Here is a 118898-nt window from a genome sequence, read left to right as displayed (position 1 = left end):
ATGATTATTCAGTGCCTAATTATATTTACAATTGTTTATTTGTTAACTATATCACCTAAGTTTTTATTTACTATCGTTAATAACTTCTTTTATACAATGTAAGAACCAAACCTTACACACTACTGTTGGAGCAAATAAAAAATATCAGCAATTATATTCGTCAAACGCATCTTTTTTACTTTTAACATAGTTAAATATGAAATAATATTATTTCCTTTAAAAGATATTAAAGATACTATTGATATATTACAAGTTTTATGAACGTGTCTCCTAAGCTATTTATTATTTTACTAGAAGAACGAAATAAGACAGCTATAGCACTGTCCAATTTTGCAAACCCTAATCGGAGAAGCCTTCATTATTCGTATTGTCAGAGGTAGGTGAAGTACCAGGAGATGGCACCTGCAGCTGCCTGCCATACATCAGCTCAGAAGGTGGTAGAAACGAAGACATATATTCTGGAGGTGGTCTTATCACCGTAGGTAAATATCCTGTTCCACTGTAGGGAGGAGTAAGGAATCTTCTAGAAGGTGAGAACTTAAAGCTGTGATTTGAGAGCGGAGAAAACGCAGACTTGGACTGGTAGTTCATGTAAGGTGAATCTGGAGTCATGTAGGAAGATTCAGGGCCGTTAACCATGGTTTCCATAGCGGCCACAACGTCCCCTTTACATCTGGCGAGGATGACTTCTATTTCCTGACACATAAAGAGAACACAGAATAAGTTAAGTAGCAACTCAAGTCAAGTCATTGCTAATTGACAAGGTCACACACGAATACATGACATCAAATATCCTTCTAATTTAAAATATTCATAATACTTGTTATTATGATTAGTTATTATTTACACTGCCTTGTGTCCTCACCTGTCTACTCCGCCTCGGAAATACTTTAATGAGGACATCAACGGGTGACTTTTGGAAGGGTGTACTGTCCTCCAGAGACTCTGGCGTGTGACCCTCCTGTTTACCACGTCTGTACTTGAAGTTGTTGTCCCATTTGTCGTCGTCCTCTTTCTTTACCTATGCACATTTAAATCACCAGCTTATTTCTAATTCGATTGAGTATAAATTCGTTGAAAATGCTATACAGATTACATGACAAGTATCTTCAGTTAGTCAAGTAGGTAATCATAATTTTACTTAGTAAAAAAGAAAAATAATAGCTTGAGAATTTATCATACAAATTACATAACTGCACACAATTAATAATAATCGAAAATGTTACTCATTAAAAAGACTAACCTCATCCTGTCTCTCTTTGAGCGACAGATTTTCTGGCGTCAATGAAGGTTCCGAATGCTCCAATTCTTCCTCCACGTTCAATTCATGGTCTGACGGAGATCGTGGAGGGGGTGAGTCTAGAGGAGAAGTCCTTATCGGGGTCTTGGAATCCTGGGTATCGGGTGGTGATGGACTGGAGCATACCTCAGTAATGCGGGCGCGTTTTTGAACTAAGGACAAAGACATAAATTTAGTTTTTTTCATAATGGTTTAATAATGGTTTTTGTTACATTTATATGTTAGGCACTAAAAACAATTTTTGGCAGATTTTCAGAATTAGGTACTTTCATTTCAAATAAAGCATTCATTTATATTTTGACGGAGTCTTATGGATTTGTATGTTGATAGGAGTTAAAAATATATATCACGCTATATCGCTTTAAAAACACAAAGAATATAAAATCAACAGTCGGGTAAACAAACCACTTTGAAACACTTTCCGTGTATCGTTAAAAAGGTACATTGCGTTAAAAATACAGTCGTGGACAAAAGTGCTCAAATCATGTGCCGAGGCACGGAGGTTCAAATATTTGCACTATGAGTTTCTGTTATTTATTTTTAAGTGTTTCTTTTGTATTTCTCTCTTTATACCTAAACGGATATGCAACTATAATAATTTATCATGCTCTAAGCCCAAGTAAAATACATCCAAATGACAATGTCACAAAGAAAAGCGTCGTGAATTTTCAAATACTTGGCTTACATAAAAACAGGACAACAATGCGTGCCCACTTTGAGCTCGTGTGAGTAATGCAGCAATATTAAATTACAATTATCAAAAGCAAAGCGGCTGTTTTTCAGCAGGTATATTTATAATGTCAAGTACAATAGAAACATTTGACGTTGTGCATTGTGTTTCGAGCAATTAGAAGCGGGCTCGTTTTCAGTGACGTGTGCGAATTTAATGGTCGAACTTATTGTTTTTTTGAGACTCAAGTACTGAGGGAACTCGACTCGGGGGAAACACGATTCGATTACATTTATCGTGCGACTAGTTCAATACAATATGTGCGATTCGATATCGAGTGAAAAGCGGATTTTTTGTTTCTTATTTTTAACGAAAATGTTTTCGATACGGCTTTTGGGGTTTTATTTGTTTTGAGTGTTCCGTTCGATTTCGAGTGTTTAACGTTGGGAACAGAAAATGCAGGCGTATATTCGTTTTTTTTTAGTTTGTAGTGGAGTTTTACATACCCGACCTGAACAGCTGATCACATACGACGGATAAGATATTTATTTAACTATGAATTATTGTAACTATTGTAGGTGAGTGTAATTTATTAATAAAAGTCATTAAAAACGGCTAGTACCGTTAATTTTCACCGTTAATTAAAGTCTATAACATACTTACGTAATAATATGTTGTCTGTTTAGAAAATCAGAGACAGAACTCACAAATAAATCAATTATAAACAAAGATTAAATCAAGTTACAAAACCAAACTTTACAAAGTAAAGGACGTATGGACAAAGGAGCGAAACAAAAAATCATAAAACCCTCCCTCGAGCACATACTGAATTTCATTAAAATAATACACTATTATGAATCCAATACAAACACTTATACTCTGGCCTTTTCGGTCCTCATTACACGTGTGAGAGGGATAGAAATAACGCGTCGCATGTGTGTAAGTGAATAGGAACATTTGAATAGATGAATTGTATTTGATAGGACATCTGCTTGTATTATGTATATTTGTTATTCATATAATTGTGTATATTAAATATGTGGGTGTATTTGTTGGAACACAAAGTAAGCCATACTGTTTTTAATGCTTTTTATTCTTTTGAATATTATATATTCAAATAGAATATTTATGCATTTTATTTGCCTCAAAACGATTCGTCAAACATTACACAAACAAGAAAAGCATTAGGTATTTACAACCATATCTACTGCACGTTGACTTGTTCTCTGTCACTAGAGCTATGGGCGTCGTTTAACAATTATCCAATGATATTAATACAGTGTGTGCCAGGTAGACCCTAGATTTGTTCAATACGCTTTCAGCTTTGAGGTGTTACGTGTCCGTGCCATAAAAAGCTACATGCAATAACCATACCTCAGGGCAGAGCGAGCGCCATGGTTGTTTGCATTGCGCGACACAGTAATGCGTCGGCGATAAATCAAGCGCACAATGCTCTGGCGGCCGGCCACGGTACTGTCGCGGTGTATTGTGCTCGGATTTACTGACGTCTGCGAGCGACGGCCGATGTGTCGCTCCAATACAATTGTACAGACGTTTGCGGCCGACTGTACATGCATATTCAATGTTCTAACTTCCCGACAATACTTTACCGAGCTAAAACCACATCGCCAAAGATTGGCTACTATTTTTCATAACACTCTTTGATATCCGAATCAAGAAAAGCCTTACGTTAATAAAGCGTTGAACAAAAATAAAAAAGCTAAGGTAATTAGTCCAATCCACGGAGAAATAATAACGTAATTAACTTTTATTTATTATTGAGGGGAGCGACTCGGCCACCGCTCAAAGCTTTATCTGTTGACGCTAATTGTGGCTGAAGGGATAACTTCGCATTTTACAATGCTTTTATTTGTAATAAAGCGGCATTAACTTAACCGTTGACTATACGTGACATGTTTTTGATGTCACGTTTAGTTTTTACCTACTTGTAAGTGTTAAAACGTAGTGATTAAGTAAGCAACACAGTTGTAGCAATTCGAGCTACGGTACACATCAGCTACGCCGGATGAGCTACGGCTGATACAGGCGTAGCAATAACAATTCTTTTCATACTTTTTTATTTATCTCTTGTGAGAGATTTACTTTTCAATACAATTATAATTCCATTACCAGGCATCAAACCACAAATCCCAAAGATAAATATTTGTATACAAGTCCGAGTGGCACTCATAATCTAATGATTGATACACAGTACACACTCATAAAAACTGAAGTGGAGAAAAACTCTATGGAATTACGAAGGGCAAATTCAACAAGTTATAAAACCTCCATTGTACTGACCGACGATTATTGAAACGTAGGAAATTAAAAATAACCCCGTGTCTTGTTAGAGCGAAATAATCGTTTATCGAAGAAATTTTAACTTTATTACGAGAGTGTTAGAATGGTTAATGTTGTAACTTTCTATATAACTTTATACAAAAACTGTTTTTCGAATTTACGTCGTATCGTATAGAGATAAGTTTGAATTTTTATTGCGCTCAAGTTAAGTGTTCTTCGATATCGGGCTGGAGTGGTGCGTGGGCCATAAATTTCCACTTTTACACTAAACTGTTGTTAGTTATCTCTCCTCAATTATTCTGTATTCACTACCATTAATTTAATATTATGCCCAAAACTAAAAAAAAATGTGTTATTTTGCTCTTAAGTATATTATTATCTCTCTGTTTCTTATTCTTGTGGTTTAGTTAGATTTTACATTACCGAGGTCTATGTCTGCCATTTCTTTTCATTAGCATATTATACGTCCCGGTTAACGCTGTTCGCCCTCAAGGTAATTCGGCGCTCAGTGCGTTTGATGTGTGACGTGTGATGGCCCCTAGACGCGGTACTGAACTATTGTGTCTCTGATCAATTAGACATCTCTCCATGGAGTCGAATAATCACCAGTATTAGTGTATTGTCACTGTTTAATCGAGTCTGATTTCGTCCTCATCTAACAATATCATGTAGAATTATTTATAGTATTACAACTATTTTTATGGTATTTATAGATATAACTTTAGACGTTTGCGTATCGAATAAATAGTACTAAATTGCTGAGATGAGAAAATAACAATTGTTATCGAAGAAAACAAATCATTTAATCAAACCTTGTAAGTGTTCGTACGTTTGTAACATGGCGTCAGGTAACGTTTAATGAAAAAATAAAACGAAGAAAAGCAAATAAAAACAACGGAAGCCGCGAGATCGTGTTACAGCTAAATCAATTTTTCTGCCTGTATCGTTTACACTAAAGGGCGGGGATGTTAGACTAACTTCGACCCCCTGTTGCACACATTTCAAATATAAAATTGCCTCTACATTTTTTAAATTTTAAATGAGTTAAACCGCGGTTTTCCTTCTAAATCCCCTCTCCCGTAAGACAATACCTCCAGTACAATTAAATTACAAAGATAGATGCTGTCATAAATCAAAAGTGGAGAAGGGAGTCGCCAGAAAGTAATAAAATGTTAATAAAGTGTCATTACAAAAGAACTCGACATACGATCGGAATTTACTGTCTCTAATGTTCGGCTCTTAGTGAAAGCCAGTAATCCCATCAGCCTATATTAAATATAGCTCCGTCCCCAGGGTTGGCGCTAACTTTAATTTATATCATTCGTATCGTCACATTAATTTATCAAATTGAATAATCTTAATATCTCTACGACGTGTTTATTCATAATTAAGTATAAACAAAATGAACCAATAATTTAAAATATAAAATTATAAGGAATAGTTAAAATGCTTCCAACATAAATTTACAGCACGCCAACCCTAAACCACTATGATTATAGACTACTAATTCCTCAATCGAATGAATTTTAGCGCACAACGTCCCCACGCGAATTTATACTGTATTACATCTTTCACAAGGTTTAACTTCGTATGACCACGTAAATAATAGACGCACCCAACAATTGGTTTTATTGTTACCACCCGCCGATTTAGAGTTACTCAATCCAATATCAAAGTTTAAATTTTAAACCCAGGCAACTTTCGACCCTAAACTATTTGAATACAGGCGCTTCTGTGATTAAATCGAACCACCAGACTGCGCAATCAAATCGAATCTCTAACAGCCTGTTAATAAAGTTAACTTTCTATTAATAAAGGAAGTCTATCGAACAATTTTAAACTTTAACAGTGATTAAAATTTAAACTTTGAGCCTCGGCGATTAAGATGAGTTTTGAGTAAAAATTGTTCGCTCATAAATAATAGGTGTCGTGAACAAGCCGTGGACGAAGCGGGGTCGCATTGTTAGTATCGCTAATCACTCCACTCAGGGGTCGAGGGTTAAGTTCTGTATTAATAGAGTTTCACAAATACACTGCTATTAATTTCGCTTCTTCACATCACATCTGCTATTTTTTATTAAAATATATTTACGTATGATCCGATCGGGCTCCCGTTGTGTTGTGTAATAATCGTCATATAACTAACAAGTAGGCACTTGTATAATTACCAAAGTTAAACGAATGCTCACAAAATGGAGCAAAATATATTATTCGTTAAGCGAAAGCCCGACATTTAGCCACAAAGAGCATTAATTAAAGAATCCCAAACTCAAACCGGCTCAAACCGGTATTAAATTAAACTTTACTTTTGCAATAAACTGTAAAAATAAAATACTGAGTACCCTTCCCTTTCAAACGGGTTCATTATAAGTTATACAATAAAAACCCAGGTTGCATCCGACTGACCTAAGTGGACGTGCGATAGGGATAGAACATACAAATACTCTCGGGTATGAGTTGGATGGATATACGGCAAGTGCCACTCGAAATATAAATGGTATCGAAATCGTGTGTGCCCGAGAAGGATATATGGGATCTCATAAGTGTGAGGGGGAGGGATAGTTTGATATCTTTGAGGGAAAAGATCAAAATGATAACGAAGCGTTTGAAAAATGATTCGAACGGAAAATTGTTGAAAAGGGTTTTCTTGGAGTGGCGGTTAATGATACAGGTCTAGTTTCAAAACGGTTTCAACTATAACCTATAGGACACAGATAGACAAATTTTTATTAATGATGAATGAATTATGTGAATACACCTTTGTTTCACATAATTAATAATTTAACTCCCGTTAACAGAGTGATTATTTATCGAATATATGAATCCAATAAACAAGCGAAACCGCGAGCCAGCGCTGTATACTTATAACCAATTAAGTCGTAAAGTGCAATTGAACGCAGTGCTATTGATCCTGTTTCAGTGCGCTAATGATTTAATATGCTTTACATATTATAACGAACAACCATATATTTTATCAATTGACACGTACACTTTGCTATTTATTTTCATGGTATAATCCATGCGGAAACTGACCGCGAATGCGTCAACGAATTGATATTATCTTTAGAAAGAGTTCTCCTCCATTTGAAGGTGCTCTTTTTATTTCGTGCTTGGAGTTGGCATTTCGAAATATGTTCAATTCCCAAGTGTTTTGGGTGAAGCTAAGCAGTGTCTCACTGAGGTACAATGTATGCAGCTACAAGGCTCAAGTACGACCTCATATGGAATACTGCTCACATCTCTGGACTGGTAAACTAAACTAAAGTCCCCTCTAGTCGAAATACATATGTAACATTAAATACCTGTGGGCACATATATACGTGGGTAACACTGAAAGTGTTTAGAACTGGCCAGTTAGAAACATTGCTAATTAAACTTTTTTTGAATTTAAATTTTAGAACTCTTTGGTAACCTTATGTAGTATAAGGCATTCATTTGTCATTTGTTTTTTTGAATTGGCGGCAAATCTAAAACTCTTGTTACACGTGAAAATGAACCTAACACGAGAAAATTTTTGCTCAATAATTTATTATGACGTTCGTTGTGGGCTTACTCAACAATAGCTATGACATCTCGTGCCACTATGTACAATTGGTTTAACGAGTTTAAGCGTGGACGTAGCAATCACAATGATGATCCGCGTGACGTCCTTTAACAGTGAATACTGAAGATAACTTAAGTGCTGTACGACGCATGATAGAGGAAGATAAGAGAGTGGACCTATCAGTAAATACGAGCAAGTGTAGGCATTGGTATTAGTCAAGTTCAAAAAATATTACACCAACATTTAGGCATCAGGAAGCTTTGTACCATTACCCATACGTTAACCGTCGAACAGAAAGACCTTCCCATCAACTCGTGAATATTTGACTATGGCAGGTGTCGAGAGAAATAGTCATCCGCCATACAGTCCTGACCTGGCGTCCTGTGACTTTCATTAATACGTACCCAAAAACTAAAGATACAATTCGAGCTATTCGCTTTACGAGCCCTGAAAATGCAATGAAAAACAATAAATGTATTTTCAACTTTCTAAATTAAGCCGTTTTTCATTTTCTAAACATTTTCAGTGTTAACTTGGTATATACATATTTGCTTGGGCTTCCATATAAGATACAGCATTGGAAAACGACAACAGTGATCATCGCCATGGTTACCATTGTTTAACATGGAAAACTCATTTTAACTATGGTAAAGAATTTTTAGGATACAGGTGCATTCTACACCTAACTGTAGGCAAGTTAAAACGTTGTGTTCGTTTCCCTAGGCTTGGGTAAAACCAAATGGCTGGCCCGTCGTGTAACGTTATCACGTTAATTTTAGATTTAACCTTTTAAATATCAAGCTTTAATCGGCATTCATTTCGACACCTTAATAAAATTGTGGAACTACAATCATTGGTTAAACATAGCTTTTTATACTTTGCAAGAATGGATAGTGATGAAATATTACTGATTCAAGCTCCGTTCAAAATCGAAATCTTTAAATCGCCAGAGAAAGTTCATCCACTGAACATAAATCTGGAGGTCGTCAGCGTATAGGTTACAATTAGCCGATAGACGCGCTGTCAGGGAGTTGAAGAAGATAGCAAACAGAAGAGGTGAGAGTACGCCGCAAGCGAGACATCAGAATTTACATTATTCCACTGAGAGTTGGCATCATTTAGAGGAGTATTATATGTATATGTCCTGCACAATGGTATCTGGAAAAGTAGACGAGGCAAATTCTGGATTGGGCGACGACAATTAAAGAGATGGAGAAGGTCAGCTCAATATATGGCATAGAACTAGGGAAGACCTATGTCAAAGGACATTCTGATACAATAGGTAGCTGTTTTAGTTAATAATAAAAATAATGATAAATTATGTTAATTTTAAATTAAGTTAATTTTGTGTTTGTGAGTAAAGTTGTTTTAGAACAGTTATATCGGACGGCTTTACGCTTGGTTATGAACGCTTCATGGAAATTTGTTTTTTGGTTTTTGATAATTCCAAAATAATAAATTGTCAACCAGTCTCACTACACAACACACACAAATAAGACTCGACTTATAACTTGTACCATACGAGTCACGTATTAACAGCTACAGTGTAGGGTACTGAAGGCATTCCACGCCAGAAAGTCTCACTTTATTAAGGCTTTATTGGACTGCCTTATGGCCACCGTGCGTAGTATTCAGATCGACGAAAGACGTTATTTAAGAATTGTTATCATTCCTTGCAACTTATTACTTACAACTTAGTCTAAGAAATTAAAAGGCTTTCATTAGGAAACTGCTATCATTGCCTATCTATATATAGAAGTATCAGTGCGATTATAGCTGTTAATTACCATCGTACAATCTATAAATAATTCGTTATTTGTATCCTAATTATATTTAATTTCATTCCTTGTCGAGGTAAGGGCGAGAAATTCATAAAAAATAGTAAAAGCATTAGGAAGGCGGCCAACCATTGTGTTATACTATTCGCCTTTCATATAAAAACATTAATTAAAAGAAAAGCAGGCACTTAGTATACGGAAAACAGGAAAAGTTATAGTAGCGAGGGTGGGTCATGTAGGGGAATGGGAGCTGTACCGCATTTGTAATTAAAGCTATGTTTCCGTGAAGTGAAAAGAACTCTTTTGATGTTTCAGCAAATTATAAAGATTTGTTAGTAAGGCGCAATTAAATAAATGCTGAAATTCGTTTGAAACTGTTTAAAAAAAACATCACACGTTTCCGTCGCGAGGGAAAGTGCTGTTGGCCTTCGCGAATTTAGATTTTAGCAGAACGTCTAGACTTTTCCTTCTCTGAATCTTGTTTTAAAATAAGATACAGTGCACAAGTTTGTTAAGCTGTTAAGGGACGGTCTGTATTATTTAAATTAACTTTGGCATGGATAAATATAGTTTGATAGTCACTTTAACTGTCTATCACAATTTGGTCTAAAAACCATTTGCAACCAATTTAATAAAGCATTTCGCAAGCAAAATAGAGACCGTTCGAGAAAGGACAAATATATTCAAATGTCACAAGATTTCCTTTTTTAGCGGCAACATAAGTATGTTGTGACGACTAACACATGTGTGTTTGTATTTATATGTCTTAGATCAACACCCACCGAGTGAGCTTTAGAAAATAAAATTGTTTTCATTTCTCGACAGAAACCTGTGTTTAACTCCCGCTATAAAGAGTGTTTTATTTCACTCTATTATAATATACTCTTAATTTAATACATAATAAGAATATTTCGCTATTCAGTAGATTTTACGACATAAAGCTTGCGGAAACATTTACTACTTTGTTTTGAAAAACTCATTTCCGTCGGTAACGACATTAAGATCTTTTAGTGACGCAATTCAAGCATTTATTAACTATAATGTCCGCACTTTTGTTTACGTGTAGTTAGAATAACTAGATAAGATGTCATAGAACCGCCTCACTCGAATTCATGACAGAGTGCTCAACAACTTGACTAGACCTTTTAACACAAAATTTCGGGAAACGAGTTAAAATTACTGCGATCAATCGCACAGATGGACGAAACATTGAAATATTTATTGGATCTGTTATTTTCGTAAAATACTTACAGTCTCTATTAAAATTTCGATTTTAACCATTTAGCAACTCGTATATTCTTTCTAAAATCGATTAAACGAACAACATCGTTTACGTGCGTCTATGTAAAAATGTATAGAAAGGAGTATAGCATCAAGCATTCTCTTGTAAATATATTATAACAAAATTGTTGCAGTTACCGCTATAATTTGAAATTAGAGAAATCTTCATGAAAGACAAGATACGATGAAGTATCTTCTCAGATCTGACGCAGTCTTATAATATGTATCGTTTCCCCTGTTTTTTATATACAAATAAATAAATGTATTACTATTCTACCAGTATATTGTCATTGGGCAATCAATGGTACCTAATTCGTATACATTCCTGAAAGACGTTTGCTTTATGTCTACTACACTGTTTAAATGTTTCTGCCTTCTGCTGTTAAAAAACTTACCTGGTTCGTCGGTTAATTCTGGAAAGTGCGGTCCAGCAGACGGCTGTCCTCCGTACAACAGGTTCAGCTCTCGAGCTTCGTTCTCTTCTTGAGCCTGCTGACGTCTTAACGCCACCTGCACGATATACTGATTATATTACGATTTCTGATTTTGTAACTTTGATAAATCTCGGAGAAACTGAAACTAATAAAACTCATGTATACTGTCTTTGTGAGTCAATAATGAGAGCGAGTCTCACTATTGAATGTCTGCTGAAGTTAAAGTGATAAATAGAAAGATCTCAGGCGTGGGTCACGGAGAGGTGGAGAACACCAGCTTTGAAAACAATGGGTTAATAGCTTTTACTATATTTTTTATTTTTTATTGTAGAAATTATTTATTAAACGAATCTAGGAACGCCAGCCAGCAACAAAGGACGTTCAAAAGATGCGATTTGAGTCAAATCAGTATATAAATAATACCTGTGCAGCCATGACCCGCTGTCGCTCAGCGATGAGTGTGCATTTTGCGCAGACGCAGTCCCGCCAGCGACAATATCGCTTGTGGCCCTTCAACGCAGATACCACGCCGTGGTTGCGGCACCTCGCGCACTTCGGGGTCCGCTAGAATACAAAAGATATCTTTCAGCACCTATTGCTGAACTTGGATGACTTAAGTAACACTTAATAATCTGAATCTGGTTTTTAAATTGTGTTAGCTATTAAGTGCCCACATTAAGTTTACATTGTTCTTTACAACATTTTTATTCTATAAGTTCACACAAATAAATAAATTATTCATGTAACTTATAATATATCTATATAGTATGTAAAGGATCCAATGGCATATCAATCGTCGGGATTATCTATTATATATTGAAAGAATGTAAAGTAATGATAGCCGACATCAGAAGAAAGAAGAACTAGAGATAGTTATTTTGATAAACCACTCCTTATTTTTTAAAATCTCTAATCTCTCTAAAAGAGAGGAATAGCAATTAGTTAGATTAGAACCAAAATAATCAATTTACCAATTTAATACCGTATAAATATAAATTAATTATATTATTTAATTACTTAATTTATATTTACAAAATAATTATTTTTATCTAAAGTAGGTATACTGAAAATATATTTTTTACATTAACAAATCTTAAATGTATATGTTAATTAATTTTTGTTTCGATCTTTACTCCTTTTTTTATTATATTGGCCGATGTAGATGGTATCTGTCACTCGCTCTAACCTGAAATGAATTAAATTAACAAAATGCTTTATCAGAAACATACAAATTGCATTGCTGAAACTAGATTAATGTTCTTGAATAAGATCAGACAATTTAATGAACCTGGTTTAGGATAAATGGTAGAATAATAATTTTATACTTAAGATAAGATAAGTAGGTACCAAACAAATACAAACGAAGTCTCTCTCTGTCAAATTGTATTTACACTGTGACAAAAAGATAAAGAAAAGTAATCATCGTTTCAGTGTAATGGAGTCTAATATATAACATATAATTATTAAAAATATTGTTATATATGTTCCTACCTATGTAGGTACCTACTTATAGTACGTATTTAAGCTACACAAAGTTACTCCCGGCGGAAACTAATAAATGAAAATGTATAATTTTCAAAATGGGCCTTTTTACAATATAACGATTACATCTTTCACGATCTTTAAACTGATGGGCTGGATATATACAATACATCAAACACAAATGTTGTTAAATATTTTATACAATGAGTAAATTACTTTTTTTTAAATAACTATATATTTAATTATCATATACGTAAGTACTTAATTCAAAATGAATGAACTAGAAGTACATTAAGTCAGCTACGAAATGCAAACCAACGTCCTAAGCCAAGGTAACAACTTCTCCAAAATCAAAAGATTATGTATTTTGTTTTAATCCAATAGTCCTGAATAAATGTAAGCAATCTTCTAGTCTCTGTTTCCACGCTTTTTAAATATCTTTTACGCCCTGATCCACAAACCGGAAATTACGAAAATATCAAGTTACAACAACACACGCGAATGAATGTAACGATAATAAAATTAAAGGTCTCACTAACCCTTAATAAAGAGTTCATTTACAATAAAGTTGTAATATTATAATTTAATTATGTTGTAACATTGTTATATCCGCAACGGTGTAGCGGCGGAAGTGTTACGAGAGACCGCTCTATGGTTCATTGTAATTTAATATTAAAATGGTAGGTTATTTTACAAGTTTTTTGATAATAAAATTACATTTACTATGCGGCAATTTTTGTATTACGTTCGGAATGGGTCCTCAATCCAATTACCAATAAAATCTTGGTCTAGATTTCATTAATGTACCTAGTCTTTTTAATAAAACCGAAAAGTATATGTCACACTGTTCACTGACCTGATATCTCTCGGAGGCTCGCAGGAAGAAAGGTGGCAGAGCTGCTAAGACTGGATGCTGCACCAGTTGTGATACATCAACACCGTTCGGTAGAGACATTTTCGCTTTCGAATCCGGTCAAAAGTATAATTAAAGTTATAAACACACGAAACACATCTTCAAACGTCACTGATTAAATATTTATCTTTGGGACTCGCTATTATTTAACAGTATTAGGACGAACACAAGCACGAGCGGAAAACGGAACGAGACACCGTTCCTTGGCAAGTTGTAACGAACACTGTTGCTTCATTTTTGGTGGAACGCCGACAGTTGCGGGGCCGGGCGCGAGCGGGACGAAGCGACACACTGTATACAAACCGCGTAGCTCCATCCCGCTCTCGCTGGAGTGTTAACTGTATATGTTGTATCATCCGGTTATATAAAATGTTATGAGAAGAGTGGATCTGAAGCACCAATGGGGAGGCCGCTAACCCCGCCCTCGGCCCGCGATTGGCTCGCCGACGATGAAACTTAATTTATAAAGGTGACTTTTTTGAGTTCGCGAACAAAGCTCTATTGAATGGAGCACAAAAAAACACAATTATATTTGTTATTCGAGTCGTGGATACGTTTTTTATTAATATATTCTCGGTTTTGTGAGCTGTTTCCAGTGTTAACGCATGTTTTATTCGGATTTAATGAGATTTATATTGATAACATTGCTGAAGTAGCTCTGTCTGAATTATTTAGGTGAAAGCTTTGATGTTGTCAGTGAGATAACATTTTTGTTCAGCGAATGTCTTAAGAATTCCAAATACACACACAGTGATCAACTATTAAAGCTCGCAAAGAACGTTACTTCATAGTTACATGCTTGTTATAAAGCTAAAAATTTATCGAGTCCTTTGCTTAGATCTTTTATTATTATTATTACGTTCTGCGTTGTAATTAAAATTGTAAAATGCAATCCGATGGAAACGGTTATTAAATTGGATATCAATTTTATCTGAGTGAGGAAGGTGAGACCGAATTGAAATATTTCAATTTAGTTGTCGCCTGTGCCACAGACCATTCATTCAGTTGGATATTTTTCGTTTCCCTGAATCGTATTTAAACTTTTTATAAAACTAATCGAGCTACTTTTTCTGGAACCATCTCTATTAATTAGAGTACTGATAAAATTAACTGACGATTTGACTCTTTACTTACAATGAAATTAATAAAAGACATTTTTTAATAGCTAGATACCTACCCCTTTCAACCGAAACCTAAAGAATTACGCTAACATACATTGATAACACTTTTAGTGTCGATGTATGTACCGCGGCGAATACTGTTTAGACATCGACACTTAATCTGTGCCAGAATCCATTTAAATTACAATGAGAGGGGGCGGTGGGGGTGGGGGTGCGACAATTATTAATGTATAACTGAATATCTGCGTAGTGATGACGGAATTTCACTGTTCCAGTCGGAATTTATTAAAAGCCGTTGTTATAATTATAAAGTCTGCTCTCTCGGTAGTTATTGTTTATGGTATTTTCACGTTATTCCGACAATTGTCAAGTCTGTACGTGTAAGCAGGAATTATTGAATTGACACCAACTATGACATTCATTCCAATGGACTTAATTTACGTTTTGTTCGAGTTAATGGTTTACCTAATTACCACATACCATTCTTCATTATCGGCCAACAGTTACGTTGTCGTTGTCCACTTGATTTCAGGTTTTTTTTAATGTAATAGCAGGCAAACGGGCAAGAGGCTCACCTGATGTGAAGCGATACCGCCGCCCATGGACACTCACATTGCCAGAAGGCTCGCAAGTGCGTTGCCGGCCTTTCAAGAATTGGTACGCTCTTTTCTTGAAGGACCCTAAGTCGAATTGGTTCGGAAATATTATAAATGACTGTGGTTGACCAGCCGAATTCTATTTAACGGCGGTGTGATAGAAGTAATTTGATAAACACTAATAGAGTCCGTATCAGAGGCATGCCGTGTGAGCCGAGCGAGGGAGCGGTGGCGCAGAGGGCGAGGGAAGGGATCGACTAAATGAGAATTCCGTAGACGATCAATTCGCGAAATGTTCACATTTCGTAAACGTCTCAACTTCGGATAGTGACGTCGCTTACGTTGGCGATTTAATGTTAATGGAAACCGGATCATATCATTTCACTTCCGCAAGTTAACATCGAAGAATTATTTATTCATTTAGGAAACAAAACAGATACATCTCTAAAAGTATAAAACAAACAAAAAATAACACATTGACACATTGGATATATCCACAAAAGGTTTCACTGATAAATGACTATAACAGAAACAAACCTGTTGGGTTTTACAAATTTATTCATTTGGCTAGTAAATGTCTATAAATCTAAAACTATCTAACCAAAAAAAATTAGTTGATCTAAATATTGGCGTGTCTGTGCGTACGTACCTATGTGTCTATCTACTAAATAATTTACTTTTATGCTTGTATCTACCAATCCAGCTTATGTTTCGACTTTCACAAAATTGTTTTAATAATGAACCTTATTATTTTCCAAATTTGTTTGATAAAGATGATTTTAATGGCTGTAAGATTTTGTATTTTAGTAGCGACTGAAGTTCTAGATACTTCATAATTGTCAAAATAAAACAACAACTGATTATCGTGTTATTTATCGACACAGTGTTAACACTAGGATAGCGTGGGAGCGAGCGAATATCTTCGCAAAGCGTTAAAATGAAATGTTCGCAATTTGAATATCATTCCGTGTGGCTCTCCTCCCCCCCCCCCCCCCCTCCCCCTCACCTCGGCCCCGCACTTTGTTCTACTTTGAAGAGTTTTGTGGCATAAAGAGGTACAGTACATTACGTTAGTAGTAATCAGTACAGGACGAAAGCCATCATCATGATGTATCACAGCTTAGTTACAAATCATCTTAGAATAGCCATATTAAGTAATAGATTCGATCATATAGGGCCCCAATATTAGGTCAGAGTTAGGTAAGATAATGGTTCGACATGCGACTTAACCGGCTGAACAGACGATGAACAAAAATTAATGGATATGGTATGAAAAATCAGAAGAGTCACAGTATAGAGCAGGGATCAGCCCTACTCGCATTTTAAATTATCAGAAAACATGACCGATTGATGCATTATAGAAATACAACATGGATGCAAAAAAAATCCGAATTTTCTCGCACACTACTTGTTCTGTGTCTATACTTACAGACGTATTTCAGAACCTTGCCTGATTCGTATCGGCAGTTAAGTGTAAGCTCAGCTCACAGAGGTCTCACGAGTCGCTAGTAAATATCTGAATACATAAGTCGGTGGATAATGAAGTGCGGGCGTGTCCCCGCTGTTAGCTACAGTTGCGACCAATCGCGGCGCCCGCTACAGTTGCCACTCTTCTCATTGGCTTAGAACAAGTTGCACCTTCAGGAAAACCTCTACAACTGAAAAAGCATACTCTACGAACATCATACAGCGCTTCTCACCACCTATTTAAGTACTAAAATCATTACCCATTCGGAACAACGAGGAATTCTGGAGGCCTGCCTCTGTTAGGTACCTACCTACTTCATGCTTTATTTCCTATTGACATTTATTGTGTTGCGAGATTACAAGCTTCATATAATTCCTAATTGATGACTTTATCTTATCTGCAATATAGGTTATGAGATGCCAGATGGCCTATTATAATATATAAAATTCTCGTGACACAATGTTCGTTTCCATACTGCTCCGAAACGGCTCGACCGATTTCTATTAATTTTTTTATACATATTCAGTAAGTCTAAAAATCGGCTATCTTTTTAATCCCTGAGTCCAAAAAGAAATATTTTTTTGATAAAATGTTTATTGTTTTTAAATACAACATAGAAAAATACATAAAACCCTTATTACATAATTCTCACCCTCTACCATCAACATCCTATATTTTATTTGTTAATTAAAAACTTATGAATTGAACTCTAAGCTTTATACCTACCTATAGAGAAAAAACGCAGATAAACCTAAAAAGTTTTCATTCTGGAAAATCTAACAGTCTCTGGGGTAGCAAAATGCTTCATGTTGGTATGTACTGTAAAGGAAAGCTAAGTAAAATCACATTAAGGAGAAACGAGGTTCGCAGGGGCAGCTTGCTTATATAAAAAATTAATTGCTGTTAGCTAATTTTGATTTTGAAATATTTGTGGAAGTTTTGATTTGAGGGAAGGTTTGATCGGTGACAAACATGTACAATATTTAATAAAAAATAAACATAAGCGTAAATAATGTATTTTCTAATACAATTCGTTTCTGGCTTCAAAACATTTGATGTATTTTGTTATTTCACGTTTAAATAGTTTATGATTATGATGAGATTATTATGACATCAATAAATCAAGTAAGTATTTACAATTTTCTTAACCTAAATAGTAATAATAAAAATAATGATAATTTAATAAAAATAAAATTTAACAATATTAAAGAGCTTGGTCCCGGCAGTGTACCTTTAACGCTGGCAGCATTTCGTTACTTACTTGGTTGTCAAATATTTATGAATTCGTTCAGATTTCAAGATTTACAAATGCTATATAAATTAGTAAAGTAAAGTTAGTATAAATTGTAAGTACCCGACGTGTACTAACAATTATAGCTTATGAAGGACTGGACCGATTTTCATGGTTTTAATTAGTTGTACCTATTTGTTATTGGAATCCAATACAACATATTAAAAGGTTTTATAATCGTCAATCATTAATGTTCAACTCAACGAAACAGTAAACTCTTCCCTTAAGAAATAAATGTTTCGATTCGACAAGATCCACAATATTCGGATAAAGAATTATTTAAATATTAAACAATAGTATAATAATGTCAGGTACGAAAAAATTTACATGTACCTGTAATGGTTGTCATTATTATCTAAATAAAGTAGGGATCTTAATATTTATTTTGTATTCATTTCTGTAGTAAAATCATAAATTAAATTCAGCTTACCTGTAACACGACATTCGGTGATTGCCGGATCAGTAGTTAGTAGTTGTAGCTATACCTACATGAAATAAAGAGATGGATTTTTAAATAACCTACACTAAGTTTGCAGTGAACAATCACAGTATGGAATAAATAGGTTTCAGAAATCCCCACAAAACTTACGATGGCAAGAAAATCAGAAACGTCTGCAAGCAACGATTATGTAAATGGTGGCGCTGACCAACAAAAACAGGAAATATCGCTCAACCCGTCGGCAGCTCGTATTTTTCACTTTTACTGTGACGCCGAGTGCGCTTGATGGGGCAGCTTTCTGCCGGCCGCTCCTAGGGCTGCACCTCGGACCGAACGTTCCCATTTATCAATATTTCATTGTCTTTCAATATTTAAGAACGATAAATAAAATAATTTATTTTTTCGTAGTAACAAAGTGTGATAAACTTTAAAGGAAATTGTTATTTCCGAATACTAATGCTATTTCTATCTGCTTAATTTATTATGCAAATATAATAAAACAAGTAGGTGCCCAGTTAGTTCTACTAAGTTTTTACTACCTTAAGAATGTAAGAAACAGAATATTTTTATCATATTGCATCGATAAATAGAGCGCCTCACTATCCCTAGGGTTTTTTTTTCTTTAACCCGTTTGTTAGGGTTTGAGTAAGTCGTGTGCAGTTTTCGGGGCTCGAATGACCAAGCAATTTGTATGAGCCGATGTTTTTCGAGCCTCGATTGACGGCAAAGGTACCTTATGTTATTTCTTCTTGTTTTTGGAACCAGCGAGCGCTACGCAGAAATCTTAATCAACCAAATTATTATACATCCAAAAATCGTTGGTATTACTGAAACCACTAAACGATAATCGTTTCTGTTTTATAAAGATAGATAGGATATTAAAATTGACATAATCATATAATATATACGAGGGGCGACAAAAAGTTCGCGGAATGTTGGGGTTAGCGGGGGTTAGTTTACTCATCCAAGTGACTAATTGAGTGACTGATTGTTAGAACGTAATATATATAAATTTTCAGCCTTATCGGAACATTGTCTTCTGAGTTATCAATTAGTAAACAAGTAAAAGTAAGTTACCAAATAAGGAAAGACACCTCAAACCGTTTTATAAGAGATTTTGGTTGTTTCTGGGGACTCCGCTACTGGTAAAACCATAATTTATAAATCTCCATCTCCATCAAAGACGACCCTTGACCTGGACCGATTGAGGCTACCACGCCATAAATAGTCGAAAAAGTTGTAATGAAAGATGCATGGCTACGAAACAACGCGAGCGGATATCAATTTGTCGTGAGGTTTTGGACCGCTGTGGAGGAAGTTATGGCCCGAATTATTACTGCTGATGAAACTTGGGTTCACCATTATGAACCTGAGCAAAGCAGTCAAAGCATGAGTCGATGCAGAGGCATAACAAATTCACACCCCCTCCTAAGAAGTGCAAGGTGTCTCAATTGGACAAACAAATACAGAAGGCATCCTTTTATCGATTATTAGGAACGTGGTGTCTCCGTGACGGGAGAATACTAAGCTTAGCTGTTAAAGAGAAAAGGCGAGGAAAGCTTACAAAGGATGTGCTTATAGATATATTGTTTTTTAAATTATTTATAATATATGCCTTAAACTACTAACAAATTTATATTTACTTAAAAAATGACAACATACGTTCATCACTGTCTTCCCAAATCTATAGCAAATATGTCCAGTTCTGGTGTCCCATGCAGATTGTTCTAAGCCTGAAAACATTTAGTTCAGAGTAGATTAGTCTATCGGTACAAAAGATTATCTAGCCCATAAAAGAAGAAAAAATCGAGGAATCATATTGATACATAATCCTGATCCCTTAGAGGTTTAAGCGCCGTTGATAGTCAATTATTTGGCCTGTCTGATTCCTTGATGAACTTTACAAATAAAAAATTTGTTAATTGGATATTCACGCAATCGAAAGTTAGAGTTAGTTAGAAAGCCACAGTTCATAATGTTCACCTCCCATAATGTAACGTATACCATGAAGAGCCATCCTTACATATATGTACAATCAATTAAGTCACTCAATGGGAAATGTAGTCATATGTCTTTTGCATTTGACAACTAGTGTTAAGTAGGTTAATTAATATCCAATGGTAATAATCGATTACTAACGCCATCTATGGTCTAGTAGCTCCATATAAAACAAAGTAATGCTGGACTAAGAATTCATTCGAGTCGATTTTACATAGATCATGGATTATACAATAGATGTCTCTTGAATAAAAATAAGTTGCGGCCACGTTTATATGATCCAAATGTCTAAACATGCCTTACCAAATGCGGATTTTTGGTTAAGCGGACCAAATCCAAATCTAAGTTTTGTACTTATCTTACCCTAAAATATTCGAGTTTCTGAAATGTTATGTTACCTAAAGTCAGTACGTTTCTTACAACTTTTATTTTATTTTATATTTCTTAAGAGTTATAATATGTAGGCTCTTCTAAAAGAAATTAACGCATATTTATCGTTAATGTTTGAAAAGTTTTGATTGATTTCATAAACTCAACGTGATCGATAACCAAACAAACCTGAATGTTTACTAACAGTAACTTTCGTGTAACAAATTCACAACATCCGAATTTCATTCTAGAAACAAACTTCAACGGACTGTGGCTTATGTAGCGCATACTTTTCAAAGTAAAGATTCCTACCACTGCATCACTTTAATTGTGATCACATCACTTTCTGGTGAGTTTATATTATCTAGACAATAAAAAAAACACAAATTCATCACCACCAATGTTGAGATCAAGTTATTTTTCTAGATGATGCAGGCGTGCATTTACATACTGATTTCGACATTAGTGGCAGCCAACGCAAAGATATTAAGAAACAATGCACTCATGACCAAAATGGTCTCCAACTTTCATAAAGACATCGACACATCCGCCACCTATCAGGATAAATCCGAGCCCTTGATGCAAAGAATGCAAAATTTGCTTTGCCACAACTTTCGAACCATACCTTGCGAGATGATAACTCGAGATGAAACACTACGGAAATTGATAGAAAAGTCAATACAACAAATTAACTACAAGAAGCTACGAATGGACAAGACAACTCAATCACCTCGATACTTAACTCTCTTCCCAATGAGCAGCGGCGATATTCACGAACAAAAAATCAAAAAACAAAAAAACAAGCATAGGAATAAAGAACGCCATGTGTTAAACAGAAAAAAGCTGCGTAAATTTTACCCACACAAAGTAAAATATAAAGACAAGAATGTCAACTTCCACGAGTCGGAAGAAAAGCTGTCTATGTCAGTAGAACACATACCGGATGTGGTCCAGGCGAGGAAACGTGACACTTATAAAATGGAACAGGATGAACCCTTTTGGAGAATAGATTACATGAAACACGAGGAACCTAGCGCTCATATGTTTGGATACATAGACCGACTTAAGGATAAGATCATTAAGTCCAGCCAGACTGTCACCGTCGATGAGCAAGAAAAAAAAGACGTTATGCGCCCAGATGTGTATATTAGGAAGAACAAATTCGTTAGAAAGAATATTAATTTAAATGACGATGACATTGAATAATAATAAAAAAATATACCTAATACAAATAGAGTTTTTAATAGACTTGCTACGAAAGAGTGCAAATTATGAAATCTATCCTTCATAATAAAACATTAGTACTTAGTAAAAATAATATTTTGTGCTCGGTGTTAAGCACGAGAAGAACGTATATATGTAGACTGTATATATACATCATAGTGTACATAATTATGATTTAATACATTATGTTTATTCATTTATATTCATGTTAGGTGTCTTGTCGGTAGTAGGCACTAGGTCGTACTGAGATAGTTTGTCGAGATTGTGCGGATTAGACGAATGTGCAGATCCTTTGGGGTTCCTTCAAATCAACGATTTATTTATAAAATATTAAGTATTTTAACTCGCATGTCGCGACCACAAACCACGCTCGGTGAAATCAAAATAATCACGAATATTGTCACTAAGATAACGTTATCAACGCTATAAAGCACGGTCTACATCTATTAATTTTTAACTATTAAACTATATAACATTATGCAATTAGTAATATAATGTACTAATATTAAGAATTATACAATCATTCAATTATGTTTTTTTTATATTTGTTCAGTCCTTACACACGATCCAAATAGGTACAGAAATCTTATAAAATCACAATAAGTCATCAGAGCAAACACGCTCATTATTTAATTAGCAGTGTAACCTCTCCCCCACATTGTTTACGAATGATAAATATTCGAATCAAAGGAATTTTTGCCACAATATTCAGTAGATACTGTAGCCTTTGAACGTACGTTTTAATTTCGATATGTCTCGTGCTGTTTTATCAACCCACGTGCTGGACACGTCAACGGGAAGACCAGCGTTTGGAGTTTTTGTTGAATTGTATAAGAAAAAGGATAATTCGTGGGCATTGTGGCACAATACAGCGACGTCGAGTGATGGAAGAGTACTTTTCCCGTTCACGAAAGAGTCAATGGCAGCAGGAACTTATAAGCTAAAGTTTAATATCGAAGATTATTATAAGCAGCTGGAGAAAGAAACATTATATCCCTATGTGGAGGTAAGAATAGAAAACGTTTCAATCTCAAGAAGTTTTTAACCTAGGGTAAACTATAAAAAAATATTTAAAGAATATATCAACTAAATTTTTATTTAATTGGTGACTTGTCAAAATGCATATTTTAAGTTGTGTAATATTATTTAAGGTAATAAGAATATTGTGGTATCTTCCTTTTGGAACATGGTGCATCGATGTAAATTGGGCAGGTTCTTTTTAAATTTATTATAATATTTACAGATTGTATTCAAAACTGAAGAGGACCAGCACTATCACATTCCGTTACTGTTAAGCCCTTACGGTTATTCCACTTACAGAGGAAGCTAAAATAAATATTATTTAAATACCGTTACATAATATTTTTAAAAAGGTTGATCTGATTTTTAATAAAACTTGTTTATTATCTATTTATCGTTGTACTTTTATTCTGACCGCCAAGGTCAGGCCAAAACCTGCTATTACATGTACTCAATACCTCCGTCCTCCTTCTGACGATTCCTATAGCATTATTCGGTCATATAGAACGAGTTAACTATATTATTTATCTACAAATGAATGAAACAATCATGTACATAAAAATAATTTTATTATTGTTACGACGTACAGAAAATTTAAATTAAATATGTATTATTTAGTATATACACGTTATCCAATTATTTTTTAAATATTTCGTCTAGTATTTTCAAAAAATAACTTAGTTTAGATATATATTAATGGAGAATAAATTGTAAATTATAAGTATTATTACAAGTTTAATTACATTTGGTAATAATACTTTTATACTAGTATTCGATAAATAGAAACTCTATTTTACCGAATCAATAATTTATGTTGTTCAACAGTGTTTGGCGTAGTAAACCGTTTTAAGAATTATCGAAATTACTTTATTTGTCAGGAAATAATAAAAAAATATTAAATGCAAACAGTGCGTAATATCAGTAAATTGAAGATTCTGTAAATATAAAATCTTATCTTTTCAACTACACTTTGTTCGTAGAACAATTAGCGTTCGTGCTAACAATGCATATAAAACTTATATTATATGGACATAACTCATAAGATCTAAAGTATATAAAACAAATAGTATAGCCCATTTTGTTCATAACAATTTTTTGTATTGACATGGTGATGAAAATATACTTTTTAACTTGTACTAAATGGGCTTATCTTATATAATATGTATACAGCCTATATATATATTTATATCCCTATACCAAAATATTGAGTGACCTATTATCTAAAATAAAAAAGAGGTCTCCACTCTCAGAAGCAGATTCTTTTAGTATTAGAATTATTTAAGTTATTGAGGACCACAGAGCTTGGGCACAGTAGTGCTCATGATCAATGTATTTGTATATATTAGAGGTGGTGGCCACTCAAATAACAAGCTTATTGCAAGGCTATGTACATAATGCAATCATTCTGTATTGGCACGGCGCGTAGCTCCGACGGGTTCTGTAATATAAATAGTCACAACCATCAGTTAAACTCAACCAACTCGCACATTCACCATTTCTTCACAAATATCACAGTTCTATCACAGTTGTTTATTATCCAGGTAATGTCCACATTCTTCAGTCAATTTTACCTAAATGGTTGAAACATTGTAGGGAAAATTTAGCTTTTCATCGCTTTGCAATTTTTAACATACCTGCTACACCTGTCAGGAAAAACTGATTAACTGAAGGAAATATAAGCACTTACCAAAGATGTATTGGGCACATCTAGGGCTGCACATCTTGAAGCGCCATATCTATTTTAAGTACAGAATCAAACAATTAGACAAGGATTACAAAACGCGTTTTCGACAGCCCATTATTTTTAGATTCCCTTGGTAAGAATCCACAGCCATTCAAAGTCATTCAATTATAATTATAATAAGTTAACTTGACACTTTTTTAAAGATAATAATTATTTTCATTTAAACACACTCCATTAAAAATATTGTATGTGCATTAAATAGAGCAAAAATGGTTCCTCTGAGCAACATTAATCACTACATGTAACTGCATATAGTTTCTCTATGTTATAAAATGTAAATGACAGACCTGCATTCAACCTGTAACAAACAAAACTGAGCATAAAGTGGTAAAACATCTCTTACCTTCTAGTCTCCTTCTTCCTGAATCACTTCTTTGTATCGAGCAATCATCAGCTTCTTGACAGTGTCTCTATATGTGAGCCCAGGTGTGGGAGTATAGATTCCTCGTTTTTGTCCCAGTCCAGCTAAGCTTGGTCTCTGTTCGGCTTCTATTGGAGCTATGCGACCTTGTTCTTCCTTACCCAAACCTCTGCCTTCTGACCAGCCCATTTTCTGTAACATTTTGCCACCAATGGTGTCTACAACCGGTTGAGGTGTGTGTGCAAATATAGGTGTTTGTATGTCTGATTCATATCTTTTACGAATTGGTGGCTCATCTTCACCAAACTTCATCCTACGCTCAGCTGCCCTATCTCTGTAACCATTTGTTTGAGGTAACGAGCTGTTTTTCTTTTGATGTTCCAGAAAATTCTGTTTATGTAAGTCTGATAGTGTTTTGTGTTTAGTCAATACTTCAGCTGAAGGGAAGCGTCGCTTGCAGAGAAGGCAAGTGAGTTTAACCCAATCTATGATTCCTTCATCTGACTCAAACTGACTACATTCAGTTCTTTTCATTAAAAATTCGTCTTCCACAGGCGGAGGAGAGATTTCTCTCAAGTGGGAATGATGTTGTAAGGATGGACCAGCTCCTAGAACAGAGAAACCAATATCTGCAGAACCCTTGCTGGTTGAATGATCCAGGGGTTGTTCCATAATAATATTACTCCGAGCATTCTCTTTCTTTTGATTTAAGGTACGAGCCCACCTCTCCATATCCTTTGCTATCTTCTTTGCAACCTTAACTTTGTCCTCTTTATCTTTTTTCTTTTTTTCTTCTGGTTCTTTTGGAATTGTATTCTCTGATGTAGCTTGAGGGGGATTTTGCAGCTTGGGTTGGTTTGTATTTTGTTGGCTTTGTGTGGCAGCAATATAGGTGGATCTAGAGGTATCCCAATACATATATTGAGTTGTCTGACTGTTGTAGAAGTACTGTGTGTTACCATCATAGTAAAGACCTGTGGCAGGATCATAATAATAACCAGAGGTTTCATCATAGAGGAATGTTCGTACATCAGGGGCTGTGTATTGTATTTTGCCATCACCAGTAGGAATATTGGTCACTGAGGCAGATTGAGCTGTGGAACTAACAAATGCAGGGACAGAAACCGGAGTCCAAGAGACTTGGCGAGCTTGAGCAGCCGAGATAGCCGACTGAGCAACAGCAGCAGCCGCATTCACCCTATCTGCTTCAGAAAGTGTTTGATTCGAAACAAAGTTTGATCTATTCTGCAAATAATTGTATGAGGAATACTCAGTACTTGAAGTGGTTTTAGGCACTTTCTGAGGCTCATTATAAAATGATACTAATACTTCTCTATTATCAATGTTCAATGAGGGGTTGAGGCTAATTAATTCAGAATGAGCAGCTGTTGAATCAGCAATAGAATTAAAGTTGATATATGCTAAACACTTTGAGGCTCCTGTGAGTGTCTCTCGACCAATAGTGATACCAGCAATAGAATCTAACACAGACTTAGAACATCTTTCCTTTATTGAATCAAGAATTTTTTCCTCTGTGGTTAAAGCATCTAAACGTCTAAATAACAATCTTTTGGTAATACCGGCTGCTGGTTCTGAGCCATTTCTGTCTTCACCACCCACGACATTACCTTCAGAACGTTTGCCTTGACAGTTACGTCTATAACAAACCTGCCTGCGTTTAAAATTATAAGAACCACATTTACATATCCAATCACCAGGTGAAGCCGACTGAGTATCTTGAGTATCATAATCAATATCCTGTCGCTCATAACTACGAGATCGACTTCTGGACTGGGACCTACTTCTATCTCTTTCCCTAGACTTATCGCGACTAATATGCGGGGGAGATGGAGCTGTGGGGATATCCTTATCATCAAAACGTCGCGGAGATCGACGACGATCGCGTTTATCAAAGCGTTCACGATTTTCGCGGCGATAACGGTCACCATCGCGATCCCGGTCTCGTCTTTCACGGTCATATCGGTCGTGACGATCCCTTCGCTCCTTTTGTCGATCACGTGGTGATGCTTGACGACTGCAATCGGGGCTTGCGCTTCTCCGCATCTCCCAAACCGGCGATCGGGGTTTGGCTTCGCCCCAGCGACTGGGGCGCTCATCTCGTCTCCACGACATTGCCTGCGAACATCGACTTTAAATGAACTAAAAATACATAGTTTAAACAGTTTGGTGGCCGTGTCTCTTGGAGATTTTGCCACTCCGATAGAGACATATCTCTCTTCTACCTTTTATATTTTATACTTTTTACCTGCTGACGAATAATCCAGTTAATTATATTTCCTTGGGTATTTTAATACTAGATTACGTTGAATTATAAGTTACAGAAACTTATAAATTACTACCTAACTACTAACTCTAAGGAATCATTTATGATAAAAATTGAATTTTATACAAGTGACAAGTTGAGAACTTTCAAGTTTCAACTTATAATTTCAAGAGGACAATCGCCATTTTGAAATTTCAGATTTGATAGTTTGCCTTTTACCTAGGAATTTAATCTATGGTTTTGCTTTCTTTAACAGACTGGGTTGTCACTATTTAGGAAGAAGAACTGGAGCTGAAAGCATAGATAACACACTAAAATTACAGACAAAGAAATATGTTGTCCTTTTTTTCAACGCCTAACGCGAAAATTTTCGAAAAAATTATATTTGACATATTTTATTCTGTGTAGGTTCAAGGTATTTTAATTTTCTACAAACCTATTATTGACTCATGTAAAAAAGATACGGGGCTGGATTTAGAAATACGTCACCTGAATTTGATGATGCTATCTTTTTTACTACATCTAAACAAAGCTTCTCTTATTCTCGCTCTTCAAATTGTATTATGTTTCTTTAGAGCTGAATGAATTGGAAAGGATTGCCTGTGCGCAGCTGCGATAACGAAAAAAAATCAATTTTATTCAGATGGGACTTAGCTTACAAAACAGAACACAGGAAGGTGCCATAATCAAAATGACTTCGTACAACAGCATTGTACAAAATCTTTTGAGAGGAGGGATCTCACACTACATAATGAACGGAGAACGTTTACCACCCTTCTCACTTTTTTAATCACATGGTTGCAATGAGGAACACCGTTTAATTTTGTCTAAACTATTTTCTTTGTTAAGTTCTTCCAAGGGAAATTGACAATCTAGACGATGATGTAAGAATTATACTTATAAGGTAGACAATCATAAAAAGAGGATGATGGAGGAGCCAATTTATTGCCACAGGAGGTAATCCAGCTAGAGGGATCATTATAAGGGACATCATAAGAATTGAGGGAACACCGGAATCTTCTGATCTGCCTACAAGCCACAGACGAAAGGGTACCAGGGCACATGCTCTAACAAAACTTATGCCAACCAAGATGTTTTTTTTTTATTAAAAAGTCTGTGAGCAGCTGCAGAAGCTTGTTGGTAAACTAAAAAAAATTCCAAGGTCATGCAAATACTGTATGACCTTCTTTTTTTTCTTTCCTTTTGTAAGGAAACATTGACAACATAATTTACTTAGCAGATGATTGTTTTAATAGCACAGATTTGTTATTGTACTATATTTGGATATAGTTTCCTGTATTTTTTTTTTTCAGTTTATTTCTATATTGGTTTTCGGTAAAATTGAGGATAGGTTGGTTAGTTTATGGACTTAGTTTCCACACTTAGACTCTCAATAGATCCGTTTTGCGTAAAGTAAAATGACCTCACTGTTCCGAGGATTTCTGCACGTTGCTTAGCCACAGCCTCCCATTTCAGGACTACTGATTCTTCTGCGCTGAAACAGGCTCTGCACATGATTGATTGCATTGATTGGTTACACAATGGCCCGTAACTGTCCCTATCATTGTTTTGAGATTAGCTCTGTTTAAGTTTAGAGGACGCTTTGTCAATTGTGGGTTAATTGCTGGCAGAGCCATTTTAGTTGAAATTCTGCAGATCTTTGGCAAATCCAGGTTCGCACTTGCAAGGAGGCCAAATGTAAGGAGCGGATACGGGTCAGCAGAAATAATTACGGAGCCTCTCATTTTGGACGATAAACTCGCAATGACATGACCTCTCCATTCCTGCAATAGTTCGCTTAGTGGTTTTAGTTGCATCTATTTCATAAGGTATTAGACCAAAAACAGGGTCGGTAGCCTCGGGAAGATTAGTCCACCAAACTTGCCTTGGGGATATCAGCGACTTGCGCTACACCCAAGACCACGAAGGAGAAGGATGTGGTACGGTAGGCCTGCACCTGCACTATCATGCAATGCAACTATGTCGTGTTGGAAACAGTAAACACACAGGCCCAGACTATTATTTGCCTACAGAAAAATAAAGGGTTATTAAGAGTAGTCGTAAATTATAATTTATTTATTTAAAAACTCATTCGTATTGCATATAGAAACGTTCGTATTGCACGTATAGAAACGTTTTGTTGGGTTCTTAAAATTATTAATGTTTAATTCGTAATTTATTTTAGCCAATCCAGAATTAAAAATAACAATTTGTGTAGTAGTGAGGATTTGGAGGAATCGCGCCATGGCCCATGCCACTATCCGCTTGATGAGGGCATCCTAGGGGATTCCTGGGGGGAAATCAAATTAATCTAGGGGTAAGTCGCCGAGACCATCTGGCAACACTGGTTTGTGGTTCAGTGTTCACACTTCACTATTTGTAAACACATCACACAATACTTTCATTAGTGTTTTGCCCTATAATATATGAATAAATGAATTTTGAATTCATTTAAATCTTGTGTTCAGTATTTGTGTAACTTCCAAATTTAATGTTGTAAGTAATCGTTAGACAAAATATTAGTAGTGTTTATTCATATAACGTCTCTCCATAACAATTTTTTTTATCTAGGGCAGTCTTCTAGTCTAGACTAGTCTTCGATACTTATTACTAATGGCAAACTGGTGGACCCGTGTTGAGTTATTGAAAGGTAATCATGGCATAAAGTTCTAACGCTTAGTACACGATGAGAATATCATAATTTTTAGGAAATAATAGGAAATATTGGCAATAAAAAATGAGTTAGAATGATTAGGCAAAGCTTTGTGGTCATTGCATGCATTTCTTCAATGTTTACAAAACATTTCATAAATATTACTTCCCATAAAACTATATATATATATATATCTCTCTCCTAGGTGTCAGCTTTAGAAGATCTACATGGAAGTGAGGGAATGAAAGAAATGTACAGATTCCCGAAAGAAAATATGTATTTGGTTTTGACTTTGAAGATTAGCTTTGTTTAAGTTTCAATACATATTTTCTCAAAACAAAATACAACTTTGAAAATCCTTTATATTTTAATTGAGCATGTTTTTCTAGGAAAGCATTCATCGTAACATTGTAATAATTATCTTCAGGATATATAAAAAAATGTTATGAATATGAAATAAACACCATGATTTTATCAAAAGCTAAAAAAGATGGTGAAAATTTTATACTCAGCAACATTTTCAAATTAAAAGAATGATTTTCAACTATCACAATAATACTTGATTTAGTTGAAGTTCACTAAGTAGAGCATGGAATTAGCCTTTTTTTCAATATTCATGATTTGACATTCCCATTTCTAATCATAACTGATAGTAAAAATTTTAGTGAACTTTTTGTGATTCAGTTTAATGGTGAATCTGATCAAGCAGAGTTAATTATGAATATGAATATCTAAATTTATGATGATGAGGTATGCACAACTTCTGAATATCTCGAGGTGCTCAGCTATAAAATAAAAATAGATGTTGATTCTAAATTAGAGCTTTACCAATGCAATGAGTCAATAGAAGATTTTGGCTCAATGATATTAATGGTATTCTCCTCCTTCTTCTACCGGCTCAAATGAAAAATTTGCAGAGTTTCACTTATAATATAGCATAAATTATGAATTTTATCATTATTGGCACAACATTTGAATGAGATAAAAGAAAGAACATATGCTAAACAAGTTTCAACAGTGCTACTGTGTTTATTTTAATTTTATGCAATAAAATTGTTTTGTCGGTGCTCTAGAACTAATATGGGCTATAACAGCATCACTTCTAGAGTATGTTGAGGGGGCTGCAGACTACACCGTTAAAGGCCTGTGTGTAGATACCCTGACTGAGTCCGTTATTCCGTCCAATATTCGGCTCTACAGCGATTCGGTCGGTGCCGGGGTCCGCAAAAAGACTTATTGTCTAGATTGATATTCATTTCAATTATACAAAATGTCGTTTATCTGTCAAAAAACAGGTTTCAAAACGGTTCGTTCATTCCACGGTCACCCCTCGAAAAAGAAAAGCCTAGTATGAGGCCCCGACAGGTCTTTACAGATCCGAATGATCCAATTCTGATAGCTGTCAACAACACGATTAAGCCGAGGCAAAGACCTAGTCGCGGGAAAAAGCCCATTCCGACATTCAAACCGCCCGAGCTGAGCTGTTAAGGCCAACAGCGATAATAAAAAAAACAACTATCACAATTCACAACTAGTGTCTGGTGTCATTGCGTAGGTTAGGTTAATTTTCTTACACTACGTTAATGTACACTGTGTTAACCAGTAAGTGCAAACAAGATCAACCCTGTTCACCTTAAATTGCCAAACAAATCTGAATATTTAAACGCGACAGTTGGCAGCATAATGAAAAAAATATCCAAATTTACACACTAAGTTAAGTTTGAAGATTAGCGTTGGTCAATAAAATATCAGGTCGTTTAGGCGAACACGAAGGCTGCGCGGCATCTCGCATGTGGCGCTCGGCGTGCGCGACACTGCGCGCGGCGCACGCCGATCGCGGATGGGCAGAAGTCTCAGCCGCCTCAGCGCCGGATTCCGTGTGGCACTCGCTCACTAACTGCGTTGCCTACCAGGCCGGGGTCTGGCAAGGCCTGGTGCTCAAAGGGATGGAGGATGCCACTCACCCTGCCGCCTTCCGCCTCGCAGTCGTGCTCCGGCACACGCCGCCCGAGCTGGCGGTCAGGCTGGTGGCCGACAAGTTAAGGACGCACCCTCAGGCGGTAAGCCTCGTACTTTAGCCTCTTGTTGCTTTTTGACAAATATTAAGATTATTCACTCCTTTTACTATTACACATTAAATGCTGGATTTAACAATCAAAAATGACGCTTTCCCTAATTCAGCAAGAACTTATGTCGTACATCGTGTCCCTATTGACGGACGACTCCCCTTGGTGCGAGTGCAACGCAGACGACTCCCAGCACACCGCTCCTCTCAGGTATCTATCGCGTCAGACTTGTTCTATTTCGCATGAGGCGGATACTTTAACAGTTGTTGATCCGAAAGAGACCTGCTGCTATTCGGTGACTGCGAGGCCGCAGTGCTGGCCGCGTCCCGAGAGGAGTACGACGCCCACGCCAAGAGGCAGAGGGCCGCCTACAGCGCCATGGCTCCTCGCCACTACGTCGAGCTCAGAATCAAGGTATGGCGTTTGCTTTATTAAGTTTAGTGAACAATGTATGTCTTCAACATCTTTTGAATCTGTTAAAGCATATGGATCTCTCAAGTTGTACTTATTTGAAGCGTTTATAAAATTTCCGAGATTAGTACTCACTTAAAGTCTAATTTTTATTAGTAGATTGTAGCATAAGTTTTGTATGCTCTAATGAAACAATTAAATTATTTGACACGATCCTTGTTAACTTATTGATCATTTCTTAATAATAAAGATGGCCTGCCGACTATAATTGCTCACCGTGATCATTTCAATGTCAGATCCTGAACCAGCTGATCCAAGTGCCGAAGATCTACCAGACCCCGGAGTTCGAATGCTTCGAAAGCGCCGCGAGAGAAAATGTCGACAGAGAGATTTGCACTCTTCGAGAACATCTTCTCACTGGAAGACATGACTAGCATTATTGGACTCCACAAGATTAGGAGCCACTTTCCTAATCTTGGTTTAAAAAGGGCTATTACTCGGAGCTGTTGTTGGTGATGTTCGAAAACAGTGTGACTAATTAAGGCTTAGTAAGTACTAAGTGTATGTGAGTGGACATTGAGAAGGCAAGACAACAGACCGTTATTTATGATAGGGAAAGAGAGGTTTTCTGTTAGTTTAGAAGATTTTGAAGATCCGTGAAAGACGATAAAGCTTAGCTAGAGAAAACTGATCACCTACTTGCCTATAAAGAAATTTCAAAAGAAAACTAAATAGATGTCTGAGGCCGAAACCAAAGTTTTTTTTTTAAATGCTTAAGTAGGCATAGACCGTAGAGGTGTGTAGTATACCTCACATTCATTTTTATACTAATTTAGTCAATTTACCGCAAATGGCTAACTTATTAAGACATAAGTTTTATGTTTAAAAAGAGTATTCTAAAGATAATTATAGATGCTGTATTTCCTTTTAAGTTAAAGGTATAATTTTTGCCCATCTTTGTAGACTAATTGATGTTTTAGAGAGCTATACGAGTCAAAATCGTTAATGTATTGCCCATATCAAAAATTAAAAGTTTAAATATGCGTTTATTGGTTTTAAAAAAGTATATCAAATTGTATTCTTTTCTAATCTTATTAGACCACATTAGAAAAAGTTGTGCTTTACACTTCGTTTAGGCCAGGTTTAGATGGAGAATTGACTGCTTGCGTCATTAATATTTCATAGGATACAATTCATCCCATACTCCGACTTTATCCTTAAACAGGTCCTTCCTCAGGGAGAAGTCGTTATCGATGCGCAGATATGTCATGTCTTGTGACGTCATCTTGGGCCAGACCAATTCACCCAGCTCTGGTGTGTCACCTCGAGGATTCGGGTCTCTGCCATTTGAAAGAATTTTTAACGAAACATTAATATATTTATGTACTTATGGGATCCACAGATCATGTACGTAACTAGGTACAACAAATTAACTAGTTTGTTGCGTTTGACCCGGAGTCCTCGGTTCGATATGTTACTGGTCGGAAAATAGAGGTACAGGTGTCGTAACTTGTACATAATTTGGCAAGGTTTCTATTATAGGTCATAAGATTTATGACATATTATAGGTCATACCCGTATCTGGCAAAGTTGTACCAAAGCGCAGTCATGCGGTCGACCATGACAGCGTCGCGGCCTTCGAGGCCAATGGCAGGGAATCGGTAAGATAAAGTGAACAGGTAGATCAGCTCATCGTGATGTGCTGCCCCTGAAACATGAAAAAACACTCTGTCTCGTATTCGTAATGCATTTGTAGCATTTACATGGACATGTTATTAAACTACAAAAAATTGCATCCGCAGGATTCCACTTTATGTTCTACCTTGGGGTTTCATAGTTTTGGGGTCCTCGTAATGGCTGTGGTTCCCGATGTAGCCCCACTCATACTCGTAAACGGGTCGCGGCGAGTGAAGGGTCATCAGCTTGGCCATTCTGAAATAACGCCATTTGTATTATTTGCCTGCCTTATGATGATTTTAATGCCATGTTATTAAATAAGTCACACTTCATTTAAATCAATGCCAAACGTCGAACCAACAACTAAAATACCTGTAGACAGGAAAACCCTCAACAGAGTCGACGTAGAGTCTTCCAAGGTCGTGTGCGCTGGTTTCATCGTTCTTTAGAGGACGGTCCTTAAGATACACCCGACGAAGGGTGCGAGTTGGAACTTCGGGGTTGTCTCGGGGGAGCAGAAAGGAGATAGGGGCCACTCTCTCCCACTCCGAGATCATCTGCTCTCGCAGGGTATCGTTGCGAGTCACGGCTAAAAAGTTAGTGATTTTTGAAACATATGGTATAGAAATTAGTAGAGTTTAGTAAACGGTGTAGTACTGACTGAATGCCATCCAATAGAACTCGTCCTGAGTCTGACTGACGAGATGAGGCACGGCATACAATTTCTTCTCTCGAATGGCCTCATCGGGCTGAGATGTGAGAAACCTTTCTTGCCCGAAGTCAGGCTCGACCACGGCCGTCCAGATACCCACTGGGTCGAATCCGAATTCCTTTAAATTAGTATTCAGTATTTAAAATCACCGATCGTCCAGCACGCAACTTTATCCATGTCTATGTCAAAAAGTATTTTATTTATCCTTACATAAAATCCTAAAAGCGAGTTGCCTAGGTCCCTCCAAGGCTTAGTCTTAAGGCAATCGACGATAGCTTGTGAGCTATGGGTCGGGCAATTGAGCAGTTCTGCTTGACGAACCGCTAGGTAGCGCTGCTCACTGGGCAGAGGTACTTTTCCCACAGGGGAGCCGCTCATCGATATTGCCCGGTGGAATAGACCTGTCAGGAAGTCAAACCAGACCTGAATGTTCTATAGTTTTTATACATAGGTCGTTTACACTATGATATTATGCCTGCTTATGTTAAAGTTTTGATGATAATTAGTTGCTACTTTACATTTTGTAAATATAGACGAGTAAAACAAATTGTAAGCGTTGATTTTGAAAATTTCTTGCTACCGCATTACTCTTTAGTAAACTGTAAAGCTAGTTTTTGTATGTGTTTCAATCCTTATTATTATAAATACCTGTGGCCATGGGCGATACCATCATGAGCATGGCGCTGATAGATCCGGCGCTACATCCGGCCACCGTGACCTTGTCGGGATCTCCTCCGAAGGCCCGAATGTTCCGATTGACCCATCGCAAGGCTGCCACCATGTCTTTAAAACCGTTATTGCCCGGAGCCACTGCGTCACCAGTGCTGAGGAATCCTGTAATGCCATTCGTTTATAAGCAATCCTTGTCTTAGACCTATGGATCAACCTTTATTACGTTACGTCACGTTCAAGGGTTTTTTATAAATTTATCATTATAACAATCAAGTCCAATAAGAAATTTTATTTGTTGTTCCCGTTACCCACGGTACACCAAACCTGTTGGCACAGTAACAGCAATTGAGCAATTGACATTATTATTCCTAATAATGTCACCTATTTCATTATTGTAAACGTCAATAAAACACACCAAGTGAGCCGAGGCGATAGTTGATAGTGACTAGAACGAGATCCCTGTCCAAGAGGTAGTGCGGTCCTGCGAGATCTGAACGACCCGACATGGTATAGAAGCCGCCCGGATGGATGAAGAATATTACCGGCAATAGCTTTTTCCTGAAAAAAGTTACCAAAGCAATCTATTATGAGTAGAACAAGATGGTGTATGCGCATGCGCAGCAAAGAGTTCTGTGCATTATTCACATATGTTCAAGATGTCAACGCAAATTAAAATGTTCTGGTATCGATTAAACGCAGATCTGCGTCGTGCCAAAGGAATTTTACTGAACCTACGTTAATGAAATAAACAATTTCTATATTTACCTATCGGTGGTGAGCGGCGTATATACATTGATGGAAAGGCAGTCCTCATCTACGGGGTATAAGGGAGGCGCGGGGAGGGGGCAAGCGGGTCCATCTGATCGTGCGTCTACCGGGGTTGGATAGTGGGTGATCGGTCGAGGAGGCTGAAAATCAATTTCTAGCGTATGAATGGAGAAATGTATTGAGACAGATGTTTTCTATCATACGCGTGTAATTTTAATGTTCCTAGAGTCATATATCGACTATATCTGCTAGGCAAAGCATATGCGACAATAACCACTAAATTACCTAACTGATTAAAAACATATTTATAGCACTGTATTTCAATTACCTAAATATTTTATTTGGAAAGGTTTACCGACTGACTGATCAAATAAGTAAAGTTCGATACGCAACAACTGGCCTGCATCATGCGTCACTGTGTATTATTACCACATAAAGTAAAAATTGAGGTACCTGAAAACGAAGTTCTCCGACAGGAGGCTCGGCGTAACGAATGCCCCGGTAAGACTCAAAGCGACGCCCTTTTCTTGTGACATTGTAGCCTCCGCGAAACTCACCTGACGGACTGCGCACCACCGGGCCACCATCTGATAATATTTATTTGTTATACGAACAAGTTAATATAAATAAATACAAAATGTTGAGTTTTGTTAACTCAAATAGTTTCCATATAATTCTGAATTATCTATGTCAAAAGAAAATTAAATACGAATTACTAGATTAAAAATATTAAAATTATACTCCTATAGCCTCTACTGAAGCACATATTGTTCGACTCCTGGGGCAGAGTTTTATTTTTTTAACTCTTGCCAAAAACCCACGTTTGATTCGACTCACCTACAATATCATGGTCATTATGCCCATGATTGTGATGCCCATGGTTGTGATGCCCGTGACCTTTGTGGCCGTCTCCAGCTAGTATGTGGTCGCGGTCATCTCTGTGATCGTGTGCAGCTGCGCAGACGAGCACATAACACACTATCACGATACGCCTCATTTTCCTCAACTGAGTGGCGTTGTGAAAATATCGCTTATATAGCGAGTTGTACATTAATGAGGTGCAATTCCGACGGTATTGGTATTCATAAAATAGGATAAATAAATATTTCAGGACTTTGTCCACAACATAAACGCACTTATTAGTTGTTATACCTACTTTCTACAGTGACATTACTAATTAGAAAAAAACATGCCAAAGCGCAAAGCATGCGGATATTTAGTTCACAAACAGTAGGTTAAATGTCATTAAGTAAATTATATCTGGCTGAATTGGTATATACGCTACTTAATATCTAATAAGCATCATAAAATTCACCACGTCTACCTAAAATCTGGAATCGGGCTAAAATATAAAGATAATATAAAAATATAACTATCGAGTAACCCCTGTACCTACTGATTACCTTTCAAGTAAAACCGGTCAGATGTCGTTTTTGTTTACAAATACGATATGTCACTGGTTCAACAGATTATCCTTATCGACTTTGAATGTTTTCCTTTTTATTTTTCCTTATTATTCCTAAATGGGTTTATCTTTACACATGGCCAAGAGTTAATTTCAAATTTAAAGAAAGTAAGAAAAATGTTCCAATCAACTATTCACCTTTATAAGGTCGTTCGTCGTTCGTTAAATTAGTTGTGATAAATGAGGAAAACGTCCTCGTTTACCGTGAGGAAATCCCCACAGGTAGATATACGCTTTCAGAATACATTATAATTGAATTAACAGGACCATTATTCTATTAATTACTTCTAGAAATCAGCATAGTAGAGTGGAGTCTATCCAGCTTATGTATAGATTAAAAAACTGTTTTTTGAGTCGTATGTAGCATACCATAGGAATGTGTAATATAGAGAGCGAAGTGGTTTTGTTCTTGGTGATATGTAGTATGATTTACACATGTCGCGGAAATTAAGCAAACCTAGAGTAGTAAGATATAAACAAAATGTTTACGGCTTAATCTCCACATGTTGAACTACCTTTGACTTCTAAACAACTGTAAAACTAATACCAAATACATACATGTTCATTTTTTAATGTATTAAATGGCCAACGGGCAGGAGGCTAATTTGATGTTAAGTGATACCGCTCCCCATGCACACACACATTCTGGTTCTACATAGTGGTGGTGCGCGGCAAAAACTATCTTAAGAAATTTTTCATGCAACTAATTTCTCGCGTTTAATTAGAATGCACCCATCAAAACAATGACTCATTTCCATAACAAAGCGGCTTATTGTTGTTTATCCAGTTTTCCTTAATATACTAGTACTACAAGTACTACATGTTTTCCTTAAATTGCATCAGCATGCCTATAGACAAAATTCACAATGACAAGTTTTAGTCTACTAGGCTCATTCTGATATGTGTCTTGCCCTTTTGAATTGGTTAAACGCGCTAATATTACGAATTTTAGACGGTAATTGTACACCCTCGTACTTAATAGACTTCGTCAAATAATTTGTACGCGGCTTTGGCGAGATACGCAAACTCGTTCAACGAGTATAACGTGTAGTGGTGTGTTTGATTTTTTTGAAAGATGAGCTACTATGGAGAGAGCTATTTGGATTTAGTACATTTTATTTGTATGTTATAAAATTGTATCTAAATAATGCTTTCCTTAATTTATTTTATATTGTATGTTAGAAATTTTGTTATTGCATGCTTTTTTCATGCAAAAATTTACTCTTTATGTACGCGGCCAAGTCCTTAAATATCAAAATTGAAGAGGAGTTGAAAATAGTACCAATAAAACTAAAATGACTTGGAAGATAATTGATAGTGAAACTGGAAGTCAAAGATCGCAATCAAGACATCGAACTATCTGTCGATACTATAATATTAAACTATACTATAGTAATCAAATCTACCGAAAATAATAAATAGCATAATTTATGTAATTGCTCCCAATCTAGCTATAATTTTCAACAATTGTATTGAAAGTGGCGAGTTTCCCGATCTAATGAAACATAGTAAAGTTATTATTTAAAGCAGGTTGTATGTCCGACCCCAGTAACTTTAGACCAATTTCCGTACTACTTACTTGTGGTAAAATATTTGAAAATACTATATTAAATAAACTTGTAAGTCATTTTAACGTAAACAAATTATTACATAGTAATCAGTTCGGTTTTACCAAGGGTCGCTCGAATAGCTTAGTCATTCTTTTTTAGGAAAAGGGATACTCTTCTTTAATAAAATCCTAGAGGCTCTTTTATCTCTGCTGCTTTTAATAAATTTAAGAAATGTATAAAAGTAAATCTGTGTTAAAAAGCATACTACAAAGTTAAAGATTATCTAGTTGATAAAAAGGCCTGGGACTAGTGCTAGAGTAGAGTAGAGTAGCCTGCTACTTCTAATTAATTTGCGATATTTGTTTTAAAATAAAGTGTTGTTTTATGATTTACTATTTTAAGAGAGTACTGAGAGTTTTTACGCTGGTTTTTTTTTCTTGGCCTACATCCTGTCTTCTTTGCCGATGAGTAGGGATGTCTACCTATTCAAATTTGGGATAAGTGATATTTGTATCTTATTTACCATAATAAACATATTTTTTTAACTAAAATGAAAAAGGTTTACTGAATATAATTATACAATAATCTCAGTGACCGATACTTAGTGCCTTCATTATTTATATTTTGCTGACAATGTTATACATGTTTATTTGCCGATTTGTTTGGCATGTTTGGTTGGAAAATTGCTTAAAATATATTTCTTTAAATAGATAGATCAACTATCTCAGAAAAAAACTTCAGAAGAGTAAAAAAGGAGCCCCAAGTAATCTGATTTCCAGCCTAGTTATAATTACACTATAACAAACTAATAATAAAAATCATTTCTATTTTTTAGAAAAATAATATGCTGACTACAAAAACTTGCATGCATGGTTCAGAAAATAAGCCCGAGAAAATACCTCATTGACATGTCATATATGATATTAAGTGGTTATTTTAATAAGCATTGTACCAAGCACCGAGTTTTTGTAGTCTGAATATTATTTATCTTCTTAAAGGTAAATGAATGAAATAATAAAAAATAATACAATGAATTTGAAAGAATACCTCATATTTCGTGAATACTGCATAAATATTCTGAAATTCACACTTAACAATTATTTACCCCATAAATAATATTAATAATGTGTTATTCTGTTAAACAGAATAATAATCGAAAACGTATTATCACTTATATGCAAATGAAACGACCGCGAGTTGTCGCCGTTAACCGACAGATGGCGTTGCCATAGCTCCGCCACGATTTCCAAAAGGCGTATACAATGCTGTTAGTATAATTTATTTTAGTAGCTTGCTAAATATGAAATAGAAAGTGTAATCACATCAATTTTAAATTACATATAAATATTCTTATGTATTTACAGTTTTGCGACTGATAATTCAATATTCTTTACAAACTACAATCTATAGGGTAGAGTTGTTCCCAAATGCGATATCTCTCTTTATACCAATCTTGTCCTAACGTGTATTGTTCCGAGATAGAGAGATTAGTCCCGTTAGATGGGGTAAAGGGCACCCATGTGGGGGGAGAAGTACCCCAAAGAGGGTTCGGGTCACTGCGAATAAATAAGAGTTATTAACATCGACCAATTCTTAAATCTTTATAAACATTTGCTGTTTAATAAATGCATTATATGTATATCTATAATCTTAATCTCAATATATTAATAAAATACATTTAATTTACCGTCAGATTGTTCTAAACATAAAATAGTAGTAATCTATATATATAAAAGAAAGTCGTGTTTGTTACAACACTTATAACTCGAGAACGGCTGGACCGATTGCCATGGTTTTTGATTTGTTGGGTTTTTTTCCGTCCCGAATAGCAGAATACATCTTAAAAACAATGAAAACTCGATATGTGTAATGAATACTTAATCATTTCAATAGATGCTGATTTATTTATTACATGTCAAACATTTGTTGTCCAATCCTGTCAAATAGTGTAACAACTATTTTTTTTTGGAGCTTATGGCCTGGTTGCTGAGACCTTTAAGCCACAACTTTATTTTTTTCTGAAGACATCATGTGTGTGTTCAGAAATTTATTTTTTGTAAAATGTCTACAAAGTTCAGGTACTGTTATATTTGTTTGTTTTAGACATTAATTCCCGAAAATAATACCTAAGATTTATTCTACAGTAAAAACATAAAATCATCGGGAAGGAACAGAATTTAGGGAATAAAAAATCAGTTGGTAAAGGTTATAAGATTAAGGAAAAAAAATCTACAGGCTAACAAAAGTGTAAATGTCTTTTTATAGGTTGTCTATGATTTTTCTTGATAAGCTATTCATACGTAGTGGTTATATACCCTTTGAGCTATTGTCTATGTCTCGAAAGTTCAGGCACTGTTATTATATTTGGTGGTTTTATGCGAGTGCACATTTTAATAACAATGCCGCGTCCTAGAAGATCTAATCTTTCCCAGCGAAGCCGCAATGCAATATCCATTTACGCGATGCAATTAGCACAGAAGGAGATTCAGAAAATGTTGGTCGATTGACTATTTTACCGGCGACATACATAGGTAGCCCGCGTCATTTGCATGAATATGACATATGTTCGTCATTATGGTCGGCCAGATCTATTCATTACATTTACATGTAATCCGAAATGGATAGAAATTATTCAATTGCTGCTTCCCGGACAAACATCAAGTGATCGACACGACATCACCGCACGTGTTTTCAGGCAAAAAATTCGGTCACTAATGAATTACATTGTTAAGCAACACGTCTTTGGGAATACTCGATGCTGGATGTATTCAATCGAATGGCAAAAACGAGGCCTACCGCATGCTCACATTCGGATTTGGTTAGTCGAAAGAATTCGGCCAGATCAAATAGATGACATCATATGTGCGGAGATTCCTGCTCCTGAAACCGATCCAGACCTACATGATGTTGTAGTCACGAATATGATTCATGGACCGTGTGGCACTATCAACCGACATACGGCACGGCAAGTGTTCCAAACGGTATCTACGAAAATTGACGGCAGAGACCATTACAGGCAACGATGGTTATCCATTGTATCGGCGTCGATCGCCCAATGATAATGGTAGAACTATCACAACTAAAGTGAAAGGAAACGATTTCGTAGTTGACAACAGTTGGATTGTTCCATATTCGCCACTTCTTTCCAAAACATTCAAAGCACATTGTAATGTTGAGTATTGCAATTCGGTCAAGTCAATTAAATACATTTGCAAATATGTCACGAAAGGGAGCGGTTTTTGGTATCCAAACATGCAATACCAACGATGAAATCACGCGCTATCAAGTTGGTAGATATGTGAACTGCAATGAAGCAATTTGGCGTATATTTTCATTCCCTATTCACGAACGTCATCCCACTGTTTTACATTTGGGGGTGCATCTAGAAAACGGTCAGAGAGTATATTTCACAGCGTCGAATGCTGCTCAACGTGCCGGCACACCTCCAGCGACAACACTGACCAGTTTATTTGCGATTTGTCAAAGTGATCCGTTCGCACGAACTTTGCTTTACTCAGAAATGCCACGTTATTACACTTGGAACGCTACATCGAAGAAATTTCAACGTAGGAAGCAAGGCGATGCATTTCCTGGTCATCCAGATATGCGTTCTACTGATGCTCTTGGTCGTATTTACACAGTTCTTCCGAAGAATGATGAATGTTTCTATTTGCGGTTGTTGCTGGTACATGTTCGAGGGCCAACATCATTTGAATAACTACGAACTGTTAATGGTATCGTGTGCCCCACATTTCGTGCAGCATGTCAAGAGCTAAATTTGCTTGAAAACGATACTCATTGGGACACGACAATCGCTGAAGCAATTATTTCTGCATCTCCAAGTCAGATACGCACATTATTTGCTATCATCATTTCAACATGCTTCCCATCGAACCCACGTGACCTGTGGAACAAATACAAAGATAACATGTCAGAAGATATTTTACATCGAATTCGCGTCAGCTCAAGAAATACCGATCTTGAGGTGAATGAGGAGATCCATAACCAGATTTTGCTCTTGATCGAAGATATGTGTTACCTCATGTGCGGCAGTTTGTTAGTTAGGTTAGGAATGCCAGCGCCAGATCGCGGAATGAATGACGCATTTAATAGAGAATTAGAACGTGAACGTGAATATGATCCACATAAACTAATCCAATCAGTTCAAACGAATGTACCTCTGTTGAATCCTAAGCAGAGGGAAGTCTATGATACACTGATTAATGCAATTGATGATGGAAATGGCGGGTTGTAAAACGTATACAAATATGTTTTTCTTATAAATCTATAGATTAACTTACCCCGTACGTGCAAAATTGTAGACGATAGTAGTGAGCTTGTCCACCATGATAGAGTCGTGAGAAGGTGATAGTGGAATGTCTTCAAAGGAGTGAGAACAGATAAATCAGCTCATCGTGGTCTTCTCTGAGGCCTTCGTGCCGGCCAGTCAGTGCTTAGGTATACCAACTGGTCGAGGAGGTCCAACTCCAAGTTGGAGGAAGAGCAGTACCTTCCTGCCTCGACGACATTAATTACAACCGCGTTCTTATTAGATAAGCAATATAAAAATATCTACATGACTCGCTAACGTATGGCAAAGGTAAAATAAGAGATTGTGTTGATCCAATAGTTTTGACTTTTATATTACAAACAAAAACATATCTTTGTTGTTCATAATATTTAAGATTACCTGTGAACCCCAAAGCCAATGACCGCGTCTCCATACAGCTTCCCCAGATTTTGGGCATCTTCTGTGTTATTCTCGAGGGGTTGATTTCCCACATAAGCCTCTCCGAGAACGGCAGCGGCGTGGTTGGAGGGCGACGGCAGCATGAACGCAATTGGCGACACTCGGTACCAATCGGAGTTGATCAGGGACGTGTGTATGAAGTTGTCCAATACCACTGCGACAAGTACATGTTTACGTAATTTTTTATGTAAAAAATAAGTTTTTACCCCCCAGAAATGTCGTGACACTCCCTTGGGTGTTTTTCTACGCTAACTGCATCAAATAAAAATGTAGTTGAACATAATCAATCTTTAACTTAAATTCGGTTAAAATGTATTTATTGAAAAAAAACTGACTGTTTGTGCGAGTTGCAGTCGCACAAACAAGAAAATAAAACTAACAGAAAGCCTCCCAGAAGAATTCGTCTCTTGTCTGACTGACGATGAAAGGAACCGAGCTGATCCTCCCCTCCCTAATGCTGACCATCGGATCTTCAGCCAAGAACCGCTCCTGGCCATAGTCTCTCTCGATCACTGGTCTCCAGATTATTATTGGGTCGATTGAGAAGTCCTGGAATATGGCTGCTCTTTATTTTGTTACATATAATAATCGTTGTATTGGTAAAAAGTGTGTACCTGTAATCGTATTTGTACATTGTAATTTCTCCTTAAATTTATGTAAAAACATGTCAATTGTACCTTCTGGTATACCATTCAGCACTATTATATAAAGGTTTATTGGTCACTTGGTGAGCATGTCCAACTGTAGATCGTATAATATCGGGTTTAAATGCCTGGAGGAGCCAAAATTTCAAATGTTTAGGTTCGATTTTTCTAAGAATAGTTGGTATTCCTACTGTAGAAACACAGTGTGTATAAGTAGGTAAATTATAAAACAATAACAAACAGACCGCAGCAACAGCAGACCTGTTTGCCCCATTCATGGCTTATTGCAATAATAAGGGACTTCACTATAGTAGGTATTGGTTTATCAAAAACAAACCCTAAATCCTTTAAGTGAATCCCCAAGTCTTCTCCAAGGAACGGTTCTGAGACAGTCGACAATAGCTCTCGTTAAGGAATCAGGACAATCGACTAGACGCGCCTGACGCACGGCCAGTGACAAGAGTTCCTGGCTCCGAGGGATTTGGGAGAAAGGCGAGCCGCTCATGGAAATTGCTCGAATGAAACAAACCTGTAATAGCACGAATTTTATGTATTTACGACTGTATTTTTATAGGTTTACGCCGGAGGGTAAGTAACCTAAACCTTTCAATATGATGACGTAGGAGTTTTACTTAAAATACAAACTTGACCTGCCAAATACATACCTTTAGACATAGACGACACTCATTCCTCCGGCACTATAACCCGCCAGTCACGCAGTTGGGGTCCCCACCAAATGATTCAATGTTCCGCTTCACCCAACGAAGGGCCGTCACCTGGTCCTTAAAGCCGTTATTGCCAGGTGCCTCGGCATCGCCTGTACTTAGAAAGAAATAATTGGATGACATTAATACCTTTTACAGAGATGACTCCATATTTGGAGGCTATTGCCTATAAGAGAGGTGATGCCGAGACTTTCGCAACATTATCATAAAATTTATCGTAAGACAGATTGTTATTTACATAATAACATAATCAAGTTCAAAAAACGGGGTTCGTGTCTCAATTATCTTTCTAATAGGAGCCAAATTGTCAAATTAGTTAGGATCGATCAATCAAGTTCAATTTAAAGTAAAGAATACACAAGGTTGCGCGTTTTCCGCCAAAAAAATCCCTTTTCATCTACCTATAGAGACATTTTATAATGTAAGTGTTGCATCAAAAATAAATAAGTTGTGAGTAAAAAAGACACAAGTTCTCGCGGATGAAGCCGTGTGCATGATTGTATTGTATATGTGTGGACTCTGTTTCCGCACTTAGACGCTCAATAGGTCCATTGTGCGTAAAGTCCTGGCTAATTAAACCAGCCTAACTCCTTCCAAAAGCACAGAAGCCTCCTGGGCACCTCGCAGGCTTCACGGAGCGACCTCACTGTTCCGAGGATTTCTACACGTTCTTTAGTCACAGCCTCGCATTCCAGGACTTCGTGGGTGACTGATTCCTCTGCGCTGAAACAGCCTCTCCCAGCCGTGTGCATGAGCTAGTATTTATATACAAAGACAAATTAAAAACATGAAATATTGTTACCCAATGAACCCAGGCGATAGTTAATGGTAACAAGGAGGAGATCCTTGTCCAGTAAATAGTGGGGCCCAGCTGACCTTCCCGACACTGAGTAGTAGCTCCAGCGTGGATGTACACCACCACGGGTAAAAGGGAAGTGATATGTCTGTGTAGTTTAAATAATATTTATTTAATCTTGAATATACACACACAAATATACCTATTATATTTTTCTCTTAAATTCTTCTTACGTGTAGTGTTTATTAGAAAAAAAAAACAATATAATATTTAAAAAGTGAATAAGTTTTTCTCAAGAGAATCATTTCTCAGTTCTAAATACCTGCTTCCCGGTTTGTACACGTTTAGTCTCAGACAATCTTCGTCAAGGAAGTAGCCCGGGTCAGCATCTTGTGGACACGCGGGGCCTTCCGCTGTCGCGTTTCTTCCTTATATTTTGTTAGTAACACTGGCAGCTATCAAATATATATAATTATCTTTTTTGTTAATCTACTACTCGAACTACTCGAAGGCAAATTAGCAATATTAATTTCTAAGTATACCTAAGGCTGGATACGATTTTTATTTACAGTTTTGGTCCCGGATCTCCATTAATTTTGCACAAACTGATTCTTCAAAACTATGTTTATAAAAATAGAGACTTTGGTAACTACTTACTCTGAACCGCAGTTCTCCGATGGGTGGTTCCGCATAGCGAATGCCCCGGAAGGCGTGTATGGGACGGCCACGGCGTGACGTCATCAAGGACCCCACTATAGGGCCCGATGGGGTCACGACCGTTGGCGACCCACCGACTTCAGCTGCTACTAATCAGGTGTATGATATATATTAACTGAGCTCTAATGAAGTGAACATTTTTCATAATATTCAGCTTACAATCACAAGGATTAGCAGACTTATCCTTTAGAACCGAAATATTTTTGGATTCGAAGGGAATTGAATCTAGGACCTTCTGAATAAATATATTAAATAAACAATGCGATTGTCAAACAAAAGAAGCATTGATTTGACTATACAATATTTTTCCAAACTTTCTTAGTATTCTCTAGAAATAAAAAATATAACTTTCGTTTTCTCTTCTGTTGTCTTACAATTCTCTTCTCAGAAAGAATCTTCTCTCGCTTCTCAATCTTACTTGTATCGTTTAAATTTACCTTTAACAGAGCTGAACACACAAACAAACCAATAAATAACCAAACACGACGCGTGCACCATCTTACGATACAGCAAGAAAGTGTCGCCTTTGTGTCAGCTGATTCGCCTTTATCTACAAACAGGAAAATAGCATTATAGTTATCAGTGACAGTTTTTCCTCGTAGGTAAACTCACAACTTCAGGTAATTCACCTAAACATGTCTTTAACTGACCTAAATACGTAACCTAAAAAAACATGAATATGTTTTCCTTCATTAAAGTTTACGTATCTGAATATAGTTAACCTATTCACTCAACTCTTCAAATAAATAACAACGCTACCATCCGCAATAGTAATTGCGGTATTATTGAAATCTTTGAGACTAATTTTCGAAAAGCTGTATTTAAAACTATTAGCTCTTAAATACTGACAGGCGCTTTATTACTGTCTAACTTGTAGGCGTTACTTTAATGTCTCCACTGTCAAATCAGTCCATATCTTCAGAATGTCCAATTGAATATACAATTTTTTTTTGCACCATTAATGAAGTCTACTGCACGCACTTAAATATGCAATAACTTTAAGCGGCTTATTCTAAGTAGTGTCTATGTGTTTGTAATAGTTATAATACCGTATTCCGTGTGAGAGTCTCAATGGGACTAGAATTCATAAACGGAAAGTTGCAGTTTAATGCTTTCGCCCATGTTAATATTACGAATTCGTAATATATTTAAATAATATATTTTTATTAAATCTTAATTTCTATATAAACAATTAATATGCGTATAAAATCGCAGGTACACATATTATATACAGACTCTGTTCCTTTAAAAATCTGAACACCTTTTCATTGAAAGCATTGTAAAGTTCCCACTGCAATTATTTAAACAAGTTCAGGGAAGTGATTAAATAGGTTTACATATAGAGAAGAGTTTTCATTAATTTCATTTGTGAAGATGAACTTCTCTATAATTTATATCACTTCTTTAAATTTGAACAAATAACTACCCTTATGCTGTTCCCAATGATTATTTGATCGCTAGAAAAGTTGAAGGAATAATGCGCTGGGTCACAACCACGGAGAGGCGTCCTTTCACCGCATTCCCCGCTATTGATGCTCTTACATCTCAGCAGTCTGCAATCAGCACTCAGTAGTGAGCAGTGTTAAGCGTCAAGTGAGCGTTGTGAAATGCGGTGACGTTCAATAGAAAGTAGATAGCTATTTTGTGTTTAAGATACAATTCAGAACAAAATGTTGCGGTTCCTGCTTCTTTTGGTGAGTTTAAACCTAACTACGTTTATGCGGTTTTAGGCCCAATGAATAAAATATAACCACACAGTCACCCGATCGGGTCTTTTTTTCCGGTCGGTCCTTTTAATAGCAAATTGAACAGAATTTTCATAAGGGTATAAAAACTTTTCGGTACATGTATAGTTTAATGTTCACACATTAAACTATGATGAATGTGAATGAATTGAAATTGTTTTTTATTAAATAAATGTTTAAGAATGTGAACTCTAACTTCGTCCACCACGAACCACTAAGTTGTCTGTTTAAACACGCGTTAATGCGTCGCTTTTTACAAAACTGGCGAATGAATTAATAATTTAATAAAAAGTAGTTCTTGAACTTTGAGAATTGATTAGTTCGTGGCAATAAAGCACGTTGGTTTCCGTGTGCAACTGTGTATTGTAAGAAGTGTAAGCGGAACGGCAATGTTATGGTCTAGTTAAGAAAGCGCTCCCAGCACGATACGTTGCTATCTGTGTCAGTCACAGTTATGTGGCAATCCGGTAGAAGCCCTTTTACCACCGTTACACTCGCTTTATAACATTAAGTTTGACGCCAGCTAATTAGAAAGAATAAAGTTAGGTATACCTAGGTAAGATCTTGACGTCTCTGTACATCTCGTGTAAAAGGAAACACAACTGCCGACAGCAGTAATAATAAGAATCCCATATCTCAATCAATAACATTAAAATATGACGAGTAGTAAAGAAGTGATAAATTAATAATATTGTCCTAAACAGTGTCACGCTTAGAAATCATCAGAGTATGTTAGATTGTGTTGAAGAATGCGATGCCGTTACGCATGCGCCATGAATATCGTATCAACAGACCTCCGAACTGATATTCGGCTCGGTTTTGATTTGATGATGATTTATTATACCTCCTTCTCTCTAACTTTTTCAGTTTACTAATATTATAACAAAACATAAATTAATGGTGTTATAATGTACATAGTTTCGTTATGTTCGACTTAATATAACTATATTGAAATTTAAACATTATTTCGTTAAGTGAACTAATATTCTATAAGATATAAGTATGATCTATTGACATCTGTACAGTGTTGAACAAAAGTATAAATAGTATAATAAAAGTATATTTCTGGTCTTTGCCGAATGGAGGCTAAGGCTTTGTGGTCCAGTTTCATCAAAACTGACGTCATACCGCCTGTTAGTCGGCCTTCACACAGTGCCGGGGGCGGTCACTGCCCTTATACTTAATTCTACTTTCCTCAGTATGTAGGCTAATGATTAGCACTGAGAGATAGATAGATAGATATGGAACATGATGAAGTAAACACAGGTATTAAAAGTTCTAGGTTTTTTCTTTTTTGTTTAAAAGCACCTCAGAAAATCAAATGCTAAAGCAATGCTAATCTCAATAAACTTGTATTCTAAAAAAATCTATATTAAAGTATACGAAAATGTTATAGATTCTATAACACTGATAATAGGTACGTATAGTTATTTTTGGGATAAATTACTGCAAATTCCGAGAATCTACGAGGACTTGATACTTATTTAAATATGTAAATTAAAATTACAAATATACGGTGATATTTATAAACTACGAGATTGTTAATCCACGGATTTTACTATTTGACCTACTGACACTGAAAAGTTTACTGGATGTGATTATTATCTACCTGTTGTACATTTAATTAAAGACATTTATACAAACACTAAATAAATTAGAAAAGAGATATTTAAATAAAACCACGGACCAAATTAATTAGCAAATACTGCAAAGCCCAGTGCGCTATTTATTTATCTGTAAGAATATTATTGGTGTAGCTGCAGTGTATGTTTTTTGTATGTAAGCAATAAGACGAGATATTACTATGTATCGAACAAATGTTTTCCGATCGCATCTAGATAGTAAAGTTTTTCAAATGCCAAAAAATTTAATTAAAAAACAATACCACTCCTGGTGCTACCGGAATAGCTTTATTATATCATTGGCCCAATTTATTATACCACTCGGGTGGTGATACGATAATTGGTACAAGAAAGCGTGGGGCTACATCCTGGAGACGAGGAGCTCAGCCCTCTACATTTAGAGTGGAGTGCCTCCCAAGTTTAGCCTCATCGCCTCGAACAAAGATCATATTATAAACTGAGGGTAATATTTTAACATAAGTAAATTAAGTAAGAGGAGGCTCTATTGGGTTTGACATACATACGCAGGTCATACTTCGCTCCAAGTCTCGACTTCGAATATTAGGTATACTTAATACATATACGTGGGGCGTTCAATAAATAGTGGTAATGCGATACATTCTCTTTAGACAAAAAAAAATCAGACAAGCATAGTCCAGAGACTTGATTTTTCGTGACTAGACTAGATTTTTTTTGTGTCTGCATTAGAAACAATAATAATAAAAAACAATCAATCAAAGTAATTTGTTTGCGTCGTGTCTGAACGTATTCTTAAAAATGGATAGGGAAAATTAGGGATTCATACTCAGCACACCAACTCACAACCAATATGGAGACGTATTGGTGGTGCGTTGGTGTGCTGAGTTCAAGCAAGAAGAACTTCCATTACCGTCGACCCCCGCACAGGGCGGCCTACATCAGTGGTGACTGAACATATGATTAAAATAGTTGAAATCATTATCTTGGCGGTTCCTCGTATTACTATTTATTTCATAGCAGAAGAAATGATTTCCGCCCGAATTGCGATTGCTGCTATTAATAAAAGCTGGTTTCCGATTGTTCCTTATTCACAGGAAAAATCACAAGAAGCCAGTGATTTTTATCAATTTTCGCGGTTAAAGAAGGGGGGCATAAATTTGAAGATCTTAGTCGCCGCGGTACACATATTTTAAGGAAATAGGCAAGGAAAATAACATTTAATATAGGATAATCAAATCAATCATTACATTTATTTATTGAACACCCCTAATAGTGCGTAGTCCAAAATGATATTTAGCACACGTTATTAGTGTGACGTACAAATTCATAGTATGAGAAGTCAATGTTCTTCAATTGCTTAGCGGGAATAATGAATAATGACTTGTCAGCTCTGATTACCTTCATGAATGCCTTATGTAAGTTTACACACCGATGAAGATTCAAATTTTATTAATTATCATCATTAAAATTTTACAAACGCAATACACATGAAATGTACTAATACAGTGTGGCCAAAAAGTCGTGGATCACACAACTAGGAGTTAGATGGGGTCATCAGCTGGAAAAAAATGTTCTACGGAAGATCCTTAAACGTCGAGTTTATGGTACTGTAGAACAAATGTTGTTTTGTTTTTCGTCCTAGAAACAAATTAGAGCCAGTCATGGCCATGTCTAATTTGTAGAATCCCTATTAAATGCGCCAAACTTGTAATACAGGGTCACTTTTCGGTAGAGTATATTTTTTAACAGTGTGTTTCGAAGTAAACAAGAAGTTATGATTTGAGATATTTTCATTTTGTAAAACTTAATATTATTTTTAATACTGGGTTTAACAACCATAAATAGTATGTCTAACGCAAGATCTTATCAGTACCAATCTAGTGGATAGTATATAAAAGACACAGGTGTAGATTTGTCGAAGAATTAGTGAAAAATGTAAATTTTCTTATGAAAACGCAAAATAAATTATAACTCTGCAGGGGTCGAGTTTAAGGACCTGTAGAATTTATTTTTGCAGCTGATGACCCCATCTAACCCCTAGTTGCGTTTGATCCACGACTTTTTAGCCATCCTGTATATATGCGGTGACCCTTATTAAGGTGTCTAGATTTAAATGTAACATAGAAGATTATACCTAGATAGACGTAACAGTAAACAATTGAGAGCAAAATTTCCCAATTTAGATAAAAAGCTCTCACGCGGCGGCGGTTGACCTCAAATCTTATAAAGACTGAGAAAGTAGACTCAAAAGGAAAACTCTTTGGTCATGTAAACTTATAAAAAATCGTTAAGTGTTAATAAGGAATTTTAATAATCTATAAATAAAATATATTTTTTTATGAATAAAATCGCCTGTTTACAAAAATTGACCTAGAAACAAAGACAATAGAATCTCAATTTTAAATCAGACATAATTTTCAAACAGATACGATGAAAGTATTATTAAGTTAATGATCCAACCTAACTACACGTATCGAACAGCGAAGAGCAGCATAATACAATACAAATGTCGATATAAGCGTATCAAAGCACAAATTGTATTATAATGATGACTCGGATAAGTGCTCGTAAGTAGCATTTCACTTTTCATTCGAATTACGAAATTTAGAAATTATTTCACCTAGTTTCTAGTTAACAGTTTCGCTATCATTTAGTGTTTTTTTTGTTATTACTTATGCACCGCCCATGCTGGTTATTCGGTAAATATTTCAGTCCCTTAAGATCTTTATTGGCGATCCCAATAGAGTGTTCGCCGAAGTTTAATCACTTCAACTAGGACTTTAATTAGGAAAATATGAAATTCAATTTGGAAAGCCAAACAGACATCCCTATCGTCCGTGACTACCTAGAGGTTATTTAAGGTGATATAGTAAAGATTAAAAATCTTTTCAAAATCGAAATATTGAAATTACAGTATTGTCAGCGACTAGGGCAGGTGAGACACGCATGTCTCTAAGATACGGTTACTCGTCCGTTACTCTGACCTGCATTCCGCTTCGACGCGTCTCACTTGTTTGTATGTATTGTATATGCACGTATTTATTTTACGGCTTTAAGGAGCAGATTTCAAACACCAGTTACTATAAGAAGATGAATTAATACACAATTTATGAATGTGAATAATGATAAACACATCCATCTCTATTTTTCCAGACATTTACAGTAATCATCCAGGCGGATGAGCCCTCCGCTTCACTTGCAGGGGAAACTAAGACCCTCCCGGCTTCCGGCGACAATCACACCGACCCAGAAGAGCCGCCAGAAGGATATTACGCCTTCGTCGAGTCGCCAAACGCAACGCCACCGAGGTAAGGTTTATTATGTAGATATTATAAACGAGATTGCAATTTAAAAACAGAATATTGTTTAAATACAACACAAACATGTTTACGACTTGCGCCGGCGCCGTTTAAACTTTCACCGGTTGGCTCTAACAATAAATTAACTATTTTTACTGGCAAATAAAATGATTGATGTTACAGGGTCCGCCCACCACCGTACCGACAGGTGGCATCGGAATGTCCCGAAGCGAGCGAGTCCAAGGCCCACGTAAGCGCTAACAACCTTTGCGGAGACCTCAACCGGGGACTTATACCCCGTAACCCCATGGGCCAGAGCCCCAACGGTGAACCATATCCTTTGTGAGTCATACGACATCTCCCACTCAGAGGAACTACTACAAAGTAGATCGTTCATTTGTTACCCATATTTTCTCGCTCTAATAGTCTCGATATGTATCTTAAGCATACCAACATACATACAAAATATAAGAATTAGCTTGTCCGGGATAAAAAGTTTCACATTAATGTCACATCCTGACCATACATGTTGTTTTAGTGAGCTGATTCGCAACCATACTCTGCGCTACTTATCCCGAACTCTGCCCGTGCTGCGCGCTGACGACGCTCTGCCCCGCGTCGCTCACCTATCCGCTGCCGCTCCCGCCCCTGCCACCGCCGACACCGCTACTTACGGAGCGCCCTTGCCGCACGCCCTTCCCGATGTACAGCACAACAGGTGTGTGTTGCAACGATGTTCTAATGGATCATCACTAATTTGGCAGTTTTTAAGAATTCGTGACGGACAATGTTTTAATTTTCAAGATTGGAAGAAAGAGGACGGGCGGCTCGGGCGCGGGAAGATCCTTGGGAAATACCGGACAGCGAACTAGAAATGGAGCACCGAGCGGACACTCCCCGCGAGAGCCGCAAGTTCTGCGACGGCGGCGGTGTGTGAGTATATTCTTTATATTTTGTATAACGAAAAAGGAGTAGCTTGAAATCTCAGAATGAGCTTTTATTTATTGTAAATCTTATAAATTTCAAGTTTTATATTAAAATAAAACATATGAAATTGGCGTTTTGTCGTTGTGGCCACTGACATCGAATATCTCCTCTTTGGTTAGGAATTCCAAATTCAATTATGTACAGTTATTTACTCGTTTGTTTTTCGAAATCCATAATTCATTTTTTTTCTTTGCGTCTATAAGTATTTATAAAATGGAAAACATGAAATATCACGTTATATATGAGCACTTGTTCCGCCGTGGCGCTAGGGGTGCTGAAACGGCTCGAAGGATCAATGTGTATGGCGACGGTGTCGCAAAAGAAAGCACCTTGCGTTTTAGTTCCAATGTTTTTGTTCTCGAAATTTCGACCTGCAGAACAAGCCCCGTGGACGGCCCGAGACCAAACTTGATAATGAAGAATTCAAGGCTTTTGTGGAAGCAGATCTACCGCAAACTACGTCTGAGTTAGCTGCAGGCTGCGGTGTTAGTGATAAAATTGTATCCATTGTACCCAGTTAAAGGGATTAAAATTGGGAAGGTGAAAAAACTTGAAAGTAAGAATACCTTACAAATTGAGTAAGGCAAATCGGCAAACGCGCGTCGACTGCTGCGTTACTCAACCGGCACAATAATGTGTACAGGTACAGACCTGTGATGAAAAGTCAATCTTGTACAATAATTGGAAAACACAGGTTTGTAACGTATGTTCATTTCATTACTCCATCTTTTCTAGTATGATTGAACTAATTTATCCAATAAATGGACCGAGAAAGGAGTTGCATCCTTTCTTCTTCAATGTTAGATTTAAATTTAAACAATGAGCTGGAGTCAAGGGACTTGGTTCACAAGGATCTTCACTTAGTATGCCTAAAGGCCTGGAATTAAGAATTGCTTCAATTTGACTTAAAACCGTTAACAACTCGTCATAAGATAACAATTGTTTACCTATCACCCGGAATAAATGTGTCTTTACACTTTTTATTGCCGCTTCCCAACTATCACCAGAGTGTGGAGCGTTAGGCGGAATAATTTGCCATGTAATACGATTTTCATTCAATACGGAGCGAAAGTTCTCACTGAATGCGTTAGAAAGAATGAAATTTTGGAGTTAAATAGGAACGTGCACCAATAAAATTAGTTCCATTATCCGAATAAATTGCTTGGATTGGATAATTTTTTTCACTTCTTCTACCCCGTCTTCGAATAGGGGTATATAATAAAGGTCCACCGAAATCCACGCCAACCTGAGTAAAAGGTTTAGAAATCGTTAATCTACACTTTGGTAAGTCAGCCAAGCCATTATTGGCGCTGTTGCAGCTCTCGGGCGCAATTTAAAACATTTAATTTTAAATTGCACATTTAACACTGCCCAGGAGGGACCGTTTAACCATAAACTGTGAAGCGGTTAGACCACGGGATAAACAATCGGCAGGATTGGTTTTGCCGGAAATGTGGTAAAAGTTTGAGGGGATAAAACCTCCTGAATCTTCACGATTAAAGAATTAATGGAATATTTAATATTCAAAATGTCAAAACGAGAGGATATAACTATATTAGTTGTCCCTATTATATCATTCGAACAGCCACCAAACCCGTTCACATACATAGGTTCGGAAAACGTAATTAAACGTAATTTAATAGTAACTTTGTACAACACGCAGTATAAGTACGACAGTGGCTCTCAAAATCATTCATTACGAAATGATTTTGAGAGCCACTGTCTATAAGACAACGCAAAATATGCGGGTGCGGGATACCACGCGTATCAAAAGTACATACGCGGGCAGTACCAAGTAAAACCGATAACGGTTGTGATATCAAAGTATTCGCTGAATTCTGCACTGAACATAAAGAAATCGGCGCGTGAATGTTATTAGGTTCGTCTAAGGAGCCAGATGCGACAAGCGGAGTACTATCGACTAGCAATGACTCACGCTGCGACTCAATGGCTCGAGCGTTTGATCGCAGTCCATCCATTCATTCGCCTGTTTTTCAAATAAACTGGGATTATTGGAATTGCACGTTTTACAACTTTTAACAGAATTAGAATTTGTGGTTTTATGTTTAACGCTTAAACATTTTACGCAATAATTCCGTTTTTTAATGATATTGAATCGTTCTTTATCATTTAATTTTTAAAAATCTGGACAACTGTGTAACTGATCGTGAATTTTACTATTACATAAAGGACATTTTGAATTAGTTTGAACAGAATTAGAAGTTACAAAAGATTTTACGCTTTTGGAATATTTATTATTAGCCGGTTTTATCATAGTAGAATCTGTTCGTTCCAAAACTTTACACGGTTCCCTTAAAAAAAGTAATTGCGTATAACAGGGTATTTTTTTCTAAAGGAATTCTCAAATGAAATAATTGTTTCGTTGCCTAATTTTTTAAGTGCCAAAAATAAATGTAATGTTGATAATTTTGTCAAGAAAACTATTTAAACCGTCTGTAGAAGACGTTGTTAATGTTTTAAAATTAAAAATATTATCCAAATCCAAAAGCCAAGTGACCGTATGTCTTGATATTTGTCAATTAAGGTAGAATAAATTAAATCATAATTATTTGCCGTTGGGTTTATGCCGGCGATCGCAGTAAGGGCCTTCCCTGTTAGTTGACCACAAGGATAGAACACCTTTTCGGAATTTGACATTTCCCTATTGTTGTGGAATAAATGGTTATAGGCTTCGTAGAATGAAGTCCAATTATTTGGGTCGCCATTAAATTGTGGTAATTTAATTGAAGGCAATTTTAACTTTGGGTGATCTAATTTCTCAACTATAGTACTTTTAATTTCCTGTAGCTTACCCTGTATGGTTGCGTACAGGTCCTCAAAGGACTCTCATGCGTGAAAAGAAGGAATGAATTGAGGATATGCTTCATTTACTCAATATTTAATTGAGATACTAAGTCATTAAATTCAGTACGAAGTGCTTGAATATTAGACATTTTGATTTGGAAAAATTTTTCGTCTTCCTTACTATTAAGGTTTAACGTCAAATCATGTAATGATTGAGTCTTAGAAAAATACGAATTTTGTCGTGCTTGCAATAATAATATGGAACTTGGAACATGTTCCAACTCGTTTGGTCGAACATTCACCGTCTTTTGTTCTTGTTCTTTTAACCATGTTATCTACAAATAATTATTAATTATTCCAAAATTAACGTTACAAATATTAAAATTAAATAAAAAGGTCACTCCCTTGCGCCATTACGCCGGGACACCACCTCCCATCTCCGGTTCGTGTGTCAAAGTCAAGTCGACAATTGTCATTGGTCATCCTTCTTTGATTGTCACCGAGCGCGAACAGACCTAATACTAAGAGCGTGCTCATATAAAGCCCACCATTACAAAGACATTATTTACCAAATAAAACTACGAAATACCAAAGGAAGAATCGTAATCGATCCAATTTTGTATATGTATCTTTCCAATATTACTTCTATTCTTGTCAATATACAAAAGCTAAAATAAAACTCAAAGTAGTACTAAAAGTGTATATTCTTAAATGCGAATTAACAATAATCAACATTCATAAGCGAGAGGCTCCCGACTCCGTCAGGTCTTTCAGGACGAGTTCGAAAGCGTCCGGACTTGTGCCATCCAACATCTTCACACGACTATCTTTCTCGATCTTTAACAAAATTAAATTGACTTTAATCCAGTAAAGGAGGCGAAGGGTCTTTTTAAACATAAGAATGTTGCATCAAAGAGAAAGTAGCATCCCAAGAAAACGTAAGAGTCCCTCACCTGTGCCTTGAAGCGCAAGTGCTCAGGCCAAACGCATTGTTCGAAGTACCCGGGCGTGTCGGGCGGGTCGTACAACCGCAAAGCGCGTCTCGCCGCACACTCGCCGTACTCCAGCACGAAGTAGTACCTGAAGCGGCGCATTCGTCACTCTACTAGAACTGTTTGAACAAGTATAAGCGAGAATGCAGAAACGACCGAATAATAACTCACCTTAAGTGACACAATTCGTTCAAAGGCCTGTGGTTCAGGACGGTGAATCCCTCGAGAATCAAAAAGCTCTTCCCGGGCACGCCCCATTTCCCCTCGGCCCTCTCGAGGTCGACCGCGTGAGCCCTGGTCTCCCCTCTCAGAGTGCGCAACACGTCGTCGTGCATCTTGTCCATGTCGAGCGCCGACAATATGTCGTAGTTGTTGTGTTCCACGCCCGGACACCTCACGTGCTTAGGGCTGTCGTCCGGGAGGAAATACTTGTCCTGATGAAACACGTATACCGGCACTAACGCGTCCCTTAGGCGGTTGGCCAATGTCGTCTTTCCGCCGCACGTGACTCCCGATATCCCGATCACTATCCAGTCGTTCACCATTTTTGTACCAATTCTCTCCGATTCTTTCAATATACTATAAATCTTTCCTATTAAATGGTATTTTCTCACAATTGCAGCATTTTTTCTATTTACACTATTATTTTGATTTGAGATATTTGTAGAAAGGTAATTCTTAAAAAATATACTCAGGGTCTGTTTTGCTATAAATAAGGGTACAAATGGAAGAGTGTGAATGAAATGAGTCCCCCGATAAAAAAAAGCCCCCAAACTGCACAGAACATTAGCACCCACTGTGGATTTGGTATGTACTTGTAGACATACAAATCTGAAAAATGTATGTCATTAAATTTAATGTAAATACCTAACTGAACTAGGCCAATATCTTAGTGACCCTTGTGGCAATTCACATCATATAATGTAAACCAAACATAACTCACCGCTGTCAAAGAAAGTATAAGAATTAACCCAGATCACAAATAAAGTGAAAATAGTGAATGTTGATATCAAAGTTACTTTTCCAATGACTGCATCTGACAAATCCATCCATACATTGCTTTAACTTTTTCTTTCTCTTCCTTGTTTTAAAGATTATTTGCAAAAATATGAGTTTTCAAAACTTTTAAAAGTTTCTTCAGGGAATAATATGGACTGTTCAATTTCAACTTTTTTCTCAAGTCTTTCTAGCAATGGTTTGCCTTTCACTGCTCTGTCTAAAATCTGAAGCAGAATATCATTTATGCACATAAATTTTGAGGCAATGTAATAACATAAAAGAGGTTTTAATAATGTACTAACAATACACATACATTTTCTATGAGTAATTTTACAATGACTTATTCATCTCTCATTACAATTAACCAAAACTTTTCAATACAGATGACATTCCGATAAGTAATTTCTCTATGTATGTAACAAAAAACTTTATGAACTTTAAAATTATTACAAATTTATTTATTATTTACTATACCTTTTGTGCCACCTCCGGCTTAGACACAGGAGCAGACAGTGCAAGCAACTTCCTTATATTGCTTTCTACTCGGTCTTCTTCGGGTGGTATCTCTATCTTATTTTTTTTATTTTCCCTTTTGTATGAATGAAAGCTTCCTAAAAATATCACTGTATGTTTAGAATTGCAAAAAGTTGATTTTTTGTTAAGATATTAGAAGATTGAAAAATATAAACTACATGTTCAAATTTTCTTGTTATTTTAGTAATTAAGTTTATACATTTTAAATGTGATTCATTGAGAACATTATAATATAATGGTAGTTCATTAACTACGTTTATACTATTTAAAATAAAACACATACAATGTTTGTTTTATGCGCCAAGGATTATATTATAATAAAGCAGACAAAATTTTGCGGCTAATAAGTATTATATAAAATGATGAAATAATTGCGCGAGGTCGACTTACCTTGACCCGACTTCAAACGTTGGTTTACTCGGGCACGCTTGTGTTTCTTAGTGTCGTTTTCTAAAATCAAACACAATTTTAAGAATATAACTCGTTCGTGCTATGCGCACAGCTAAAGAGCAAATATAACCTACCTTCAGGATCAACAAATGCTAAAGCTTGTTTCACTAAGGCTGTGGACATTTTAATGCATTAAATACCATTGAAAATACGTTTAGATTTTTTCAAAGTACCACTTATATTTTAATGAATGTAAACTTTAGCAGAGGGGATTTAAGTTCTAATAAAAAAAGAATGTAACAGAATTCATGTGCAGATTGTGCACTTGATAAAACTAAACGTCATGTTCATTTCATGTCATGTCAGTCATGGAAGTGTCAAAGTCAAGCTAAATGAAAGACGGCAGCAGCTGTAATTTAAAATGTAACCATAGATATTGATTTTAAAATAAGGAAACAATCAAACATATTATGTTGATTTAGTTTTTTTATGTCTGTTTATAAACTTAAGTTAATTGTTTTTCGAACGTTTTGCATCAAAATCACCACAAAGCTTTACTGTTCCTACAGGTTTGTTATCATTTATATGTATAGAAGTTATTCCAATAAATATTAAATGTGTGCTTAAAAAAATCTCGAAATCGGAAAAGCCAAACAACAACATGTCTATAATGTAATACTGTTCGTATAGACATATATATTATAAGTTATATTATTTCATATATCTATTAGCTTTGTCTTATAAATCAAAGTGTTGTTTCTTGTAATTTTTCATTGTACCATTATTGGGTTAAATTTTAAGATCAAATTTTTTTATCAGGGCCATCTGTTGAGAGAAGAAATTTCATAACAGATGGACATGGATTTTCTTTGCAGTAAAGAACAAAATTGCTATTATATGTACATATGATAATTTATAGGCTGCGTTTAATGAGATCTATTAAAAAAATACCATACATTTAAAAACATGGTTTCTACCATTACTTTTGAGCGTTTTTTATTGAGGTGGATTTTCTACATCATTTATATGTCTTGTTATAAATATAAGGATTCCTTATATAAATTACGTAATTATGACATTTGTTCGTGATAATGGTAGTTTGTGTACATAGCTAATTATAAAATAATCATTTCAAATTTTCAGTTTCTGTATGTTGTATCGGGCTATTAATGGAGACTCTGCTGGACCTGAACGTAGGGAAGACCCCGGAGTCGCGCCGCATACTCCGCACGGACCACACAGATACGAGGTCGGTATTTCAATTTTTCATTATTTCACATGTCTTTTGTATTCATTGCTTAATCTTACCAACGCAAATTACAGGGTCCCCCCACACCATGTCCTGCGCGTGTAGAATATGCCACTCCCGTATTCGCTCGGAATTACCAGGGTGTGTGGCGGTACGTGGTACAGATACCCTACGAGGGATACTTTACACAAACCGTTGAAGTCACACGGTAAGTTTAAATTTATCTGTTTCGTCCGATATCATAATATTGTATGCATCACTAATCGGAGTCCTAAGGAATATCCTAAGTGGTCGTTAATGGTGTCCTACGAATGTAAATGTAAACTTAAAGTATTTGTTAGTTGCATGCAGTCTCGATGCCATTACTTAGAGGGCGGATGTTTGAGTTCGCCGCGCTGGGTGTCGCTGCTCGTCGCCGAAATGCATTATCCATCGACGCCGCAACAGCCGGTAAATTATATTTGGAAGCCTTATTTTTCACACACTTTTGTCTATAATATTATTAACAAAAATGTACGATTTAGGATTACCAGCAGTTCGGCACACAGACAGGGGAGGTGACGACCGAGAAGCCCATGCACTGTGATGGACATGACGAACTAGGATGTTATCAGGTACTTTGTCACTGAGATTTAAAACTAACTTTAAAATAAATACCGTGTGACAAGCAGTGACAACATGTCTCCGAGTGTGAATCTTTGCAGGTGCGGTTGTACTACGATTGGTTTCTGGTGCCGGGCTCTTGCAAATGCTGGCGTCCAGACTACTTCGCGCGGTACGTCCGGCGCAGACACAACGAATTGTAATTCATTACTTGATTGAGGCTGCCGCAATGTTTAAAGGGATACCCGTTCTGAAGCTTTCGCTGGGACTCACTAAATGACTGATTGTGACTATTATTTAAAGGCTATATTATTTAATCAAGAATTCATATTATGTAACATCTTAAAAACATTACCATGACTTCTTTAACCATGATTGTAATGTTTTTGCTAACTGTAGGTATCCAATGTACATACCCTATAACGTAATGTTAAAGGTAGCTATTCGGTGCTAGGCGTATACTAAGACTGTTGTAGTACTAGGATATTAACCACGTGTAATTTATAATAATATTGTTAGTATTAGAGCGATAGAACCTCAAATGTTTATATATATAGATGTCTAAAATGGATGTTAATAGATTTAAGGAGTTTTTCACACAGCTCTACAAAATGCCGTCCTATAATTAAATTTGGGTGCATTTCGATCTCTGTGAATTTAAATAAATTTTGTTAAAAATGTAAGTAATTAATACATAGCTCAATGTGCATTTATTAATAGTGTTAAGTGTTTATTAATAAGTACATACAACTCAATCTTTGGTCTGAAAGCATATTAAACTTTTTAAAAACACTTGGTTTTTGTGACACATATCAGCCGTACCTATTTCACACGATCATTAATTAACTTAATACCTATCGACCCCATTGCCACACAAACAACGGAAAATCGTGACTATATCACTAATTACTTGTTCGGCGTGTATTTAAATAACGGTTTTATATTAAATGTGTATTTATAAATTCTTCCTTCCTTTGGTTTACGGGTACTACATATTAAACACTAGCTAGTCATATGCTCGATAAAGTTGTGAATGTTTACAAACTATTAACTTCAAGTGTTAGTAATTATTTAACGAATGTCACAAAACATTGTACTCAATTTATAGAATACTTATTCTTGGTAAGTAAAGAAATGTAATATCGCTATAAAATATTTAAAAGTGAGATTGTTTTGCGACGGAAAAAATGCAAAACTAGTAATTGGAACTAAATGACTATTTGTGCATCAGTATCCGGGCATCCTTTAAACCAAATATAAATTACATAATTATAATAACTTCTAGCAAAAATACTACTTTAATACTACCTACCGACCACTTGTACCTAATTGGTACTTCTTAAATCAACAATCACATTTCCACTTTTATCACCTTTTTCGAAACATTTCAAATTATACTTATACAATAGAGTCGCCAAATTCGTGGCTTTTGATCACTGCAAGTTGTTATTAATTATACGATCAGATTCGACTGTATTGGTACCTACTGTAAGATCGGTGGTAAAGTTTGTATTATCCACCTAATTAATGAAGATAAAGTGACAATACACATATTTTAAATTACCCGACTCCTAGAATAAATAATCTTTTACAAAAGGGGTTTGAAGATAATATTAATCATCAAGCGTCGCTGAACACTTTCGGTGATTCTGCCCTCGCTTCACTTTGTCTTTCGTCACTTCTTGAAGCCTCACGCTGACCCGTATCACTGCTAGACGTTCCCGCATCCAAGTCTCGAAAAATATTTTGTCGTCGGCTGTTGTAGAAGTGGACGGCTGGGATACCGTCCTTCGGGTTTGTAAATTCCACGTAGCATGCGGAGTAGGGTGGAGGCGGTTCCTCGTATCTATGTTTACGAGAGCATTCAGAGTAGGGTGGAGGCAGGTCATCAGGGAAGTCGGCGTCGACCGCCTCCGAAGGAGAGTCTAACGTCACGGGCGGCGTCTCCACTTCTGGAAAATTTAAATCACACTCACTAGCCGCATTAAAATGAATAATCTCTTAATAGCACATATACATAGAAAAAACTTACGACTCGTCGCTAATACGTTAGGAGTGGGCCACTCTTCCGACCGACTTCGGCGCCCTGCGAATTTATAAACGAAATCGATTTCCCTTTTGTCAGTTTACGTGAGATTTTCTACTACAACTTACAACGTAGGTAGTTCCGGGTGAAGAAACGGTCGGTCGCTCGCAGCAGAAACAAAGCAGCAAGCAGCAACAGTGCGCCTGCCGCCCAGCCCCGCGTCGCACGCCACACGCCTGCACTATCCGCTGCTTTCACCTGGGGCGTCTTCGGCTGCAAAGTGTGCGCTCATAAGGAAAAAATCTCTGCCAACCATGACAGGCACATTTCTGTTAAAGAAAGAATTGTATTTAGGTACCGATACAGAGATCGTGTCAACATTAAGTAGTAGTTGCAAATGCAGCGGATAAATCTCAATTTAACATAGGTAAGTCGTAGGTACGTCCGGTAGCCAAGAACTGACGACCGTGTTAATTTGATGTCGCTAGCGTATCTAATAGGCACCGACCACAGAATCAAAGAGTTCCTGTAGATTGCGCGGCAACACCACGGGCCGCCACGTCGCCGGCGCCAAGCCCTCTTCTAGGCGATTGTTCACTCTGAAATATTTATATTTTATATACTTCTAGATATAAACGCAAAACGTAAGTTGGCAAATACTGTTATCTGTAAACGGTTACCTCAACAGATGATCTGTGTGTTGCGGCCGATACGGCTGAACTTCATCCAAACGTCGGCGATAATCCCGTAGTCGTCTCAGCTCAGCGAGGTGAGCGATGTGCAACTGAGCTGCAAATTGAGTCAGCTGCTCCACGCTTAGCGTCCTTTGCCGCACGCGGTATCCATCTGGAGGTCGCGGTGACACCTGCTGCATCTGTAGAATACCAAATGATTTTAATCTAGTACTATGCAAAGTGTGCCTTGGGTTTAGATATAAAAAATAGCATTTATTCATTTTTTTGACGGCGCAAGCGTCGCGAACGTAAGCTAGAAAGATAAAGTTAAAAGCACTTAGATAATTTTAATAGCCTGAAAAGCTATAATTTAAAAACAGACTAACAAATCTCTATGCGATGACTGTACGGACTATTTCCGTTTATACAGTAGGCATGTTTAACCTACAGAAAACAGACCCTTAAAAACATTGAGGTAAGTAATAAAACTGCTTGTCCTATTCCGTTAATTATGCAGAAATTCAAGTGTTGCAATAATATTTAGCGCGTTCATGTTGCTTGACTTATTATGTCAGTTTACTTGGAATTGCTTAATAATTATAATTACATGGTAGATTATATTTCAGCGACGAAACAGTTACAGAAATTATTTTACACTACAAATCGCAGAAATTTAATGACGAGTGTATACTGACATATATAAATGTTATTATTTAAAATAAAATGAAGTGCAGCTGATTTGATTTCAGTACCGTGCATTTCTAAGGACGAATATCGTCTGATTTTGTTCAACATTTGGTGAAGTCCTTACTTGGCTTTCTTAATAACATATTTTCATAACAGAATATGTTCAATAATGAGAAGTCCAAGCTATCTGTAACCATCTATAATGCAGTGATGTAACAACTGTTTTAATTGATTATAAAAGTAGCATAAGCCTACTCGCTTTTATTTAATGTAATTGCTTCTCATAAGTAAATACCTTGCCTTGTACATCCGTAATAGTTACTGTTTTTGATTGAGTCTTTATATTGACGTAAATTTTAATATTATAATATAAAAAAAAACAAGATTATTGTGAGTATGCAATTAGCACTGACCGAAGCCTAGCAATATCTGATCGGCTTAATCTCTTTAAACTTACCATAGCAATTTTAAATCACATATAAAAATCACTTTATATTATTCATATCGCTGGGAATTTGTAAAATTATTAGGAAGAGAAACAAGGTACAGTGATGTTATTAGCAAACAGACCACGAGCATGCGCGGTCTATGCCTGCTTCATGGCGACTGGCGAGAGGCGAGGAAACATCGCGCGTGCGTACTCACTTTTGTCTAGGCTCGCAGCCCCTATTATTGTTATTTTATTGAACATCAAAGATAAGGCAAAAGAAAATAAAATTTTGGTTAACAAGCACAACACACACTATTATTGTACTTTTTCGCTCGGCAAACTTCTTAGAGTTGCTTTTAAATTTTCATTCTACCAATGAGGATTCTAACATTATCTTTAAAAAAACCCATAGGAACCGACTTCAAAAACCCAAGGAGGAAGTTATCAATTCGGCGCCTTATTTTGTACATTCAACAATGTTCCTCCATGCGTGTCCGAGCTGTATGATCAAGATATGATCGGTATTAACTGGAAAATCTAATGAAACATCTAAAATCGCTCGCTGCATCGTGATTATACGTCGATGATTTATTAACCTAAACCATTAAATAAAACGGATTTATATGTATAAATGAAGATAACCGGGGTATAAAAATAAAATAACTATAATATTTATAACTAGTCTGGCCATAAATACTGTTACATAAAAACTTTTTCTTTTTTCAACTTTTTAATTATTATTAATTTGGAACACGTATATTATTTTAAAGTCTTCTTTAGATTTTGCGCCATTCACATATTTTTCGTGTTAATTATGAATGGGTGTTAAAGACATTAAATAGGATTGCAGTGATCGCCTTGCACAAAGTGGGTATATGCCGTCGGTTATATACCAGACCCTTCAAAAGCTTGCTTTCTGCCGTATGTTCTTCGTCTGTCGTAGACCAGAAAAGATCGGGGCGGCCGCGTTCTGTCAGAACAACAAATCAATCAATAATGCTGCTAAACTCCATTAGGAAGAGAAAAATCTTATCGCGAGAAATAAAGATTCCCGCTAGGACTCTGTCGCGTACTATAAAACAATTCCTGAAGCTCGGTGCTTATCGTCGTTAGAGTTGAATTGAAGAAAAATTGAAGAGAGTTGATCGATCAAAACGCCTTCTGTCGCGATACGCAGAAGAAAAGCACAGAAATATCATGTTTACCGATGAAGTAAAATTCACGATTGAAGAACACTACAATAAGCAAAATGATAAAGTGTATGGTCACAGTTTTAAAGAAGCTGCTCAAGTGGTGGCGGAAAGGTGCAACGTGGTCATCATTCTGCGTCTGTGATGGTGTTGTAGGGCGTTACTTCTTTAAAACTTCATTTTTGTAAAGGAGTGAAAACTTCAGCCAAAGTATATCAAGATACAGTCTTGGATCATGTTGCATGCATGGACTTACCAGCAGGATTATGCAACTGGTCACAAGGCACGAACTACCCAAGCCTGGCTTAAAACCAACGTTCCGGACTTTATAAAAGCTGAAGACTGGCCCTCTTCTAGCCCAGACGTCAAGCCTTTAGACGTCAAATTAGGGTCAATTTTAGAGATCATAGCGTGCTCTAAACGATACGGCGACATCAACGGCGGCTAATTAGTTAATTGTGATATAATAACTTTGTGTGATGTCAAACGTTTGGGAACGAATGCATCGAAAATTTGAATTTTACCACGCCACACTTTCGTCGCGCGCGCTTTCTTGACTACGTGACGACTAGCTAGACGAAACTTCAACATATCATAACATGGTTCTAAGTTAAAAAACTAAAATTTCTTACGTTAAAAAGTGTACCTTTATTCTTTAATTCTTAAAATCAGAATTAAATGGTGGCTAAGATCTTCAATGGTTGAAGACCGCCTAACCGGACTGGCACTTCTCGTTCATAAAAACTTTTTTGTTATTTAAGTATATGTATTTTGTCTGTTTCTATTTAGTTTGTTGCAAACCCTTGTCGTATCACCTCTGCACCTTGGCGGAGTTTTGTGTCATAGTCCTGGACATACCTCTAGCTGTTATGACAAATCATTCACCACGGTTATGGAATATAAACAGGCTGCCTCATTCCGTGCGTGATGGCTTCTCTGGATGTCTTCAAGAGAAGATGGCAATATGTACGTGTATATGTACAAGTCATTATGTGTTAAGTTTTTCAAGTGTACAATAAAGTATTATTAGTAATAAATTATACGTTTTGACCACGACTATGTGTCCTGGCGCCAAAGCTGGATCCGCCCTTGGGCGACATCGAGTCTCTTATATGCATTTTCATATGTAACAGAACTTATGGCTATGGACATTTGTATATGATTGCATGGATTGCATGGCTATGGATAGTTATTTTGCGAGGCTTATCTCACAAAAAAAAATCTTAATAAGTGTATCCTTATCGACCCAAATTAAATTAAACCTTATATGTACACACAGTACACACTCTTAATACCTAGGTAACACTGAAAATGTTTAGAAAATGAAAAACGGCTTAATGTAGAAAATTGCCAATACTTTTATAATTTTTCGAAGTAATCTCCGTTCCTCTCTACACATCGTCGCATTCGATGGAACCACTGCGAAAAGTAGTGGACCCATTTTTCCTTATGGGTCTCTTCTATGGCATTTTCATACGCAGGGCTCGTAAAGCGAATAACTCGAATTGTATCTTTAGTTACGGGAATAAATGAAAGTCGCAGAGCGCCAGGTCAGGACTGTACGGCGGACGACTCATTATCTCGACACCTGCCATAGTCAAATATTTAACAGCCCGTCTTGCGGAGTGCGCTGAAGCATTATCGGGGTGAAGGAGGATCCTGCTTTGAGGGCGCTGCTGTCGAGTTTTTTCCAAGACAACAGGCAAACAGCGATTGACATAGCAGTCTGCAGTAACTGTCCTTCCATCTTTTAGCACAACTTTCGTGCAATACCTTTCCGACCAAAGAATGAGGCAATCATCTTTTTTCCTTGACTTCTTCCTTTCTTTACCTTAGTTAGAAAGGAAACACCCACTGAGCTGATTGTCTTTTGGTTTCGGCTGTCATCACCTGTGATGATGTCAAATACAGCATTTGAGTCACCGCCGTTGAACTTATACATTTGGCGACACTAGTCCATGCGAAGGTGTTTCTAATAGACGGTTAAATTATGGGGAATCCATCTATTACAAAGCTCCAGGCGCCTAAATGTTCGTGTAATACTTTTTGAACTTGAGGTCACTCTCTTATTTTCCTCTATCATGCATCGCACAGCACTGATGTTATCTTCAGTAGTCGCTGTTAAAGGACGTCCCTCACGCGGATCATCATTGAGATTGCTACGTCCACGCTTAAACTCGTTAAACCAATTGTAAATAGTGGCACGATATGGGGCTTCAGTAAGAAATGCTAATCGCAGCCTATCATAGCTTTGTTGTTTAGTAAGCCCACATCGAAAGTCATAATAAATAATTAACCGAAAATTTTCTCGCGTTAGGTTAATTTTCACGTGTAACAAAAGTTATAGATTTGCCACCAATTTAAAAAAAACAAATGAATGCAATGTAATACATAAGGTTACCAAAGACTTCTAAAATTGAAATTCAAAAAAGTTTTCATTAGTAATGTCTCTAACTGGCCAGTTCTAAACATTTCAGTTGTTACCTACCTACCTACGTATTACTTTATATCTTGACATACTTCTGACGAAGTTTCATAAAGATCGAAGCTATATTATTAATGTATGAGATGAACAAGACATTCGGCTCAATATTTTGTCGCCGCCCAGTCTAGCGTTTTTAACCGATTACATTTACATTTAATTGTTAGTACGAGTGCAATTAATACAATTCGAAATTTATTATGGTCCTTTAGTAATATATTTTATTTATTTGCGGCCATATACATATACCTACTAATTTGTCATGACAACAGATAGTTTAATTCAGTTCTTGGATTATGACATTAAAAATACTCACTCCCCGGTATTACTTTTATTAGTACTAAGAAAGATGTAGTGCTCCATTTTTTATAAGGTTACCAACCTACGAACCTCGACGAACGTCTCAGTGATCTTACTGCCGAACCACCTCGTATCTTATATAAAATAAAGTAAACAAACCTTGTCATGTCGATAAAGTTGGTGTGGTAAATTTATATATAAAATAACACATAAAAAGAAATTAAAATCTATAGTTTATTTCATGAATTAATACCGTAAACTTTGCAAACTTGTCTTTATGATGATGCACCAATTTCGCTTTTAAATTACTTTTAATTGAGCTGTTTCTAATGTATGTACGTGCTACGATAAGTAGTCTACACAGAAAGTAAATTTTTTGCTATCAACTTTACACTAACATTTTGGCGCATTTCGAAAGCGAAACATAAATGAGCCAAGGTTACGGGACTAAGGCGATATTATGGGACAGATGGGGGTCACTGAAAACCGAGGAGAGGCTGCCACAGATCGATGGACCGCGACACTCCGGCGCCGAAAGAGCTGCGTTCACACCGAGTGTATCTTGCTGACATCTTTGGTATTTTCAGATTTTTTATTCGATCTTTGATGCATAATATATTTACTACTTATGATCACATCATTCCAATCAGTATTAATAGATTTCTGGCTACCGTTGAGGTTGCGATTAGGGGGTTAATATTTATAGCAGCCAAACTCAAAAATAATTCTATTCATTCCCATCATAAAACCTTAAGTAGTGTCTACGACGTGAAAAACCTACACAATTTCAGTGTATCACTTTGATAGAAAATCTTGCCTACTTCGTCTTTTGTAATTATGTAATATATTTTATAAATAACGTAAACCCAGTGTAACAATTAGAGCACTCCTCAAATGTCTGCGAGGTACCTACTCTCGGTGTGTCACTGCCCTGAAAAGAAGTCTTTTCCTATTTTCACTGAGCGTTCACTTGCTCAGTTGTTCTATTGCAACCGTGAGTAGCAAATATATTTGAAGTTTTCAATCCGATTTAAATTAAATATGTAACATAATAATTTTCTTACCTCGACAGATAATTACTAAATAATGTTAAATTTAAATAATTAAGAGGTGAGCTTATTTAATTTATTAAGTATAATATTTATGTTTTAATAACTGTTAATTTTCTTCTCCTTAATTTAACTTATAAAATATTGTAACGTAAGTAGTTAATTGTGTGAGGCGTTCAGGATGGGTGGGCTGGGCGGTGCTGGCGCGGTGTTGGCGGCAGAGATCTTCGCCCCACTACTACTTCTCTGTTGGCTTTGCTGCTGGCCTGATGACGCCTCAGGTAATATTAAGAAGAGTAGCCTTCGCTTTGTAAATAAGTTTTACCCATTTAAATAATGCAATTCTTGCGTCCGGTCAACTTTATATCTGTGAAAATTCTTTAAGTGACATTAAAATATTAATTTTAATTTATATCAATAATATAATAAATAAGTATCAATTCTCAATTCTATAATTATAATTTTACTACAGAATATCTTTTTCTCTTCAGATACAAGTTCTGGCAAATACCCCGCGAGACCTGCCATTACCAATGGTAAGAATTTGTATGGATATGTTTTAACTTATTTAATCACTCAAATCATATCATAAAGTGACCATACAGTTTGGTGGTTATATCGTAACATTCTGATTATTCATTACTTTGACCTGGTCGCAGTAAACTATTTTACAATGTTCGCCATATTTGAAAATTCCAGGATCATCAGGCTCTCACCGACTGAGCGAACTGTTTGGTCGAAGGTGCGGTAGCAGTGCGATATCTTTACATTTACCTAGCACTTCTGGTGAGAACATTTTTTGGCATGTAATACAATGATAAGATCATAATTTTAAAAAATACAAGCATTTTAATGAATATTTCAGGAACCACAAAGCAGTCGTTATCAGCTCATAGGAGTCATGAAGAAATCCATGGCCGTCACCGCTCGCAGTTAGATGTAAGCGAAGAAGACAGCCGCTACCACTCTGCCCCCAGTGTCATTCACGAAGTATTACATCGCAGGGACTGGGAGCGCTCTACCAAGGAACTTTACATTCCTCTCAGACCAGAGAAAGTAACATTATCCCCCACCTCACCTACTGGTTCATTCATGTCTCTGGATAGCCTTGAGCAATGTGAAGAAACAGACCAACGAGTCTCAAAAACTTGCAAGAAACATTTTACTAATATTAAATGCTCAAAAAAAAAAGAAACCGACGACGATATCAAGGATGATGATGCGACCGAAATATCTAGCTTCTATATTGGCGACAATGGTGCGGGTCCAAGTGTTTCAGAGAGGCTAGAAGAGCTTGATAAAGATATGATAGAAGATAACAATGAAGCCGTCGGGCCATCGGGTAAGGACGCTAAACTATATAAGCATAAAGAAACTAAGCAAAGTTTAAATGAATGCATTAAAAGTAAAGATAGAATGAGATTGGTACCAGTAGAAGAGTTAATCGTGTCTAGGTTTGAGAGCGCGGCTCTCGATAGGTCAGGGGCGCAGCACCACGGGGCAAATTCGGGAGCTGAACTTGTCAGCGCTCGTTTAATGCCACCGCCATCTGTCGGTGAGTACTAATACACTATTTATACAGGTTCCATGCATAAGCCGGTAAATTGAATTGAAGCAATTAATTTAATTTATACAGAACCTTTAGGCTATGCATCTGACACATTATACCTAGAGGAGGAAGCGTGGGGTGCCGCGCCAAGCTCGGGACTGACTTGGTCACCACCCGCTGAAGGCTTCATGCGTGCCCGCCACGCTAGTGCCGGTGATGTGTTAGCACCCACACACCGCCCGCAGTCAGGAGCACTCTCGGGTAAATACAGGATCATAGAACAAAAACCTTAAGCGTTTGACCTCGGGCCATTTGAACTATGAGTATTTTATTTTAATACTTTTTTTTTTACTCTGAATATTTTATGATATATTTTACAATTTAGAAAGCACGACACTAAGCAACCATAAATGTATAAAAAGTATATAAATAGAACTAAATAAAGCCCCACAATATAGTTACAAACTAAAATTCAATTTCAGAGTTTTGAAAGAATTTCGCGTTCATTTCATATGGCTGTTAGAAATATATTTTTTGAATAGATCTGTTGCATCTTACACATTTCTAAGAATTAGTAAGAATATTTACTTACTTAGTTACCTTTTTTAACATTTTTATCAGTTTCTTAAACCGACGGCAAGCCTCACCCAATGCTGCCAAAGGCATATCAAACAATTCCCATTTATACATGGTATCCGAACCGATAAAAAATAAGTTCTTTGCTTCCGCTATAATTTGTGATGAAGAAATTATTTCCATACAGCTTTGATGTGAAGTTACATACCCTTCTACAAAGTATAATTAACTATTATCTTATGATTTATTATATAAAATACAATCGTCTGTAAAACCTTTGACGCCGCGCCGTTTCAATCGAAGCATTCGTAGACTTAAGACGTAGCTTTACGCGTAGCGTAGTGTGTTGTCCTAGCGTATATCTATTTAATCAGATAAAATACTGAAACATATTAAAATAAAAATCTGTAACGTATATTAGGTCCTTATATGTGAAATTGGCGTTTTGTATGGGAGGAACAAAAAGTCGAATATTTTTAAATATAATATATTTAATTAATCAAAGTATGAACCATTGTTTTCTATGCACTTTTGCCATCTCATAGGTAGTTCATTGATCCCTTTGCTAAAAAAACCAGTCGGGCGGCAATCAATAAAATCTGTGAAGTTCCAATTGAAGCTCTTCTAATTTGGTTGCCGTCTGTTGTGCAGTGTGTGGTCTAGCGTTGTCGTGAAGTAGCAATGGAGCGAATGACGGTCATCGAAGCACAAATACATGAGTAAATAGCTGTACAAATTTGAAATTGGAATTCCTTACCAAAGAGGAGAACATCGTGATTAAAGTGGCCAGTACGAAATACGCCAATTTCATATGTAAGGACCTAATATATTTCTTAAGAGTTTATTTTTCTTTTTGTTACCAAATGTATAAAAATGAAATAAGTAACGTGTGATTGTTCGTGATGTTTTTGTAATAATAGTCGGTAAATAGATAATTATTAATATTCGTAATTATCTGATTTCAGAAAGTGATATAGACTTTGAGCTCGAGGCGCGTGACGAATTGCCGCCTCCATACCACGAGGTGCATCTGCTCAAACACAGAAATGAAACAGCAATATAATTCCACAGCAGCAATTATTTAAAGTTGACACGTTCATTGTTCATAAATACTTTATTACGAAAGCTTTGTAAAAACTTAACTACTAAACAAAACTGCACTAAGATGTCAATAAATTAAAGTATTTTTATAGTATAGCGCTCAACTGAGCAATTATTTATTAGGTAACATTAGAAATGTGTAGCCAAGTTCAATTATCTATCAATAATCTGTGAATTTAGTATTTTAATTCAATCCTATTTGTCTATTTTACGATTCATCAAATCATAAATTACGACGGCTTCGCTTCGGCTTTCCCTGTGGGTTTCCAATCAACCGCTAGCCTAGGGGTATATCTTTGGAGTATATGCCGGTCGTTGTTAAGTTTCGTTTAGAAACGTGTGAATATGATAAATTGTAAATGTCGATAAAACTTTTACAATGTAAGTCACAAGTAGTCTTACAGTGTTTACGATTTCCGATTAATGAATAGTAAGTTCAATTCGTCCTAGATGGATACATATATAATGTTATGGATAGGTTTTATTAGAAATTATAAATACTATGTTTATATTTTATTGGAGTAAGTATTTTTGGTGTTATTGTTCCACGTATTAAATGGCTTACAATATGTCAGTTCATTTATTAAAGTCACCATATTTTTCAAACACTTGAAGAACATCAATAAATGTACGACATAAATAGACGAGTTATAATCAGGCTCTCCTCTTGCTCATGCAAACTGAAATTTTGATCAAGAATATTCCGAACACTTGAAATACGATCAGTATTTCTTAGTTTTGATATAGTAATAGCAACGTGCGACACTCATCCCTGAAGTCTCAGTTTCAAACCCCGGTTGAGCACCAAAGGAATTTCTGGCTTTGTGTGCAATTCACACTCACTCATACTTGAGGAAACCGGCATGACAGAAGACTACTGTCTATACGAACTTGCCTATTCGAAAAAAAAAAACAAAATTGCAAGGCCTAAAACTTGTTGCGCCCTTTATTTTGTTTTTAAGTTGATATATTCAGGCTATCAATTGAAGATGATAAAAACATTGTTAATAGGTGAAAATGAATAAAGTAGAAAATCTTTACGCCTTTATTACTATTGTAAATTTACAATTTGTTCAGTTTTGTAAAAATGTTACATAAATGTTACGCTTACATAATTGTAACTGTTTTACAACATCAATTTTCGTAATATATTGCTTTACCTATGAATTATAAATGTTTGTCGCGATTCTAAATTTACAAAGTGATAGGTCCATCAAGACAAAATGTCGAATAGGTACTTAAAGCTAAAATATTTTTAATAAATTTTATCTAATTATAAAAAATACGCTTAATAATACCGTAAAAAATTAACTTATTTATTTACAAACACACGCAAATGTGATTAAATATCAAAAAATGAGAACTAACGATTAAAATTACTTAACAAAACTGAGTTACAAGTCGAGTCGAAATTATTAAATATTACTGGATTATAATTATAGCTAGCTTAACTGTCGCGTGGTGCGCTAAGCTTAAACTGGGCCAAAAGGTCACATACCCTAAAGGAAGGAAAGAATAACTAAATGGAAACACCACTTACGTATTAGAATGCTTTCGAATACTTCATCAAATTCCTTAAAGACGCTACGCGTTGCGCTGGTCTGCGAGTTAGAGGCAAAAGGGTTGTCATTTCATTAACACTATGAGCTAGGAAAACAAATGATATAGAAGATATATCCCTAAGAAGGATAGGATTTTGCTTTTGATGGCAATTAATAGTTCAAGTAGAAATGCTTTCAAATACTAGGTCAACCGCTTTCCGCTTTCCGCTCTCGGCTCAATTCTTATGTTAAGGCTCAAGGTACTTTAGGCGGCAAGCAGCCCACCATTTGGGGGGTTGAAGATAGAACTTACACAATAAAGAACCAAACTTCAAGATTCGCATTAGCGATAATGATGTAATAATGCATTTTTTAGCCCTAACAATTTTTATTGCCGCAAAAGGACATACATAATTTTTGTCTGAAAATTTTAAAAATGCCACCCCTTATCACCCAACAAATACCACCCCTAAAATGGAAAATGTATGCATACAAATACATTTCAGCTCAATTGCGCAAGAAACACTAATAAATCCAGCTTCGCTTTGCAGCTTTTATAATAATAAAAATATTTTTGTTATTTCTAGATTTCGAAATGTATCAGTGAATGTTATGAATTGGTAAACGCACCTAGCTGCTGCTACTCCACATCTCCAACGACAATCTGAGGCGGAGCAGAGAGATGCTTCCGTTGACTATCTTTGCTGGCAGTCCGTTCTCTCCGTCTCACTGAAGCCACGTCTTTCCGAACGGATAGTGTTTCCTTACCTTTACGCGGTGTAAAATTCTGACTTCTCAGTGATGATAGACTCTTCTTCGGCGAGGGTGTTCCGTCACCGATGACATTGTATTCGTTCGATACGAGTTCTATTCTCGGTGGAATAACTTTAGAACCGTTTCTAATTGGTGTAGTTTTAGATGTAAGTATATTCGGAGGCGGCAGCTGGCTTCGAATGCGCGGGTGCACTGTGTCAGTGTGTGCGGGGGTCAATGAACTTGACCGTTGCGCTGAAACTACACAAACGGAACTTATCTTACGACTATATACGATACAACTCAACTACCACTAAGTTCATTCAAATGATATCTTTAGTTTACACAAAGGTCAACCAATCATCAAGCATATTATTCGTATTGTAAATGCGATCCAGTCTTGGCTTTCATGTAAAGTTGTTTAAGTTGTGGAGATTATTATATAAACTATAAACAAAGTAAGGAGCAGATTAGATCATAATTGCTTTTAGGCAGATGATGTAGGGAGACCAAAGAAAAATTTCCGCATATTCCAAGAAGTTAGAATTAAACAGCACCTCACCGAATCTATCCCTAGAGGGTGAGACCAAGCTTCGGGGCGAGGAAGGTGGCGCTCCGCGGGAGGGGGAGTGGCAAAGGCGCGCCATCGCAGACGCACTGGCCCGAACCGCTGTCACATTACAATATAAACACTATTCAGACATTGGAACTATTACATTGATCACCAGTCGAACCACAAAACACCATTGACCTCACAGAAATAAGAGAATGTTAGAAAAATGCCACTAATTATTAAAATTAAGTTTATGTATTCAATTTAGCGCAGACTTCACGAAACGCCAATTTTTTGTATGTATTTTGTATAAACTGCTAACCAGATTGGTTAGAATCACAACGCATATGGCATTATTTTAACAAAGACAACCAGGTGTAGGGGGTCCTGGAAAAATATTATTGCGAAGGATGTACCAATGTTTAAAGTATGTACCAGCAGAACCCGAACCCTGCAATCAAATCAACGGAACTTCTTAGATCTGAATGACTCTCTAAACGCTAAAAAGCAGACCCTTCAATTACATTTTTACATATTATGTAATGTAATGGAAATTTTTCAATGAATATGTTGTTACGCCATAACAAATATATTTTACGTTTTATCTGAGACACAAATTTTCTTACTTAAATTTATTGAGGTTTGTAATAATGGAAGAATTCATAGGGGTAGTTTGACTTTAAATTTATAAATTTAAATTAAAAAGTATTATATTAGTAACATTTTATTTTAAATTCATGTCGAATTAATAAATACTTTTCAATAATACTGGATTGTACTCCTACGAATCACACACATAGAGCAAATTAGTATGATAATAAGATTTGTCAATTGTAACATAGAAACTATAAAGATAGCTAGCTGGCGCTGAATTAACGTCATTTATAATAGAAAAAACGAAATTAATTTGAACTTTAGGAATTAAGAGGACAAGGCTAGGATAATGGATCAAATATGCGCGGTAAGAATAAAAGGTCTTCAAAAAGATTCCTGGATCGAAATTTTTCATACAAACAAATTGAGGTAAAATCAGTCAATAAATTTAACAGTGTTGCAAATTCATTCATACTAGACATTGGTGAAGAACGGCTATGCCGCACATTGGCGTGCTAGTTCGCTAGCATAAAAAGTATACCTACAACCGGAACGTAAATATTATCGCTAAGTTCGCTTATGTCAAAATCATAAATTGTTTACATTTTAGATGTTCGGAGGTGTCTTGTAAATATTTAAATGAATTTCAATATAGCGACCTATCAAATCGTGTTTTAATTGTAATTAATATCAAAATGATAACCCATAATTTTTGTGATTATTAGAATCAGAAAACATGTCTGTAGCGAGAATGCTATCTTGCTATGCTAGCTTTATCTTATGCTAGGAATGAAAATTGAACTTTTATGATTAGCGAAAAAGTTACTCCATATTAAATAAACTACATTTTCGTTTAATCACAGAAGTTAGCTATAGTTAACATTTAAGTTTTTCTATTGTTAGCGGCTGAATGAAAACGACACCAACTGCAGCAATGGAGATAGCCCTGCACATTGTACTTCTAGACCTCCACATACAGCAGGAGGCAGCACTTTCTGCCATCAGACTTATGGTTTTTTTTTAATGTAATAGGAGGCAAACGGGCAGGAGGCTCACCTGAAGTCAAGTGATACCGCCGTCCATGGACACTCATATTGCCAGAAGGCTCGTAAGTGCGTTGCCGGCCTTTCAAGAATTGGTACGCTCTTTTCTTAATCGTAATTTAATTAATCGATATCGGCGATATTCCTATAAGTGTTTCGGTATCTTATCGGCAAAAAAGCGTATCGACGCATCCCTAGTTTAAATTTAATTGTAAACGTCAACACACGACTGGGTTTTTTAATATTGTGCAAGAATTATATAAATATTTAAGTCTTCTGCTAAAAGATCGGCTTTATTAAAATAATATTTCATGAATTTAACATTCATGAAATATTATAAACAACATATAACATCATAAATAAAGTATGTAACAATTTAATTAGCGTTTTAATTTTGGTAGCAATTGGCAAGCGGACATTTTACCTATTTAAGAAAATTTTATTTAAGTAAGTATATGAAACTGAAGAATATTTTTCGTTCGGTCAAAATTAAAAAGCACATTGAAACTTGAAGATTCTCGAAGGTAGGAGGCGCTTCATGGGTTTCGCACACAGACGCTGCCGGGGGCCGGCGCAGCCCTGACAACATTGATATAGGTAGTGGCCAATAATATATAAGGATTATATAGCATGCATATACAAGCCACATATACATATTTTTATATACTCTCCTGTATCTCAAGGAAATCTGCCCGAAGATAACACCAAGTTATGGTATAAAACAGAGGACTAACCAGGTTGCACGGGGTAGGCGACCGTGTCCGGTGGTGGTGGCCGTACCGACTCTACTCGTTCCGGAAGACCTTGTTGGGTCAGCTCTGGAATTCAATAAATACAAAATGTAAATAATATATACTTTTTATAAATGCAAAAACTAAATGTTAATGTAATCTAAAATAGATATTTTAATTAATTAATAACAGACTATCGCGAGTTCTAATTTTCACAGTAAAAGATCTGTTTACACTTAGTTCTTTAGATTAATGCATGTTTGTCTTGTCTCACTTTTAACACGTCGAATACAGAAATACACGAAGTAGCAGCACAGCAGCAACAGCAATCCAAGGACGCCGGCCAGAGCGACGTAGTACGCCGTGGTAGAGGGCGGACGAGCACCGCGGATCTTCCCACTACCCATCACCACTTAGCTGCAATCGTAATCTAAAGTAACGTATCTGGCAAATTTATGTTATCCTAGGGCTTCAGTTAAGAGTTGCCTGAAATTTTATATTTCATAGACAATGGATTGCGTTTAAAGTCGCACCTCACGAAACAATGGAAGACATTTAAAGGCATTTAACAGTACATATTATATTTACCGATCAGCTACTTTAAATAAGAACGATTTTATTATTCGATTCGATTCGTTTACACTTATTTCACTCTTTACACACCATGACACCAAATGATGTAATTAAATTCTTTTGAAAATATAGAATAAAGTAACCAACAACAACTGCAAATGCACTACTCAACGTTATTTTAACTTGGCATTTTAAAACTGTGTTTATCATTAGTTAATTATTTGTGCTTTAAACTTTTTTCAGATTACGTTATTTAAAAATAATTATGTAAAACTAAGTTATCCTCATTAAAAAGGCTGTGTGTTTCGTGTTTGCCGGCAGAAGTAGTGTGCAGTATGGAGACTGTCGAGACATGGCAACAAGTGTCGCCGACACTCCGGCGTCTCTCCTTAATTTTAGTAGGGATGAATAAACTGTGCGACAAGATTGAGGTCTCCCAATTAATACACATTTCTCTTTACTAAACATAGAAATACCTAAGTGAAAACCCAATATCTCAAACCCCTTATGCATTTCTCTACATCTATATGGTCTTTGTTTTATTGATAGGTAATGGTAACGAACGAAAGTTTTTAGCATTTCAATATAGTGGTGAAGTGCTGGAAAAACTATAAATTTCATGTATATATTTTATAATGAGGATGTCGCATTAGCTCAGTTCATCGGTATTGAGTAAGTTCTCTCTGCAAAAGGATTCCACCTTGTACTAAAAAATAAGATTTATCGTGAGCAGCCCTGGCGTGATGACAGGACTTGGCGTCGCAGAGTCGGCTCTACGTTTCGCACAACGCATGCGCGAATATCTCGTCAACATCATCCTTAAAGCTTTATTATCAATCGTTGCTTATTTGTTAGGCGTTACATCGCCATGTGTATGGAAAGTAGTGCATTTTAGGCAGTGATTTTACGCCGATTCTCAAGTTCAAGAACCTCCAGAATCTATATCAAAATATGTAATATAAGGCCTTTATTTCGGGCAAATTACATAGAACGAGTTTTTCCTTACACACGATAAATCCCAACAATAGCCTCGTTCTATACCCTTTCTCGCCCAACTCTTGACCAATCTGTGGCTGCAACTAGTTTTATATCGTCTTTCGATCTCTTGTACTTTTTCCAAGTACTACGTCATTGTAGTTTTACTCCACTTTCAGGTCCTTGCCCATGTCTCGTCTTTTGTTTATATTTAGTCAACTGGAGCTAACTACTATTGCTCTTTAACAAACCTTTATTTTTATTTCCAGCATTGGAGACTTAAGTTTGGCTCCCGTATTTCAAAACTGGAAGAATGCATGTGTCGTATCTTTTATCCTTGGTATGCCTCTACACACCGTTAAACGGCATAAAATCACTTTAGAAAAATCTTTATATATGTTTGATATCAGGCCAATGGGCCTACAATATTTCTTCATAAAATGTATGTGTCAATTTATTTTTAAATAAAAAGTCTCAACAGTTGCTGGACGGGGCGCGCTATAAAGGCCTAGAGCGTTACTCGCCCTCGTCCTATAGCAAATAGTGGGCTCTAGTGGTTTTAGTATGCGGTCGTCACCTTTCTAACCTTGATCTCCACACTCTGCCCAGGTGCGAGCTAAAAATATCATTTTAGTTTTATCTTCGCTGCGATTTTTTTATCTTGCCCGTTTTGGGTGTAGTTATAGACTAGCGCCGTTTGTTACTTAATTTTATTTATAAATTGATCATACCTAAGACTTGCCTTTTTCTTTTAGGTTTCCTAACTTTCTTTTTTATAGGGGCCAAACGGGCAGGTGGCTCATCTAATGATTGACACCTGAAGTGATACCGCCGCCCATGGACACTCATATTGCCAGAATGCTCAACAGGCGGTGCCGGCCTTTAAAAGTTTGTGCATCGCTTATCGGATCCAACATGCTAGACGCCATCTAACATCCGATCTTGTAAATTATAGTAGATACCGTAGGTCGATATTATGTAGAAGTTACTTAATTCGTAAACGACAAATAAATATTTTACTATTACTATAAATATGTTCCAATAGACACTCTCAATCCGTTTCTTTTATTCACATAATATATGAAATTATAAAATTCTGAGCAATTAACTTATGTTGTCAAACTAATATAATTTAGATAAAAGATAATTTAACCTGATAAGAGCACCCTGATCACTTTTATAACGTACCTAAGATTTTTATCTCAAAAACATTGGGAAAAGTTTGAAATGGTATTAGGCGTCGGGACGTGACGACCCCATAGCCCATTGGAATATTAGTGAAAGCCTTCTGTTGGGTGTGGCACAGAGGCCTTTTTTAGAAATTATTTAATTGGATTTCCAGCTTTCTCGCTGATCGGAGCATGTTCCGACTTAAAACCCGTGAACGCTGGGGATCCCTCAAGGCTGTGTCCTAACCCCGAGCTCCCCAGTATCAGCTCCTTATTCTTAACCGTATAAAAATAAACATATTACAACATACAATCCCTACTCATCGGCAAAAAAGACATAGGATGTAGGACGAGAGAACAAGCCGGCGTAAAAAACTCTCGGTACTCTTTTAAAATAGCAAATCATCAATACTTATTTTAAAACAAATATCGCAAATTAATTAGAAGTAGCCTGTCTAGCACTAGTACCAGGCACTTTTATCAACTAGATAATCGTTAACTTTGTAGTAAGCCTTTTTACGTAGCTTTTCTTTAATACATTTCTTAAATTTATTAAAAGGGAGAGATAAAAGAGCCTCTAGGATTTCATTAAAGAATAGAGTATCCCTTTTCCCAAAAAAGAATTACTAACTTTAGATAGTCTAGTACGGGGAAATTGCAGCCTGCGTTTGTTCCGAGTATTAACATTGTGCGTATGTTCTATTCTAGTAACCTTATCACTATTTTTACATTATTTTAAGTAGCAATTCAGCGAGGGCGGGAGATGATTCAAGAGACTTAGTAAAATTAGTAGTCGAAACTGGAATGTAAGTACTTATCAAAAACAATCGCTATCTTTTCGTTAGATTTGATTATAGTGTTATCGTCACATAGTTCGATGTCTTGATTGCGATCCTCAACTCTTCCAGTTTCAATATCAAGTACCTTCCAAGTCATTTTAGTTTTATTGGTAGAGTAAATTCTTCATTATGATTGTAAGACTTCAGCGTAAACGTCATACAACCGTTGTCTTCTTTTATAAATTTCCGTTGTCGCCCAATCACTAAACGATTTACACTGCGAATGACTTTCTTTGGAGTAAAGATGGTGTTGAACTCCTTATTAATACAATCACTTAGATTGTTGTATTGTGTATCAACGGTAGTACCTACCTACAACGGTAATAAAGGTAGGTGTTTACCTATATTATGTCTAAATCTCACCATTCCCTTTTTATTTACTGGAACAAACACACTACTCTTTTTTACTTGTTTCACCACTTTACAGTTTAGCGCCACTAACTGTCCACAATGATCTGATGATATTGCATAGGACATCAATTTTACTTGATTTTAAAAATAACTCCAATTCTAATTCTTTGCCCAACGTACCTTGCATGTTTTGACGCATCAAGTTTATACTAAAAGAATACGGAATAATATAATATTGATGTACAATTGTTGTTGTGGCGACATCATCGGTTGGAAAATTGTTCTCTGGTGAATGAGAGCGGGAAATAAAAGCCACTTGAAAATGAAACATTTTATTAAAATCTGAAAAGCTTGGAACATGGAAGATACGAATTCCCAATGGACAGACTTAGGTACAATGCAAAAGTAAATCACCAGCATTACAATACATATTTGTGTACTTAAGGTAACCATAATGTTATATTTGTACAAATAAACCGTTTAGATTGTTTATCACAGAAAAAATATACGACTTAATTCATTATTTAACATTCGTAGACACATTGTCTGGCTAAGGTATTCATTAAAAATAATTCGGATGTCCATAACATTTATAATGCGTAAATTAAAATGTAATCTTATATAATCAAAAGAAAGATAAGTACGAATACACATTACACAACTTAAAGAAAATTCACCTTAAACGTATGCTAACTAACTAAAAGACATTGTTCGAATTAATCTCAAAATGTAAATAAATAAAAAAAACATTGTCTTAATATAGATATTTTAAATCTTTCAAAAACGTATCTAATACTTCCCAAATCCGAGGATTTGGGCCCTCTTAATAATAAATTTGTTTATTAATTTTGAAAATGAGCACTAGTTAAGACTCGAGCTGCTCTGAATATTGAGCTCAACAGGTATGAGCCGACTGCTGTGAGCGAGCTACCTCCGCTTTCCGCTATTTTACGAGTATGTCGCTGTTTACCGTACTATTCTAAGGCAGTTCGAAAATGCGGTAAATTTTTCTAACCTATTTATCAGTCAAAAACCCTGGCCAACATTTTTCATACAATACATATAACACAATGGAATAATTATTCTCTATACATATCTATTATAACCTAAAGAACAATTAATTACGTTCCTCTTCACGTAAACAATTCGTTTGCGAGAACTGTATTTTATAACATTATACCAAAACTGCTCTATTACATTATTATAGTAGTGATATTGAAATCCGGCTCAAATCAGAGATTCTATAGTCGAATAGACCTCTTACTATTATATTGCTATAACTGAATATTGGTTCGGTATCACTTGACTCAAGCTTTAAGATTTTCTAAAAAATTACAAAAGGCTACGACATGACTCGATTAATGTTCAATTCTAGATACTACAATGGGTATGGACAGTCATAAAAGTGTTTAAGATAAATTCATATAAACTTAATTACTCCGGAGCCCCACTTATGCAACTTATCGGGATCGATTACGAGTACATAACCGGAAACATAGGAGCGGTAAGAGCCCGGTCTCGGCACCTAAACGTTATCAATACTTCACGAATAACGAATCGTTCGCTGTACAGAAGCGCGGACGCGCTACTGCGCCGTGTAAATGTTCGCCTGCTTGCCCACGGCTTGGTCGTAGGACGGCGGAAGCGCTGGAACGTCGAACGTTTAAAATGAAAATAAAATATTAAAATGGAATGTTTGAGTGATAACGAGCTTATCGGCTCTACTGTGTCCTCTCGCGATATGCGAGTATGACGACATTTGTTATGAAGGTGATTTGTATTTCAATCGTATATATCCTGGAAAATTCCAATGGGTTTCCCGCCTCTCGGGTATCTCTGCTCAAACAAATGACGCAACATTAAACTGTTGTTGTTTTACTTCTAACAGATTAAAACTAACGAAAAGAGACTACTATGGTATGAAATATTGTATCCAGAAAACATGAGCGTGACATTGAAGACTGAAACGTGACAAGTATTTATTAGAGCAATTTATTAGACGAACCTTGTGGATGCCAGCCCGGGGCCGCTAATCCGAGGAAAGCTAACAAGATAATATGTCCCATGAATGATCTAAGTACTTTTGCTAATGTTTATTCATAAATGTAATCTACGACGACACGTCATCTTCACCAGAATTTATGAGTTTATTATTCCTTTATTATTGTTTCTAAAAATCTCTCAATCAATGCTTTCAATGCGCAATAATTAAAGAATTGTTTCAAAGCAACTTACCGCTGGCTTCAGGGGCACTAGGTTGTGCAGCCGGAAATGGAGAAGAGCCAGACGAGAAGGGCGCAGACCCCGTGGGATAAGGCGCTCCGCCCGTGGGGTAAGGCGCGCCGGCCGACGGGTAGGGGGCTCCCTGAGCTTGATAGGGCGCGCCCCCTGACGGGTAAGGCGCCGCCCCGGGATAAGGTCCGGCGGGATAAGGCGTCGCCATAGGGTACGGCATACTGGCATTTTGTAAGGGGTACTGAGACGCTACTGCAATGATTTCAATTAAATGAGTGACACTTACCTATTTTGATTACTAGCTATGCTGACAAGGGGTATTGACTGATCTCATTACTTTATAGTCAGTCAATTAGGTTAATTACATACCAGGGTACTGATGAGGCGACGCGTATTGCTGCTGAGGATAAGGTGCGGGTGGCACAGGAACTCGCACGGTACTTGCTGCAAGTGTAAAGAATTATTCATGGTAAGCTTTAGTATGAGTGCGACAATAGCCCTTAGAACTGTAGTTTGTGATCTATGTTTTTAAACTTAAAGATAACAAGTTATTTAGTTATTCATGATAGAAATCATGGAGTACTCACTCTCAACGCTGAGCACTTCTCCTCTGTTTCGACGACGACGGCAACAACAAGCCAGGATCATAAGCAAGATGACAATACCCACTATCCCATATGCTATAGTTGACATATTCATTTTTGAAAAGTGTTTATGGTCCTAAAAAATAGTTTTTGCTTAGTTCAGATAGATTTTTTTTTTAAATAAAATTATAACTACACTCAGTTCAAATATATCAGTCATCAACATATTATTGTGTAATTAGGTATCAATCAGAGACTTGCAATAATGAAAACTGTTGTTTGTGAACTTGACAATTAAAGAATCAATTACAGTAGCATATTTTGTTGTCTGCATTGAATATAAATTCATTATAATAAATAATAAGCCTTTTAGGTTAAAGAACAGTTCAAGCAGTTACAGAAAATTATCTCAATTTTATAATAAAAATATAAAGTATAATTTTACGCCTCTAATAAAGAAATCCTAATGGAAAATAAGGAAAATGACTCACCTCATAAAAACTATCAAACTCTTTGTCGAATTCTTTAGAATCAAACATATTATTATAGTACTTTATGAATAAGATAAATCACATCTTAATCAGCATTCATACGACATAATATAGTACAGTATGAAATTACAATTTATAATACCTACGTTTGCAAAAAATAGAGTAGTTATAATGGAATATTATTTTGCGATTTCTTTGTATTATCTTATAATAATATGACACTGTCACGATTCACAGAAACAATTTATCGAATTATTAAGCACATCGTAAAATATTTTTTGGCTCAATGAATATTGGAATATGAATAATTCGTAAAAAATAATAAGTTCAAAAAGCTATTTTATTAATTAGACATCAGTAATCACTAGTCACTAGTCAAAATGGGATCAATGATAATGTTATACAAATCACCACAGAGAGCAGATGTCTTCATAATTAACAACAGCATACAGTATAAGTATATGTAACATATCTTAATGAATGTGGTGTAAAGCAATATTTTTTTATAACAGTCCTTAATATAATAGCACACCCGTCGCCCGTCGCCTTAATATGTAATAGCACACAATTTAAAAATTTACCAGTTTTATTTTGCAATTTATATCATATGTAAGAATTATATTGCTTTCTACATATATTTAAAAAAAACTTGTTGAAAAGTTTCTACTTGATAATCTATGTTTTAGTTTCCTGCACTCTCAAGTCTCATCCCAATACTTTACAGTTTACACAGAATACAGACTATAGTCTTGAGTCTTGACTCTACTAAGTAGTTGGTGGTGGCGTAACTTATGTATTTGTTATTACTACTTACTAAATAATTAGTGGTTATTACGTTTCAGTTTATTAATTAATTATTATTCTGAAACCAGAATCTTTTTAACTTTAAAATGTCGTGTCATTTAATTCGTATACTGTCCCTAAATTACGGGTCAGTAGGAACTTGTTCGTTCATCACGATACCAAAATATCGAATGCATACGGATGTTACTAGACATGCTGTAAAGAAAACAACCTCGGCTGCTGGAGGTATTATAAAAAATATAAAAAAAAATCGCTAACTTTTTGTACATACTAGTAGGTAAATTTAAACTTTGCTGTCCAATTATAGAAACATTTTGTTAAATAACCTTATACGTCGGTAATATTTAAAATTTCATAAATTATGCTTTTTATTTTACATAAATAAGTTCAGTATAGCAAGGCTAAACTGAGAGTAAATACTACGGATGTGTGTTTTGAAATTTGAAACAATGTAACCTGTATGTCATGTTTGTAGGTGTGTTGGGTTTGGGTCGAGGTAAGAAGAAAGTGGGCAAAGTTAGTGCTATGGAGAAAAAGCAGCTTCCAGTTGAGTCAGATCCTGAAAAACTAGTAAATTATGTTTGTGGCTCTAATATTTATCTCACTGGTGAAGATGTCAAGGTGAGAATCCTTAAATGCAAATCATAAAATTACCAGCTTATGATAATGAGATAAAATTATCTAATTATTTATTCTTAAACCTCTTATCTGTTACATTATATACCTTAATATATATTTCTGATTAAACTAGTTAATTTAGTATAGCAGCGAGCAGATCACACACTGTCTTTGTACACTCCAACCAAAATGATTAAAATAAATTAGAAAGAAGTAAACATTGTGAGTTAACTGACATGTCTTTATCCAAAAATCAATGGCATATGTCTGATAGAAGACTGATAACCACCTACTTGTCATGTCATCTGAAGCCAAGACCAAAGGGTTGTAGCACCACTAGATCATCACTAGGCATCTTGTTTAGTAATTCTTGGGTCACCACCAAAAGTAGTGCCCGGCCCTTTTTAAGGCTTGTTATTATAAATTTATGGACTTATTTGTGTAGATAAAAGATGACAGAGAGTACCCCGATTGGCTGTGGACTTTAAACAGAGGAGCTGCACCTCGTATTGAAGAACTGGACCCCAACACAAAAGAATACTGGATGAGAGTTAGGGCTGCTGGAATGAGGAGAAACAATAAACTGCGATCAATGAGAAAATTTTAGTTTATCAACATCGGTGTGGCATTGTGTTAATTGCACCAATGTTTAACCTGAGTAATTTATAAAATTTGTAAATATATATGATGCTAGTAATGGTTTTTTTTAATTTAAATTTTATTAAAATTTGGATGAAGATCTATTAGTATGATAGATATGGGCATACTTTCTTTTGATTAAGGCGAAATCACCCTGTCTTCTAACTTTGTGCGCCTACAGTGGCCTATTCAAAGAGCATTGATGGTTCAGGAGGCTCATAAATGGTATTTTACTCTTTAAGTATCTATTTTTGTGTAGTTATAGCGTTAAACCTGTAGAAGATCATAGTATTTAAGTTTATATTACAAATAAAAACGTGCGTTTTTGCATGTCCCACCCCTACGAACCTGAAAGTTTGCAGCTAAAATTAAGGTTTGTAAGGTTATAAAGCTAAAGCTAAGCTAAGCTAAATTTGTAAGGTTATACATGTAATTCGAATGATTTTAAACTAGGCTTTCAATTTAAAACATTATTAAACCATCGGTTAAGATTTAAAATTTGACGAAACGATCTTATTAATCCCACTTCCCTGCTAAAAACTACCGTATTGGGTTCGGATTTTAATAAATAAAACATTATTATGTCTACGGAACTTTTTTCGCAAGAAGGACCCCTTATTGCGAAAAAAGTGTCCCTTGCCCTGGGAAACGCCCTGGATTGTAAAAAAAAAGTGACGTCATGGAACTATAAGGACTACTTCATATTACGTTCTTTATTAGAGTTGATTTTTTATTTTGTTTGCTATGTTCCTTTAGCATTAAAAGAACAGAAATTCTAATGCAAAACAATTAACTTTTTAATTTTCTTTTAGAGGTCTATCTGTAACCTGTATGCTGAGGCCCAGTGCGATATTAATTATATTTTTTGTTAGTTATCTGCTTAGAATATACGTACCAGACCCGTACAGTTCATTTTAGTTATGTAAGAGTTATTAAGTATATTATAAGAAGTTTAAGACCTACAACATTCGTGTCTTGTACGCTTTAAGGGCAATGCAGCAAAATCTGTTTCTTTTAATGTAATAGGAGGCAAACGGGCAGGAGGCCCAACTGATGTTAAGCGATACCGTCGCCCATGGACACTCACATTGCCAGAACACTTGCGAGCCGCAAGTGAGTTGCTGGCCTGTCAAGAATTGATACGCTACTTTCTTGAAGGACCCTAAGTCGAATTGGTTCGGAAATACTTTAGTGGGCAACTGGTGCCACATAGGGATGGTGCGTGGCAAAAACTGCCTTCGAAAACGCTCAGACGGACGTCGAGGTGATACGGATGGTATTTTGCCTTGACGTCCGATCAAGAAACTCAGCTGCGGGTATTAGACCAAACAACTCTTGTGAACACTCCCCATGGTAATTGCGGTAGAAGATGCAGAGATACCCAACATCTCTACGTAACGCCAAGAGATGAAGCCGCACGGAAATTGATTGGTCGTCGACGATTCGAATCGCTCTTCGTTAAATATGGTCAAGTGGAAGGAGCTGGCACTGGGGAGCTCCCGCCCAGAGGTGAGAAAAGTATTCCATGTGGGGCCGAATTTGCGCTTTATAGAGGTGCAAGCGGTAGCCCGGAGTGAAGTACCTCGCTGAGCACACCAAGCTTTTTGGAGGCTAATTTTAATTAGTTAAATTATGAATAAAACTGGCCCGAAACTCGTGGTTTCATAAGTATATTTGTGTCTAGGATTAAGTATACAGTTTTCTTATGATTCATGTTTGTATTTCATCAATAATTAATAAAACATAGTTGGTCATGCAAAAGTGGTTTTATTTTTGAAGTGAAACTTCTTTATCGGCGTTGGATAAATATTAACAGTCATATTTATCCGTTACACGTTTTTCTTCCTACCACGGTTGATTCGAAGAGATTCGAAGCCATTAATAACAAAAATATATAATAACGCTAACAATAAATAATATAGAATAATAACGGTAATAATTATATTACAATTAATGAAATGTAATATAGTGACGTATCGGACCAATGTATGCATACTGTTTTACTAAAACTTGATTATTGTGCGATATCTTAATTTAATTTACTAAAAAACTTAACAGTACATTTAACAATATTTAATTTATCAAATTAACGAAAATTTAATATAAAGTATGAATAAAGATTTTTCGTTAGTCTATTACACCACAAAGACAAAAATCTAACTATGCCCATATACCAAAATATTATGCCAAGGATACATAACTGCCAGATTTGTCTACATGTAACTTGCAGACAGTGAATCTTTTTCTTTATTGTAATTAACTAGGTGCACTAGGTTTGTACTGAAAATAATAATCATACAAAAATATATATTTTAAAAAGATTACTACAGTGTAAAACCTTTTTAACAATAGAAACTTTTTTTACATACTAACAATATGTCCAATCGTATTTTGACAAGACAGCGATTAAAGTCGCATCAAAATTATTATGAAATATTTTTAGTGAAATTTTAGTGTTTTACATATTAATTTAAAATTTACCGAGTGTAATGGCGTGTATAAAACCGTTAGGTGAGTAGAATTTCCATACATCGCCTATAAAACACGAGATGAGCTTAATCCCGATTAAAGCTGAGCGGGCAATTCACAGGCCCCGGGCCGGGCGCGTACCGACTGCCCACCACGGTGGGCTTCCCCGCCCACGACCCGTCCCGAAACCGCAGCCCCATGTATTCGTTCGGCACCAACGGAGGAGCGCGAATTAAGCAGCTCGGACCCGGGCCCGCATACCGCATCGACCGCATCACCCGCGACGGTATCGTCACATCGCCCGCGTGGTCCTTCGGCGCCCGTCTGCCGGGCCGGCCTGCACAGCGCATTCCGGGTCCCGGGGCGCACGCCCCCGAGCGGTGCCCGCCCACGCGCGATCCTCGAGCGCCACAGTACTCGATGGGCGCGCGGCTGGGCTACGCGGTGAAACGGCCGGGTCCGGCGCCCAACGCTTACGCGCTGCGCCTGGGCCCGGGCAGTCCCGCCTACACGATGGGGGCGCGCGTCGGCTTTTCACTCAAGCCGCGCTCGCCGGGTCCCGCCGTGTACTTCCAGCGGGACACGGACGTTTACCGCACGCGGGCGCCCGTGTTCAGTCTCGCGGCGCGCTCGGAGGGCGCTGGCAAACCTACGAAGACGCCCGGCCCCGCCGCCTACCCTCCCCACTTGTACAACACCAAAAAGGTGAGCGCCGTCCGCCTAACGCGCCAGCTGACCGAGGTGGCTGTATTATTTAAACCGCCTGTATTGCTTGCAGAATCCCTACGCCTATTCCTTCGGCACGAAGCACGGCGACTACGCGTGTCCCATGATCATAAAGGAGGACACCATGGACTGCCTCTAGCCATCGAAACGTCGACTCACACATCTATACGTTTTGGTAATTTCGGATATTAAAATGTGTGGTGGATTAAATATGTAATCTAAAATAACCGATAGTAAATCGGCAATCGAGACCCCGTACCTTTAATTTAGCCATTGTGGGAGTAGATAACGTTTGAATATAGTTAGCTGAGAGGTCTCGACATTGGTGTCGCATTCTGAGGCGAAATATAAAAATTGCAAAATTAGATACGTCGTAATTTTTGTAAACTTCGCCTTGACGCGAAATAATCATTGAATACATTTGTTACTGTCGCTTGTGGTTCTAATGTGTTAATAAAAACATTAAACTTGAGTGATATCTTTATTGTATAGATCTTTAAGCTTTACATCAATCCATTTAAATACTCAAAATAGATTTGATTAGGCAGAAGCAATACATATCGGAACATGAGTTGTCGTTCAGGGCGAGGGGGACGATAATGGCAACAGTTCCGACCCGGAACCCTCCTTCCCGTCTTCACTCCCAATAGCCCCAGGCTGCACATAACATTACTTGTCAGTAGAGCGACACAATACAAAAGAAGTGAGGATTCAGAGTCCAGTTTTAGCGTGGCAAGAACTATTGTTGTCTTAGGTTAACCAACACCTCGACACAATTAGATAGTACATATATGTAGGTAAATAGTCGTGTCGTTATAGTTTAATTTCTTTTGGGGCGGACTTACATCACTCAGAGGCATAAAATCACGTAACTAAGTACATAAGTTACTTATCTTCAAATACGAAAAACAAAGAGTATTGAGAAAATATATACATTATCCCTGATGACCATAATTGTTATTTATTTATTTATTTATGAAAATTAACCACATCATACATGTACTAAATCTACTGTATATTTTACAAAATCTTTCATCTAAAATGTATGAAAATTGAAGTAAACATAAGTGTTTCAAAAAAGAAATTAAAACATTATACAAGATAAACTAAGTACTAATAATAAAATTACCAGAAATTTTTGGTAAAGTAGAAAAAAAAATCATCAGCAAAACAGCGAATTAGGTTCGAGATAGGCACCCAACAATGCTTTCTCTAAAACCGATCAGCCCACTACCGCTTATATCCAGCTCCGGATAAGCACTATTCAATCCGTTAATATCGCGAAGAATTCGAAAGAGAGGTCATAGGTTGGTTTTTGTAGGAGGAATTTCGAAGATATTTCTGATTTTAGACCTAGCGAATGAGTAAAGGACGACAATTTTAATTGTTAGTTATGATTATGTAAAATTTAGAGGTTCGTATGAAAAACTCGATAATGTACCCCATGCTGAAGAAAATCCAGTAAAAATCACTATTTTCCGTGAGTTTATTTGTAAGTAGTGTGAAAAAAATAAACAGCATTTCTTACGTTGGTAAATACGCAAAAAAGATGTCAAAACCTGATTGGGTAGGGGACGATCATGGAAATGGTGGTACAGCAGCGCCGCATACAGTAGGTTGGCGACGGCCAACGCTCGCAGAGTGGCGCCAAAGCCCGCCGCCCACCACACGGCTCCAGCTGCCACGGGCCCCACGGCGTAGGCAGCACTGGCGGCGCCCTGTAGCAGCGCGGCGGCGTGCGGCAGACTGACGGAACGTGCAAGCAGCGCGGGCACCAGGGCCGCGTCTAACGCACCGACGCCAGCGCCTACGCTGGCTTGCGCTATCGCCAATACCCCCAAAGAACATGCGTGCGCTACGAGAACGCCGCCTAACGCCACGCTACAAAGCCCCATCAGCGCCACCCGCTGAGCCCGCAACCCGCGTCCGCCGCACAGCGCCGCCGAGACGCTTGTCGCTGCCAGGTACGCCACGCTATCTGGCAGGAACACCACACCCAGCTCCCAACGCTGGCGACATAAATGAGGAGTGTCGTGACCGGTCGCATACTTTGTAGTTAGTGCGTTTCGACAAACCGTAAAAGATATTATTATATTCGCTACAATTCAGCGTCCGCTCTCATGGTTCACTCATCTCCATGAACCATAGATAAAGTAGGTCGGCCAAAAAATTCACCATTATTAAGTTAACACAAACATAACCTTAATACTACATATTGAGACAGACTGCACTATAATGAATATTCTGCAATTCACCTTCGATGCTTTAGTCTTATACAAGGTTTTTAATTGTTTATAACTACACATCTTCCACATTTCACACTCGTTTCTTCATAAACTATGTTAAAGTGTATCGAACGGTTACCTGGGCACCGAAGCGACGCTCCAACCACAGCGGCAAACAGGGTTCGAGTGCCGCCATGACGGCGGTGCTCAGGAACACCGCACCCGCACCCGCTCCGCAATCTTTCCACACGCCTCGCGCACAGTCTCCCCACGCCGAGCTCCGAGGCTCGTCGACGGCTGGCTATTAATTGTTTAAATAAGGTGTTGCATCACAAACGCACGACAAAAGTACGATACGAGGACTCACCTTATCGTATTCGGGTTTTTTCAAATAGACGTATTGCAATCCTTAAAGAAAATAAACTGTGTGTCAATATATTGCGCACGTAATAAATTAAATTCACAAAACTGTGTTAGCTACCGAGGTTCGCGAGCAGCGCGCCGGCGACGAGGTGGAACGGCGCTGCCGAACTCCACAGAGCGGCAGTCGCGCCGCCCAGCGGATATCCCACGAGCACACCTGCGCGAAAGCAAAATAAAAATTAGTTAATTTTCGATACGTTTATGAATCTTACCGGGCGGCGAAACCGACGGACCTAGAGCGACGGCACCGAGTGACGCGCCGAGAGCTTGTTGTTGTCGCGCCGGTGACACCGCTCGAGACACCAATGCCATCCCGGCCACGCCACCGAGCGCACCGCCCGACCCTTGCAGCACGCGCCCCGCGGCGCCGCACCACAAGCACGCCGCTCCACCCGCCGCGCAGACGCTGCTGCCGCACCAAGATAGCCACGCCGCGGCTGCGAGTAGTAGCAGCACGGCGAGACGCAGCGTGGCAGCGGGCCCCACGCGCGTCGTCATGGTGGCTGCCAAGGGTGCGCACGCCAGTTGAGCGGCCGAGCGTGCGCCTAGCACGGCGCCGGCCGCTGCCGCCTCGCCGCCTGCTTCGCCAGCCTCCAGCGCGAGCGTCGAGCCGTTGCGAATCACGGCGGGCGCCGCCATCGCTCCACTCCACTCCGGCAGGATCGGTACTGCAAACAGGCGAAAGCTATAGTATCACGGTTTTAAAACGAGCCGGTTCGGCACTAAGCGAGAAACTCGACCTACCGAGTGCGGTGAGTAAAACGTTGTCCAAGAATAGTGTGCAGTAGACGAGGAGGAAGGCGGCCGCACCCGTTCGACTCGTCGGCTCCAACGGAGAGTACGTCATGTCGCCGAAACACCACCCGCACTGCCGCGTCCGTCGGCGGCTCGCGGTGAATATTCCCTCACCTTTGCGATGTAGGGTGTTGCGATACGACCGAGATTTTTACGAATAGCGTGGTTGTGCTATTTTACGAATAACGGGTTCGCATTTTCGACAATACTAAAATACACTACAAATACTCATTATTATACTCAGTATACTCGGGGCGATAGAATAGAGGCTAATGAAATCACTGATTAGTAGATACATACGAAAATACACGTTGGTGTTATATACTTACATATTGTATGATTCTTTATTAGTTGTTATAAATGGACAATTTAAATAAAATAGCGTGTGGGTTCTTAAATGTTAAATTCATCGTACTACGGCCCTGAGGGCCGGGCTCAGCTGATAACGCGTATTCAATCAGAGCGCAGCGGGACGCGAGTTTCGCTCACTCAACCGCAACCTTATTTGCCGCCTCAACGCGTCTGATAACAATTAATTAATTGGAAAAAAAAGTGAATAACTATAGTCTTGCTCTGACCCAATGTCCTTTTGAATTGTTACTTCTTAACATTAAGGGAGAGATAGATAACATTATGATAGATAAGAGCCTAAGAGTTATTTCTATCACGTTTTGATCGAATACTTCTTATTATGGATAAATATATTTGACTTTCTTTCATCGAAATGTATTTATATAGATTTACCTTTACCTTTTTATTATTTTACAAAACAAGACCAAAACCCAATAACTTAAAAGTAACTGTATCTCTGTTATGCTTTCAAACAAAAGAAAACGTGGACAAGACAAAAAACCTTAACAGCACTTCAACGCCTGGAATATATAATTATTGAATGCAGTAATACTTACTTTTTAAAATAAAATAATGGTTTTTTTTCAGCAAAATATCCTATCTACTACTCTACTCTCGTACTCTTCCTTGATGTCATTGTTTGTTTGTTTGTTGTATAAGTAGGTAATAATTGTTGACTGTGTTAATTGTTTGTGCTATAAATTAGGAATGTCGAGGATTTTGCTATATGATCTAGTTGTTTTGTTATATAACGGCAATAGTTTTAACTTTATGCCAGTTTCAAGTAAAAATTCCAGTTGTTTTTAGTGAAATAGCAACAGCATTAAATATATTTTTATGCAGATGAGTGAAACAATGAGTTTATATCAATTATTATAGTCATTGTTTATATTTAAGTTGTAAAAAATAGGCCTTAGATAATATTCTTCTTATACAGATACATTTTTTTTTATATACATGTGTCTTTACTACGACATCATGGAACATTACGATCTAGCCTAACTTAAGACTAATAAGTAATTTAAGTCTAACCTAATTTACTAAAAAGGATTGTTATCATAAGTAAGTGTCCAATAACGCTACTTATAGTCTCTATTAAAGGGAAGACACTCTGTTCTTGTGTTCAATATAATTTTCTTTTCATTCACTGTTTAGCACTTAATAATAAAGTTCACTAACACTAGTTCATTAGTTCAAATGGTTTTATCCTTTTCAATCTTCTCACTAGGTCAGTGGTGTCAAGGAGTTGAATAGCCTCGACATTCACGTAATGGTGGAGCCTATGTTCGTGTGCTCTAGCAGTCTTTTTTATTAATGTGGTGACGTCCTCTACATTAAGGTCCCGATGGAGGTCGTAATTGCGAATGTACCAGGGAGCATTGACTATTCCCCTGAGCACTTTGTTTTGGAATCGTTGGATTACTTCGATATTACTATTACTGGTACAGCCCTACAGCTGGCAACCATAAGTCCATACAGGTGTCAGGACTTGTTTGTAGATCAATAATTCATCAGTATTTAAATTTAATAAAATCAGTAATTTATTTTGTACTGATAACGTGGAATGCCTTCCGAGCAACCAGTACAATTTAGAGTAACGGAGATCCAACTCTTCACGTTTCTTTTTAACATGGACCTTCCATCGGAGTTTGGTGTCTAGCGTCATACCTAGGTACTGAATTTTGGAACGGCACTTTGACGTTATCAATATATACTGGCAGGTAGTTTGATGTTTTGTTGGAAAAGTTTATGTGAACTGATTTAGACTGATTTAGTTTTATCCGCCATTTTTTGGTCCACAAGCCAACAATATTTATGGCTTTTTGTAATTTTACTACCGCTTCCTTTTCAGTAGCCGCCGTAGACATAATAGCAGTATCATCGGCAAAGGTCGCGATAACGTTATCTTTTAGATCAGGAATATCGCATGTGTATAAGAGGTATAGGACCGGACCTAATACACTCCCTTGCGGCACCCCAGCTTTTATTTCTTTTAGTTCTGAATAATCATCTTCTTGTCGTACCCTAAACATTCTTTGTGTTAAATATGACTCAAAGATATTTGCAAATTGACGAGGCAGTAATTTCCTTAACTTATGAACAAGTCCTCGATGCCACACTTTATCAAATGCCTGAGCTACATCCAGAAAGACAGTGGAGCAGACTTTTTGTTCTTCTAGTGCTTTTTCAATATTATTTGTGATGCTATGAACATGCTCTATGGTAGAATGTTTTTCTCTAAAACCGAATTGGTAATCTGGTATGAGCTGCTTTTTGACAATAATAGGGTTAAGACGTTTGAGTAAGACTTTCTCAAATACCTTTGCTATAACAGGTAACAGTGAGATTGGCCTGTAAGACGTGACTTCGTGCGGAGGTTTTCCTGGCTTGGGAATCATTATAACTTCCGCAACTTTCCACATATTGGGAACATATTGAAGTCGAAATGAGGCATTAATTAAGGTTGTCATTTTAACTACGGCTTTAGGGGGGAGATGCTGCAGGACTTCACCCGTAATTAAATCAAAACCTGGAGCCTTCTTTTTAGTTAGACTTTTAATTTCACTTAAAACTTCTTTTGGTGTGACTAGACGGATGTTTAGCTCTTCTGACGATATTTCTTCGAAGTCAAGTGAATCTTCTTCATCGATTTGAAATATATTTTCTAGATGATCAGCAAACCTCTTAACTTTTTGTATGTTACTTGCAGCCCAATTCCCATTAGACTCTCGTAAGGGAGGAATATGTGTTGTAGGTTTTTTAATATTTTTTATCGCTTTCCAGATGGAGTAGTCGGTGGAACCATCACAAGTTAATTGGTTTAGGTATCTCTTTATTGAAGTATCTTTATGTATTTTAATCTCTCTCCTCAGTTGTTTAGTGAGGTTATTCAGATGTTTTTTGTCTTCTGGACATCTTGTGGAATGCCACCTTTTTCTTTGAGTTCATTTTGTCATTATCAGATTTTTAATCTCTTCTGGGAAGTAGTTGTTTTGTACCTTTTTTCTTAAATTTTGGAGTATTACTCTAAGCAGCTTGTTGGATGTTCTTTGTAAATTTATTGACTTCTAAATCTAATTGTTCCTCAGTCTTTAAAGGTACTCTAAGGTCTACCATATTGACAAGATAAATTTTGAAGCTGTCCCAGTCCGTATGCGTGTTCACGAGAGATGGATTCAGTTTTCGCTTTATAGGGTCTTCGCCAATTGTGAGTAAGATTGGTGAGTGATCTGAGTTCATATCATAGGCTTCCTCTAATTGGAGAACATTTGGTGATACTTCTCTAAATATGAAGAAATCTATAAGGTCTGGTATTTTATTCTTGTCTGTTGGCCAGTATGTGGGCCTTCCTGTCGAAATTGCATCACATCTCAAATCTTTCATAACATTGAACAGTTCTCTTCCTTTGGTCGATATTAATCTTGATCCCCAGTAGGTATGTTTTGCATTGAAGTCGCCTCCCAAGACAAATCTATTTCCAAGACTTTCTAGCAGGGTTTTGTACTGGTCGTACTTAAGTGCATGTCTTGGTGGGCAGTAAATAGATGATATTGTTAATGGATACCGCTTCATTTATAGGCTCACAGCCACAGCCTGTATATGCTCTTTTTCATATTTAAAGACCTCATGGTCATACAGATACATGATATATCGGAATAAGAACCATTTCTCCAAGCTGCACACCAAACGTCCGACCCTTTAATAACAGTCATTGTGTCAGAGAATATCAAAGGCATGCAAGTTACTGCAAGTTCACTTGATAGCTTCACTTTTATTGATACTTAAATAAATAATATATCTAATATATGTATCCTATTGTTACGAGCCAGGGGATCGGATAGAAAATGCCGTAGATTTCTTCAAAGGTTTATTTCTTGATAAATCAATGAGGAATTTATGGGCACAAATTAATTGCAGAGATGCACTTATAACACACAAAAACACAGTCACTAATTACTTCACTTATGCACACTTCACACAGTACTTTATCACTGGTATTCACTTTATCGCTTCGGTGTTTCTCTCTTGTTATCGCATTCCAAACTAAAGGTGACTAGTCGCGTTTCGGCTCGCTTATATATCCCTGGGAATAATTCTAAACAATATTCGAGAACTTTCTAGGCGGGCTTGCTACTGAGTAGCGATTGCACAATTCTAGAACGTCCGCACGCTTTGTCTCTTTCGCACGTTGCTCCCTCCTTGTCGTACGGCGTTCTAGAGAGCTCAGTCTAGTTTCGAGAAAGTTCTGATCTTCTCTCTCTCTCTCGTATCATTTCGTCCTTGTCTCACACCTAGAAAGTTCGGTCTAGAATATACCTTTATCAAAGGGGTATACCTAGGCCTGAAAACGCCTGAAAACGGGTCTCCTGAAAACTGCACCACTCTACTACACATGTTCTGAAACCGACTGAAAAAAGGTTTCAGCTTCCTGAAAACTAGGATAACATTATTACAATTTTCTAATATGTGATTCACCCTCCTTTGAAACGGTCAGAAATCATATTACAGCCTGCTGAAAAGTTCTCTAAGTAGTGGAAAAATCTAGAAACATGCAGTCGACCCGTCTTCGTAACACTATTTTAATTCTAGAGGAACATGGCGGCACTAGCCATTTAGGCATCCCCTGAAGCGATGACGAAAGAATAGGACCACAAAACTCTTTACAAATGAAAATGCCTTTTTATCAACTTTTAATTGTTTTGAATTAGGTACACGTATATTATTTTAAAAACTTCTTTCGATTATGCGCCATTTCACATATTTTTCATTACCATCATTAGTGTTCATTATCAAATTACAAATGTGCTTGTGCTTATGATCGATAAACAGGACGTACCCTAAATCAATCTGTACAATTAAAGAGAGTGGATCGATCAAAACGCCTTCTGTCGTGATACGTAGGTGAATAACACAAAAATATTTACAGATAGAATTCTACGATAAGCAAAATAATAAGGTGAATTATTTTTTTTCGCTAAGACTTTAATAAATATGTAGGTATAGATTTTAATAACATATATTAGTGTCTTTTGTTAAAATAGCTTTTACACATTAAGAAAAACACTTTTTGAACGGATTAAAGCTATGTATTATTATTAAAACTTATAATTATTTACATAATTTTAAAAAAAAAACCCGACGTGACGCGTGCTTTTCAGCGTGCATGGTCACGGTGACCGAAGACAAAAGGTGTTTTGTTTAAATGTCAAAAGTATCACAGCTGCAGAGAACGTTGTTTTATCTGTATTTATTGCCCCGAAGTTGATATCGACTAAAAGATGACGGGTTTTTGCAAAATGACTCACAGTGTCCTCTGTTTTCGCGGATTGTTTGTCTTTGATCGATAATATTTATTTTATCGATCAAAGATTAAGATCTTTATTCCGTTCAAAAAGTGTTTTTCTTAACATATATTACATTAAGTAGTTCATTTTTAAAAAATGCACTTTCATTTGTAACAGAAGTTATGGCTGGACTAGGTATAAATTGGGTAGTGGCGTGAGAACTAAAGACAAAACGATAGTACGCCACCTTCGGCAAATCACCATCGAAGGCAACGAAGTCTTGTGTCTTTCGTTTTACATTCTCAACCTGTGTGTAGTGAATAGTAAATTGTATTCTCATCCACCAAAAACATAATATAGACTTGGATGGGATTCGATTTCTATTGTGTATTAATTTACCACAAATTGCAATAAAATTTTCGAATACTCTGTACATCATTCACTTTAAGAGTTACGGTGGGGCAATTCTAGTAGTGAATTTTATATCCCTCCTTCATGTCAACCATTTATGGATTTCATGGATACTAATGATCTAAAGCAACAGAATTCTATACTTAATAATTGTAACAGAATTCTCGATCTTGTATTTACTAATATGCCATCGTGTGAGGTGAGTCAATCGTGTGTTTAGCGTTATAGATAAACTACATGCTCCCTTGGATATTGAAATCGCCCCAGCCAGTAATCCTGAATTACCTTTTAACATAGTCACGACTAAGCGTAATTTCCGTAAAACTAACTATGACAATATCTTTATTGAGTTAACAAAGTGTGATTGGGAGATACTTTTCACTGGTATTGACGACGTCAACTTGGTGGTAAAAGTTTTATATTTGAAAATACGAGATATAATGAATAATTACGTCCCTTTAAGCAAACCTAGTGTGTAAAATCGCTATCCTCCATAGTTTGATCGAACCTTAATCCGAACTTTGAAAGAGAAGAATAAAATAAGACTACATTACTAATACTACTACATTACAACAGGTTCGAACTGAATTTACTAAGTAAAAGATGCAAGAAAATGGCCAGTGATTACTATAAGGCTTAAGACCTATCTATAAGTCGGGAGAAAAAGAGCTGGTTAATAACAGACCCATTTCTATTCCTTCTTTCTAAAATAAAATATACTGAATTCATAAGTGATGCATTAGATCGTGGTCTCCAAGTTGACAAAATTTACACAGACCTCAGCAAAGCTTTCGATCGAGTTCCTCACTTTAATACTTTAGAATAAGCTATCTATTTACGTCTTATCGGCAGTTTTAAGTAAATAATGTATCGCTTGTGTCGTATAACAAAACTACCCTTATTTTTTTGTTACCCTGGCAACCCACCGTGTTTGTTTGATTGATTTCGTGTTTTTTTGTGATGTCGACATCTCAAATTATTAAATGAGAACAGACACTTAAGCAAAAAGGGTGCGAGCCACTAACTGGGAAATTGTGAAAAAGATAGGTCTAGTTATGTTATGGATACTTGTTATTGATATTGTCCAATGTGCATATTACTATTACATTATATTTGGTGCGTTCTTATCTTTTTACCACCCATCTATATCCCTACTGACTTTACTTAATTGTATTCTTGCGCTACAGAAGCTGTTGAGGGAGATATTGGTGGACTACGTCGATATAATCAAAAACAAATGTGCAGACACAAATACAAATAAACGGAAATTTCATGCTTGGCAGACGGTGTTTGTAAGGTTTGCAACAGTAAGTCTTTCTATCAGTTACAAACACTTAATTAAGTAATTATGAATATTTACTTTATAATCTAGGTAATAAACTAGTTATATTAAAAAAAAATGCTTTCAGGTTCAATGAGCTCAACGTAAGACAACGGACATTAGTGGAGCTTAAACAACAGTGCAAATAAGCAAAGTACATGCCAAAAAATTTATAAGTGAACACCGGTGTCAGAAGTGGTGGCAGTTTACGAATGGGCTAGACAAGACTATCTACTAAGGCTTAAATTGTTAGAGCAGCAATTAAAATAATAATTAAATAAGTACTTATGTTTTACATGAAATATAACTTTCTATTTATTTCACGTTATTAACTATCCGCACGAATTAAGTAAAAGCAGCTCAAGCAGCTTGTCCAGCCTGATTGCCTGGGGGCGCCTGGGTTGGACTTGGTTCTTCTGGAGCATTCTCAGTGTCATCATACGTAACATCCCGGTCTCCTTTGATATCAATAGCAATATTGTGGAGGATTGCTAGTGCAATCATATGCCATTTTCGAATGATACTGAAAAGCCATGAAGAAGACTCCTAAATCGTTTCCTAACACCAAAATACCGTTCTATTTTATTCCTTGTTTTTATATGGGAATGTTTGTATGCCTCCTTTTGTATAAAACTCGAATTTAAAATTGGTGTGAATAAATATGGCGTCAATGCAAAGCCTGAATCGCCAAGAAGCTGTCCTTGGAACTCTCTACTTTCAATTCTTTGTCCGAGTTGACTTTTGAGTACTGCAAGGCAGTACTCACGACAGCCGTATTTTCAGAGAAATGCAGATTGTTGCAGGCAAATAAATTTTTAATAAACACTAATACCTACGACCTAAAATTTTTCTTTGAACTGAATTGTCAAAAAATGTGTAATCAGATCAAATGACGCCATTTTTGTCTTATACGACCATTAAACTAGCCTCTGCGTTGTTTAAGTATTGTCTTCCTACAAACAAAACACTTGTTTATTAGTAAGAGTATACTATGTGGACGGCCAAAAACTGAGATGGTCTCGTTGTACCTATTAATAGCCCGGTACATAAACATTTTACTATCTAATATGTTACTACATATGGCATATACATACTTGTATGGAGCGTTTTAAAAATTGCATTTGGCTCCATACCTACTTTGGGTAATGCGTTCACTGCGATTCGGTTCTCTTTACTATCGCAAAATATTGTACAATGTATTGGCGCCAGAATTAAACAACCCAATGAACAACGATATAAAATGACAGATTCTTAATTCAAATGTAATATTTTGTTAATTTTCAATTGTAACAGTATTTATGGCCAGACTAAGTATATACTTTTTAAATTAGACTTTTAATTATTTTAACCTTACGAACGAGGATTGTACGAATGAAAATACAAAGGTTTCTTTATATAATGTATAATTATATTTACATCTGAGTCGTTACAATAATTTGTTTAAGTAAGAGTATATGCGGCACAGTACAGTAGCTACAAGGTACATATTCGCTATGTACTTCTTTGATCGGGCGTACCTAACGTTGTACAGTTTGAGTGACGTGAAACACTTGATTCCAAGAAGAAATTATATTCTGCACACAACGAATATACTGTCTAAAATAATATTTATAAGTATGTAAATAGTTGAGTACTAGACGGTCGGTCGGTTACCAGCCCAACTCTAATGCAGCTCGGTCGCTCGACGCGCTCGACAGCATGGACTGTCACGAGGCCAGAGCCACGGCGCGAGAGCAAGACGCCACGCCGTTACATCTCTCTCTCTTTCCCTCTGTCTCGTCTCATCGTCGTATTTTACGAAAATAATCTCAAGTTAATCAGTAGCACTCTTCTCTTAAGTACTTTAAGTATGACTTTACTGTTTAATACTGTTTGTTCCTAGCGATTCCTCGACACCTGTAGACCAAGATTTTTCGAGGGTTCATTTCCTCCCTCTCCTGAAACATAAAATAAGGGGTCGACGGTCGGACCCGTCGTTTTCTAAGCTTTCTAAGATTTTCGGAAACGTCGAGAGAGATGCGACGACAATTAACTTAATCGACTAATCGCTGAGCGTCGTTTATAATATAAAAAAATAGTGCGTGACCCGAAATCGGTTCGAGACTGTCGCGTCGGGAGTCTAGCCGGCGCACTTGGTCTTGCCATCGAGCAGTTTGCGCCAGAGGTCAAACTGCTCGTGGAACTGCACCATGTGCAGCGAGAGGGCGCGTTGCAGCGCACACGGGTGCGCGGGCGCCTTTCGGTTCAGGAACTCGGGCGCGTGCACGCGGCGCACGGACGCCGCCGAGGCGACCACGCCCGTCACGAACACGTCCTCGAGGCGTAGGTACGGACGCCGCGCCGCCGCCGCCCTCAGCGTGCGCACGGCGTCCGCCGTCAGAAGGTAGGCCGGGCCCGTCGCGAATTCGGGGAATACGGCGCCCGCGAACTGCTCCACCGGCACGAAGTACTTCGACTTGCTCGTGCGCTTCGGCAGCGACTTCTTAACGACCTTACCCCAGATGGTGTTCGTTGCGTTGACGCGCGCCGCAGCGAAGCGCAACAGCCGCGGCACGTTGATGAACATGTCGTCGTCGGTCTTGAGGAGTCGCGGCGCGCGCGGGCAGTACGTGTCGGCCCACTCGAGGATCGACAGCGTCTTGAGTGTGAGGTTCGAATACGAATCGACGGAACGTCCAACGACGAGGTCACCGTAGAGCGCGTCCTCGGCGTCGAGAGCGGGGCGCAGCGCCGACGGAGGTCGACCGAGCGCGAACGCAAATGCGACGTCGCGCCGAGCTGCGAAGTGACCCCACGTGAGCCGGATTGCGTCACGTGCGCGCGCGTGCCCCGGTGCCGACGTCACCATGATGAGCACCTTGACGTGCGCGCCTAGCGCCGGGCACAGCTCGGGGTGGGGCCGCTCGTGTCCCGCCTCGTAGATGTCGCTCACGAGCGGCGCGCCCGGTGCCCGAGTCACTCTGTCGGCGGGTCGCGTCGCCGGCTTCACCGTTCCGTTGGCGGGCGCCCGGTGCGTGACGTTGACGGGCACGGCGGGCGGGGCGACGGCGAGCGGCAGCGGACGCGGCCGCAGCGGCGCCGGCGGGGCAGGCGGTGCACGCGCGGCCAGCAAAAGCAGCAGCAGCGCCGCGAACAGCATGAGCAGCAAGGCGGGCGAGCGCCGCAGGGCGCCCGAAGCTCCCGTCCCCCACCCGGACATGCCGCACTGATGACGTCGCTCTCTACACCTGCAACACGCGCCTCGAGCTGATTACTCACTTCTGTGAGACGTAGACATGGCTTTAAGCGTAAAATACAAGAGCCACGGCTCCGGCACCAATAACCTTTTAACTAGAATACGTTTTTCTAGTGAACAAATTATTTTGTAGTAAATTGTGGAATATTAAAGGAAATATATATTTTAAAGATAATTGTTAAAAAAACTAATTAAATCAAAGCAAAGAACCTCCCAGAATCGTATGATTTCGTAATGATTATGCAGCCGCAGCCTCGGAAGTAAGGCTGGCACGACGTATCGAGTGTTTCAAATTACAAATGTACAATTATTTATTTTCTATGCGTATATAATATATATACATATGTATAGTATATATGGTAGTATTGTTTGGATCCCTCCATATTCTGTCCATGTTGACAGATTCGAAGGAATTAAGCGCCATTTCTGCAAACATCTATGCCTTTTAATTAATAACATAAGCTATAAATGCGAGTGTGAAAAAAGACTAGCTTTCTTTCACCTGCAATCACTCCGCGATAGACGCCGCCTCATCGATATATTTTTGTTTACAATATCTTAAATAATTTGGTAGATTTACCTAATGTTTTGAGTCAAGTGAACTTCCTCTTAAAGAGGAACACAAGAAACACTTCAGTCCTTTTTTACGTTCGGGCAGTGAGGACCAACGTGGTTTGTAATGCTCCTCTAAACAGATCTCTATCTGCATTGAACGACGCTCTGAGTACATGCGAAGCAGATCCATTTAATGTCTTCAGACGTAAGATGCTGCAGCCACTGTTGATCCGTGACCAATAGTGACAATTTCATTGTTTAGAAATATAAAATGTTATAAAATGTTAAATTGCACAAATGTATTTTTTGGTCTGGATTTTCTTTCACTTTTAATGTTTAAGTTATTTTCTCTTAATCATTGTAATGTTTCCCTCTTAATGTTGTGCACACTTGTCGTTGATGTACATGCATGTATCTTGTTTTTGTACGTTATGTGTTCTCTGTATGTAGTGTTTCTATGTTTCGTTAGCGTACCTTTTGAAATAAAATAAAATAAAGTACACAAGTACAAGTCATGTTTCATCCATCTATCGCCTTTTATATCCATGATTATAAGGGGGTGTTGTAAAATATAATTAATTATACATTTGTGTAAATTGTGGTAATGGTGGTGGTCTAGTGAGATGTGATCGTGGACATCCTATATAAAGAACTTTCAAGAGTATGATTTTATTGTTTAATTATTAAGTATTTTTAAAAAATAGTTATCTAAAACGGTTGCGGGTTTACATACATTTTCTGTTTCGTGGCAATAAACTATTTTTAAGCAATAATATTAAAAGAAAAATAACTTCAATTTGTTAAGACTAGTTGAGACTTCAGAGGCTGAAGAAGGTTATCAATTCGAATTAAGATTTTAGTCTTTGTTCGATGTTGTTGTCCTGGCGAGGGAGAACGTTATAGTAACATGTTTTAGTAGTTTACAATCGCAAAATTACACATTTTTGAGATATGTTGTGACGACTGATGACGAAAGCAATTTCATCATTGAAAATTTGTCTCCACTGATATGTTGTTTTTCTACCATTCTCTAATCCTTGTGACCTATACCGATATACCCTGCATCATTCGTACTTTAATGACTGCCGAGGTCACTCAATCGACCTTTGCCTAAGAATAATGATTTTATCGTGCGTCAAGTTTACAGTAATGCTTTGATCACAACAACCTCTATATAATAGTTTTTGTGATGCAGCCAGACGGTCTGAGTCTTTTGGTTAGGTCTCTAGTGATCCATTGTATTTTGCAAATACAATTGATCACTAGTACTATGATCTAGTACTAGGATAATTTAGTACAAATAACTTTTGTAAAGATAGATTAATTAATGTATAGGTTAGATTAAGATAGGTTTGGTGTTGGTTTTAAAATGAAGCCACGAGATATAACACTGAAGCAGATTTTCTGCATAAATGTTATATCTAGTGGGTGATTGCCCTGTATTGTCGCTCGTCTTTGGTGAACGTGTTTGATCGCGCTTTGCACCGGGTCAAGGCCCTCTAAAACGCTAACGGGACCTTCACACATCGATTTGTTTTTTACTAACCAATACCAAACAAAAAAAAAAACTTATAACATTAATTGTCATTCCTTGATATCGCGATATTACAGATAATGTATACTACGTTTCGAACAATTTTATGCATATCTCGGAACTTGTTGCCAAGGAACCTTCACGCTTAATAGCTTCGTGGCAAATGATATTGAGGAGTCATCTTTCTTTAGACCTTCTAGAGACCTTCCCCTTCTCCTAGAGTCTATCTGACTCATGTAAACTTATCCACTCATATTATGCAGTATGTCACTATTTGATTTAAGATCAATTATTTTAATGATTCTGGTACAATTTGGGAGAAAATCAGTGTCTAAGACCCAAAGAGTAAGATTTTATAATTTCAATGTTGATTGATTATGTATAAATAAGCCTTTACAATTTGTGGAATAACTAATAATAACATCCCTTCATTAAAGTTAAAACTAGTAAAACAGGTAATTTTACTATGCTTATTTTTTGCTTTAGTAGAAAGGAAACATGTTTTAAATTAGGTGATAGGCCTCTTAAGTTGTAAAAAATGATTTCTGCATAAAACTTGTTGCAACAATATAGGTTCACCACTAATTTCTTCCCAATACAAACAAATAAAACAAAATTTTCTCTCACTGAAACTGCTTAGAAGGCCATTACATTAATTTTCATGCAACCGCTGCCACAATTCCCTTTAAGGGTGCTCCTTGTTCCAGAGCGCATTTAAACTTAAATAACAACATACAATTTTAATCAATAAAAGTATTTATATGAAAATCTTATTGCTTAGCCCTGCCTTTCATATTACACATACCTAAATATGAATATTTCAAAGATAAATTATTAATAAAAATAAAATCGTACAATAGTCGCATATACTTTGTTATATATAACAAATTATCACTTACTTTCAAGATAAATTAGTACAATCATTACTAATTTTAATTTAATTTAATCTTACAATTGTTTTCGATTTAATATGTGCATGCTAAAGTTATGTTAGTTAATACAGCGAAATTAAACTTGTTCTAGATTTCAATAATACCTCACTACATTAAAATAATTACGTTATTTAGAAGTTCATTAAATTTTGTGATTAAAAATATAATTTAATTAAAGTTTATAATTGAATATTAACATATTACTTCAGATTGCAAAAGTAAAAACGAAATTAATGAAAGTGAAATTGCAAATACTACACCAACCAAAGCTGTCTGATTGTATTCTATCATCACTTCCACTTAATTTACTAAGCGTGGCGATTATCATTGACGATTCGAAATTATATCCAGTTGTCGGGACAATCTTAAATATATCATAACATTCACGTAGTATAGTTAAAAATTTAATTATTTTTCTGTACGTAAGTAAATGTATATTTTTATAGAACTTAAATCTTGTACCTAAGGCGGGATCTGTAAATATACTTAAAACTGGAACACCTGTATCGTAATATAATAAGAATTAAACTCACCATGTTTTAACGGAGGGTTTTGTACGTTTGTACAGCAACTAGGAAGTGGTCAGAGGCCACTTGAAGCTTGTGACTTTTGAATCTTGTATCTGGTTGCCTATTCTAATGTATAACATACATCTACATCACTTAATATCTTATTTTGTTCACTCTATACAAGTGGTTTTCGTACTTTTATTAAATTTATAAATAAATATAGCTACACACAACCACTTGCGAAAGGCCCACCCCGTTTTTAAACATAAATTATATATCTACTACTACTTGTCACAGACATAGGTCACAGAGGTGCGAGGAATTAGAGACTAAAGATTCAAACAGTTGAATTAAAGTAAATATCTGACATACGTCAAGTAACGATTAATCATCAGTCTACTTTGTAGTTTGTAAAGTGTAGTGTAACTGTCAAAGTTTGCTTAGATAGATTTGTTGAAGGATTAAGGAAGTACATCTATGGAGAAGCCTGAGGTAAAGTACCTACAGATGGGTCAAGAGATGGCACAAAAACAGCAATAGTTTTTTACATTGTTGCTGCGTTAGAAAAAGTTTCCCCATATTAGGTACAATTATTCCCAATTGCCGTTCTTTGTGTAAATCTAGGGAGGCCTATCTCTAAAAGGGAACCTATTTTGGCTGATATGAAGATGATAATTCCCAATTGATTACGATTACTAGTAGAAAATGGTTATCGCGACCAACTATATATATAGGTATATATTATAACAAACTTAATGCTGTTCTTAGTAGGAAATCGGAAAGGGGGTAAGCCTTTGGCCAGCATTTAAAAATAAATACAACTCATGACAGCAAAAACATTTATTTCCAAAAAAGTACCTCTAAGATAAAACTAGCTTAGCTTAACTAATATTCTTATTCTTGCACTACTGTGCCATAATACCTAATATGAATTCTAACTTCCAGATATCTTAAAGTTATTGCTTTGATGAGTAATGAGATATAATTGTCTAATGGGCTTTGTTTAGTAATATGGTCGCAAAAAAATATTGTGTATCAATACTTTTTTTTAAAGCGCTGCAAATCACTTTGGGCTTTATAATTTTACATCATAAGCATATTTATGTGTAGCATTTTTTGCAATAACATGACTTAAAGTCTTCTATGCCAATAAACAAATACTAATTACGTCTTGCAACGAGGGATTACTATTTTGGGTGAAAGTTAACCTTACCAAAAAAATTGTTTAAGAAAATCAGCTTTATTATTTTTTATGCTCGACAATAGAATCTGAGAAGCGAGTCGTAGGACGCCATTTTTTAGAATTCTGCATATGGCCACACTGCTGTCTGCCAAAGCTAAATTCCACTATAACCTCTTGATGTTGTTGATGTGGTGTCATTGTAATCAATGTGCGAAAAATGTCGAAACCCATTAAAATCAGTATCCGAAGCTTACTACTACTACTTACTGCATATGATAAGCAAGTATGAACTAAGATTTTTTGACAAATTTAATTAAGCTGCAAGTAAGTAAAACCCAAATATTTTAATACTCGTCCTTGATTTTATAAAATAAAAAAGCTTGTTTATATTTAAATTATTTTTACGTTTGTTTCACCTTAATACAATAGACTAATCTAAACATAATTATCTATGAATAACTATGTTTCAACAACAACATTAATTATTTCTTGTTTTAAGGTCTGTCTAATGACGAAGATAAACCCACTCCCCTGCTCGAAGTTGAAAAACTGCTTAAACATCATGCACAGTCATCAAATTGCCAGCATATCATTGTGATCTCAATGCTAAAGATTTGATTTGGAGCTTGTCAAAAATGAAAGTGTCAAGTATGAATCTAGGCATGCCAGCTGTCCAATTGGAAAATTTAAAAAGGAAATGTTTTGCCAGTGTGACTGCTGATGACTGGAAAAAAGCTCTGATTTTTGTGATTAATGTTGAAAATACATAATGAGTAAATGTTGGTGCTAATTGAAAATAAAAACTATGTCAAAACGTAGTTAATGTTGTCGATTTGTTTATATTTATTGTTAGACTACATTCTTTGGAGGCTCCAAACTTTTAAATAAATAATCAAGTTTAGAAAAAATATCAAGATTCAGACTATATGCGGGGTTAACAGTTAAAAGATTATTAATTTCGCCGCCAGAGGCTTGTGCCACGTTTGTTAGGCTCTAAGCGGCCACGGCGACAAATATAAAACATATATGTTTTTCACCAACATCATTTCATGAATCCATCTAGATAAATTAAGTTATTTTTCCTAGGGTGCAAGGATAAATTATTCAGTCTGTGGTATAATTGAAGACGGAAAATATTTTCTTCAGTATATATAATAATATCTGGTGTCAGTGTCAGTAACCTCACCATAGATGATAGAACACTATTATTTCTAGAGTTCTAGCGAAGAGCCTCACATGTGAAGTATGTAAACATTTAACAATCATAATATCTACATTATAGATGAAATATTAAGGAATTCTTATATTCAGTGCGAAGACCATTAAATATATCACTTTACGACCAAGAAATAATTTATAAACAAATTTTTTACTTCATATATGTGTGTGTATAGTGTGTAGTGACGGACGGAGAAAATTTTTGGAAGAAAATAAAAAATCGCTCTCGAAAAGAATGGCATTGTAGGTAGAAAGTGCCATACACTGGTAACTTGTTCAATGTCTAAATTAAATTCAAAGTATTTAATTGTTGGAGGTGGAATAGCTGGAGTAACTTGTGTAGAAACTTTAGCAATACTACATCCGGGCGCTACTCTTATCATTATAACTGCATCTTCTTTAGTCAAAAATGTTAGCAATATTACTTTTTATGCAAAAACAATAGTGAAATTTGATGTGTCTGAAACTGAAGCAAGCTCGTTGAAAAAAATTCATCCTAATCTTCATATTGTTTATGATTCTCTAAGACATGTAGATACCACACATAAAATTGCATATACTGATGGAGGTATAGAAATAACTTTTGAAGCCATATGCATATGTACTGGGGGTATTCCTAAACTAATATCAGATTCTAAAAAGATTAGCAGAATTATTGGCATAAGAGATACTGAATCTGTTGAACATTTTCAGGAAAAGTTAAGAAATGGACGTAGGATGGTAGTAGTTGGAAATGGTGGAATTGCATCTGAAATCATTCATGCTATTAGAGGAATAGAAAAAATCTGGGTTGTTAGAGATGAATATATTTCAGCAACATTTGTAGATCCAGGTGCAGCTGAATTTTTACAAGATTCTGTAAAGAACTATCAAGAGAAACAGGAAAATACTGTCTTAAGAAGACATATTTTCAGTGAAGAGGATAAATTGGTATCAGTAAATAAAAATCTTAAATCTGCTGCTTTGGGACCTGATTGGTATAGAAAGTTGGAAAATGTTATAAGTAGTGAGGGGAAACAGGAATTGGAAATAATTTACAAATCAGAAGTTGAATATGTTATAGAAAAAGAAAACACAGAATACCCTCTTTATGTCAAACTTTCAAATGGGAAAGCAATAGAATGTGATTTTGTTATTTCAGCTACTGGGGTTGAGCCAGCTGTCAACTTTACTTGGGATGAGGAGCCAGTTTTTGGCAAAGATGGAGGCATAGCAGTTAATGAACTGCAACAGACATCAATTCCCCATGTGTTTGCTGCTGGAGATGTGGCAAGTGCATCATGGGAACATTCTGCTCATTGGTTTCAACTTCGACTGTGGACACAAGCTAGGCAAATGGGGGCTATGGCTGCTAAGGCAATGCATGCCAAAATTAATAAAGAAGATGTTTTGCAAGATTTTTGTTTCGAGCTATTTACACATTGCACTACTCTTTTTGGTCATCGAGTAGTGTTGCTTGGTAAATATAATGGACAGGGACTTGATAAAAAATATGAGATTCTACTCCGAGTAACTCATGGTCATGAGTATATAAAGTTTGTTTTACAAAATGGTAAACTCCAAGGTGCTATTTTAATTGGTGAAACAGACCTTGAAGAAATGTGTGAAAATTTAATACTAGATCAAATTGATTTAACCCCATATGGTGATGATATTCTTAATCCTGATATAGACATTGATGATTATTTTGATTAAAGTAATTTAAGTTCAAATTTGTCTTTAGATAAATGTGCTGGTGCTACTTTTCAGGACACTTTGAAATGGCAAGATGTAACTAACATTGAAATGTCATTTTTATATTATATGGTATATTATTAAATTTTAAAACTAATAAAACATATCTTTACCTACATTTAAATTTGTGTGCAAGGACATGACTTAGAAGGCCAAATCAAATATTCACTTAACTATTATTTATGAATAATGTATCGAAATGTTAGTGGTGTGATATGTGGTAGTAACTCACCTACCTTATTCCATCTCTAACCTATTTGAACAAATAAGAGTGGCTTGATGTTTGATAACAACTGTTGTTTATACATACTATTTACTTAACATAATTAATTAAAGAATCGTACTGTAATATAAAAAAATTGTTTTACCAAGGTACCCTTTAAATTTCATGTTCAAAGAGTAAATTAAGAAAAAATATGATACCTAAGTGAATAATTGTTATAGTTAACGGAGATGGATTTGCAAACACTTTTGTTATACTTATTTAACCATCTTTAATCGAAACGACTTACTTGATTTTTTAGAATACTTTTATAAAACCAAGTCTCGCAAGTCAGTTCTGTCGTAAAAAGATGTGAGATCCATATAATTCTTTCTACCACTTCTGTAACATTATTATCGTTTTCCTATAAATTCGTTTCTTCGTTCCGTCAGTCTTTTCTTGCTTCTTTATAAGGTTTCATTGATTTGTATCATAAAACCAAATTATATTAAAGAATCTGACTTTTGATCTGAGGAAAGAATAAGTGCAGCTAAACCTTCATAATAAAGAATTGCCTTCCTATATATTTATTTAATTTTTTTTAAAAGCACACTAACGAAACACATACAAACACATACAGAGAACACACAAAAACAATAATACAATTTAAACATTTAATATATTCCTACTTTACAATTGTTATTATTGGTGACGGATGAACATTAGCTGTAGCATCTTACGCCTGAAGACACGTAGGCAGTCATCATTATTACCGTTGACGTAAGACGTTGGTCCTGATTGCTCGAACGTATAAAAGGCTGTGTTTCTTGTGTCTCTTAACCTAAAACAATAGGTAAATCTAGTTTAAAAGTTATTTAAAATGTATATATGTAGATATAGATATAGACGCGGCAGACGATTTCTTGCTTTTCAATCGCTCATATTTCATTCAATAATTGAACAGTCTTCATGATTTGTATATTTTTAATTTCGCCATTTATCACTTTATCTAGTGGTGTATATTTTTTCAAAATCAATTGGCTAGTTTTTGAAAAAATCCATTGATATTGATACAGATATAGACGCGGCAGACACCGTTTCTTCCTCTTCAACGGCTCATATTTCAGTCAAGTAAAAAAATACAGCTAACAACAAAGTTACTTGGACAGGCATAAAAGAAGTTTGTGTTGAGGGTACTAAGAGAATGAAATCCGAAACAAATATGCTTAATCTGATGAATACGTCATGACGCATGATCCACACGTCATGAAGGCACAACCTTAGAAGGAATATCTTATAAAGGTCGAATTCCAATCAGTAATAATACCTATAAAAGTCTTATGAGTCTATGCAGTTCATTAATATCTGCGAACTTCCAGACTTTTAAAGAAGTTTAACTCAGAGACGTTATGTTACTGATGACGACAATGAGTCTGACTATATAATTGTGCAAAAGGTTGTTTATTTTTTCAGATTCTTATAAATATAATCTTTATAGTTTATTATTTTGATCCCTTATGTAGTGGTTATTAAGAATTATTCATTTTAATAAATGCCGTTTCTTTCGTACTTATATACTTCTGATATATATGAGAATGATTGTGATACTTAAGATATGCTCATAAAATATAATTAGTCTTTGAGTATTAGGTTAGTAATTTACCAAAAAATTATTTATGCCATCCACATAGTCTGCTTAATCCACTATATAGGCAGCGGCACGTAAGTCTAGCGCTGGCCGATACGTGGAGGGGATTGCTGCGCATGTGTACTGTCGCGCACGCAATACATTATATGCCACTTTGATTAATGATTACCTAAATAACGATATTAAGCTGAACGAAATGTGAAGGATAGCAGCTGCGCATGATTACTGTCGCGCATGTAAGTAATATTACCTATCTATAAGATATAATAAGACAGTAAAAAAGTGTCTGTACATAGAACGTATTTCCAAAAAAGACCTAAGATATTTTAACAAGTTTATGGAATGTAGAAAAATAAAAACATTTAATTTGTAATCTTTTATTAATCTGAATCAGAGAACGGTATCACGCCTTCAATGGTCTCGCGACAAGGCCTTTTGCTTACTGAGGGCCCGGGCTCAGGACTGCTTCGTTCGTCGGCACTAGCGTCATCTATATTGCTATCCTCGGAACTATCTCCATCGACATGAATAATGAATTGTTCTGTTACCAAATCCACGACATTATCACTCTTTGCATATTGCTCTTCTATATCCTTCACCTTTTTACACAACTTTTGCTAATCCCATGTACCCATTAGTAAAACCTTTTCTTATATTAGGTCTAGACATTTACTGACACTTCATTTTATATTTTTGCTGCCTACATATTGTTTAATATCCGACCATGCCATTTCAATCGGATTTAGGTCGGGGTGGTATGGTGGTAGTCTCAGTACCTGAAGACCTCGTTCAGCTAGGATTCGATCAATCGAAAATGTTTTAAATTTATCTTTGTTGATCTTTATTAAATTGTATAACTGAGGTTTCAAATGTGTTTCCTCGTACTGTATACCTTTTTCAGTGAGCCACGCCTGCATGTCAGCTTTTTTAGAATTAGAGGTTGGTGCGCGATCCCACTGCTTATTATGATAGGACGCGTTGTCGACTACCACGACGGAACTGGGTTGTAGGTTGGGCATTAATTGGGTTCGGAGCCATTTTTCGTAGTTTTCAAAATTCATATTGTCGTGGTAGTGGCCTGATTTGGTACCAGCTTTAAAAGTCAGCAACGCATTAGGTATAAACCCAGTATAAGACCCTGCGTGGTACAATACAATAGGTATAATATGTAAGAGATAACATATTATACCTATAGTACTATTCATATTTAATCAATATTATTGCTAATAAACGCGCAGTTCTAATCAAGACTTCGTTCGTTTCATTCGGCTCCACTTCCCAACCTTACATGGCGACCCGTGCCATGGGGTGTCGCGTTGCAGCGCGCCGGCGCCGATCTGGTTACCGTTTAAGGCGCAAGTATTAAAAACAATATCGCGTCAAGATGAGTTTCATGGAATTTTGTGCAGTGCGAATAATAAAACATTATAAAACGCTTTGCATTGTGCTGTTTCCAAGTGCAGTTACGTTCGTATTTGTTCCGGAAAGTTATCCAAATAATTACAAAAAATGGGTGGACAACAATCAAAACGGGAGGAAATGAATATTCTGTTGGCTATTTTACTGCTATGCATAATTTTGGTATTTTTGGTGTACATGTATAAAGCATATAGAAGGTGCCATAAGTCGTGGATGCGACAGGAGTTGATAAGAAGTGCCCTACGCATATCCTTTTCCTGGAGGGCTCCAGCTGGGATGGTCTTCAACGTGCCTACGGAAAAAGTTGATATGGTGTGAGTGCGAAAAGAGCTATAAAAGCGTAAGTGGAAATGAAATAGTGAAAAGATAAAGTGAGTATCCTGTATTTGTACGAACTTTATTTCCTAGGATCATTTTTTATTGTTTTGTAATTATTTTGTTTAGAAGTGTACTCGGTTGCATAATCAATATTATATTAATGCATATTATTTTACTGTGATGCATATAAATATAACATATTAAATATATGCATAATAATATATAGGTAATAAGAAATATTTACTGCAATATTTTAAAATAGCAACATAATGTTTGTTTATTAAAAATATTTACTCAAATAATTTTAGTAATGTAGTTATTTAATGTTATGGCAGAAATATTAACCACTATATTCGATGATTTAAAAAGTATAAGAACTTATTTGGTTAAATTAGGAGCTAAGCGAAGACAAAAGGATATATGTGCGAAAAAATTAAGTGAAGGTTCTATCATTTATAATGAGTATTTGAACACTTTTCAATACTAAATAAAGAGATATCGAGTAGTAAAGTAAAAGAGGAGGATGTGAAATTATATAAAAAGACGTTTAGTAATATAGAATCTATTTTTGAACAAATTAAGCAGTTATGTACTATTGAAAGTTCAGAAAAAAGTGAAAAGACGGAAAATTTCAAAATGAGTACTTTTGATTTAAAGGTGGCATTAAGCCTTATCCCAATTATGACAAATGATGAAATGAATATTAAACAAATTATAGACAATATTGAATATTATGACAGTTTACTAGAAAATAAAGAATGTAAAGCGAATTTGATTAATTTTGTTTTGAAGAGTCTGTTGTCTCAGTCAGCAAAATTAAAATTAAATACGACATATACTTTGGTATCAGAATTGTTAAAGGATATGCGCAAGACACCTATTACCTCAAAAGGGATCGACAGCCCTTCAAATTAAGTTACAAAATTTAAAACAAAACAATTTGACTATAAAAGAATTTGGTGATGAAATTGCGGAATTGATGACTGAACTTACAATTTCTCAAGCGTCAAATTTTGAGGTGCTAAAACCCTTAAACGAAAAGATGGCAATAAAGAGATTTTCAGATGGCTTGAGAATTCGCAGGCTCAGCACTATCGTTGCGGCTAGAAATATTTCGAATATTTAAAAGACGCGGTACAAGCGGCAATTGATGAAGAAGTGTCATCATCAACTTTGACAGGAGAAGTGCTGAATATGAGTTCTAATTGTTCTACAAAAAACAACTCCAGGGTTTGGCGAGGCAACTACTACAGGCAAAGAGGTAATAATAGAGCCTTTCCGCGCCGAGGTCCGAGCACCAGCTATAGCTACGCGAGAGGAGCATACCAGCAGCCGTCAGCGTCAGCTCGAGGCAGAGGTTCGTCACGAGCCGGCTATCGAGGAGGTACAAGCAGGTACAATAATTATAGATTCAGTGGAA

General features: G+C 36.6%; 17 protein-coding genes and 2 long non-coding RNA genes across 30 annotated transcripts; 9 read left to right on the top strand and 10 right to left on the bottom strand.

The window, feature by feature from the left end:
- Positions 1 to 260: 260 nt before the first annotated feature.
- LOC123711133 (doublesex- and mab-3-related transcription factor A2) lies at positions 261 to 13859 on the bottom strand. Its single transcript, XM_045663551.1, has 6 exons — positions 13647 to 13859; positions 11732 to 11872; positions 11270 to 11384; positions 1244 to 1452; positions 866 to 1021; positions 261 to 696 (listed from the first exon to the last, which is right to left on the bottom strand). Exons 1-6 carry the CDS (start codon positions 13743 to 13745, stop codon positions 340 to 342), a joined length of 1077 nt encoding a protein of 358 aa, XP_045519507.1. The 5' UTR covers positions 13746 to 13859; the 3' UTR covers positions 261 to 339.
- Positions 13860 to 21214: 7355 nt separating this feature from the next.
- LOC123711401 lies at positions 21215 to 22664 on the top strand. 2 transcript variants are annotated; one of them, XM_045663973.1, is made up of 2 exons: positions 21215 to 21334; positions 21412 to 22663. In XM_045663973.1, the coding sequence occupies exon 2, from the start codon at positions 21412 to 21414 to the stop codon at positions 22189 to 22191; it is 780 nt and encodes a 259-aa protein (XP_045519929.1). In that variant the 5' UTR covers positions 21215 to 21334; the 3' UTR covers positions 22192 to 22663. The 2 variants fall into 2 exon arrangements, with proteins under 2 accessions (XP_045519929.1, XP_045519930.1); XM_045663974.1 differs by having other exon boundaries at positions 21238 to 21334; positions 21400 to 22664.
- Positions 22665 to 22824: 160 nt separating this feature from the next.
- Positions 22825 to 23619, top strand: LOC123711402 (5-hydroxyisourate hydrolase). The gene is made up of 2 exons (XM_045663975.1): positions 22825 to 23215; positions 23453 to 23619. The coding sequence occupies exons 1-2, from the start codon at positions 22961 to 22963 to the stop codon at positions 23537 to 23539; spliced, it is 342 nt and encodes a 113-aa protein (XP_045519931.1). The 5' UTR covers positions 22825 to 22960; the 3' UTR covers positions 23540 to 23619.
- Positions 23620 to 23886: 267 nt separating this feature from the next.
- On the bottom strand, positions 23887 to 27809 carry LOC123710885 (RNA-binding protein 5-A-like). 4 transcript variants are annotated; one of them, XR_006753877.1, is made up of 4 exons: positions 27601 to 27808; positions 25317 to 27470; positions 24917 to 24965; positions 23887 to 24667 (listed from the first exon to the last, which is right to left on the bottom strand). XR_006753877.1 is itself a non-coding variant. In XM_045663171.1 (3 exons), exon 2 carries the CDS (start codon positions 27465 to 27467, stop codon positions 25320 to 25322), a length of 2148 nt encoding a protein of 715 aa, XP_045519127.1. In that variant the 5' UTR covers positions 27468 to 27470; positions 27601 to 27809; the 3' UTR covers positions 23887 to 24965; positions 25317 to 25319. The 4 variants fall into 4 exon arrangements, 3 of the variants coding, with proteins under 3 accessions (XP_045519127.1, XP_045519128.1, XP_045519126.1); XM_045663171.1 differs by having other exon boundaries at positions 23887 to 24965; positions 27601 to 27809; XM_045663172.1 differs by lacking the exon at positions 24917 to 24965 and having other exon boundaries at positions 27601 to 27809.
- A 2183-nt stretch (positions 27810 to 29992) lies between these two features.
- On the top strand, positions 29993 to 35255 carry LOC123711355. Of its 5 annotated transcripts, none has more exons than XM_045663907.1 (6): positions 29993 to 30114; positions 30190 to 30268; positions 32033 to 32331; positions 32453 to 32547; positions 32616 to 32751; positions 33045 to 35255. In XM_045663907.1, the coding sequence occupies exons 2-6, from the start codon at positions 30232 to 30234 to the stop codon at positions 33180 to 33182; spliced, it is 705 nt and encodes a 234-aa protein (XP_045519863.1). In that variant the 5' UTR covers positions 29993 to 30114; positions 30190 to 30231; the 3' UTR covers positions 33183 to 35255. The 5 variants fall into 5 exon arrangements, with proteins under 5 accessions (XP_045519863.1, XP_045519861.1, XP_045519865.1 ...); XM_045663905.1 differs by having other exon boundaries at positions 32024 to 32331; XM_045663909.1 differs by lacking the exon at positions 30190 to 30268.
- On the bottom strand, positions 33781 to 37603 carry LOC123711354 (esterase E4-like). The gene is made up of 11 exons (XM_045663904.1): positions 37415 to 37603; positions 37031 to 37164; positions 36575 to 36717; positions 36225 to 36367; positions 35786 to 35971; positions 35348 to 35538; positions 35087 to 35255; positions 34798 to 35014; positions 34571 to 34680; positions 34324 to 34456; positions 33781 to 34088 (listed from the first exon to the last, which is right to left on the bottom strand). The coding sequence occupies exons 1-11, from the start codon at positions 37572 to 37574 to the stop codon at positions 33920 to 33922; spliced, it is 1755 nt and encodes a 584-aa protein (XP_045519860.1). The 5' UTR covers positions 37575 to 37603; the 3' UTR covers positions 33781 to 33919.
- A 3249-nt stretch (positions 37604 to 40852) lies between these two features.
- On the bottom strand, positions 40853 to 45778 carry LOC123711357 (juvenile hormone esterase-like). The gene is made up of 7 exons (XM_045663910.1): positions 45652 to 45778; positions 45324 to 45515; positions 44723 to 44891; positions 44283 to 44496; positions 43894 to 44106; positions 41280 to 43496; positions 40853 to 41148 (listed from the first exon to the last, which is right to left on the bottom strand). Exons 2-5 carry the CDS (start codon positions 45489 to 45491, stop codon positions 44040 to 44042), a joined length of 618 nt encoding a protein of 205 aa, XP_045519866.1. The 5' UTR covers positions 45492 to 45515; positions 45652 to 45778; the 3' UTR covers positions 40853 to 41148; positions 41280 to 43496; positions 43894 to 44039.
- Positions 45779 to 45831: 53 nt separating this feature from the next.
- On the bottom strand, positions 45832 to 47710 carry LOC123711358. The gene is made up of 3 exons (XR_006753943.1): positions 47165 to 47710; positions 46830 to 46962; positions 45832 to 46655 (listed from the first exon to the last, which is right to left on the bottom strand). It is a non-coding gene; the product is annotated as an uncharacterized LOC123711358 (long non-coding RNA).
- A 2338-nt stretch (positions 47711 to 50048) lies between these two features.
- LOC123710630 lies at positions 50049 to 63058 on the top strand. The gene is made up of 10 exons (XM_045662654.1): positions 50049 to 50102; positions 53724 to 53878; positions 54053 to 54211; positions 54408 to 54587; positions 54674 to 54802; positions 61720 to 61825; positions 61900 to 62033; positions 62167 to 62275; positions 62350 to 62439; positions 62530 to 63058. Exons 1-10 carry the CDS (start codon positions 50049 to 50051, stop codon positions 62629 to 62631), a joined length of 1218 nt encoding a protein of 405 aa, XP_045518610.1. The 3' UTR covers positions 62632 to 63058.
- Positions 58348 to 59747, bottom strand: LOC123711261 (nicotinamide riboside kinase 2). The gene is made up of 4 exons (XM_045663760.1): positions 59597 to 59747; positions 58825 to 59484; positions 58615 to 58741; positions 58348 to 58498 (listed from the first exon to the last, which is right to left on the bottom strand). The coding sequence occupies exons 2-4, from the start codon at positions 59196 to 59198 to the stop codon at positions 58397 to 58399; spliced, it is 603 nt and encodes a 200-aa protein (XP_045519716.1). The 5' UTR covers positions 59199 to 59484; positions 59597 to 59747; the 3' UTR covers positions 58348 to 58396.
- Positions 63059 to 63137: 79 nt separating the features above from the next.
- On the bottom strand, positions 63138 to 66435 carry LOC123711417. The gene is made up of 6 exons (XM_045663997.1): positions 66273 to 66435; positions 65135 to 65328; positions 64963 to 65053; positions 64583 to 64727; positions 64461 to 64514; positions 63138 to 64380 (listed from the first exon to the last, which is right to left on the bottom strand). The coding sequence occupies exons 1-6, from the start codon at positions 66273 to 66275 to the stop codon at positions 64049 to 64051; spliced, it is 819 nt and encodes a 272-aa protein (XP_045519953.1). The 5' UTR covers positions 66276 to 66435; the 3' UTR covers positions 63138 to 64048.
- A 4768-nt stretch (positions 66436 to 71203) lies between these two features.
- LOC123711140 lies at positions 71204 to 74695 on the top strand. The gene is made up of 7 exons (XM_045663565.1): positions 71204 to 71327; positions 71447 to 71547; positions 71758 to 71802; positions 71966 to 72052; positions 72132 to 72821; positions 72903 to 73076; positions 74357 to 74695. The coding sequence occupies exons 2-7, from the start codon at positions 71448 to 71450 to the stop codon at positions 74452 to 74454; spliced, it is 1194 nt and encodes a 397-aa protein (XP_045519521.1). The 5' UTR covers positions 71204 to 71327; position 71447; the 3' UTR covers positions 74455 to 74695.
- Positions 74696 to 83933: 9238 nt separating this feature from the next.
- LOC123710786 (translation initiation factor IF-2-like) lies at positions 83934 to 87317 on the bottom strand. The gene is made up of 5 exons (XM_045662988.1): positions 86925 to 87317; positions 86437 to 86569; positions 86219 to 86293; positions 85850 to 86101; positions 83934 to 85261 (listed from the first exon to the last, which is right to left on the bottom strand). The coding sequence occupies exons 1-5, from the start codon at positions 86970 to 86972 to the stop codon at positions 85200 to 85202; spliced, it is 570 nt and encodes a 189-aa protein (XP_045518944.1). The 5' UTR covers positions 86973 to 87317; the 3' UTR covers positions 83934 to 85199.
- A 359-nt stretch (positions 87318 to 87676) lies between these two features.
- Positions 87677 to 89043, top strand: LOC123710787 (39S ribosomal protein L54, mitochondrial). The gene is made up of 3 exons (XM_045662989.1): positions 87677 to 87953; positions 88204 to 88349; positions 88792 to 89043. The coding sequence occupies exons 1-3, from the start codon at positions 87815 to 87817 to the stop codon at positions 88951 to 88953; spliced, it is 447 nt and encodes a 148-aa protein (XP_045518945.1). The 5' UTR covers positions 87677 to 87814; the 3' UTR covers positions 88954 to 89043.
- A 2317-nt stretch (positions 89044 to 91360) lies between these two features.
- Positions 91361 to 92652, top strand: LOC123710785 (outer dense fiber protein 3-like protein 2). Its single transcript, XM_045662987.1, has 3 exons — positions 91361 to 91496; positions 91576 to 92159; positions 92233 to 92652. Exons 1-3 carry the CDS (start codon positions 91475 to 91477, stop codon positions 92317 to 92319), a joined length of 693 nt encoding a protein of 230 aa, XP_045518943.1. The 5' UTR covers positions 91361 to 91474; the 3' UTR covers positions 92320 to 92652.
- Position 92653: 1 nt separating this feature from the next.
- On the bottom strand, positions 92654 to 96129 carry LOC123710784 (chromaffin granule amine transporter-like). Of its 2 annotated transcripts, XM_045662984.1 has the most exons (8): positions 95953 to 96129; positions 95573 to 95841; positions 95062 to 95496; positions 94887 to 94985; positions 94773 to 94813; positions 94545 to 94706; positions 93740 to 94189; positions 92654 to 92837 (listed from the first exon to the last, which is right to left on the bottom strand). In XM_045662984.1, the coding sequence occupies exons 2-8, from the start codon at positions 95673 to 95675 to the stop codon at positions 92760 to 92762; spliced, it is 1368 nt and encodes a 455-aa protein (XP_045518940.1). In that variant the 5' UTR covers positions 95676 to 95841; positions 95953 to 96129; the 3' UTR covers positions 92654 to 92759. The 2 variants fall into 2 exon arrangements, with proteins under 2 accessions (XP_045518940.1, XP_045518941.1); XM_045662985.1 differs by lacking the exon at positions 95573 to 95841.
- A 6517-nt stretch (positions 96130 to 102646) lies between these two features.
- LOC123711197 lies at positions 102647 to 103243 on the top strand. Its single transcript, XR_006753913.1, has 3 exons — positions 102647 to 102786; positions 102858 to 102977; positions 103080 to 103243. It is a non-coding gene; the product is annotated as an uncharacterized LOC123711197 (long non-coding RNA).
- Positions 103244 to 104383: 1140 nt separating this feature from the next.
- Positions 104384 to 110098, bottom strand: LOC123711123 (beta-1,3-galactosyltransferase 5-like). The gene is made up of 2 exons (XM_045663537.1): positions 109781 to 110098; positions 104384 to 106218 (listed from the first exon to the last, which is right to left on the bottom strand). The coding sequence occupies exon 2, from the start codon at positions 106188 to 106190 to the stop codon at positions 105111 to 105113; it is 1080 nt and encodes a 359-aa protein (XP_045519493.1). The 5' UTR covers positions 106191 to 106218; positions 109781 to 110098; the 3' UTR covers positions 104384 to 105110.
- A 971-nt stretch (positions 110099 to 111069) lies between these two features.
- LOC123711141 (pyridine nucleotide-disulfide oxidoreductase domain-containing protein 1) lies at positions 111070 to 114675 on the top strand. 3 transcript variants are annotated; one of them, XM_045663568.1, is made up of 3 exons: positions 111071 to 111263; positions 111439 to 112182; positions 112851 to 114675. In XM_045663568.1, the coding sequence occupies exon 3, from the start codon at positions 112875 to 112877 to the stop codon at positions 113850 to 113852; it is 978 nt and encodes a 325-aa protein (XP_045519524.1). In that variant the 5' UTR covers positions 111071 to 111263; positions 111439 to 112182; positions 112851 to 112874; the 3' UTR covers positions 113853 to 114675. The 3 variants fall into 3 exon arrangements, with proteins under 3 accessions (XP_045519522.1, XP_045519524.1, XP_045519523.1); XM_045663567.1 differs by having other exon boundaries at positions 111439 to 112400; XM_045663566.1 differs by having other exon boundaries at positions 111070 to 111263; positions 111439 to 114675.
- Positions 114676 to 118898: the final 4223 nt, after the last annotated feature.

This window comes from Pieris brassicae, chromosome 6 (assembly GCF_905147105.1).
Source record: "Pieris brassicae chromosome 6, ilPieBrab1.1, whole genome shotgun sequence".
NCBI lineage: Eukaryota > Metazoa > Arthropoda > Insecta > Lepidoptera > Pieridae > Pieris > Pieris brassicae.
Note: the sequence above shows the minus strand (reverse complement) of the source record. Positions and strands in the feature narration are given on the sequence as shown.

What these genes read in the sequence shown, in the direction of transcription:
- LOC123711133 (XM_045663551.1), bottom strand. Translation starts at nt 13,745, where the DNA reads ATGTCTCTACCGAACGGTGTTGATGTATCACAACTGGTGCAGCATCCA. An exon ending in GAGCCTCCGAGAGATATCAG is followed by an intron (nt 11,873 to 13,646) that starts GTCAGTGAACAG and finishes TTTGTATTCTAG; the next exon opens with CGGACCCCGAAGTGCGCGAG. An exon ending in AGAATTAACCGACGAACCAG is followed by an intron (nt 1,453 to 11,269) that starts GTAAGTTTTTTA and finishes CTTTGTCCTTAG; the next exon opens with TTCAAAAACGCGCCCGCATT.
- LOC123711401 (XM_045663974.1), top strand. Translation starts at nt 21,412, where the DNA reads ATGATGCAGGCGTGCATTTACATACTGATTTCGACATTAGTGGCAGCC.
- LOC123711402 (XM_045663975.1), top strand. Translation starts at nt 22,961, where the DNA reads ATGTCTCGTGCTGTTTTATCAACCCACGTGCTGGACACGTCAACGGGA. An exon ending in CATTATATCCCTATGTGGAG is followed by an intron (nt 23,216 to 23,452) that starts GTAAGAATAGAA and finishes TAATATTTACAG; the next exon opens with ATTGTATTCAAAACTGAAGA.
- LOC123710885 (XM_045663170.1), bottom strand. Translation starts at nt 27,467, where the DNA reads ATGTCGTGGAGACGAGATGAGCGCCCCAGTCGCTGGGGCGAAGCCAAA.
- LOC123711355 (XM_045663905.1), top strand. Translation starts at nt 30,232, where the DNA reads ATGGCAAACTGGTGGACCCGTGTTGAGTTATTGAAAG. An exon ending in CCGTGTTGAGTTATTGAAAG is followed by an intron (nt 30,269 to 32,023) that starts GTAATCATGGCA and finishes ATAAAATATCAG; the next exon opens with GTCGTTTAGGCGAACACGAA. An exon ending in CAGCACACCGCTCCTCTCAG is followed by an intron (nt 32,548 to 32,615) that starts GTATCTATCGCG and finishes TTGATCCGAAAG; the next exon opens with AGACCTGCTGCTATTCGGTG.
- LOC123711354 (XM_045663904.1), bottom strand. Translation starts at nt 37,574, where the DNA reads ATGAGGCGTATCGTGATAGTGTGTTATGTGCTCGTCTGCGCAGCTGCA. An exon ending in CTATCGCCTCGGCTCACTTG is followed by an intron (nt 35,972 to 36,224) that starts GTGTGTTTTATT and finishes ATGGCATTACAG; the next exon opens with GATTCCTCAGCACTGGTGAC. An exon ending in ACTCGCTTTTAGGATTTTAT is followed by an intron (nt 35,256 to 35,347) that starts GTAAGGATAAAT and finishes ACTAATTTAAAG; the next exon opens with GAATTCGGATTCGACCCAGT.
- LOC123711357 (XM_045663910.1), bottom strand. Translation starts at nt 45,491, where the DNA reads ATGAGCGGCTCGCCTTTCTCCCAAATCCCTCGGAGCCAGGAACTCTTG. An exon ending in ATTCTTCTGGGAGGCTTTCT is followed by an intron (nt 44,497 to 44,722) that starts GTTAGTTTTATT and finishes TACTTGTCGCAG; the next exon opens with TGGTATTGGACAACTTCATA. An exon ending in ATTGGCTTTGGGGTTCACAG is followed by an intron (nt 44,107 to 44,282) that starts GTAATCTTAAAT and finishes TCGTCGAGGCAG; the next exon opens with GAAGGTACTGCTCTTCCTCC.
- LOC123710630 (XM_045662654.1), top strand. Translation starts at nt 50,049, where the DNA reads ATGGAGGCTAAGGCTTTGTGGTCCAGTTTCATCAAAACTGACGTCATA. An exon ending in AACGGTGAACCATATCCTTT is followed by an intron (nt 54,212 to 54,407) that starts GTGAGTCATACG and finishes ATGTTGTTTTAG; the next exon opens with TGAGCTGATTCGCAACCATA. An exon ending in CAAACCGTTGAAGTCACACG is followed by an intron (nt 62,034 to 62,166) that starts GTAAGTTTAAAT and finishes AGTATTTGTTAG; the next exon opens with TTGCATGCAGTCTCGATGCC.
- LOC123711261 (XM_045663760.1), bottom strand. Translation starts at nt 59,198, where the DNA reads ATGGTGAACGACTGGATAGTGATCGGGATATCGGGAGTCACGTGCGGC. An exon ending in AACGAATTGTGTCACTTAAG is followed by an intron (nt 58,742 to 58,824) that starts GTGAGTTATTAT and finishes GCGCCGCTTCAG; the next exon opens with GTACTACTTCGTGCTGGAGT. An exon ending in ACTTGCGCTTCAAGGCACAG is followed by an intron (nt 58,499 to 58,614) that starts GTGAGGGACTCT and finishes ATTTTGTTAAAG; the next exon opens with ATCGAGAAAGATAGTCGTGT.
- LOC123711417 (XM_045663997.1), bottom strand. An exon ending in CACCCGGAACTACCTACGTT is followed by an intron (nt 64,515 to 64,582) that starts GTAAGTTGTAGT and finishes ATAAATTCGCAG; the next exon opens with GGCGCCGAAGTCGGTCGGAA. An exon ending in TAACGTATTAGCGACGAGTC is followed by an intron (nt 64,381 to 64,460) that starts GTAAGTTTTTTC and finishes TAAATTTTCCAG; the next exon opens with AAGTGGAGACGCCGCCCGTG.
- LOC123711140 (XM_045663565.1), top strand. Translation starts at nt 71,448, where the DNA reads ATGGGTGGGCTGGGCGGTGCTGGCGCGGTGTTGGCGGCAGAGATCTTC. An exon ending in CTGGCCTGATGACGCCTCAG is followed by an intron (nt 71,548 to 71,757) that starts GTAATATTAAGA and finishes TTTTCTCTTCAG; the next exon opens with ATACAAGTTCTGGCAAATAC. An exon ending in AATGCCACCGCCATCTGTCG is followed by an intron (nt 72,822 to 72,902) that starts GTGAGTACTAAT and finishes TAATTTATACAG; the next exon opens with AACCTTTAGGCTATGCATCT.
- LOC123710786 (XM_045662988.1), bottom strand. Translation starts at nt 86,972, where the DNA reads ATGTTTGATTCTAAAGAATTCGACAAAGAGTTTGATAGTTTTTATGAG. An exon ending in AGAAGTGCTCAGCGTTGAGA is followed by an intron (nt 86,294 to 86,436) that starts GTGAGTACTCCA and finishes TTACACTTGCAG; the next exon opens with CAAGTACCGTGCGAGTTCCT. An exon ending in TAGTGCCCCTGAAGCCAGCG is followed by an intron (nt 85,262 to 85,849) that starts GTAAGTTGCTTT and finishes TCGACGTTCCAG; the next exon opens with CGCTTCCGCCGTCCTACGAC.
- LOC123710787 (XM_045662989.1), top strand. Translation starts at nt 87,815, where the DNA reads ATGTCGTGTCATTTAATTCGTATACTGTCCCTAAATTACGGGTCAGTA. An exon ending in AACAACCTCGGCTGCTGGAG is followed by an intron (nt 87,954 to 88,203) that starts GTATTATAAAAA and finishes TCATGTTTGTAG; the next exon opens with GTGTGTTGGGTTTGGGTCGA. An exon ending in TCACTGGTGAAGATGTCAAG is followed by an intron (nt 88,350 to 88,791) that starts GTGAGAATCCTT and finishes TTATTTGTGTAG; the next exon opens with ATAAAAGATGACAGAGAGTA.
- LOC123710785 (XM_045662987.1), top strand. Translation starts at nt 91,475, where the DNA reads ATGGCGTGTATAAAACCGTTAG. An exon ending in GGCGTGTATAAAACCGTTAG is followed by an intron (nt 91,497 to 91,575) that starts GTGAGTAGAATT and finishes GGCAATTCACAG; the next exon opens with GCCCCGGGCCGGGCGCGTAC. An exon ending in ACTTGTACAACACCAAAAAG is followed by an intron (nt 92,160 to 92,232) that starts GTGAGCGCCGTC and finishes TATTGCTTGCAG; the next exon opens with AATCCCTACGCCTATTCCTT.
- LOC123710784 (XM_045662984.1), bottom strand. Translation starts at nt 95,675, where the DNA reads ATGACGTACTCTCCGTTGGAGCCGACGAGTCGAACGGGTGCGGCCGCC. An exon ending in ACTCGGTGCCGTCGCTCTAG is followed by an intron (nt 94,986 to 95,061) that starts GTCCGTCGGTTT and finishes GCTTTCGCGCAG; the next exon opens with GTGTGCTCGTGGGATATCCG. An exon ending in AGCGTCGCTTCGGTGCCCAG is followed by an intron (nt 94,190 to 94,544) that starts GTAACCGTTCGA and finishes TTATGTCGCCAG; the next exon opens with CGTTGGGAGCTGGGTGTGGT.
- LOC123711123 (XM_045663537.1), bottom strand. Translation starts at nt 106,190, where the DNA reads ATGTCCGGGTGGGGGACGGGAGCTTCGGGCGCCCTGCGGCGCTCGCCC.
- LOC123711141 (XM_045663566.1), top strand. Translation starts at nt 112,437, where the DNA reads ATGTCTAAATTAAATTCAAAGTATTTAATTGTTGGAGGTGGAATAGCT.